Raw genomic sequence first — 144,179 nt, forward strand, 5'->3', positions numbered from 1 at the left:
TCCTCATCATCTTCATCATCATCCTCATCCTCATCATTATTCAAGTTGGTCTTGAAACAAATTTAATTAACTAAGATGACCCTTACAACACAAGCTAACTGGACCCGTAACAAACCTGTTCGGGTGTTGTTACAACACTCCATTGTTATCTTAATTAATTAGCCGGTGGTTGATTTCGACCACTAATTGGGGTTTGAGAAATCCATGCACCTGGAGTCGTTAGGTAATTTGAGAACGTGTGAAAGCCGATTCGGGGCAGTGGTGTTTTAACAGTGCGCGACCAGGCGGTAATTTTGAATTTTAATTATCATTAATTGCAATTGAGTTCAACACGTCACCCTGATCGATCGCTAAAGGTAGTTAACACCGATGCTGAGCACATCGATATTACCTATTGAAACTGATATTTTGTGGTTCGCATTTATGTCAATCACTGACTCACCTTTTGTTTACCCCCTATAAGACATCATTTAACACATGTTTAATAGTTTGTATTATAGTTCGCCGGCCAAGCTTTCGCTAGGGGTATGCGTTAATCCTAGCATTGATGGACACTATAGAATTAAAATCGGGTACGTTTCATCTAAATATTTAGATTTGTTTGAAAGTGGTGATAAAATCAAAAAGTTGTTTAGGAATCAAAGCGGCAAGATAATATATGGATTAACAACGGATTATCATTAGAAGACTCCATATTATAATGATGAGTTACAGGATTTAGATAATTCAACAAATTATCATATATAAATAACTCAAACGAAATCCTCAAAGACACAAATAGACATCAAACGATTCAACATCTAAAACTCATTTAAATCAATTTGATCGATGAGCGACATATTGATTGTATCCTCTTTACGTTGGTACATTGAGCAATGGGTTATTATTTATTTTCAGTTTTTATTCTGATTGTTTGTATATTTTTCTTTGTGTGCATTAGTTAATCGGCGGGAACAACCACTTTATGAACAAATTAAAAAACATGCATGAATTATAGGTAAAATGGCTAATGCATTGTCAATATCTCAACTACTTTGATTTCTGGTCAAAGTTCACTCTCTGCTGTTTTAATGTACAAGTGTCATATATTAAATACCATATTTGCCTGTATTTGTATTGTATTGCCGTGAATACATGTATATTGTAACTAATAAGTCGGAAGACTTCTGTAATAAAACAAAACTTGAGGCGTGGAATTTATTGGGATCTTCAAGGAAATGCTTTTTTATGTAACTTAAAGTTATCTTACACAATCTGTCGGATAACTGAGATTGAAATTAAAGTTAAAAAAACCCACATAAATTGTATAAGTACATTTGTATATTGGTAATTAGTATATAGATATGAAAAGATTTAAAATTCCAATTACTTATATTTGTGTCAGGTACAGTGCGAAGCTTTCCCCCGTTTGCTACTAATCTCATTATTTACGCCATGTTTACGTTGCATAAGCGAATGCACGAGAGAAGATTCCAACGAACGGCAACTATGTGTTTGACTGGGTCAGAGGTAATATTAACACAATAAAAGTGCTGATTTCTTAATTGATAAAGATCTTTTACGTCACTTGGTTTGCTCATCGACTTTAAAAATCACTTATGAAGTGGTGTTAACAAAAACCCGATCGTAATAGCAGAAAAAGCGTACCAAAATCGACAAGAAATATCGATATTTTGATGGTGAATATGTGACATTATGGAAACCATCGAATTCTTTACGGCACGTAAGAAAATCAAAATTAATTTCTTTTTGTTTTATATCATTTACCCCTTCCACACCCTGAGTGCCTGTGTATGGTATTAACGGAAATTTAACTTTGTTATACATGTAAGAAAAATAAGAAATGCGTGTTTTATCTCCTAATAAAGAAAATTAGCGGAATGGTACCTTTAAAATTAATCTGGTAATGCATGTAATTAAATCGATGATATAAAATCGTCATGAAATATTCAATTTGAGATATGTTAATTCAACCATGACATGATGCAGTTTAAGATTCATGGAACTCATTATATTGGTGTCAGGGTAATTGAGGATTTTCTCTCAATAAGTATGTCACAGTAGTTTTAAATTCCAATTATCGCTAATTGCAATTGAGCTCAACACTTCACCAACATGGTATGCTTAGGGTAGTTAACACCGATGTTGATGATTAGCTAATATTAATTATTTCCACGTCCGAAGAAAATGATCCGTGTTTACATCATGTAATATTATTTTTTTACTAAAATTTCTTATTTCTATACTATTATTAACTTGCAAACTATCGTTTAATTACAAATAGAATATTTCATATTGTCAAAACAGTTAGAAAAAGAAAACGACGAAAACATGAATAATAGGGCATTCCTAAGAAACAAGATACAAGAAACTTTATTTAGTGTCGGATATGGAATAACATAACAAGTATAGATACACGTAGTTCTTATCATTTCAAAGGTTGATAACATTGTACGATGTTGTAAAGTACAGCATACATATTACAATGTTAATATTGAAACTCAGTGTTCATAAAAAGATGAGACAAAGAAGGTCATCTTTCTTTCCATGTGATTTGTGTTAAGTTGGAAGATAGTAAAAAAAGCATGTGTGTGAGAGGAAACATCTTCGCTAGTCAAGGGTTGATCCGGTACGATCTACCTACTCTTCGCATCGTACCGGATCAACCCTTGGCTAGCGAAGATGGAGAGGAAAACGAATAACAGCATTCTATATATTTAATCATTGTACATAACCACCCTCTTAGCCTAGAACAATGTATTGTATATCATGTACCTCTACCTTGTATCTTGTACCATTCATCCTATATGCTTTGCCCAAAACCGTGTTTCATGTCTCTTCTACCTCTCCTCTGTACCATTTACTCTATTCGCTTTACCCAGTTCATGTACCGTGTACCCTATGCTTTCAAACTTGTACCAATTACTTTATACTCTTTACCATGTAATGTTGGCCGTGTATCATGTATGTACCCTCTATTTTCTACCCGTATCACAAGATCCTTACACATTTCCCGATACTATTAATCGTGTACCCTCTATTTTCTACCCGTATCCTAAGATCCTTACACATTTCCCGGTACTTTTAATCGTGTACCCTCTACTTTCTACCGGTATCCTAATATCCTTACACATTTCCCGGTACTATTAATCGTGTATCCTCTACTTTCTACCTGTATCGTTACACCTTTCCCGGTACTATTAATCGTGTGCCCTCTACTTTCTACCTGTTTCCTAAGATCCTTACACATTTCGCGGTACTATTTATCGTGTACCCTCTACTTTATACCTGTATCCTAAGATCCTGAGACATTTCCCGGTACTATTTATCGTGTCCCCTTTACTTTCTACCTGTATCCTAAGATTCTTACATATTTCCCGCTACTATTTATCGTGTACCCTCTACTTTCTCCCTGTATCCTAAGATCCTTACACATTGCCCGGTACTTTTAATCGTGTACTCTCTACTTTCTACCTGTATCCCAAGATCCTTACACATTTCCCGCTACTATTTATCGTGTACCCTCTTCTTTCTACCTGTATTCTAAGAAACTTACACATTTCTCGGTACTATTTATCGTGTCCCCTCTACTTTCTACCAGTATCCTAAGATACTTCCACATTTCGCGGTACTATTTATCGTGTACCCTTTACTATCTACCTGTATCCTAAGATCCGTACACATTTCCCGGTACTTTTAATCGTGTACTCTCTACTTTCTACCTGTATCCTTAGATACTTACACATTTCCCGGTACTATTAATCGTGTACCCTCTACCTTCTACCTGTATCCTAAGATCCTGAGACATTTCCCGGTACTATTTATCGTGTACCCTTTACTATCTACCTGTATCCTAAGATCCTTACTCATTTCGCGGTTCTATTTATCGTGTACCCTCTACTTTCTCCCTGTATCCTAAGATCCTTACCCATTTCCCGGTACTATTAATCGTGTACCCTCTACCTTCTACCTGTATCCTAAGATCCGTACACATTTCCCGGTACTTTTTATCGTGTGCCCTCTACTTTCTACCTGTTTCCTAAGATCCTTACACATTTCTCGGTACTATTTATCGTGTACCCTCTACTTTATACCTGTATCCTAAGATCCTGACACATTTCCCGGTACTATTTAGCGTGTACCCTCTACTTTCTACCAGTATCCTAAGATCCTTACACATTGCCCGGTACTTTTAATCGTGTACCCTCTACTTTCTACCTGTATCCTAAGAACCTTACACATTTCTCGGTACTATTTATCGTGTACCCTTTACTTTCTACCTGTATCCTAAGATCCTTACACATTTCCCGGTACTTTTTATCGTGTGCCCTCTACTTTCTACCAGTATCCTAAGATCCTTACACATTTCGCGGTACTATTTATCGTGTACCCTCTACTTTCTACCAGTATCCTAAGATCCTTACACATTTCGCAGTACTATTTATCGTGTACCCTTTACTTTCTACCTGTATCCTAAGATCCTTACTCATTTCGCGGTTCTATTTATCGTGTACCCTCTACATTCTTCCCTTTTCCATTAACCCTACACGTTTTACCTAGTACCGTGTACCGTGTGCTTTCTACCCTGTACCATGGTTAAGATTGTACCAGTAAATGGTACCGAGTAGTGCGTACCGTTATAATGTTCTTTTTTCATATTTCCAGGAAATAGTAAACAGATAAAGTTTAAAAGTTCCGCTTATTTTATTTCTAGATCTACATCTGCGAGTTGAGAACCAAAGTCATGTACTTAAGCATACAAGTAATATCAACACTGACAGGAATTCACTAAACGCGTGTATCAAACCACAACGCCGCCTACAGTATACAGAGTACAGTATACAGGATATAGGATACGGGGTACGCGATATAGGGTACTTGGCATGTGGGGGACATGATATAGAGTACATGGTACAACAATGCACATGTTTATGTGTGCTTTGACCAATATCAGTTATAGCATAATGTGTGTATTTCAGACATTTGTAACGAACCCCTGTGGACCTACGTTGTTTTCTATTTGTACCGGGAGTAGATAGAATGGGTATCTGTAGGGAAAATTTCTAGGGCAGTACATGACTTGTCACTACCGCTAGAAACCGTGAGCTAATAATATTTTGCTGATTGATCGTTTTTGGTTGTTTGAACAATTTCTTGTGTTGCTTCAATAAAAATAATAAATCTTTTGTTTAAACCTGTCAATAGTTATCTCCCTTCACAAAATCATACGCACAGGCAATGTAAATCTGGTCAAATTCATCGGCAAATGAAACAGGTTACATTTGGTAGTTGCATTGAGTTCAACTTGAGTAGGAATTAAAATATATAATTATAAAAATACAGTAAGTCTGTGGTTACCGTTCATTAAACAACCACACGCTAAGTGATACAGTTTGAATAAATACAATATTACAGCACGTCTATGGTTACCATTCATTAAAATATCACTAGTTAAGTGATACAGTTTGAATAAATACAATATTACAGCAAGTCTATGGTTACCGTTCATTAAAATAACACACGTTAGGTGATACAGTTTGGATAAATACAATATTCCAGCAAGTCGTTGGTTACCGTTCATCAAAATACCACACGCTAAGTGATACAGTTTGAATAAATACAATATTACAGCAAGTCTTTGGTTACCGTTCATTAAAATAACACACGCTAAGTTATACAGTTTGAATAACTACAATATATTACAGCAAGTCTATAGTTACCGTTTATTAAAATACCACACGCTAAGTGATACAGTTTGAATAAATACAATATTACAGCAAGTCTTTGGTTACCGTTCATTAAAATAACACACGCTAAGTTATACAGTTTGAATAAATACAATATATTACAGCAAGTCTATAGTTACCGTTTATTAAAATACCACACGCTAAATGATGCAGTTTGAATAAATACAATAATACAGTAAGTCTTTCGTTACCGATACTTGATTTGTTTCCGGTATAATTATGTTTCCCTCAGGCCAGAATATAACGTTATTGAAATTAACTGTTCATTGACTCCTCCTTGCATAATTCCTTTTTGTGGGACTTTATATTTATGATACATCACCTAGATCTTCTTATGAAAACAGTGGAATCCTGGGGGTTCTAGGGGTCTTAAACAAGGATTGATATGACACAAGATTATGGGCTCACAAGGTTTGCCATAATCTCATGGAACATGTATACTCCTACTCTTACCCAATCTCCTAGATTTGTTCTGGATATATTCATTTAACTTTGATTGATTTCCTCAAATCAAATCAAATGTATGCATCATTTACTCACAAGTACTCACATAATTAGCTCGCTTGAAAGAACACTACAGGTGAGTTGCGATCAGTCCAACCTTTCTCCGTTACACCTGAACAGGCTGAAGTTTAATACTGAAGCTTGAAATGATAAATAAGGACACACAAAAATCAGTATTTAGTCCAAATGTTTTGAAAGTAGAACGATGGAATACTGCGTCTCATGGTAAAATGGCCAGTCGGTGGGACCTTGTAGGCTGACGCTAAACAGACAACACATAATACAAGCATATAAAATAGATCCACATGATAAGCACATGGTCTACATCCTGTCGTTTTAACGTTAGGTAGATGTAATGAAATGTACGATTAGGGTGAAAAGGATTTTAATTTAGAATCTTTGCAGATGTACTCTCAGCTAGCTAACTTAACCTTTTAGATACTAAATTACTTTTCACGAACTAGCCACACTAAAAATATCAAAAGATAATACAGCAATTCAGCCTCTATATCTCTCACCTGGGTTGACTCTTCCTACTTGGTCACTAATTACCTTTCTCTAAGTTGAAAGTCCTGATTCTCTCCCTTTGGTGAATTCGTGGTTAAGTTCAGGTCTGTCGCCTAGCTGCTTTCCTACCGAAATACTCCATTGAAATATTCACTGTTTGCGAAATGTCAAACGGGAGAAACAAAAATCAAAGTCGATGAGCCTTTTTTAAGTGTTGAATTATCCACGCGATTTTCTCGGTCAATAACACGAAAGATACACACCACAGTGTCCAAATCATTGTCAGATTACTTGACTTCTATGACAAAGACAATTACATTAAGCAGATATTCTAAATCACTGCTGATGAAACAATACATTGCTCGCACGCTTGTCTCACAATTTGTTGATAAGAATTATAGATTGGAGATATGGACAGTGAAGTGTCATATATATGTGAACTAAGAATTTAAGCTTGCACACTTAAAAAATGCATAAGACACTGTATCTATACTAGTATCTTAGTCTATCTTCACCGAACCGGAAAACAGTTGTACACCTATTCGTTGTATATCGAAGATATTCGTATGGCGTAGGCTGTTCCTAGAGTGGTTCCGGACAACATGTGATGCTTCGATGTCCACATTTGTCGTTGTTGAAAGATCAGTTTGTTTACACGATAGTGCTTGTGTTTTGATAAAAACAAAATAACGACCTACTTTTATTCCAGATAGAGTATTACCGAACATGTGTTTGTTTTGTTAGTGTTTAACAAGGTGTCATTACATCAGTGAAACAATCGATGAGCAATGTTCGTTAATTCTTAAAAATATATTCTCTTAACTACTTTTTAAAATGTTAAATTTTATTTATATTCTGTGATGTTTTTATGTTGCTTTACTCTTCTTAATATCAATTTGGTCCTATATATAGAAAATTGATTAATAAATCTTCACAATGAGAAACCAGAAAAGAAACTCTTATTAAAGGCTCTAGGATTGTATTTTAGTACACTAAACACCTCTTTCCTAGCTAAGAAATTTCAAAAAGGTTTGATTATTGTAATTCTTTCATATATATTTCATAAGCCATCATTGAACATTTGTTTTGTTGAAGAAAGTAGAAAAACGAACAAACTTGAATTATCTTCGGTCTCATTTTATAAATCATATCTTTTTTTTCTAAATTTAGTAAGTCGATCAAGAAATTCGAGCAAACTATTTTTTCACCGCACCATATAGCCAAACAGTCCATTTAGGACTCATAAATTATTCCAAAGGTAAAAAGAATAAACATTCATGTCTAAAGTAGTTAGAGAGTTACGGCAGGTTAACTCTGAGAAATAAATTCATATTTTAAGTTGTAACAATAAAAACAGATATTTTCACCATTATGAGTCACAATTCAATCTAGTCGATTTTGCGTGAAAGCATTCACTGTAAAATTTCCTAACACGGTTATTGCAGGCAAAACTACATGTGATAAATAAACCCTGCAAATTTGATAGGACCTCAAAAAGTATCAAAAGTGTTTCGGAATTCAACACAACAGCAACAATCCCGATAACCCAACTAAACCCCATGTATGTTGATATTTTTACGAAGATAATCAAATGACACTTATTTGAATTCCTAGATATGGATGTTGCGGATACATAGCGAATAATGCAGATAAATAGAATTATATTTCCACACAAAACCAAAAACACAGGAACGACAAAAACAAACAATAAAACATACGTTTGTGAAATAAAACAAACGCTTCCGCCATACCATTTTTCCATCGGTGCTACGATTACATTAGTTATTTTCGTACCGATAATAATTACAAGAGGAACAAAAATACCAACTAACGTGTATTTAACTGTCGCCAAAGACTTTTCCGACTTGCTGTAATTTCTTAAATCTCGCATTTCATTATTTAAACGATACGAACAGAGAAACATGAAAGTAAACGTACCTAACCAACCGAAATGGTGGATCATACCAAGCCATTCACAAATATTTTCTACAATTGCTAAGTGAGGCAATACTAAGAAGCAGGTCTGTGCAAGCAGTAGGAACACTATCAACACAAGTAGTAAATCTGCCTTCCCATTCGGAATGACACAACACTGTACCAAGCAGTATAGCAAACTGATAATCGACACACATTGACATGCTGCGTTGATCACACCTCCGTCAAAAGTATCATCTTGTTGTTCAGTGGGTTGATATTTCAATAAAAATGTATCGATACACAAGAAATATTCCCCGTTGACGTGAACAATGTCTACTGGAGCAATAACTACTCCACTGAGACAGAAGTGCACATGTTCATCTGATGCTCTCCCCAACACTTCTCTTATTGGGATGCTACTGTTCGACTCGTTTCCGCCATATTTTACCTTCACTGCAGGACAGGGTAAATCATTGTCAACTGAAACTGTCTCCAATACATATAAGGGATTACTGATTGACACGTTGCTCGTGCATGATGCATATTGTATGTCATCTATATGCTTCAAGAATCCGCCATCTGGACATTCTTTTGTGTAGTTACTAACAATGTTTGCGACGAAAGTTCTTAGAAATTTAATGGTCACATTTGTATCCCTGTTAAGTCTTACTGGGAAATGGATATGAATAATTGAACAAGCTTTTCCAGAGGCCATGTGTATTCCAGGGATAATTTTAGTCGAATTCCAGTTATGCCAGAAACTACCTATAGCGATACGATACGTGTAATTCTTTAATTCTGTTACCAAAGAACTAAGTACGCTATGCAATTTTACCAACAAGTTCCTTCTACTGTCCATACATTTGTTTGATTCAAATAGTAGATCCAGCATTATGCCATTACTTGTTTGTTTCACATCAATACATTCGCCTCCAGATGGTTCAGAGCTGACAGGACAATACAATCGCCGGCAGCCAATCTGTAGAAAACAAGTTACGTTTAGCCAACTATTGTTTAAAAGATGCAAAAATCAATTATAAAATCATTTGAAAACAACTATTTCAACTTATTTATAACTTTGTCGGAGGTCTTATCAGGTTAGTATGAATGCAAATCGGCTACATACAAACCCCATGAAGCCCTAGCGGGCTGCATTGTAAATATGTATGTAACCGGTTTGCGTTCATTGAAAAGATCCCGTTCAATCCTGATATTTATATTCTAAATGTTTAGTTAGTACTGACCTAAATACAGATATTTCCTTTTATTTTCGATATCTAATTGTCTATGTTGTCAGTGCAAAGGAGCAGCCTAACGTCACCAAAATGTTTGCTTCTAACGGTTGTCAAATGTTATTTTAACCTGCAAGAGAAGTTTTAGAAAGAAGCTGATCAAGATGCGTTCATAGCTCTATGTAAGCAATTTCTTCTGGTAATGCTTATATAGGAACATGTACTGGAAATGTAAATATAAATCTTGAAAGCGGTTTTTCTTAAACTTAAATTTCTTTAAAAGGAAATATTTCCTGAAATTTAGGAAAGGATTTCAACTGAGGTTATGGATGAATCAGAAGATGCTTACTTCTCTAAAACACTAGTTCGTATCTTATCTGGTGTCATTCTCCTTTTACTATTTCAATGGTTACTGTGTAAATCTATATTATGTTCATAGTATTGCCTTAGTTTGATCGATTTTGAGTTCAAATAAAGTATTTGCTTGCAGTGCGGTATTTCCCCCCAAAAGAAAACAGGGACATGGATTTTATATTCAAGAGTAAAAAGAAAATCGCATCTTTTCCAGATCGGGTTGTCAATTTTCGTCGAAGAAATACCGTTCGTTAAGCTAATAAAATAGAACAATATTGAGATTGTTGGTGCATTTCATTCAAAATCAATCTATTAACTTCAGGCTGTACATAAATCAGTTGTTTGCTATAATGTTGTTTTTTTTTAATTTGCGAATAGGAAGAAAGTTCACTCAATTTTGAATACTGATCAATTTCATTTAGGGAGTTCGCTTTCAGTGGTCCTTTTAATGGCAACAAAATGCCGTTTTCAACGATAGATATACACAAACGGTCTAATTCCGTAGACTTTGCTTTTTTCTTACCTTGTCAGACATGTAAACTTCTTTTTCTCGGCAGATCTCTTCTCTTTGCCGATAGCGAAGTAGCGAGGAAATATCAATCAGACTTCTTAGTTCAAAAGTACTAAATGTAGTTCCAATTATATGTGAAATGTAAAAGCAAAACACACTCTGTAAGACTTTTAAATACGTCTGACCATGCGCATTAACCAAACACTGGACATTTCGATAATATTCGATGGTTCCATTATTAAACAGGATTTGAATTGGCTCAAACACACGGTTTTGGCATATAGACTTGTTGACCAGTTCCAAAGGGTTTGATTCTATCTCGTAATCAAAATCTTGATAGCAGTAATGTACTGTGACGTTGGTATCTATAGGTGGTATGTAGTTGTAACTACAATCATCGCTTTGGATCTTCAGCATCAACACGTCGGTCAAAGAAAGGGATGAGGACAATTTATATACTTTATCAGGGAAACATGTCATTTCTAATAGCCATGGAGTATATGAACGTTTTCCATGACATTCTGCACATTGTCTGTTAGTAAAAATTGCATTTGATTTGATATCGGAAACGGGCAAAATATCGAGGAAATCACTTGCATTATCTTGTTCACATTTATATCGTGTATCATTACTTCCTGTCCATGACACCGGACAAGATGAAACCATTAAAGCACCTTGTCGAATAACATTCCTCCTTTTAAAGACGATATCTTTACAGGTTGTACATTCCAGCAATGAACTATGCACATTTTGTTCATTTGTTCTTTCTTCTTCACGTTTTCCGGTTCGGTCTGCTGCATCAAAACAGCAATCATCGTAGTAAGTGCAGATTTGATTGCAACTGCAGTAAATATTATTTCGTCCACTTGCACATGAATGGTGATTGTGATGGCATTGATCAAGCCTAGACAGGTCCAAGTCATGTTCTGACGGTAAACAAAATAACGGCGATATGCATGTACTGCAAGTCATTAAGTATAATAAAAATATCATATTTTTTAAATTGGGAAACAGTTACACTGTTATAAATGTGTTGTTGTCCTTCACACTAAGTCACTAAGTACACTTAAATATGATATTTAAGAAATCGAGAAACAGTCACGCTGTGATATCTACCTGTTGCTGTCCTCTACACTAATAACTTCATAAGTCTGACGTGTTCTATTTTTGTGAAACTTCTGACGATTATGTTTATCCAAAATAGCTCATAAAACATGCTCAACAGTAACAGTTAATTTTTACAACTCCCAAAGATGAACTATGAGCTCATTAAAACCCAATCCAACCCAGCATTAATACGTCATTAAATGACTTTAGCTGTTGATAGGACGTAAAACCCTACACAACGAAGCAACCCAAGATTTATGTCCATCTTTCGTGACACTGCTGATGGTATGTTTATCCAAAATAACTCATTAAATAATTTTACTGAAGCAATTAATTTTATATCTTATTATGAACTCCGTATAACCCCATTGGTCAGTGAAATGCAAGGTTTCAAATGACGCCGAGGACTCTGAATGTTGTATTAAGGAAGGATAGTTGTCATAGAATTACAGCCATAAACAACGTTCACCAGATGTGTATTGCATTAAACGGCCATTACCTATATCAATAGAAACTCGTTGTGGTACATTCAGGACAAACGTTCATCAACACGTAGATACAATGTATGGCATAAAATTGTATATATATAACTGTAAAGCTAAAATGGATGGTTCATAAATTAATAATATTAAGACGCCATTTGTATACATATATACCTGTCAATGTATTGAATGTTCTTCCGAAAGCTACGCTCACCATATACGTTTCATATCCATTGTGATATAATTTACTGTAAAGTGAGAGTAGCATGAAAATTGTTAATTATTATACAAAGTGTAATTGAAATTTTAATTCATAATTTTGAATGCTGGCAATCATTTGTATCCCAATAAAAAATGTGAATGTACGTATAGACTTTGAACGTAGGACTTTTTTTAAAATGAACTTAACAAAAAATAACTTATTCTAAATTATTTAACAAGAGGCCCAGAGGGCCTGTTTCGCTAACCTGGATATTTGAGCAAGTACATTTGCAAATATTTCAATATATTGAGTCATCTTGGCTAAAGAATGTTCCAGACTAAAAGAAACTTTATACTACTGTGTCCCAGGTACCAACTGGCCAAATAGCATTACTCTGGGCGTCCTGGCTATTTAGATGACGATGTTTAAAGGGTTTATACACATTTGACACTTGCATCTTTATATCACTTTATGCCAGGTACCTACTGGCTAAGTATTAAAACTCTGGGCCTCTTGGTTATTCAGAAGAAGTTGCTTTAAAGTTTTTTACATATTTAACCCATCTGACTTTGAAAGTAGGTCAAGGTCATTTATTTGAAGAGACTTAAAAGCACTCTGTCCTAGGTACCTACTAGCCAGAAAGCATGGTCCTAGGTCATCCAGTTCTTAGGAAGAAGTCGTTCAAAGAAAAAGTTGACGGACAACGGACAACACAGCATAGCATTAGTTCACCTGGCACGAAGTGCCAGTTGAGCTGAAAACGTGATTAACGGCATGCTAATTTAAGGTAATATCTTCATTTCAAGACAATCAAATTAAGTAATTTGAATGATAGATATTCATAGCATAACTTTTGACGTCAACAATTTTCAGTCATCATCTTAGACATAAGACATGTATGCGCAGCTTCCAATGTCCAGTTAAAGACTTAAAAATGATTCGGTTATAAGTTACAAATAATATTGACCTTCACTTCCCAGCTCAACAAGTTTCAATTTCTTTTCTAATTACAATTAAATACATCAACGTTTCGGTATTTTAAACAACCTACTAAAGCATTTTGAAAGCATTCGGAGATGATTAAAACAAATCAGTTTAAAACAGTGCAATCGCCGGTGTGTTTGGTTTGGTATGGTTTAATTGTTTAACGTCCGATTAACAGCTTAGGTAATTTAAGGACGTGCCTCCGTGTGTGTAGTGTATGCGTTCTTGCGTGTGTGTATACAGGAGACAGGGTATACTGGTGTGCTTGCCTCCTTGTGATAGCGTGAATCTGATGCCGAATTTATAGTGCTATCTCACTGAAATACCATGCCGAAGGACCCAGCACAGCATTCCGCCCGGTCACATTATACTGACAACAGGTGAACCAGTTCCCCATTCCCCTAAATGCTGAACGTTAAGCAGGGAATAGCAACTACCATTTTTAAGGACTTTTGTATATGCAGGTCTGGGGACAGAACTCATTGCCTTCCTCACCTGGGCGAACGCTCAACATTAAGGTCAAAAGTGAGATGTTGCCAAGCAAGGCGCTTGGAAATAAAAGGTAGTTAGAAGTAGAAAGAAAGATAAAGATCCCAAATATTGCAATGGGTGCAGCAGATTTATTTTGATCGCTTTTGTGTCCCCATATAGAGGTCACCAAAGCAAATCCTCGATTCTACAGGGGGTTCCATCATTAGTCGCCTCCAACGACACATGCGATGGGTAACAGCAGGTGCATTCTTTTCCCGATCCCCAACTGCCGGTGTGTGTGTGTGTGTGATAAGTTCGTCTTTCAAGATAAAAGGAAGTAGATTCCTCTGGTTGATTCTTTAGTTCTCGAGGTTTGCTGTAATCTTGATGGCCACAGTTACGTCTTTTTTCTAAGTAGTACTACCAGTGTTCATAATATACTCACTTTAAAGATTATTAAAAAAGAAATTTAATAAGTACTCCTTTGGATTTTTGAGTTCGTAATAAACGTGTTTATCGCTTCTGTCCCTCTGTTTCAACAGTAATTTAAACATTTTTGATTTCCAACTTTTTGGCCCCTCGCATCATCGATGAGTCTAAGAAGGACAATACAGTTGTAAAATGCAGTGTAATTCATTTTTGGCCTACTTTGTATATCTAAAGGTGCAATAACATGTGTGTGTTACGTTCATCTTCCGTGTGCCATAATGTTATCTGAAGGTTTCAATCATCGTGGCTGTATAATAATGTATACTTTAGGGAACGACAGCCACCATTTTAATCAAAACATAAGAAATGATGTATAGTTGCCAATGAAATGAGGCATGTCTGTCAAAAACATCAGCTTCTATAAAAAGAAAAACGATTTTTTAATAAAATTTAACAATGCTTCCGAGTCTTTGGTTTTCATAAATCTAGCTCCAAAACTTGAACCAAGTCATAGTTACCCCTTCTGAGCCCCTGTTATCTATTCACGGTGCATGCCGAAACTGTACTGTGCATTGCTTAAAGTACATATAAATATGTACTGTATATCTGTATGCAATACACGAACTTTGACAATGCGGGAACACTATCAGTTCCTAAAGACAGCTAAAAAGATACCAAAATAAAGTAATAGAAAACACATGAATGTTCTCTTATGGAAACATATGTATAAACAGGTATGCCAGAAGATTAAACATATACTGCAACATGGAAACACATCAGTATGTATTCTGTCAAATGTCAGGTCTTTCTATTCTCGCTGTATTCTACGTTTATTTTTCGGAACAACTTTCTTTTTTAACAATTTAGACAGTAAATGTTTACTTTGTTTGTCTTTTGCATCTCCGAACAATATTTTCAAATTGGTGCTTCTTTTCTTCATATTTCGAGTGATTATTTTCCAACACAGACAACCGTCAACATACCTCCTGTCAAATATAAGGTTTGTCTAAAATGAAATCTTACAACACAAACTACCGGTCATTTTGTCTCCTGTGAAATATAAGGTTTGTATAAAATGAGATGTTACAACACAAAATACCGGCCATTTTGTCTCCTGTCAAAAATAAGGTTTGTCTAAAATGAGATCTTACAACACAAAATCCCGGTCATTTTGCCTCCTGTCAAATATAAGTTTTGTCTAAAATGAAATCTTACAACACAAACTACCGGTCATTTTGTCTCCTGTAAAATATAAGGTTTGTCTGAAATGAAATCTTACAACACAAAATACCGGATATTTTGTCTCCTGTCAAAATTAAGGTTTGTCTAAAATGAGATCTTACAACACAAAATACCGGTCATTTTGTCTCCTGTCAAATATAAGGTTTGTATAAAATGAGATCTTACAACACAAAATACCGGTCATTTTGTCTCCTGTCAAATATAAGGTTTGTCAGCTCCTTAAATATAATCTCAAAACATAAAAAAAACCATAATTTTGTCTCCTGTCCAGTATCAGGTGTGTCGTTTTATAAAAGATAATTTTACAATACCCAATATTATATCTCAGGTCAAATATCGGAGTTTTCCGTTACTAAATTAAAAGTCTTGCGATCTTAAATCTTAATATATGTGATATGTATATAACATGAATATAATAAATAGACAAGTGAGGTAACCTCTAGTTTATTTTTATTTCGCTCTTTCCCGCTGCATTTATTTTAAATTATACATTTGCATACAGCGTACTTTTCCGGATCCGAAAAAATAAGTACTGGAGTAGACAATGGCGAAACATAAACTCAATAAAAAAGACAAGTTTAAATGATACATATTAATATAATACGGTGTTTAGATACACATTTAAGGAATCCATCAAAGCTATTTTCTCATACTTTTTAACTATCCTTATGACATATATCCAGATTGGTTTCAAAACAAAACTTAATTTCAAAACTAACATTTATCAAAAAGAACCATAAAGACCTAAATACTTAAGTTTCTATTATTTTATCATATCGGACACCAATGACTTTGAAAATGATTCAGGGCGATTTATGTTAATACAGTTGATGGTCCTGTACCTCTGCCAAACTTTCAAACAAATTTTACGACGTAGAAGATCTGAAATTGTTAATTCAATTGAGCTTGTGGCCTTGAAAGTTAATGAATATAATTCAATTCCATGAACTTGTTAACCCTAGATCCCAGCAAACTTACAGGACAATTAGCAGATCTCGTGGCCTCATTGTATTATGGGTACATTATAGAAATTGTTTGAATTATCAACATGTTTGACCCCTGTGAATTTCAAACTTGGTCAAGGTTATTTACGTGAGCATACTCCTTAAAGATTGGTATGGAAAACTTATATATTTCTTATATTTTAACATTATTTAAGCATGTTTCCATAATAAATACCAAAATAATGCAGAATAGGTTTTGCTGGACAAGTGTATCATGATCAGATTTGAACACCAGACCTGAAAGGATATCGCAACTTTATTCAAATCTACATTTGACAATTCCTTTAGAGTGACCTATTCAATTTTTTATCTGACTCCTGAAGGTTGTAAAAAGCACATTTAATTTATTTAACCCTCTTTATTTATTTTGACTTTTCAAAAGAGTTGATCATTAATAAAACAACTCATGTTAAAGTCCAGTTTATAGATACATGTACCACCTGTATTTCCAATTATAGTACTTTGTTAGCTTACGAACACAAGCAGTAACATAAAGGTACTGTTTTAAATATGCTCCTGAAAAGAATTTTATATATGAGGTGAATTGTAATATTTTATTTTGACATAATAAAAACAGTTTATTTTTTGGTAAAAATCAGAAAACCACTAAACCTGTGTTTATTTTAAGAATTTGGGCTATTGTTGAACTATATAAAAAAAATACTATAAAAGTTCATTAAAATTCATATCTTCTGAAAAGTTCAGCAAAAAAAAGACTACAAAGATCCGGTTTTTAGGTCACCTGAGCTTTAGCTCAAGTGACCTACTGCTATATCCGTCTTCGTCCTTCGTCGTCCGTAGTCCGTTGTCCGTTAACATTTTACATTTTCAACTTAAGCTGAAATACTGTCAAAGGGAGTTTACTGATACTTCATGGGAATGTTACTGACATCTCTCTGACCAAGTGTTGTTATTTTTCAGGTCGATTAGAAATCCAATATGGCCGCCATTTTGAAAACTATTTAAAGTAAAGTTCTACTGGGCTGATTTAACTGAAACTTGGTAGGAATGATCGACTAATGGTCCTGACAAAGTTTTGTTATTTTTCGGGTCGATCAGAATTCAAATATGGCCGCAACGGCCACCATTTTGAAAATCATTTCAAACTTAAAGTCAAGTTCTACTTGGCCGATTTAACTGAAACTTGGTAGGAATAATTGACTCATGGTCCTTACAAAGTGTTGTTATTTTTCGGGTCGATCAGAAATCCAATATGCCGGCCATTATGAAAAACTATTTCAAACTTAAAGTCAAGTTCAACTGGGCCGATTTAACTGAAACTTGGTAGGAATGATCGACTTTTTCGGGTCGATCAGAAATCCAATATGGCCGCCATGGCTGCCATTATGAAAAATTAATTCAAACTAAAAGTCAAGTTCTACTATACCTATTTAACTGAAACTTTATAGGAATGATCGACTCATGGTCCTGACAAAGTGTTGGTATTTTTCGAGTCGATCAGAAATCCAATTTGGCTGCCACGGTCGCTATTTTGAAAATATCTATTTCAAACTTAAAATCAAGTTCTAATAGGCCGATTTAACTGAAACTCGGTCTGGGAATGATCAGCTCATTGTCCTGACAAACTTAAGTTAACGTTATTCTTAACTATTTTTTGATCAAATTGGTACATATTTCAACAACAAAAATAAATACTGTAGGACTCAGGTGACCGTTAAGGCCCATGGGCCACTTGTTGTATGTTTTTTCTATTTGAAGGGGGGTTGGTGATGATTTTCTGCATGCATCAGAAGAAATTACAAATTTTCATTGGAATTGATGACCTTTGAATTACAATGTAGTTCTTTGTAAAACCACTATTTCTTCTTGTTTTTCTTTTTTGAAAATTATATGAACTCCATTCCACTGTGCTAGGATACATATTCAAGCTCCTAAAATATCAAAAATAAAACCCATAAATACCAAATATTCAGTAAACATAGAGAATAAGTTAATTCTACTGTCAGTTGCCCATTTCATATTGAACTATATCTGATGCTACATGTACATGATATATTTGACAGATACAAATGTATCACCTAACAGAAGGTTTTCATTGATCCCTTATTTAATAACATAAAAAATCACAAACTCAGTAAGATTGATGCTGTTCAGTAGACAATATTATACATATTTTTAATCATTCATACACTCATCTCTTTTCATCACGGAAATATGACAAAATAATTTCACCTCAACCATTCAGCACATTTAACAATGAGTAACCTCCAATAATGACATGTATACACCAATCTTGTCCTGCAAACCCTCAACATGTGTTTAACTGATATTTTACATTACCACACAATGTACACATATTGGACATTAGGCCAAAAAAAAGATATGTGTTCCTGTTTCTGCTGGATAGAAATTGGGGTAGGTAGCTATAGGCAAATTCTTGGGTGGTTTTTTTTAATATTTTTTCTATACTTATGCAGAGCAGGAGTTCTGACTACAAGAGTGCTTATCACTAAATGCCAACAAAAACTTTAGGGTAGGCACAAAAATCTAAGGTCAGTAGGGAAACCGGAAACACATATTTTGTTTTTGTTGTTATGAGAAATGATAGAATATGATATTAAGAGGAGTTCACAATATCAAACAAACTTAATTACATTCAATAAATATAGAAAATGAGATATCATTTCAAGAAAAACATATAAAGAAATGTGACATTAAGTGAGATGACATTAAGTGCAATCTGCTGTTAAAATAAACTTCAAGTACATTATATATGAAATGTACATGTTTTATATGATGGTTCTATTGAGTTCATAATGCTGCACACCTACAGAAACACTTCTTCTCATATGACTAGCATGTTATACAGCAAAATCATGATATAACATCCATCATTTTATTCGTTATCTCACTTTACACTATTTATCCAAAGTCCCCTTTTTTTCTTTAAAAAGTCAGTACTTTTATTACAAAGGCTTTTTTATAAGTTAGAGACAACAGAGAACTGTTCTATGATATTTCCTGCTACGAGGTCAAATGTTAAAATTCTTTTACTAAAAGCTCTACTACACCAAAATCTTTTATTTGTGCCAAAGTTATGGTGGACGAGAGATGACATAATACAATGTAACAAGGTGTAACTGAATCCCATCATGTAACTTCATAAAACATACATTTATAAAGAACAATGATACAAAAATAATCTTTGATAACATCAGGATTATAATTATTCTTCAAATGTAAATGTACACTGTAGCTGGGTATTAGAAATGTCATCTCCCTGTTAGAAGCCATTCCCCTTACTTTGAGTGAGATTTTATGTGTAGCCCCTCTTGGCTTATTGCAGGACAGATACGATAAATCAACACTTCATGTTCAGATGGCATCACATGAAGCAATGAGCATGAAATCAGATTTCATTTTTTTTACAATTTTTTTTAGTAATTTTCTTATTCTCTTATTCGATCATATGGGAGAATAAGACAGTAGTTTCTCACCATATACTCATGTTTGTGGGGTACATATTTTTTCTACACTCACAGTTAAAAGAGTTTAATTAGCCTGAGGTAAATATTTGACCAACACTTTAACATAAACAATTAAAATCAAAGATCTACCATAAAAAAAAATCAACATTTTCATAGAACATCTGTATTAGACAACTACCACTAATATCTAACCAATACTCAAGGTGCTTATATACTAAAAGAAAATCTCATATTGTGAATATTTTCTTTTTAAACCAGAAAAAAAATGTTTCTCCAAAAATATTTGTATAGACTTTAGCGTCACTAGAATTGTCAATCAAACTCAGGAATGTCATCGTATGAATATCCTGTGTAGCCTTGATATGCGTAGTAAGCAATACGAACGTGGTATGCTCCAGGGATGAACATGAGGGCACCAATCAGGAGAACAGGCCACGTCCTATCATTGTACTGTAAAACGAAGTAAGAATAGCTGTGAAGTTTCTATATAAATCTTGAATAAATAAATGAAGTACACACGTATTTAAAACGCTCTTTACAACGGCAAAACAATTCATATACATTGTAAAAGGAAATATATGTTTATGGAATGAAGAACTGGAAATACATCTATTAGAGTCAAGAGATTTTAGTGTACCCATGCACTTTAGAGCAAAATTTTGAGAAAATGGTCAAAAATGTATTGCAGGTGAGCCAAATAGATACAGGCAGTATAAAAAAGACAGGCGACAGCCATCACTTGGTTTGAAATGGAATTAACATATATCAAAGCTTCAGTGCAGAAATTTGTTTGTTTTCTTTTACACCAACTATATATGGTGTGCTTTCTTTTAAATTTGTAAAAAATAGTAAGGTCCACAAACAAATTGTACCAAAAATAAGGGTAGCAAGATTTGGTATCTTAACATTAAGTGGTACATTTGTACACATGTCATCTGAGATGTATACATTAAAGAGATAATTGTAAAATAGTCAAAAACAATCGGGGTAGGTGATAACAATATGGACAGACAAGAGACATAAAATCCTTTAGTGGGGGGGATGGGGCGATTGGGAGATTTGGGGAAAAAATCAAGTTATAAATGTATAGCATATTCTATCATTGTATACGTTACCTTAGCATCAATATATCCAGACAGCAACATGGCCCCAATAATGATCATTAAACTTCCCACTGTAAACAGTATCACAGCCAACAGAATGGCTTTGTATGGAATCTTGGGGGGTGGTCTCTCAAACTGAAAATCAATATTTGATTTCTTAAAAAAGGTTGGTTTCAGGTTCATAAAAAATATTTTTTAGTAAAAAGGAAATATATTTAAGGTCAATATATATAGTGTACACTGTTAATGGGAAATAAACGGGAGATAATCAAAGTCATTCTTAGTTTTTGATTTAACCATAATTTCTTGGAAATAAAATTTAGTAACAGTTGTAATTAATATTTGTTTTTCCTGATCAAATTCACATTACACTTGAATTCTAAAAGAAATTCAATTTTCAAAAAACATTCATTATAAAACAATTTTGTATTTATACTTCTCATGAACTTTTCAATTTGGATGTTTGTCATCTGCAATCAAACACTTACCTGTAGATCAACATAGCCATCATCCCCTGACCTTATCAGTTTGTGGTACTTGGCACCTTGACCGTCCACTACACTCCTTTTGGGCATCATTCACAATGAAGAGTGGTCACTTTGGAATGTATATCAATGTCAGTTTTTAAACTTTGATCCGACGAATTGGACCATGCTATGCTTCACTTAACTATTACAGTGATTGATGAAAGTTGCTCAAAATGACTGCCCTCCTCAGAATCCAATCATAACTGAATGAAATAAAGTTGTACATGTATCTATATATAAATCAATACATTTTAGAGCAAAACTGAAATTATCTGAAACAATGCTTGAATATAAAAAAAATATATAAAAAATTAGCTGTTATTGTCTAGAATGACTTTTTGTCATGTACTTGTATCAAGCTGGTGTTTTGATATATATTTTTTATATTTTACATGAAATTTAATGACATCAACAACAACAAAAATGTATATATGCATGGTTACAGAGTGGTGGTCTGAACTGTTTCTTAGTTCTGATGAAAGGCTAGAACCCCTTGGGGCGTCAATTGACCAGGAGTGTATTCATCTCTTCGTGCCCAGAAATTGTATATAGTCTTAGGGTTGGATCTGAGCTACATGTATTTCCATATTATGAACAAGGAACTAATCCTTTGGGGGGATGGCAAACTTTAGATCCAGTTTTGATATAATGATTGTGATCAACTATTCATGTCAAGCAATTTTATTTGTGTATATGATTATCGGTCACAGTTGACAGTGACTATACCAAGGATAAATACTACTTAACCACATATGATAAGAAATCTTTTCGTTTTGAAGCCGCCCAGGTGTTGAATATCCTATAGCTACCTAATGAGATTATAGACAAGCAGAAAACTACAAGGTTTTCTGTAGGCTGTTGCACACCTGGGAAGATGATCTCTGCCCGTGTTCTATATGTTCCTGACTTTCATCTTATTGATCCCCCATTTTAATTGAGTTTTTGCTTTTATTTTGCTTCTGATATTACTTAAATTTATCTGAGTATTTTATTCCATCAATTTCCAATATAAAGTATCTTATTAATTAACCATTTGTGATATTATATGAAATATGTGCTTGCTAAATCTGATATGTTTTTATATGTTTTATGCTTATGATTTATGCTTATGTTATAATTATAAGTACTGTTCCTGCTTTTTAACATGCATGTGCTATCATCAAACTGTTTTCTGATTATTTTTGTAGTTTCTATGTGTATAGTTTTTGCTGCATAATCCTACTTTTTCTACTAGCCTGCTTTTTTACCTTGTTATTACTCTGTTTTTATACTTATGTTTGTCGTAAAAATAACTCCACAGAGCTAATGTTTCAATGTTATGCCATATACAACAGTAAATAAAGCTTCTTGTATCTTGTATGGGATGGAGATATATATGAACCATTACCATGACCTAAAGAGAAGAGGAAAGGTATTAGTAGCTTTCTTCTTACGATAACTGCAACAGAACTCATAGGTATGAGTGCAATTACTGCAACCAGGTGTTCTTGGAGGTAGCATTTATGTACATCACACATTTTTATAATGATTTGTTCGGAGATGAAAATGATACATGGCAACAAATGTAGATAAAAAGAAAGCAGCCAAAACAAAGTATATTTTATAGTGGCAAAAGGCAGGCCTACAGGCAAGTGGTTGGGCAACCCCCACCGACAATACTTACACAGTCATATATACCAGTATTAGGGAAGGAAGTGTGTGTAGGGTGGGGGGGGGGGCTCTGACAAGATTTGGCTCTAACAGAGGGGGCTTGTAGTTTTGGGTTGGTAGTCAGACACAGCTGTTTTGAAAGAGTTCAACAGGTCCAGTACACTCTGCCGATTGAGCTAATTAGCTGTAAAGACCTATAATAGCTCTATTGACCTATCTGAAATAGGTCTTTTGAGCTATTTTCATGTAATTTTCTTTTTTAAGTAAAAGGCAAAAAAGTCGATATTAAAATAAGATTTTTATCAAAAGACATTAAGTATAAGCATTCTTTTTAAAAAATAATGATTTAAAAAAATCGGAAATTTTACATTAATCAAAAATGAAAATTAACATCTAACAGTAAATGTATGCTTTTTGTAGTCAACATTACAATAAACCTTATTGTTTTATGCGACTTTGCTTTAATTAAATGAAAATTGGAATATGAGAAAATATAGCTCAATACAGCTATACTTTATAGGTGAATAAGATATAGCTGTCTTTATAGCTATATAGCTCAATCGGCAGAGTGCACGTGTACTGGACCTGTTCAAGTCAGGTCTGAGCTAATGTATGTTCTGATAGTGAAAATTCCATATTCTAATAGTCCTAGCTTTTTTACCTGTATGCCTTATGTCTAATTTGACAACTGTTCCACACTATTTCTTATTCGTAAAGGTTAATATCACGTACTCGAAGATCACAACTTCATCACTCAACAAGAACTTAGAAGGAATGTGTAAATATTGATTCCGGAAGTTGCACACGTATGATGATTTAGAGTTACCTCCCCTGACACTGTGATTGGTCGTCTAGCAATGTCAAGGGCGAAACCAAAGTAGACAATAACATATAGTTATGCAATTTATGTTTTATAATCAAGATACTAGTTTTGTCTTAAAATGAAAATTGGTATATGATTTTAATAAATATGTATATTTCATTGGTGTTCTTTACCAAGAACATGTCAAAAGTTAACGAAACGTGCATTTGACCTTTGGACAGCTTTATCGACTACTTTAGTCGGACAGTTGGCATGCAGTCGGCCATGTGGTAGCTGGTGAACTTGAAATGTCCGACAGAGTTTCATAAGATTGTTTGGTGCGAACATACTTCAACAATGAACGTGGATAACATATTCCTGCAACTGAGGGTTTTGGCTCATCGTCTTCTCTCAACAAATCAGAGGAAAACACAGGCGATTTTATTCAAACGGGCTGCAACGCTTGCGGGAAAAAATGGTGATGCGTCCTGGAAGAATGCAATTGTCCGGAAACTTTTAGACCAATTTGGCATATTGAACGATTTGACAATTAAGCAGTGCAATGGAGTAGCTGCTCAACGATTACGGAGAACCACACAAATTTTATTTTTGTATAGAAGAGTTTACGGCGAGTCGGTGGTTCGACTTATAAACAGGTTTAGTGATCCTTTCATGAAAAACGGAAAAGTTAGGAACGCTTTTTGTCTTTATGGAGCAGCTTTGTTTTCCTGGCAGAATAATCAGCTTACCGATTCTGATCTCGAAAGGTTAGCATTCTCTATAGCTAAATTCAATATATGCATGATGGCCTTTAACTTTTGACCTTAGTTTTATGTACTGACCAGGTCGGGGAAAACCACTAACTTGCGTATAATACGCAAACTCGACTATTTTACGCCAATAGTGGTATGGATTTGTTACTAAATATAGCCAAAATTACTGTAATCTTATTTTTTTCACAATGTTTGTCCAAGTCGCATTTATTCAGTCATGAAACATAATACAAAAGCAAAAATAAACTTTATTTGCATAAGTACCAAAAACAGATGCAACACTTCCGGTAAAGTTACATCAAGTTTCTAAGTAGCCAACGTTTTCAGTAAACATCTTTTAGCAAAATATTATTTACCTTATCGTAAATTAATGCGATTTTTAATAATATCTTGCAAAGGTTACTGTTAAAGCGATTTTGGTTATTTTTAGTAACAAATCCGTACTCCAACTGGCGTATAATAGGCGAGTTTGCATATATATCAAGTTGGGGGTTTTCCCCTGTTGATACAAGGTCAGGTGGCTATGGGTTTTTCTTATCACTTGTTTCAATAAGATATTGAATTGTGAAGCTTGGTTTATTTGGCTAGAGACAGTTTATACTCTGCCGTTTCGACTTTATATAAATGCAAGATGTTCTTTTATCGAAGCTTTTATCCTTCCAGAATGTAATGTCGAAATTTAATCAGATTTCAGCACCTGGACTGACATTTCCATCTTTTGCATTGTTAGCTTTTTAATTCCTGTGTTGCTGAATTGTATTATAAAAATCTTCAACAGTTTTTCTCTTTTCCGAAAAACCAGAAGGTCTTTTAATTTTAGTATACCATAAATTTGTATAAATACACGTACTCCTCAACCCCCATATAGCTAGTTCCCATCCCCACCCCTCTTTTATTTGATATTTGAAAATATAATCTAACTATAAGTTAACATGCAAAAGAATCTCATAAACATGAGACCTAGCTTGTTGGAAAGTCTGGTGCCTGTAATCATAAAACTTCTCATGCTCAAGCATGGTTATTTGTGGGCTCAAGCCAACTTTTTTATAACTCAATTAAATTACATCAAACAATCAAAAAGTCAAATGTAAACAGAAACATTGAAAACAGAATTTAGCTTTAATTAAGTATCTTCATTTTTTCCAAAATCATTGACAAAATAAGATTTTATTGATATCAATGTATAATCGGAAGAAGAAATTCAAGGCTTGATCACAAAATCCATGCTCAAACTCAGATTCAGTGCTCACACCTAATTTCTTGTTCCAGTGAGGGATTAATACAAATTTGCGTTTTCTCAATGACTGGGAAGAATTTTAGAGAAACTTAAAGCTGAATACCATTTTTGATATTTACACATGACCTTTTGTTACGTTCAAATGATTTAAGCGAGTTGCGAGAAAGCAGGGTTGAGCACAGAGTCCATGCACAGGCAGGGATTAATCTAGGTTTTGGGGGAAAGTGCCCTTTCGGTAAAAAGGGGATTTTTTTTCCCTAATAGGGGAAAAGTACATAATCAGACTGTCTCGATGTTTGTTTATATTATGTATGTGTACTAGCTGTTATTTCTTAGAATAAAAAGGCCAGGAAAAATGACATGGGTACACTATGAACCTGATCACTGGGGAGCATTTTCGTGAATGTGTTCATTTTCATGACATGTTTAATTTTCACAGATTTCGCAAACACAGCTTCTGTTTACATAACTATAATATAGCCATGTATATTTTAACTCACACATTTCTGTATTGAATCGTCTGTATCAATTTCCTACTCAGTCTGACCTTTTGCATCTATAGTACGATCATTTCCTTTTGCATCTTTCTCTTTTATTTTTACACATAAAACCCTCCTTGTGCGACATGATGTCTGGTTAATTTTAACTTCAGGTTTCTTCCGGATGCGATGTTCCGCGATGTTCCGCGATGTTCCGCATGCGTACATCGGGTCACTCCTGCGCTTAACAGCAATGAAGGAATACACGTTTCATGAACTCCGGGAAATAAACAAAAAACGATCAATAATTTTCAATTTGGTGCTCGAGAATCGTTTTCTTTTATGAGGAAAAGAATAATTGCATTTATAATCAAGATTTTGAAATATTTATTTTGAAGAAAAAGGGGAATTTTAGGAGGGGGGGGGGAGAGGGAAATTTTGGTACCTTTTTCTCGAGGGGAAAGTGCTGTTTAACGGCAGCAAAATAAAGCTAGATTAGTCCCTGACAGGGTCACGTTACAATCACACATATGCTTTACTGATATGGGTCACAACACACATAAACATGTTTATGTGTGTTAATTGTGACCCATATCAGTATAGCACATGTGTGATTGTAACGTGACCATGTGGTCGATGCTTGAGCATGAGAACTGTTTCATGAATACCGGAATTCATATGTCTCATACAAATTCAATGTATTAATTACAGTATTATATGCAACCAAATTGAAATTGATCACCTGCTCATGACCCCATTGTTGAACCATCATATATAACAATGAGAACACTGCTTGTAAAGTCTGATAGTAAAAGTTTTTAAATTGTAAAATATAGCAGAATTTCATGTTTTTATTTTTAAGCTGCATTGATGACATGAAGCACATAGAAGACTTGGTGAATGCTGAATGTGAGAACAATGATCGTGGAGGAAGTGATGTTGACAACGGTACCAGGAGTGGCGGTAATGAAAACAGCGGCAACCAGGAAGACAGCAGTGTCAACCACTACATGGATACATGGGCATGCATCTTAAATAAAATCAATTTCAAAGTCTGGAGCAAACCTGTCCAAGGATCAGCTGTTTATGAATATAAAGGTATTACATGATGTAATTATGTCTCGGGAGACATATTGTATTAGTACTTGTTCTTCTTGTTCTTCTAATCGCAACTTTTCCGGGCCATAATTTCATAACAATATCTTGATGAAACTTGAGGTAGGTCGGTATCACCCACAGGAGATGTGTAGTGCACTCGAATAAGGTCACTGTGACCTTCACCTCAATGTCAAAGGTCAAATAAGTGCAACATTTTCAGTAAATTCTTGTCTGGCCTGTAAATTTTAAACTGTTTAAGATATCTTATCAAACTTGAAGTATACCTGCATTACCCACAAAAGTTGTGCAGTGCAATAGAATTAGGTATCGTGGGGCACCATATACAGAGTTATGACCCTTTGTTTAATTTAATAACCAAAGTTTTTTCTGGAGCATAAGTTCCATGTTTTCCACCTACGTTTAACCAAACTTCCCACATTTATGTTTCTTGGGAAGGCGGAATATCTTACACTTAAAGCAGGTCTCGTGCCCCACTATATATAGACTAATGGTCCTTTGTTTATTTTTAATACAGAAGTTTGTCCATGGTATTTCACCTACATTGACCAATCTTGCTATAGTTATGTATCTTGGGAAGTAGGAGTGTCGCATTCTGAATTGGGGTCTCGTGCCCCACTATATAAAGAGATATGGCCCTTTGTTATTTTTTTAGGTCACCTGTTATTTTTTTAGGTCACCTGAGCTTTAGCCGCCACGGCCGCCATTTAGAAAACCTATTTCAAACTTAAAGTCAAGTTCTGCTGGACCGATTGAACTGAAAATTGGTAGGAATGATCGCCTCATGGTCCTGACAAAGTGTTGTTATTTTTCGGGTCAATCAGAAATACAATTTGGCTGCCATGGCCGCTATTTTGCTACTAAATTCTAATAGGCCGATCTCACTTAAAATTGGTCTAGGAATGATCAGCTCATGGTCCTGACAAAGTTAAGTTAACATTATACTATTTTTTACTCAAATTGGTACATATTTCAACAAAAAAAATAATACTGTAGACTCAGGTGACCGTTAAGGCCCATGGGCCTCTTGTTATACTGAAGTTTGTCTATTGGCTAATAAGGGAAGACATATGTTTTTGTTCACAAAAACAAGTTTCTAGTTTATAATGTATTATGTATATAATATATATATGTATGTTAGCTGTATTTTTAGGACAAGTACATTGGTAATATTTACTCATTTAAATGATGCTGCATAAAAACAAAGTGCTGAGTGGAACCATTAGTAAATTGGTTGATGAGTTATTGACCAGAGGACCTAGGATGAAATAAGTTAACGCTAAATGCAGACAGATAAGTATCCATGGAATACACATCAAGATTTCGATTTTTAGGCCCAAGGTGCATGCAACTGCATACCTTTCCTATTTTTTTATTTGAATACAGTCATAGATATATGTTTTTGTTTCATGTTGTCAGAAATACTACTTTGTTTTCTGTTTTAATACTTACCAGTATCTACTTGCACTCCATTTTCAGTTTATGGCACTTTCGAGGATATCACACCAATGTCATTTTATACTGTACAGGTATGTATTTAAATTTTTTCTAATTAGAAAATGTGTGTGTCGTCTATTGGCTTCCACCATATTCAGGGTTAGAAATTGGTTTTAAAAACCACTAGTCAGTCGGGCTTGTAGATTCCAATTTAGCTAGTCCATGCACACATTCCACTGACTCGGTCTTATTCTAAATGACGAGCTATATCAAATTTTGACTAGTCAGTTGGCTTAGCAGTTTTTAGAACCATTAGTCCTGCTGGAGAACTCACTAGTCTTATACTATCTGGCTATCCATATTGTTGAGCTTGGCATGTTCAATTTAATTTTAAAACAATCCGGAAACAGATACCCCCAAATCTTGTTTAGTTTAAACGAAACCTGTACATAATATACTGCTTGCACAAGTTTACGTTCGTCCACATGTATGTGATGATAAGGATGTTCTATATTATATGTAATGAACATGTGACAAACAAAATTGACTTTCTCCATTAACAGGTTGATTTGGAGTACAGAAAGAGATGGGACAAACGCATCATCAAACTAGAAATGGTCGACCATGACAAAGAATCGGGTTCAGAGATCATTCACTGGGTTACCAGCTTCATTGTAAGTTTTCATATTTTTTATATTGACCTCTGTCATCCGCAATCATTTTCTCTAGTGGTCTAATAGGATTGGAACTAGATAATACTGCAAATACTGCATGTTCATTTGGCTATAGTCTTATAAAGAGATGTTTTGCAAACTTTCCATGTTGAGGCCATGTAGAATTTTCAAAACCAAACTGCAGGCTTTAGCTTGTAGCTTCTAAATATGAAAACTTATTGAACACCACAGGTGTTTGTATATACATGTAGTTGTAGTTTTTTTCATTATACAATAAAAGTAAAAGTCGTTTCCTTATATTTGTGTATTTATATATATATATATATCTTTGTGCTTTGCAGTGGCCAATGGCAAACAGGGAATATGTCTTCGTGCGAAGATACAAGGTAACATTCAAAACTGTGTTCAAGTTCTGTCTGTGTTTGTGGTTTATATCTGTACATACTCCTAAACAATTTATTTTTTACATTTCTATCTGGTAAAAATCAACTTCAGGCATTTTTTGCTGTGATAAATCTACATGCGAGTCCTGGGTCCTATACCCATTGAATTTGGATTTGACCTATAGCATTTCTGAATACACTGAAATTTAACACGGTGGGACCCATATCATTTTAATTATTTTAACAATACAGTGGAAAAAGACCCATACAAACTAATAGTAGATTGATCACTGAATTTTTGCTTATTATCATATGGAAACAATGAAAACTTGATTGGATTTATTACCACAGGATGGCAATTTAATAGCTGAGGCCTGACCCCCTTCCCAGGGGCTGGGGGCAAGGTAAAATTGGAAATATTGGCTAAAGCATGAAATGTCTTCTTCAGACTAGAATACTCTTCAAGGGCTTTATCAAAATTGTGAATTTCATTACTCCAGGGTCACTTTTCCTCACTTGGTTAAAAAATTAGTCAAGAGTTGAAATAGGTTGAACAAAAATTATTCATTTTTGAACAAGGATTATAAAGCTAAAGTCATGTTGTAATTACAACTTTTTTAACTGGTATACTGAAGACTAGGGAAGACTTTGTCTGTTTGACATATATGTTGGTCACTCTTCAACATAATTTTGTTGGTGAATTCAGTAAAAAAATGATATTTTCTTTGTATGTACCTGCAGGGGCAGGGTACATTTATTTGTTTGCTTTGCCTTGTCGAAATTGACATCTTACAATTTGGGTGATCATTAAGGCCCATGAGCCTCTTTTTATCGAATCTGCCTGCAGGATAGTAGACCAAATAGGAAACTGAACACCCTTGGTCACTTTGTTACCACTAATCAGTAGAATGAAATCCCCAGAACTTTGATTATTATTTACTGTATTTTAAAAAATACCCACTAAAACTGGGGACACCTGAGCTGTGATTGGAACCCCTCCCCTTATATTTAAAAAGAAAACTGATAGCAATTCGAAGTTTTCAAGTTTTATGACTAATGCTATCAGGTAAAATTAAGCGGAAATCAAATTGAATTACTTGCAGGTTGACCGCCAAAAGAATGTGATGGTCCTGATGTCTCACAGTACAGACCACCCCGGCATTCCGAAAAACAAAAGTTGCGTCCGAATCACCAAGTACGAATCCGACATGGTCATCAAACCTCACACCAACTTCAACGAGGTAATGAGTGACTGATGTTCTGGGTTGATTCAAAGAAAAGAATGTGTTTTCAGAGTTGAAAGTTATTAGCTGACTCAAATGGTGCATTCTGAGTCAGCATTACCTCCCTTCGCATACACCGCTGTGTCCCGAGAGATAAATCAGAATGCTTGTTTTTGTTCCCTCAACACGTTTACACGGATTGAAATGATTTCACGCCCAGACATTTTATCTTAGGCCTGTTATATTTGTTACTTTGATATTCATTGTTCCAGACCCAACCCCTGAAACCATATGATATACACATACATATGGATCTAAACAAGATTTGTTAAGAAGTATCACTAAACCCAGAGAGACTGAACACAAAATGGGGGAATATTTTCAATACTATTTTTCGATAATTGAATGCAGGCCGTCTTGGCCTCTTGTATCTAAAATAAAAAAATACGGAGGTAAATGTATACATGTATAAAAAACGTAGTAGTGGAACTCTATATTGTTTTGCCTACTGTGGGACTGGGGACCGTAGGAGGGAATTCCTTAATATCAAAATATATATTACATTTACCATGTACTGAGCTACAAGTGTTAGTGAGTTGCACCTTTTCTGTTACAGAATGGTTTTGACTATGTGCTGACCTATTATGATGATCCACAAGCATCTATCCCCTCGGTGGCCTACGACTGGCTGGCAGCCAAAGGTGGGTCTGTTCTGTATTTAAACACACAGGGACCTGTGTTTAAACACTGTTTATGTGCACTGGAATTATAGATTATAGATAAATAGAATACAGTATACATACATATAGATTTCAGAACTATTGCCAGTTTGAAGGGTCACAACACAAACTTTTCCACTTTACAGTACATATGAATTTATAGTAAAACATCGCATTTAGATTGTTGTGTCTTCTCATAATTTATTGTTCAAAAGTTTCAATTTGTTACCTTGAGAAGTGCTTGATTATGTGCGACAACTCTGAAATAAAAAATAATAATATCAGGGAGTGGTATAGTATAACTTATCCATAACCTATGCAAGGGACATATTAGTACCCTGTAGCTGGTACTTTAAGGTCGTAAAGGTGGGCAGATCTGATAACATTCTGTCCACCATACAGGCATGCCACAGGTAATGTCAAACTTCAGAAGAAACATTTTTATTGAAGTCATTGAATGACTGTGGATAGCTGACTAGTGATAGGGTGAATGTAATGATGTAGATAGCTGACTAGTGATAGGCAGAATGTAATGATGTGGATAGCTGCCTAGTGATAGGGTGAATGTAATGATGTAGATCGCTGACTAGTGATAGGGTGAATGTAATGATGTAGATAGCTGCCTAGTGATAGGGTGAATGTAATGATGTAGATAGCTGACTAGTGATAGGGTGAATGTAATGATGAGGATAGCTGACCAGTGATAGGGTGATTGTAATGATGTAGGTAGCTGACTAGTGATTGGGTGAATGTAATCGTGTGGATAGCTGACTAGTGATAGGGTGAATGTAACGATGGTGATAGCTGACTATAGGGTGAATGTAATGATGGGGATAGCTGACTAGTGATTGGGTGAATGTAATCGTGTGGATAGCTGACTAGTGATAGGGTGAATGTAATGATGGGAATAGCTGACTAGTGATAGGGTGAATGTAATGATGTGTATATTGACAATAGTATGATGGATAAGGAATTCAGTGATAGAAAAATAAAGTATGACTTCAAAATGTCTAGAAAACAATTTCGATAAAGGTTGTTTTTTTTTCTAAATATGTGAAAAAAATCCATATCATATCAGTTTTAATGGAATGAGAGCGAAAGCAAAATATTTCCTCTCCCCAACAGATTTGTAAATAAACCCCAGGGAAACGGAAGGAATTTATTTTGTTTATACCCTTTAATAATATACTTAGTATACAGAATTGTTTTAATCATTCTAAACCAACCAGGTCTAAGCTAAAGCTTAGAAAGTATTGTTAGGAAAAAATGCAAAAATTAATATTAAGAACATTAAAACATATTAAAAGAAGTTCTTAAGTTAACCAAACTTTTGCTGTTCTTCATTTCAGGTGTACCAGGTTTCCTTGAGGATGTCCACAAAGCAGCCAAAACGCTTCAGGAAACAGATCAGAATCAGAACAGTTTGGGTGAGTGTGGCTACACTCCGGCCATTCCCCAGTACTGCTGACTTTTGTACATAGGGCATATACAACTGCATTCACAGCTTCTGACTTGTAACGCTCAAAAAACATCAGTGGTTATTTTTTATATATATTTTTTTCTGTCAGATTGTAGTGTCTTAATCAAATGATCAGGCATTGTCAACACAAAACATTATTTATTTAAATTTTGGCTTATTTTAATTATTCGTTCAATTTCATATGTTTTGTATTAAAATGCCATACTTCATATGTGTGAATAAATATATAGTGTGTTTTGTAATCTCTCACTACACATTCATACGGTTAAGGAGTTTTGAAAACAACATCTAGAAATATTTCAAAGGATAGCACGTATGTGTTTTTGGTTTTATTGCATGTCAACATCAAGAAATTTAGTAAGATTAGTAAAATTTGCTGTTCAATTATCGTCAGGAACAAATGATGCAACAAAATATATTCAGGTGTGTTGATAATGGGGAAAGAACTGTTAAACATTGATTTTATCTTCAAACAAATAAACATGTTACAGAAATGAATTATTTGTGCCAAAAACTTAATTGCAGCCGCAGTCAATATTTTTGCGTTATATGAGCTCATATTTACATTTACCTTTAACTTATAATATGGCACCTTCTGAATTTCTCTAGCAGGACTTAATGCAGGGTTTATTTAAAGCCACATCATGTTTGAAAAACGTTTCTTTTTCCATAGAAATGGAGGCGTGGATGACTGAAGACAAAGTTGCTTTGTCGTAAATGTGTTTGCCTTTTCGTGGAATTCAAACTGTGTATAGCTGGTCAAATGTGTTTGCTTGTTATGTTTCAAACGAAGAACTATCAATCACCTGAGTTTAACTGTGAGGATTACTTTGTAAATGTTTCATATGATACTTATTTAACATGGGTTTCTGTTAGTGTTAAGAGAAAATTGAATGGTAATGTAATTTTGCATTAAAATTTGATCCAATATATAATTTGTTACAAGATTAATTTAGAATCTGCTTTAATTTTTGTCGTATGATTGAAATTTTTCTTTTTCAAAATTTTCATAAACATTTTGTTTTTCTTATATTTTAAATAGAATTTAATCCAGAAACTTGTTCTTTGATATCGTAAAGAGTTAATCAGGAACTCAATTAAGTGCTATTATAGGTAAATTCATATCACTGCTGAAGTAAATAATAATAGTATACAACATGTATATAGCGCCCTATATAATATGTAAAATTACTCTAAGGCTCTTAAATATTTCTACAGTGACAGTTTTATAGAAGTTAAAAAAGGGCATTCAAATCAGCATTATACATTAAGTTACAAGATAATTATCTCCATATGCATATAAATGAATATATAAAGGGGGGTGATGTGTACATGTCCATGAGGTCATGAAGAATGTGTATGATCACATTTGATTTTGTTATTGAAATCAAACCAAGTGTAACATTGTGATCTTTTCTTTATTTTGGTTTGAGATTTGTATGTGTTGAAGTAATTTGTGGTTCTTGGTATTAAATTCTTCCAAAGATCTCATGCTTGACTTGTGTGTTTATTTATGTAGTTTATTGGAAATACATAGCTAAATGTAAGATCAATATTTTTTTCAAAATAGAAAGCTTGTTTTGATAGTTGATAATACAGTTGAGTTCATGTGTTTGTTTAACAATAAACTGAAAGATTTGAGGAGAAAAAATATTTAAATTGCTAAAACTGGAGATGTACAATGGTAGCCCAATAGAAGTTATTAAGGAAAATGTGTTGCTCATTTGCCAACAAGAGGACCATATCATTCTAACAAACAAAAATGCAAGTTCTTGAAAAAGGGTATGATGAAACTAGAATGTGTTTCGGATCTTGACTACATAATCTTTTTTTTTTTTGTTGCTTGTGTTTTGTTTATAATTGGAAACATGTATTATTACAGGAGAACCTTCATATAACGCCCTTTTTTCATTCCTACAAATTGTACATCTGTTGCAGCCAACTTAAATTAAGGTCCCATTTTCTTTATTTCTTAATTCCTTTATATGACCAAAGTTTTGTTGGAATGTAGTAACAATGTAATAAGATTTTGCTGTCCTTGTCCTTGCTACAATGTACCTCAGACACCTTCTAAATCAGGCAATGAATGACACTTGTATTACCGGTACAAGCAGACGTCAGAAACCTGAGGACTTCGAATTATTTCACTGAATTCTGCTGCAAGGTTTTTATCATTCAGAAAATTTAGGTATTAAAATTACTTGTATATAGTATAGGTGACAATACTTGTTGATTTATCTATGAGTTTATTATTAAAATATTATGTTGAACATTTAATCCTATTGAAATATTTATGACAATGATTCTCTGTATTGATGAATGTCCCGAGTTTCTTTTTAGATTTAAATATTAATTGTATAATAGAATTCTAGTCAAACTTGTATTCATTTGACATATTCGTCTCGACTGGGATAATGTATCCGACACATAATTCTAGTCGCTGAATTAAAAGAAAAATGTATCAAAGAGTCGGATACCTGAAGAGATTATTTGTTAAGAGTATAAACAAACTTTTTATAACAATATTTTTAAAAAATCTGTAATCCTGACACTCATTCTATAGAGTGGATTTCCACAAAAACATTCTTATTTTTAATCGTAAATTAAAGTTGTGTACATGGGATAGTTTTTATCAGAAACGAAATGTCATCCTTTTAAAATCTCACCTCCAATGTGAAAAATTTGCGTTCAGTTACATTTTTGGTCAAATTTTTCAGACACAGCTTGATGACCACATGGTCACCATTGGAAACAAATGAGGAAATACTTTGTTGTCATCATAACACAATTCAGTTATTATTTCTTTGTTAAAATTATGATTTAGTCAATACAATTTTGTGTATTGTTTGAACTATTTAAGCTAACATTAATTTCCATTTTATCACTTCAAAAATACTATCGCAAAGTTTATTTAACATAACAATATCTTTATAAATTTGGTTTATTAATTTCAATGATAATTGGCATACACATGTCTAAGTATGTATAATATATATACGATAATTGAATTCTGAATAAATTGAAATTTAATCTGTCATTCATATGTGTGCTTATTTCCTTGGTTAGCTATTAATGGTCTTTTTTCTGCAATGTGATAAATTTGAACATTTGAAAGTAAATAAAAAAGCAATTGAAATCACATAATATTGTAAAAACATTAATTTGGACTACATTTATGTAGAATTTTGTATTGAACACAGAATTCAGGAAGTTTGTCTCTTTAATTGGGATTCAATGCAGCAAGTAAAGATTTAAAGGTAGAAGGCAACCTCAGTAAAAATAAAAACGATTTCATTTGTTAACTTGACCTTACAATGTCTATGTTACCGCAATAATATCGTATTGTATATAGATACATTACTTTATTTAAAAGCTATGAATTTGTCAATGCATATAATGAAAATTCCTGTATGAATATGACAATTTATATGCATCGCACCACCCCTAGTTCTAATGCATATTGTCCATTTTTAGCTCATCTGGTCTGTGCGTCAGGCGTCAATATTTTACTTTAAACAACTTCTTAATAACCAAAAGGCCTAGGGCGATTATATTTCGCCAGAAGCAAACTGGGATGAAGGGCTACCAAGTTTGTTCAAATAAATGACCTTCACCTATTTTCAAGGTCAAATATGTTAAAAACTTTAAACAACTTCTTCTGAATGACCAATAGGCCTTGGATGATTCTATTTGGCCAGTAACATGCTGGGATGACGGGCTACCAATTTTGTTCAAATGAATAACCTTCGCTCATATTCAAAGTCACAGGGATCAAATATGTTTAAATCATTAAATGACTTGTTCTGAATATTCAAAAGGTCCAGGGTAGTGATATTTAGCCAGAAGTATGCTGGGACGGAAGGCTATAAACTCTGTTCAGCTTAATGTCCTTGTTCAACTTTCAAGGTTACAGGCGTCATTTGTTTAAATCATTTAATAGATTCAAATGAGTCGAACACAGATATTTTTCCTGTAGCTGTATATTAGTCCACTTTTAAGATTATAAGTGTAAGATTAATACCAGGTGAGCGATTCAGGCCCATTGGGGCTCTTGTCTATGCAAAGTCTCAACACACTAGAAAACGGAACTAAAATATCGGTACAGTGCATATTTTCGAAATCGTCATGGTTCCAATATCATCAAGTCATAGTTGATCAACAAGAAGTGTACAATACAAGAGTAATCTATATTGAATATATATACATTACTTCCACATTTAATCAAAATATATAAAACAAGCAACACACTCGCACAAGGAACATCTGTTGCCTTTATCTTCCTGGAAACATCAAACCTAATTAATACCTTCCCAAAGACGGGGCATTATCAGACATTACCTTAGTTGAGAGAAGATATTCTCCTTTCCTGGGGATAAACATAAACCACAATAATCAACATCAGTAAACGACGGGAAATGGGTACAGCTTCAATTATGAAATATGTTGCCAGTAAACGATGATCATTTTAGCTCGTTTCCTCGACAATATTCGTTAATATTTGTGTTTCCACAATTGTATTCATTGCAATTTCCAGTCAACAAATCATTTAAGTTAACATTCTGAGTATATCTTTTTTATTGGGCAATCCTGGTCACGGCCCCAAATGAGTACATGGCGTAACACAACACTCAACATTTGTAAGAATTGATAAAATATTACAAGCAACAGTGCAATATGACAACTAACCGACAGACAAATTAAAAAACAAACCCTTGGTTATGTTTAAATAACATCAATTAGCTCTGGGTAGCATTATATTGTGTTACAAACGTACTTTGAGGTTAGCTTACATCTTGTAACAGTGTGTAAAATATTGTTTACACTATATTTCTACTGTCTATCTAAAATACAGAAACTTACAATTGGATTGTACATCCATCAATTATCAGTTTTGTTTTTGTAGCTTTATCTTTATTTTACTGCTTCCTCCTCATAAGTATAATATACAAATACACGAAGTTGCAAAATCTGCTGTCATAATTGTTCCTTTTATTTTTCAAAATTCACTCCTTTTTACATGAATTTCCATTTAAAATCCTTAAAATTCTGACAACCTATTTTTTATTTTATTTTTTGTGGCAGAAAATTTTCTTTATTTCAAAGCAATATAACTACAAAAATTGAAGAATTTCTACTGAGAAATGGTGACACAATCCTATTACCTTAACAGCGAAGGTCATTTCTGGACGTACCTCCATTTGTTTTGTGTGTGTGCTCGAGGCAGGGTATGTTGGGTATTTGCCTGCTTGTGATAGTCACATCATACCGACGACGAGGTAACCAGTTTTTGCGATAACACCGTATGGACGTTAATCAGGGAATTACAAATACCATTTTAAGGACCTTGGTATGTCCCGGCCTGGGGACAGAACCCATTGTCTATCCAACTTGGGCGAACGCTCAACACTTCGGCCAAAATGAGGTACTTCCAGGCAAGTCACTAGGAAACAGAGAAGTTTTAAGGAAATAGGGAGAAAATACAAAGATCCCAAATTTTTCAATGAGGGCAGCAGATCAATTGTGATTCCTTCAATGTCCCCTTAGCAGAGGAAACAAAAAAGTCCTTGATTCTGCAGGGTCCCACATTAGTCGCCTCTTGCGATATGTAGTGGGGTTACAGCAGGTCTATTTATTCCCAGAACGTGCAGGGAAACCCTATGTTAGAATATCAATCAACTGCAGGATCACCTATTTTGTCATCAGTGATTAACCTTGACAATATACAGTAAGTATTCATTTCCTGTAAATTTCAGGTTATAAACACGCTTTGTTTGGAGATGTATTTCAACTTTTGGAAGAGGACTCGAAGGAACATGTTATGAACATTTTACACGCGTTACCATATATAGAATAATATAAGACTCTTTCTTGCATAGAGGTGTAGGATAGGGAAATTCCACCCGAGAGAAAAGAATCATTAAACTATCTAGGTGTAATTTCTGCATCCACTGAACTTTTGTTTTGAGAAGACGATGTGTCTGTCGCATACTGGTCTTGGTTCTCGCGCCCCTCTATACTCCGATCTCCGTGTCATGGCCCTTTATTCATTTTCTTGGTTTTGGTTGTCATGTTTTTTATGAGTTCAAATAAACCCAGGTGGAGCCAATATAGGAAAGAGCGCATTTGCCTTTGGGATTTATCACCCCCTTCCCCTTAAGCAGGGAAATAATTGAACTTTCCTTGTTATGTTTCAACGTTTTAATACACATTGTAACAATAATGCATCAACGGAAGAGTTTTAAGTGCGACGCGTTTGAGTTTAAATGAATGTTACAATGTATATGACGGTTGCATGACATTTTCTGCCACTAACATAGTCTTTATATTTAACTTGGAGTTATCGGCATTTGCTATTCAGTTGGTAATCACGTATCTTTGCGTTTTAAATAATACACCTAAGCCGAAATTTGTTTTTGTATAAATATTTTAGTACAGTGTTCGCTCAAATTGTAAGAATGCTTTAACAATGTCAGCCTCATTAAATAAACTACAAAAGTAGTCCATACACCTCCGCGCACTTCTTCCTCTACTTATTAAGTGATAAGTTTTAGGTTTTTGAGATCGGTTGGTGACATGATTTCTACGAATTTCAAATATTTGATATTGTCTAACAGAATCAATAGTCTAACAACGTTGTTTATGGCTCAATCCAAAGTGTAAAAACTTTTCTCTCGATTTTTTTACTCTCTATGAACTATCCTTTAAATGTCTCAGTTTCCTTCAATTATTTGTAATGTTTTGATTAACATCATTTTGTTGTATCAAGTAAATAATTTTGACGGTCATTTCAATCTCTCATCAATATTTAGAAGATGTATTTTGCACAAATCTTATCGGTTTATTTAATTCTGATATAAAGTAATAGCAATATCACTTGGACCATGAAATACATCTAATGATATATTCTTTTCAATAACAGAGAGTGTTATATTCAATAATAAAAGCATTCCCTTTGAACCTATATTTTCTTTTTACAATCATTTTAATCTAATTATTTAAGTGAATTGGCTACTTTTCTGCTATTCGAAGTCAGTGAGCCGAACTATCCTTCATTTCTGTGTAGGAACTAAAAATATTCTGAAAATGTTTCAACAATTGTCTGATGTATATTGCCTCTTAACCGGCGAGTTACATTGTATCTGCTACAGTGGAGTTTGCATACATTCACCTGTATGGTATAGCTGCTGTCAGGACCAGGAAAAAACCCGTTTATAGCAAGTAATACAGATAACTATATACATATAGGTATATTTTCTGTAGGTTTGTCACAATAGACAAGAATAAACATTCCATATTGATAAAATAATTGATTTATTGAAGTCAACAAATACACCAATCATATTTTGGAGAAGCCGTTCCAATATCGATAACACACGATTCGTGCATACTTTCATATCACACAAAAGTGACTCCAATTTATTCAATACCACGGTGCCACTCCTAGAATGCTTAAGGTAATAGGATTGTGTCACCATTTCTCAGTAGATTTTTTTCAAATTTGGTAGTTATATTGCTTTAAACCTAAGAAAATTTTCTGCCACAAAAAAAATTATAATATAATCTAATATTAAACATTAGAATTTGCGGAAATTGTGATGCTGTCTCCCTACATTGGTTATTCAACTAGGGATGTACTTCCTGTTTCCGTTTATCAATACACTCCAATGACCTTAAGGAGACTTAGGAAATGATGTCACGCTCCATTGAACTTCCGGTTATGACTTTACACGTGTGTTAAATGAGGCGTGACACCAATAAAAGACTGAAAGTAAATCGCAAATCAATTTTCATTTCTTTTAACAAAAACAAATATATGCAAATAGATAGAAGATATCTGGAAAAGATATGACAATTGCTTGAAGTGAATATAAAAAAAAAGCTGATTATGATATAATTACTTGATAGCAGGCGGTAATCGCTCCACCAGTTCACTTGTTTTCTGAGAATCGTAGTATGATATGTACATAACGTATGTTATTATTACAAGGAACACATTACAACAAAACACAATCACTTACTAATATTGTGTGTATGGTTGCAACATCGTTACAATGCTATTTACATGTAAATGACACCGACAACAAATTAAACGTCAGTTACTTTTTGCTCATGTTCGACAACATCTGCTTTGAGGTAAACCATATTTGGTCTCCTCTAACACTCTGGAAGACACCTTGCACAGCAGTTCGTACTTCCTCGGTTGTGTCTTTGTTGGTATAGGGCAAGATCCCGAATTTTGCTTCATCATTAAGCCCAGACTCTAAACATGATTTCAGTCACTCCGAACGTCATTGTGCAGTTCATAAACGACTTAAAAATATTCCATCTGCACCTGAATGATAAATTTATAGAAAATGTAACCGCAAGCTACCGTATATGTGGTGATAACAGTTTGACAAAGGTCATGTACAATAGATCTGTCATATATTGACACATAAGCAATCCATTTGGAATCATCAAGCTTAAAATTCGTTTACAGATAAAACGGAGGAAAAACAATCATCGCGTACATTATTACGTTACCCCAAACCGGCACAACAATCAATTTCTTTGGTTACTATATTAATGATAATAATAAACATAAAAACATTTATATAGCGCCCTATAATTTGTAAAAGTACTCTAAAGCGCTTTACAACACTGGATAATAGTGTTAGTTATTATTGTGAAACAAAAATGGCTTACAATCACCATCATACATTTAGCAAGAACATAATCGCAATGTGCACATAAATGAATAAATAAAGGGTGGTATGTACATGACGTCTGTTCAAAGAGTCTAAAATACAGACGTGAAGAGTGAAGAGTTTTGATGTCCTTCTTGAATATGGCCTGGGTATTTGACTTTCTAATAGCAGGGCCCGGTTGTTCAAAACTATCGTTAAGCTAACGACGTCGTTAACTTTTAACGACTCGCTAACCAGGGTTTAACGACATCGTTAGCTTAACGATAGTTTTTAACAACCGAGCACAGATGGTAAGCGATTCCACAACGTGGCCGAAACCCTTCCAAAGCAACGTTATCATTTTTAACGTTATAATAAAAATGCACACCATACAAAACGTTGCAATACAATTTCTCTTCAATTTTAGATAACTTGTAACGCTATAAAGTGTTAAAAATAGCGTCCTTTTGCCTTTACCCGTAGTTCTACGTGTTTCGGAACACTTTAGCCACTCTCTTGAGTTAAAGAAATAGCCATATTGTACAGTAAAACGTTTACCAATTTTTTGTTTTCCCTATCGACCCTTAGACAAACTTTTAACATCCCTTACACCGTACTTTCTTTATTTATCTAAAGATGTTTGGATGTAAACAAAACAGTGACACGATGTGATACAAATTGTCTCATCATTGTCAACGCCCTGTTCTCCAGTTGTATAAATAAAACAATTATTGACATAACTGTGTTGTATACATAAAACAATCACTGACATAACTTTGTTGTATACATAAATCAATCACTGACATAACCGTGTTGTTGACATGAAAAAATCATCATTGACATACCTGTGTTATGTACATAAAACAATCATTGATATAACCGTGTTGTATACATAAAACAATCATTGATATAACTTTGTTGTATACATAAACAATCATTGACATAACTGTATTATGTACATAAACAATCATTGACATAAATGTATTATGTACATAAAACAATCATTGATCTAACCGTGTTGTATGCATAAAACAATCATTGATATAACTGTGTTATGTACATAAAACAATCATTGATATAACCGTGTTGTATGCATAAAACAATCATTGATATAACTTTGTTGTAAACATAAAACAATCATTGACATAACTGTATTATGTACATAAACAATCATTGACATAAATGTATTATGTACATAAAACAATCATTGATCTAACCGTGTTGTATGCATAAAACAATCATTGATATAACTTTGTTGTATACATAAACAATCATTGACATAACTGTGTTGTATACATAAAAAAATCACTGACATAACTGTATAATGTAAATGAAACAATCATTGACATAACTGTGTTGTATACAAAAAACAATCACTGACATAACTGTATAATGCACATGAAACAATCATTGACATAACTGTGTTATGTACATAAAACAATCATTGACATAACTGTATTTTGTACATAAACAATCATTGACATAAATGTATTATGTACATAAACAATCATTGACATAACTGTGTTATGTACATAAAACAATCATTGACATAACTGTATTTTGTACATAAACAATCATTGACATAACTGTGTTGTATACAAAAAACAATCACTGACATAACTGTATTATGTACATAAACAATCATTGACATAAATGTATTATGTACATAAACAATCATTGACATAACTGTGTTGTATACATAAAACAATCATTGACATACTGTGTTGTATACATAAAACAATCACTGACATGACTGTATAATGTACATGAAACAATCATTGACATAACTGTATTATGAACATAAAACAATCACTGACATAACTGTGTTGTATTCATAAAACAATCACTGACATATATTTATATAGACGTAATGATATACATGTTATACTACAACAAAAAGAGAAATTTGAGGAAAACAAACCACATTCATTTTTCAAATTTAGAACGTTTAACATTTAGTTTTAATGTACGGCTTGCACAGGTGATTTATTTTTGCTCATTTCGTTATGTTTGCAGTAGACAAATCTGTATGACAAGACAAAAATATGACAATAATAATTTCCTTCAAGAACTCACTTACTTGAACCAACCCAAGCTTATATTACCGATAATTGGGAGATTTAATAAAAAAAAACACACAGCAAGTCCATATCTCCGCTGCTAGCTAGAGTTTCTTTCCGTGTTATTTCTTGTTCTTTTAGGGTATATTTTTCCTTCTCACCATCATGGTAGTTTTCTTCAATGGTGGTTGGCGTCTGTCAGAGTAGAAGTAGTTCCAGTTCATAGACCTGGACACATTGAGACCTGTGTCCGTAGTGTAGAGTCCGTTCAGGTTGCACATGTAGCAATTCCTGTACCACCAACCTCCTCGTCCAAATTCTGCACAGTTTCGAGTGCTGATATCATTATCGACTTCGAAGGTGGAGAAATAATACTGATTGTGGTTATCGAACTGATCCACTGGAAAAACACGAAATACATACGAATTAAAAAGTGTTATGATACTGTGAATTTAGTATATACATGTATATATATATAAAATAGGAGTAAAGAGTGCATCAGTTAAATTAGCGAAGATAAGTTTTACTCGTAGATTTTTTTTTACTATGAGTATTCTCCCTTCTGCATTCAAAACAAGGCAACCAAACAGAGTTCCGCCTATCGATAGGGAGCGTATACATACTACATCAAATAGGTTAAATGTAGGGTGTAGATCTAGCCCCCTCCCCTGTTATGTCAGTATCGGGTCATACAGATGACTCAGCTGGTGTTACCCCTCGTCTCTGTTCAATGTTCTAAGTTTTCCTGATTTTGATTGCTTCTTTGATTTGTCTCGTTTTTGTGTGTTGTTCCCTTTAAACTATTTTGGCATCTCCCCAATCGACGATGTGATTTTGGGTGTTAGCGTGATCTGTTAATGCCGATTTATTGTACTGGGTGGCAGATGTTTTGAGTGTGGATCTGGCGAATGTGATTTTGCTCATTTCTCTACGTCGTTTTGATGTTCCTTCAGACGTGTAACAAATTTCCTCCCAGTTCCACCTATATATGATTGTTGACAATTTTTGCATGGACTTTGATATACAACTTCTGTTTGTCTAAATTGTCAGTCTTGTCTTTGGGGTGCACCAGTAACTGTCTGAGGGTTGTCAGTTGTCTCATCGGGGTGCTGAAATGGTGCTTCCTCATCTCCTGTGCAAACGCCTCAGCTGTCCCCTTCACGTAGAGTATTGTGACCCAGCCTTTGCTTTTGGTTTGGCTTTCATTACTTTTCTTTTTTCTCGGTTTTCCTTTTTCTGTCTTTTCTTTTACCGCTCTTTTCACCTTGTTTATTGACCAGTCGGGGTAGCCACAACGGTTGAGTGCATCTTTTATGTGCTGTTTTCCCCTGTGTCTATCTTCCTGCTCTGTGAGGATGTTGTTGCATCTGTCGAGGAGTGTACGTACGACTCCAAGCAAATATTGATTAGTGTGTGTCTTTTTGCGGTACACTAATAATTTTGATGGTGCCGTTTTCTTTGAGGAAGATGAGCGTGTCCAAGAATGGTATGGTTCCGTCCTTTTCCTCCTCGTGGGTAAATTTAATGTAATTTGTTTTGTCCACTTGGTTCAGGCGATCTGTAAGGCCCTGCACTGCTCCCTTTTTAACTATTTCTACGATGCCATCCACAGATCGTTTCCAAAGTTTGGGACCGCTTTCTATTGGTGCCAATCAAATGGCGCTCAAGGTATTTCACGAACAGATTCGTGACTATCGGTGACACAGGACTTCCCATAGCAGTACCGTATTTCTGTTGGTACAACTAACCTCTGAATACCAAGTATGTCGTGTCAATGACAAATGCTAGTAGTTCGATGATGTTGTCTACTGATAGATTTGTTCTTTTATGAAGTGTCTTGTCTGCTTTTAATCTCTCTCTGATGATATTGATGGCCTCTTGTACTGGTGTGTTGAAAATTGAAAATGTCTTGTTCTTCAATAATTACATTTCCAAGTCAGATGTTAAATGTTTGGAATTCTTGACATTGTGTTGTGTTGTATCTACCAATGGCCACAGTATATCTGCTAGGGATCGTGACAGATTGTAACCAATCGACCCAGTGTAGTCCACTATATGACGCAACGGGTAGCCCGGTTTATGGATTTTGGGCGTGCAATACAATCTTGGCATGTTTTCTGATGTCGGGTATATGAACTTGTATTGCTGAATCATCTGTATGACCCGATACTGACATAACAGGGGAGGGAACTTGATCTACACCCTACCTGTAACCTATCTGATGCAGTGTGTATAAGCTTCCTATCGATAGGCGAAACGTCTCGGGTCGAGTGACATGAAAATATACAACTTTGTCACATCGTTATACAAGGTAAATCACTCAGTCATAGCTTGACAAAGGGACCAATCAGTCTTTAAACGTTGCGACATGTTTAATACGTACATAATTTGTGTAAAAGGTAACACTTCGATGTAACATATTTCCAAACTGATGAATCTTATTGAAGAGTTTATGTTTTCCTTACAGTAACTTCAAATTACGTCTCTTTTATTATGTTCATTGCTTTTTTCATAGGCTTGGACAATCGTTTAGACGATGTAAGCTTTACCCCGTAATTATTATGAGTGTTTTAACCGACCGACTATAACTCCATACACAAGATCAGGCTATTTTGGAATTCTACTTTTTAAAAGGCATTATTAAAATGTATCACAATAGTGACAATAGTTATTATACAGATGAAAGTACAGTTAAATTTGTTGACCTTATTTCATGTATTTTTGTTTCTTAATTTTGTCCTTATTATGCAACTAGTATCGGTTGAAAGATCATTTAACAAGTGTCATAAACTATGCACGTCGCGCCAACGAGTATATGCTGTTTACTAAATCAAATGAAATGCTTAAAAAATCGAAAAAAAATGTATTCACATGATATATTTGTTGTAAGCTTAGAAAAGCTACTTACCAACGTTGCCGTCAAATCCTCCAAGTGTTAGCTTATATTTCTGTGTTTCGTTCTCTATGACAAATGTCTGATACGCCGCATATCCTGTGGTGCCATCCCATCCTTCCAGGTAAATATAGAGTTGTTGGTCCAGGCTGAGGAGACTGTATATATAGTCTAGACCTATTAATATAATAAAGATAACGAGTACAAATTAAATTGATAAATATATGAATACTTCAATTTCTTTTTTTCTCACTGATTTTCAGTAATTTGATTATCTTCAACATGTTCAAACGTATTTATTGCTTACACTTTTGTGCAGCGAGAAATCAGGCACAAGTTATGTCAACTTAACAACGCCTTCTCCTCGAGTACAAATGCATATAGTTATATTAATGCTAACCACATACTTTATATAGCCAAGCAGATTAAGTGGAATATTTCCTTTTCATAAAACATTTCAAAACCTTCTACTAGGCCATTAAGTTGTTATTAATTTAGAAAAACAAATCCAATTGAACATAATAGTGCCGTTTATAATAGGGTAATGCTTTTTGATGTTATACAAAAAGTCATCCCTTAAGGTTTCTATATGTACCAGATCCATGCTATGTACATGCAATTTTACGACGTTCTGATACCAAGGTCGAGATCAAAAACAGAACTAAAAAGACATCGGCTCATAAACAATGTATGTGCTTTTACCACCTTATATTAATTGCAAAAATAGTTCTTTAGTTTTCAGATGTTTAAATACTGGTGTATTCATTCTTTATTTTGATAGCAGTGACTATGAAAAGTCCGGTCTAGACCTGGAAAAATACCATATACCCTAACTTAGTTGTTTAAATTGTGTAAATCAGTTAGGGCTAGTGCAATTATCTTATGTTTTCTTCAAGTACATTACAAATCGTATCTTTCAGGAGATAGATATTTTCAAACAGATCTAAAAACAAGTGGTGCATACTAAAAATCAGTGCTTCGTTCAGAAAAGCAGAGCTAAAATACATCTACGTAGATTTTTTCATCTCGGACGATAGTCTATGTAAATTGCTCAGAAGTAAGATTTAGTCTAGCTTAGCAAAGCAAGAGGGCGATACAGCGCTCGAAACATGAATATTCAAATTAGATGACATAATTAATTACCTAACCAGTATTCGCCACTCGGATTTCCAAATCCCAATTTGTAATCGTCCCAGCCTCGATAAAAGTTGACTGAGCCATCAAAGCGTCGTTGGATTACCTTTAAAATATGCAAAACATTGTTGAAAGGACAAAGCATATTTATATACCTCATCTTGATAGCAGCGTTTTTGATTGGCTTATACTGGTCACACGACGGTGTAATAAAACATTATTTCCATCCACGCGCTTAAATTTCCCTGATTATATTTTTCTTATTCGGAGCAATGAGGTCAACGTCATCAGCTCTACTGTTAATTTTGATTGAATGATTTATTTCGCGTTGACAATACATTAATTGGCCTTCCTGCAGGGAAATACGATTATTTGTTTCTCTTCAAATCATCATGTTTCATTCGGGCTTCTCGCTCGTAAAACATATTCAACATTTGAGACACAAAGAATCATGTTTTCCAACAGTAAGGGCAATACATGTATATTGAAAACCATCAACTAAGAATCAAAGAGACGTCAAAAAAGTATTTAAAAGCGTCTCACTAATGTACACAGCGATATGTCGACATGAAGGGACATAGGGGTATCTTCGTCTTCGAAATTCAATTGTACTTACAGTCCATGGGCCTCCTGTTGTATCTATATCGCAAAACACATGAAATGAAGTGCCTGACACTGGCGTTATTTGATACACACCAGAACAGTTCGTACAACATATATCACCACAGTCGACGGGATCTACAATAAAAATAACAAAAACGTCATAAATTACCCGTCTGATATATTGAACGACTTTTTTTTATATTGTTTCGAAAAACGTGCTAAATTCTTTTTCTCCCTGGTTCAATATTTCACAGATTTAAACAAAACTTCCTTTTCGAGGGATTCATTTTAGGTGGATTCCAATTCTCACTAATTTATGGAAATATGTGTGAAAATGAAAACATTAAAAATCTCACCACCTAATCACTAGAAATTTGAAGCCTTCGGCTCAGGGTACATAAAGTCCTGACAGCGAACATGAGACCATGTACCCTGCCAAAGACCTGTATAACTAATAATATCGATTTTATAAGATCTCAAAGGGAATATAAATTAAAAAAGAAAAGAAAAAACATACAAGATTAATCAATAATTGAAACTTCAATCATGCAGACCGAATATATTAAACAGATATTGCCTGGGGGTTTGGTTCGGTTCGTTTGGGTTTTACGTCCTATTAGCATATATGTTAGTAGTTAGCGCCTGATAAGTCAGCTCCTGCAAATTCCTCAAAAATTATATATCCTAATTGTATTAATTGTATATCTATGTAATGTAAAGCGCTTTAGAGTGGCTTATGTTAGCTAGATAGGGCGCTATATCAAGTGTTGTAAATTATTATTATTTATTATAATGTTCATTTAAGTACGTTGCTGGTTCTAATGGTGGAGAAAAGCCGGAGTTCCCGGAGAAAAACCACTGAACTGTTGCCATTACCTAGCGACTGCCCCAGGTAGGCCTGGAACCAGTGATCCAGTGATGGAGGGCTAGTGGTAGCAGAATGTCAGACGCCTTACCCACCTGGCCACCGCGTCCCTTATCTGAATATCTTGTACATCTTTTTATGAGACATTAAAGGGAATATAAAAAAATAGGGAAAAAAACCCACAGAAAAATGAATAAATAATTGAAACCTTAATCATGCAGAAATCATACATTAAACATCTATTGTCTAGGGAGTAGGAAGATAAGGACGTTTGTGACCGGTAAATCCTGGGGGGATTATGATTCATTGTGAAACAAACCTTCGTATTTCCCTTCTTTGAGGTCAATACAGTGCTTTTTATACCGCAAAAAAAAGCGACTCTAAAAGAAAAACGTGTCAGTCGTCATGTTACACAATCTGTGTTGGGGTGATTTTTGATATCTTTCTCCGTTGAGTGATTCTTCTACACGCAATAGATGCTGTTATTATTGCAGAAATCTATTTATAAATGATCATTTTTTTGTTTACTCGTGGAGCTTGTTGTCTGTGGATGACGTCAACGGTAAACAACTAAGTTTACCGAAAGGTTCACCCAAAATAACCAGATAATTGTACTAGTGGTGTTCAATCCTTCAACTAGAAACCCTGTCCCACTGAAGGCAAACCACCAGAAGATTCTACTATGATTTTTAGTCAGTAACCTCCCCATTGTTGGTTGAAGCGACAGTTTAACAATCTAATATTCAGGGTTCGAATCCTTATATTGCTCACAGAACACTACTGGTTTGTTTATTTAATCTTCTTTTCTTGATAAATGTCCCAAGATATGGTTTTCTTTTCAGAGGTGATTTATCAAACCTAAGGTCATGTCTGGACCGTAAGACCTGAGGAGCTAAATTTGTTGCCACCATATTTACGTGTTTTGGCTGTGGTACGGGCATAATGAGGCACATCAGGAGAAGCCAAAACCTCCATACTGTGTTTACTACTCAGGACCGAATCCGTCACCAACTGTGAACTTCCGAACGGAGGTAAGTGTTAACGGGAGATATGATGTATTAAACGATTTTGTTATGCGTTTTATCCGATCAGACATGGTATAATAATATAATCAGTTCTTAAATAATGGATAACTTTGTAAGACATACCCCGGCAAGTTCTTTTCAACTTCCTTTCGACGTACAAAACGTACAAAGCAGTAGGAACAGGAATATTTATATAGACAAACAACAAAATAAAACACGAAAATAATATATCTCTCTTGTTCCTTTCTATTCGAACAATTATCAATTATTAACATAACATTATACTTTAAACAGTCTAGTTGTGGTTCAAAACACATACAGGATATTCATAAATGTTAATGCTTAGGTCGAAATATTGGCCAACAATTTTAAGTTATACCGTAAGTCATCCTCGATATCCAGGGGTTACGCTCACTTTCGCTCTCTACACCCCTGGAATATGTCATAGCAAAATTGAAAACACGAAGAAAGCTATTTGATTGGTATCAGGTAAAACAAATTGACCAATCGCTCGGCTGATACCTGTCCTTTGAAGATGACAAAGGAGAGACGCCCGACTTCATTTTTTACCGTTACGTGACCGCGAGATTCTTTTGATGTATATCAAAGGATCGGACTAGTCTTCTTGTCTCATCAACAAAGTGGCTCACACTGAGCCATGGGCGAAGAGAGCGAAAGTGCTCGTAACTCCTGGATATCGAGGATGACCGTAAGTGTGCCAGCTGCATTATGCAGACACAGCATTGTAACACCCGCATTTTTCTTTGTGGAAATAAGTGAGAAAAAATTGTTCAAAAGAATGAGCGATAGTTTTCTTTTATAGGAAATCAGAAAACTGCAGTTTCCTAACTTCATTTCGAAAAATGTACAATTGAGGAAGATTTTCATATTTAAAAATCTCACACGCAATGCATATTTACAGCTTTATATCGTTAATTTAGTAAACAACGACCAACGATGCGGTCAGTATACTTGCTGCCTGTAGCTTATATAACAATACTTTTATTTCATTTGTATTCGGTATTTTGTTCGTGTTATTATGTTTATATTTCTTGATATGCGAGTCGATCGCTCTGAAATTTGACAATTTGTATTGTCGCTATTACTCTTTTTGCTTATATATCGAGTTTTCAGTATAAGCGGCATTCCACGAACTCTTGTGTTTTCGTATTCAGAGCCCATGTTGATTTACTTCAGTTTGGAGGTGATTCGAAAACGTATGATCAAAACGTAACATTTGTTATAGATACTCATAATTTTATCAAATCAAAAGTCAGTTACTTTCTTTATCCATATATCATGTTCTATTTTGTTTTTTCTTAACAGTTTCTTATGTACATATTCAGGCTATCACTGCAAAGTTATACATGTATTATAAGCTAAGCTTGTTATGAACGATGAGAAGGACTGTGTGTAAGTACAATAGTACTTGTTTCCCAATCATCAGAATGAAATGTCGTTGTAATTGTACATATTAATTGACATGAATAAAATATATATAGTTTAAACTAAGAGACCATGTACCTTTTTTGGGTTTTTTCATTGTTAATATTTAGCTCTAATTTCTTGATTGTGAGCTCGAATTACATTTTTTTTAATATTGGTATTTGTCTTTATACAAAGACAATAGCAACACTTGCACCAAACGATATAAGTAATTTTCATTACGTCATGATTAAAATGTAATTTATTTAAGAATCATATAGCCTTTAAGCTGGAATTATGTTTCAGGTTTTTTATAATTCATATTTCTTTCTTTCTTTTGACCTTTTGAACCAATGATTAATCCTAAATGGACAATATGACTATATTGCGCATTAAAATATTAACTTATTTGACTTTTTACCTAAAAATGACATTAAAATTAAGGTGTTCGTTTCTTTGTATATAAAAGATGTAACCTTTTCTTCATTTAAAGAAACAGTCAATATATATTGATATATAATTTAGGACAAGTGTGAATATATTGATAATTATACTCACCAGTTGTTATCATTATATAACTCCCGAACAATGACGTTGAGTTTTTCGTCTCGTTATATGTGTCGTTCCCGTACGTTTTGCATGTTCTGGTTTGCGTATCAAATGAGAAAGAGAAGCAATACTGAAGGACACAATTCATTGCGCAGTGCAGCACTGATGCCACAGTCACATCATTCAACAACCCCGCGACACTGTAAGGTACGTCTTCATTACGGTAGTAGCGCACACATTGTAAGGAATAAGGAAAAAGTGATATACCAAGCACGGACAAGCATAGTATATAAACAGTCCTAAGATCCATATTGTTTTCGCTAAAAGAAAATGTATCCTGTCTTCAATCAAAATCTTACTATTCCGCCATCAACACGCTAAACAAAATATTCCGTCTAAATAATACTTATCTCATTTTCCGTCAAGAAAACCGATATCAAAACTTTATCCTGAATATAATCACTGTATAAATATAAAAAAAAAAAATACAATCTTAATCAGTAAATACTGATCTTTAACAAAACTTTTTTTTTCTTTCAAAACAAGTACCCATCCATAATAAAAAATGATATTACTTATTTAACAATAATCCCGATCCGGGGAAAAATTCGAATTTCGAGATGTTTGCGGCAGTACATCCTTCAGAGAAACGTTTCCATTGTTCAACGTTTATGCCAATGGCTTTCATTGTCTGATCTCGCGTTTGTACAGGTTATATTGGGGAATGAAATGTTGCTGCTGTTGACCTAAGATACCAATCAGTTTCGGTTTTACTCAATTCAGCAAGTGCGTCAGTCACTTCAAAATCACACAAAATATAGTATTCCGTCACGTCTTCGCTCCAAATGAATAATGTGGAATTAGGATTTTGTTTTTTATCAATGTTACCACAAACAGAATCGTGTTTTGTTTAGAGTTGTTGTAAATTATCTTTACTTTAGATGCTGAGGATTCCAACAAGCCTGTATGAAGTGTAGGATTCAGACGACACCTCCACCGGCGCTGGTTTGTAGAGACACGCGCTGCGGCTTACCGGACCGTTGGCGTCTATTGATTACTTATCAGAGTTGGTTATCTGCCAGCTCACCTCATGCATAAATACGGTTATTTTTCATTAACTCACGTAAGTCGCCAACGTGTTTTAGAACGTGAAAGGGAAACCGTGACCATGAGATAGTATATGATATACATTATTATTTCACGCCCTGTAATCGCCGCGATGTAACCAAGCTATTACTTGTTTTAATTTGGATCAAACATAAATATGACGCATTTGATATCAATTATTGATATTTATTGAAATGTGTCTTCAATTGTCTGACATACATGTATACACTCGATATGACATCAAACATGGCCGCTATGAACACGCTCATTAGCGTTTGGTTAACATCGATTGCATATGTGTGTTTATATGTAAAAACAAAACAAAAAAACAAAAACAAAAACATGTTTCAGTTGATTCGCATTCCAATGAAGAAACATTATATAACATTATACAAACTGTCCATGTTGCCAGATTCTGCACGGTTCGAATATTTTCTAAAAAAAAAAAAAATCAAAACATTATAATGCGTTGATAGATATTTATTGTGTTAACTTTTGATTGTTAAAATTATATTTAGGAATACCATTCATCTGTTCTCAACAAAACAAATAATAAAACCCATATGTGCCAGGCTTTTCTTGCCGGTATATCGGCCAGTGATCATGATAACCATACGGAAGCTTCGTTTTAACAGACACTTGACATATAATGGTTCAAAACAACAGGAAAGGATGTAATGCTTAGCAATATATTGAGTTAGTTTGGGGTAATTATACATCAGCATTAAAATGTTTCATAAAAAAAATGCAGGTACTTTCACAATGGACTTCAAAAAGAAGCCTTTACCCCTACTGTCATTCAATCAACATTCTAAAATGGATCTGAAATACATTATAGGTAACAATTTTTTACTCTTTATCAATTTGACATTTATATTTGATTTGTTCAAGTTATTTTTTTTGCCGTGAATGTTGTGAAATAAAATACTTTTGCTCACTGCACCGATTTACTAGATTTAAAATAATGCCTTCTTAACTTAGTTTTCTCACATCATAAGATGGTTGCTCTGCTGAAACACTGCCAGTAACAGAAGGTGGTTGATCCGCTGACAAACTGTCAGTAACAGAAGATGAATCTGCTTACAAACTGATGTTTGATCGGCTTACAAACTGTCAGTAACAGAAGATGTTTGATCGGCTTACAAACTATCAGTAACAGAAGGTGGTTGCTCTTCTGACAAACTGTCAGTAACATAAGATGGTTGCCTTGCTGACAAACTGTCAGTAACAGTAGGTGGTTGCTCTGCTGACAAACTGTCAGTAACAGAAGATGGTTGATCTGCTTACAAACTGTCAGTAGCAGAAGATGTTTGCTCTGCTGACAAACTGTCAGTAACAGAAGATGTTTGCTCTGCTTACAAACTGTCAGTAACAGGAGATGTTTGCTCTGCTGACAAACTCTCAGTAACAGAATATGTTTGCTCTGCTGACACACTTTCAGTAACAGAAGATGTTTGCTCTGCTGACAAACTGTCAGTAACAGGAGATGTTTGCTAGTCTTGCAGCTTGAATTTATTCTGGCACGGTCTACATGCAATAGTAGAACAGTTATCTTTTCCAGTCAAAAGTTGCATATTTTCAACGTTTCAATGGATTTATACGCCCCTTTGCATTTCCATTAATTTTACACAAACTTAGGAACATTTCAATTTCAATTCTTTTGGCCCTTAACTCATATACCCCTGAAATTTCATAATGAACTATTCCCACCTTTGAATGAAATAGCTCAAATGTGTCTTCAGTGATGAATGAGTTAAGCACAGCTGTTGCTTATGTTCGAAATGTCTAAATGAACGAAATGGATATGCATTGTATAGGGTACAGTCACAAAGTGTACTACTGCATCGATTTACTTTTTTCTTGTGGATTATCAGTCCCCGTGGTTAAATTTTGATTAAGCTGTCTTTTTTGGTTGTCTCAGACCACACTCAACGTGTGCTGGCATGGTAGCAACATTTTATTGTTTGAGCGTTTGCTTGGAGTTTAACTCCTAGCAATATCGAGGGTTATGTGAGGGCGGGGCCTAAGGAAAGAAAGAATAAAAGTAGACATGAAAAATAGGTGTTGCAATGGGGGCTTCAGATGAGTGTTGGTCTTTTCTGTATCCTCTTAGCAGAAGACACGAAAGAAACATACTGATTCTGCAGAAGGAGGGGGGCACTAGACGCCTTTTAAAATATACATGCAGTGGGATACAGCAGATCTTTTCTTGGTTTCTTCAATGTCCCCTAAACAGACGACAAGAGAGAACTACATGTTGTCCTACACTTGACATACTGTAAAGTTAGTGTTTTAAGTAAAGTACCAGCTGTTCTATTGAAATAACCCTCATTTAGAATGAGAACAGCTAACTGTGGTCGATCACTATAGATGCATAAATGTAAATAGTATTCGACTCGTTATGGGACCGTATTTCGAACAGTTTACTCAAATACATTTATGGATGCTTTCCACTTTTAGTATCTCGTTTTAAAAATGTCTTAGATCTACTGTAACATGAACGTTTAAATCAACTAAAATTGTACTGAGTTATCGTATATGGTCAGCGCATGCGTTAAGTTATTTGTTGTTATTTAGGGACAAATGATGATATAAGAGAAACGATGTGATAAAATATGAATAAAGCTCTATAGACGTATACAACTTTTCAATTTAATAGTATATTGTGATGTCAGGAAATATATTTGTATTACAAAATAGTATTTGATGTATAAGAAAACGTTGAACTTTGATTAAAAGGGCTCCATTACTGTAATTCAAATGGAGGCTACATTTATTTTTGTTGTCAGTATATTGCAATCAGATTCTCGGTAAAATCTTACACGTTCATGCATGGAAATTCTACTGGCTCTTGAAAAGCCAGTATGGAGCGTTAAGCTATTTGTTCGGAAGATGCAAGTGATTAATACTTAATCAATTCTAATTTACTAATCTACGTTTTATCCTGTCCGATATGTCTATTCGTTTGAAAGCGTATAGGTATCTTTTATTCAGAAATTACAGATTGTATATATGTAACGATCATGTAGACTAGAAAATGACAATTTGCTGATTGAAAGAGAAGCTGAAGATATTTCACCGGGAAATTTCCTTTGTTATAATTTGTTAACCTTTACATGATATCTATTGTCAATTAAACCCTGTGTAAGCCTTGAGATCGCAGTATTTTCTATTGTTATTGGTACCTTCTTATTATCCGGCTTCTATCACTATCACTGTTTACCTTGTCATGACATGTAAGTCGCTTTGAAGTTTATTTCTAAGAAATAACGACAATAATGAAACTTGTGTTTGATAAATTGAATCAATAACTGAAGAAATAGATTTGGTAAAATAATCCAATAGCAAAGACGGTATAAAAATAAGTTCAAACATGTTAATTGAAACTGTCATTCTCTTATTCCTAATATGCTTCCATGTCTGATTCACATAACACAACAAATAATCTTTTTTTGGGGTAGGCTCAGCTTTTTGTCAATAAATGCACATGCTAAATGTTTCCCTTTAAAGAATACCAAATTGTCCCCGAATGACATACCAATGAATCGGTAAAACCTCTCATTGAGGTGCAGGCTTCTTGATACTTGATAGAAATAATGACAGATGTCACTCACGGAGGTTCCGCTTTTCTTATTACCTCCTTGAAGTAAAACTTAGGATCCATTTTCCCTCTGAAAATTCTTCAAATGCACTGTCTAGTCTGCACTCTATGTGGAGGCCTCGGTCTCTCTAGATCTCCTGCTCAGCCAGTGACGGAAGAAATATAAGGCGCTCTAATGCGAGAGGTCATTTGGAATAATGGACCTGATATACACTATATAGTACTCTTGTTCACAATTCATAGATCCTATTTGTTCTTGATGGTGATTTTCCAAGAGGAAAGGAAATAAATCAGCCGACCTCAAAGAGGTAAGTATGATCTTTGGTAGAAAACCCTCACTAGGATCTGGATCTGTAATCATGAAACCGTTCTCATGCTCAAGCATGTATTTTGTGCTCAAGCCGAATTTCTTGTTCTGGTTGTGAATTAATAATTAAATCTTATTTCGACAATGATATGGAAGAAATTCGACGAGACTCAAAGCCGAATACTGTTTCCGAGGTTTAACATGACTTTTTGATCGTTTGAAATTATTTAAGTGAGTTACAAGAAGGTTGGTTTGAGCACATAATCCATGCTTGAGCATGAGAACGGTTTCATGAATACGGGCCCTGACTTAATCATTAAAGCAACTGTTGTTGCCTGCGGGGTCGACACCAGACATACAACAGTCAAAAGAAATAAAACTAAGACACTTGTCAGGATCTCCTAAGGCTTCTGTAGAAAATCGTTTTACCTTTCTAATATTAACGCGCAAAACAAGACACTGGTGTTTTAATTATTCCTTGTATCTTCCCCATCGAAATAGAATTTAATTTATTCATCATACAAAACATTTAAGAAGTGTCTATAAATATTTTCAATCGTTTTCGTCCTTCTTTGCCGAGTTTACTGAGGGAAAAACGTGTAAATGCATTTACTATAAAAACATAGCGAGTGTATTGTAATTAATTATCTTTTTACGCGTGATCACACAGCCATGGGAATTACAATGAGGGTAGGAAGCATGTACTTCCTATTTTACATTAACGACTTCCTGAATGATATTACACATATGTGTCCATGCCTTCATTTACCCAGCAGTGTTACATTTGTCAAGTAAACTTAAAAAGTTATTCCAAACAATGGAACACCATCTGTTATTTTAAATTCCAAATTAATTTACGTTTTGAACGAATTTTTTTTAAAAAAAAAATCTGTACATAAAACCAAATTTAGAAAAACTAACTAGACCCCACAATCGTAACATTTACACAGCAGATTCAGAAACAGGTGCTGGTAAAAAGCGACCCTTTCCTCGTTGAAAGCGTTTTAAAACCTTTTTCCAAAATAATTGTCTAGTTGTGATAATTTTGTTTTAATCGGTATTACTCTCGTTAGCCCATTTTAAAGGGCGTATGATGTCCCAGTTCTTGCGGATGAGCCTAGGGAATTCGCTACGTTTCATGTCATTTAGAAGAATAATAATGTTCATGTCCTCTCGTCCATCGCGAAATGAATATGCGCTGGCTAATTTCATTGTAAACATTGGCCATTCTCGCTCCAAAAAAGCATAACTTACAACAAAAACAGTTTGCTTTGAATTATCTATAGCGTCCATAATGTTTTCAGCTATGTCCAATCCAGGATTAAAATTCTTTTCATCAACGCAATATTCAATACCATTCTCATCTAGCCATGGGGCAAAAGTTTTTGCTACCCAGTTAGAATCCTCGTCACAATATGAAATAAATATGTCATATAGATATTTATCAGGTTCCAAAGGCTCTCGACACCTCACTCGTAGCCAGACACTGTGCCTCCAGGCTAACCGAGAGAGAATACCCAACACGAAACAAACCATGGTGAGAGTTACAGAGATTAACAACCAGAATTGAGCGACACAACTGTCCTGGAATTGATCAAATGATTGAAAGAATTCTTCTATTTTGATTACTTTTCCCTCTGGTGCGTTGCACGAAATATTTTCCCTGTCGTATAAAGCATGAGTTGTTTGCAACCAGGAAAGAACATCCAAATTGTCACAGCTACAAACTAACGGGTTCCCTGATAATTTGATTTCGATTTGTTTTGAATTATACCTGTAAGTATCCAGAAAGAAGCGTTCTGCATCAGATAAAGTAGATATAAGATTATTACTCAAATCTAGAGTTTCCAATACATAAAGGAATTTTAGAGTTTCCAGAGAAATATCATTCATATCATTTCCTCTAAGATTTAAAGTTTTCAGTGAATACGCTTGGTCTTTGAATGCCTTTAAATTCAATGACTTAATATTGTTAAAAGACAAATCGATAAATGAAAGGTTGTGCACTCCTGTAAATAACGAATTTGCGTCCGTACTAAGTCTCCCTCCGAGGCTACATTCTTTAGCTTCAAGATGTGACAACTGTGGAAATGCGGCAAATATTTGAGAATTTGGATTTGAGCACTCAAGTCCGGACATATAGAATTCCTTTAAGTGGACCAGGCCTTTAACATACCCGTTCGAACACATTGATCCGCCTAGAGGATAACTGACGTCCAACACCTTAAGATTATTATTCTTTGAGATTGTTACGTTAGTAAGACTTCCTCCGAAAGGATTGTGTGATAGATAAATATAAAGCAAACTTTTGGGAAGAAACACAGTTCTTTCTTCAAGCATCAAACTGCGACGTTTTCCTGTAAATAAACTAAGTTCGTATGAAGAATACAAATGGGTTAAAGATGGAAAAAACACTAAAAGAAGCAAGAGCTGTGGGGATTGAATACTGTTTGTTGATAGATCTAAAACTTCCAGGCAACTCCGATTAGTCCAGGATAGCACGGCGTCCATTGTTATTCCTGAAATGAGATTTCTGGTTAAGTTTAATTTCTTTACACAGATTGTTCCAAGAAAAATTAAATGGGACTTCTCCAAATAACCATTTCCACTGTAGAAAATGTGATTTGTTGTGAGTTTAATTGATTCCATGTTTCTTCCTCTTAATCCATAGAGGGCTAACAAAACCTCCTGAATTGTCATGGTTTTCTTTGAATCCAGTTCAAGCGACACAAGTCTGCCAAATGGTGAAAACGAATCTGCCTCTATTTTTTTCCTTCTAAAATCAAATTTCAAATGTGAGGTTTGGGAATTCTCCAGTCCTTTGAAAGATGTGTTTCGAATCGTCACGCTTTCCCCTCCAGTGTGATAGACATATAATTGGCTCAGTTGGGTTAAATTAAGAAATCCTTTTCCAAATGTAAAGCCTTCAAATATATCAATGTGTAAAGTTTGAAGAGATCTAATACAAGATATCGCATTTTCGGGATAAACTTTTTCCACATAAAAGTTATTATAATGCAAATCCAAATATCTTATTTGAAGAAGATGTTTGAAAACTGAAGAATCAAATGCTGTGTGTTCCAAATAGTTCTCGGATAAATCTAGGTATTTCAAATTCTCAAGAACGTCAAAAGCTCCAGGTGAAATATTATACAATCCATTCTTTGCAAGTGTCAGCTCTTCTAGCTGGGGTAAATATATTAATGAATTCCGGTGTAAGGTTCCTATGCTGTTGTTCCTAAGACTCAGAATATTTGTAGCAATTGGTATATCCTGAGGCACGTCTTGAAGCCCACATCCTAAACACGTAATATGACTCGCTCTTTCATTTCTGGTAACTCGGCAGCAGTCGGTCAGAGCAACTGGATTTTATAAAACAGGGAAAAAATACCAGATATATAACTCCGGCTATGTGATGGCAAGCACGGGGAATATCACAATTATTATGAATTGTGTCAAATCCTATTGTTTATGCACGTGTGTTCATCTTATGCCAATATATTGTAAAACAAAACCGAACACAACATCATTACGAATAGACAACTACATTAAATAGGAATTCAAAGTTCTCTTTGTCCAAGGATAGATGTACTCCAGATCAAATTTGATAAAAATCCTTTCATTCATATGCAAATAGGAGGGTTTTAAAGGTTTACCTTTGTTTCTTCTATTAAGTCGTAATATCAGAGAAAGTGAAAAAAGTGTTGATGACGGAAGGCACAGAAATAGCATTATTGTAAATTAAGTTACAATGATAACTGTTTCCTAAATGTCGATTAAAGTCTATTTGGTGGGAATTCTCGGTCAAGCATTCAACTGATTGCTTAAACAAATCTATCCAAAATTTATGAAACTGAGAATAGTCCGAGCTAGCGATTCCCGAGAGTAAGCGACTGTCACATGTCAGTTCTATAACATTAATAAGAGAGACCTGATTCTTTAACGTGACACATATGCGACACATTAAGGATGGTAAGACACGCATTGTTATCTTTTTAAAATAGTAAAATTGTACTTATGATGACACAATTCTAGAATATAAACGAATATAATAAATATTATATTTACCTATCTGTCGACATGCGGAGAGAAAACTGAGGATCAATATATATACGTGGTTTCCCATGTTTTCGTGTAAACCGTCATTCAGGAAGTGATGGAGGAAACCCCCTTTTCCTTGTGGAAACCGTTTCGTTTTTACATACCCACTTACATAGCTGATGAGTAGTCAAGTGTGACGAATGCATTATACCCCACGAACTGCCATTCTGTACTGAGCACTCAGGTATTACAGCACACATACTGACTTCTAATACACAACGCAACACAACTATTTCCTTAGTTATCGCAGTTCTGTTCATGATAACAAAGATGGCGAACGTTTATGGGGTTCATACTTACGTAGACCTACAAGACTCGTAGTGGCTGAGCAAACATATATGACAAGGGGTTATATGTTAAATTTGAGTATTATAAAATCATCAAATCTCGAAATAAAGTTAAAACATGACTAATGGTTTTATATTGTGTATTACGGTATGTAAGCATACAGATGCTTACATTAAAACTGTCGTGTCTATTTCATAGCTGATATCATGATGGATTATATTACGTGTGTGTGGTTTGAAAGCTGAAGAAACAGACATTTAAAATGAGAAGAAAGTTTTCCGGTAATATAAATGTTTCTGTAGCATTAAAACACAAAAAAAAACAGAAATTGTGTGGTGTCCAATGTCTTCTTTGCCTGCTTTTTTTTTTTTACATCGACAAGGCATATATTAAGTATTTTCAAAGTCAAACAACATCTTAATTTGTTACATCTCCTCGTCTTTTATCATAAGGGTAGATAGTCTATTTTGGGTTTTATTGTGTCCAATGGCTGTATCATTATGGTAAATTGTAATCATTAGGATTCATTGGTTTTTGGGGTATTTTTGGGGTAAATAGTCCATGCTGGATTTATTTAATGGATTCATTGAGGTTTCATTGAGGGGTAAATAGCCTTTATTGGGGTTTGTCATTAGGTATCATTGAGAGATGAATAGCATTTTATAGGGTATGTTATTGGGGTTCACTGGTGTATCAAAGAAGGGGAAAACCATTTCTTGGTTTCTTATTTGGGTTCATGGGGCATCGTTGAGGAGTAAATAACCTTTATTCAAAACCTTTATAGTGGTATGTCATTGGGGCTCATTGGGGTATCATTGAGGCAATCACAATCTTTATTGTGGTATGTTATAGGGGCTCATTAGGGTATCATTGAGGTTTATTTGTATAGCACATCAATGAATTTCATATAAGTTTGAAAATTGGTTTTGTCAAATATGTTCACTGAACTAGGTGAAAAAGTCGTTAAAAAGACCTTCGTCAGATGTGGTGACGGTCGCAAATTTGGAATTACACAACTATTTCAACGACCGTTTGGTATGTTTTCGTCAAACATGGTCGCTAAAATGTATCATATGTGGTCGTTTATGTTAATTTTAGGGTCAGTATTGGGTGGTCGCTGGTTGCGTTAGACAGATGGTCGCTTAACACAGTTAAATTACATAGCAAAAATTTGGTCGGGAGGAATGAAAAGTGGTCACATAAAACAGAGGTCGTTTGATACAGATCGCTTGAGCAAAATCAACTGTTTATATAACCTTAATTGGGGTATGTCATTTGGGCTCATTTGGGTATCATTGAGGGGTATGTAGCCATTATTAATGCTCGTTTTTGGAGTTCATTGGGGTATTATTGCGATGTAAATCATCTTTACTGTGGTTTGTTGTTGGGGTTCATTGTTGTTATCATTGCATGAAGATATTGGTAATGAATTCATAGGCGTAAATACATGTTGTTATTACTGGATTCATTGTGGTACCATTTAGGAAAAAAGCCGTCCTTGAGGTTCACTGAAGTACAATAGCATTGTGGTTAATAAATAACCTTTGCTGAGGTGTCGATAGGTAGCTTCATTGGGTTTTATTTAGAATATTGTGTTCCAAAGGATAAACTTAGATAAATTGTCTCTTTTGGTACTCATAGTTGGCTTGTTGGGTTGTTGGGTATGGATTTTCCAATTTTTTTTTCTTTTTACGTTAGAATCGACTGACGAGACATCTATAGACGAAATGGTCACATGTTACATAAAAAATATTTCTTTGCCTAACTTTCTCCATTGGCAAACAAATATTCTCAAATAGGTGCTTACTTGCTCGGTATTTCTTGTGAAATCCCGCACAATAACGTGGTCAACCCTGCTAGTGAACTACATGTATCAGCCCCAACGGTGGCTGGTACCTTGCAGCCGGTATTTCACTATGAATACCAATTTAAGTATTAATATATAGTAGCCAAAAGGTGCTATTTTTTCTTAAATTAACAGGTTTTAAGGTGCACCTTCCCCTTTTCGCTGTATTCTACACTTAGACACGGAATGTTGACTTTAACTCCATTTGATTAGTCCTAAATGAACAGTAAAATTGCTCATACATTTACATATTAGTGTTGGAGAACATTTCATCTTGGTGTCAGTCACATAGCAGTTTATTGATAATGTTCTCAGGCAAATCTTGACAAATATTTATCATGGTTTCGTTTTTGGTTTATTTTGACAGAGCAACCTTTTTAAAAGAGGATCCGACTGAATCGATTGTGAGATGATCAACGTAACACGCACAGGTTCGTACACCTTTCACATTTTATATTCTATATAGTTTGCCAAAAATTAATTACACTGCATCATATACAGGTGTTTCGTCCTGAGGACTCATCGGTGATGCTAGGGGCCCGAAAAGTTGTAAATCAAAATAGGTATAGACAACTGTTGAAACAGAAGGGAAGATGCATAAAACCGTTGATTTATGAATTTCAAATATTTAGAAGAGAACTGATTAATTTCAAATTAATTAATGAAGTGTGTATACTATGAACCATACCACTACTCAAAAGAGATGACTGTGGCCATCAAGTTAGAAGTGATTTTATCATTAGTGGCATCCCAGGTCAAGGGAATTGGCTTAATTAGATACTAAATTGTTCATCGCCACTGTCCAGTGATTTTTATTTCAGGAATATTTTTCTATTTTAGCGATATCATCATTTGAGGAAATGAAACATACGACCACCTAGTGGTCGCATTGTTTCTTGTGACACAAAATAACACTGCATGATCTATTTTTAACCGTGACCTTAACTAAAGAATAGGTCATGATCAGCAGTTGAACATAGTTCGAAATTAACAGTATGGAAATTCGTCTTTTAGTGAATTTGTTACAAGCTAGATAACTCTGCTGATGGAATCTTCCATCTGGAGTTTATTCTACCATGCATATGTTGAACGTGAAATACTACTTCAAAATTAATTTATCTGGTTTAGACAAAAATGTCTATCTGTTATGTAGTTTTATAAGTGTTTAAAGGCATTTTTCCTTTTCCTGTATTTCCTATATTTCTACATTATTTTTCATATAATTTTTGACAACTTCAATGACAATTCATTATTTTTACCCGAGTCGTAAATCTATGGCCAAAAACCCCATACATGATACAATCATCATCCGATTTCCTTTGCTTTCTGCATCAATAAACTAAACTTTTAAACAGGTGCTTCCATTTACTTGGTATTTCTAGTGACTACATGACCGTTTGTGTGTTTTGATCGGTGCTCTGGAGTATATAACATGTGTTTTGTTATGTATTTGAATAGCAAATTAATTGTATTCACAATTTTGTTTGTGAAATTTTAAATAATAAATAGAAAAATGTAACATGGTAAACAGATTTTAATTCATGTTGGTCACAATCACAGCTGTATACGAAAAAATGTGTTCTTATACAAAGATTTTAAAGCCACAACAAATTAACTGTTTGAATTTATTCCTTGCAAAGAGTTTTAAAACTGTTTAAATGAATTTCTGCATCTCGTACAATTTATCATAATTATTCATTTGTCCTACAAACAGTAATCATTTTATCTAGTTTACTTTTTTAAATTAATTCTATTCATGATAAACACATCCAGCAAAACTTGCAATGATTCAAAATTAATTTGCTGTGGCCATATGTCTTTAAGTAATACATGTCGTAATTTGTATTCCATTGAGCATGAAACAACTTTAATCTAAATTGTACGAACATAATAAAATATATTTTATCTTGACAAATTGTATCACAGTGAAAGGAAAAATATTTAATCTAAATTTTACAAATATAAAATATATTTATATCTTGACAAATTGTATCACAGTGAAAAGAAAATATTAAACAATTTTTGGGTGCAAATTATAACATGTCATGATTGACCTAATAATTCTGTAATTTGTAAAAATTTGAATAGCTTCATATCCTTTCAAAATTCTCACAAAACAAAAACCATCACAGACACTTTTTTTCAAGTTAGCCAGTAAATGAAGGTCGTTTCATGAAGCAATTGGACACTTGGACCAGAAAAAAGGGGTGCTTAAATTATAACAAACTTATATAAAATTATAAAGGATGTGGCATTTATTAGGTCGAGTATGCTAATTGCAAAAAAATATCAAAACAAATATTTACAGAATTCAATTTCTTTTGACCCTCCTACATCTCTCTCTTTCTCCTTCTCTATATTTCTCTCTCTCTTTGCTAAATAAATAGACTTGCATACACAACTATCCATCTCTCTTTTCCCTCTCTCTATCTCTCTCTCTCTCTCTCTCTTACACACACACACACACAGTAATATGTATATACATATATACACATACATATATATATTTATCCACTTTGATAGGTATTCTAATATAGCAGATCTAGAGGATCATACACACTTATTGTGCATTTCAAATTCAAACTCTGTGAGCCTTAATTACCAAGTGAACAATTCACACCCCAAGAATCTTTGAACGTTTATTTGAAATATTAACACCTAAATAGCTCAAGGTGATTTTAGTTTCTTTATTTTCTATAGATCATTTTTTTCAACCAAAAGATAGAAATACTTCTTAAATATCAATAATGAATGTTTAAATCAATTCAATTGAAAAAAATGATTAGAACTTCATAACAAGTAATATTAAACTATCATTGTCTCAAATAGAAGGATAATTTCAGAGGGGGATTCAGGTGGTACAAGATGTATAGAACATTTTGTGAAAATTGATAATACTGTTTGACATTACTGTGATATATTGAACTTATTTCTGGTAACAGTTATTCTTTCAAATGTCTCAATAGTCCCTTCTGACGTTCCATTGAATACTTAAAATATTCTTCTAAGTTTCTTCCTCCTTCAAGAATTCAGCCAGACATTTTTAGATTAAAATACTCAGATGTATTCCTATGACGTTAAAAATTAGTTGCGGGAACATTCTGATGTTTCTTTGGGTTGTATGGTGGTGCTATTCAGTCTACTAGAGCCAAGCAAAGCTAATTACATCACATGATCACGTGCCCACATGCTCAGTAATAAGCCCATCCTATTTTTAAACAGATTTTAGAGATGAGGATCACATCTTCAAATAATGCTATTTGCATACTGTAAATTCTATAGTTTGAAGTGTACATTTATGTTTCTCATATGACCGCTAGCCTGTTGGCTGACTTGCTCTGTAAGCCACTATTCATCATTTTAGCCGTACGCTCGCGAGTCATTTCCAGTTCTTTCCATCGGTTCTCCTCTAGTGCTTTCTGAAATAACAAATATTTCATTATCATTCTGATGGAATCTGATGGAACGGCTGCATTTTTAGTACCCTATTTCACCAGTGAAAAGCACATTATCCCCATAATCAAAAGATATCATTATTTTTCAAACAGAATTTGATAATGAGAATCATATCTACCATGAAAAAAATGTGTAATTTGCGCACCTGTGTAATTTGCACACCTGTGTAATTTGCGCAGGTAATATGATATATCAATACCATAAGAACAAAACCAGAAAACACCTAGGATCACATACTGTTTAAGCATATGTTTTCGTTAGGTTAAATTTTGTTGTTTTTGCAAATTCGTAGGGATTATATTTCGTGGAATCAATATTTTAAAACCCTGTTTTTTCTTCTGGTACTGTAAGCAAGAAGTTTAAATCGACAGGCAAGAAGACACAGTGCAGGTAAATATAGTACAGGTAAGATCGGGCAAGATTTACTTACTTATGGGTACTAGTATCAGACAAACCTGTCATGCTCTATAGCTTATATACAAAGAGCGATATACACATAATGTATACTTTGTAGACTCACATAGACGTACATGACCTGTGTAACAATAACTGTGTTACCAATATAACGCTTGATTGACACGCTGTTGTTATGAAAGTTTACCTCTGTGCCTGTACACCATGGATTTGAAATAAAATTAATTGTTTATTTAAAATTTTCATATAGTTTATATTTCTTGAGTTTAAAATTTCGTTGGAGTTATATTTTGTGCCTTTTATTAAACCACAAAAAAAAACGAAATTATAAATACCCAACAAAATATTATGCTTTTACAGTAGAGTTGAAATACAACGGTCATTGGTATGGACATGTCAAGATTAATACATATGTCTAATTTTGATGACATTTCATACATTCAAACTTGTTTTAAACATTTTTGATGAATAAATGAAATAATGTTATTTAATAGGTAATGACTTGTTATATATGAAACAATAGATCAAATTTAGGATTCCAACATGTACGTTTTTCAGTGATAACAAACTGACATCTCAAAACTTGACTGGTTGATTGAAAGAAATTAAAAGAAGAATTAAAAAGGCTTAATTTCATTAACTTTTAAAGTTAATTACTTCAAAACCCTTTCCTCTTTATTTTTGTTTTATTTTTATCTTAACTCTTTCAACACTGTAGACCATAATGGGCTCATCCATACCAGTGCATGGCAGAGTCTACTAAGTGATAGTGACGAAAGGGTTAAATATAACTATATTAACTATATAACATTAACAATCAATGCATCATACCATAATGCACGAGTTATCTACCTTCCTTCAGTCACGTATTGGTACGATAGGAATATTACATACCTTTTGGTTAATAAGGCTCTGTGTACGGTTGGCCGCACTTCGACTAGAGGTGATCCTGGCACTCTCTTGTTCACGTTTCCTCGTAGCTTTACGCTCCTCCAGCCTCCGTTCTAATTCAGTGAGTTTCTCATCCTTTACCTGTAGGGGTCTAGGTTCTCCCTTCTTTCGTTTCTCGAACCTGTAGTGGTAACAAACAAGTTAATCTAAACATTTCTAAGAGACAGTGGAGATATTCAAACAATGAAATTAATACTACCACTGCACATCACAAAGTTAGGTAATATATTTTTCTGAACAACATCCTATTTTCAGAGGACTAGAAAATGTCTGCAGGACATAAATGCCCCCAACTATCATGCAAATGAAAGTCATTGTCTGACAGATTTCTATATGTAGTAATGGTGACCTTATCCTCGACACTCCTGGGGTTACGCTCACTTTCCCTCTCCGCACCACTGGAATATGTCATAGCAAAACTGTAGGCATGCAGCTTAATTTAGTTAGTTGATAGGTCTTGGGGGGAAAAAAACCTGACCAATCGCTAGGCTGATACCAGTCTTTTGAAAATTAAGAGGAGCGACACTGGACTTCAAAGACAGTCAATTTTACTGTTACGTGGCCGCAAGATTCATTTGATGTACATCAAAGATCAAACTAATCTTCTTGTCTCATCAACAAGGTGACACACACTTTAGCCTTCAAGTTTGCTATGACAAATTCCAGGGGTGCAGACAGCGTAAGTGAGCGTACCCCTGGAGTATGGAGGATGTGGTGACCTAGACCTTTTGGCTTTGTGACTTTTACAAGGTCATTACCTGATGGCCGCAGACTTGGTCTGCTCCAGACGGTGGCGGGATATTGTTTCCAGTGTGTCAAGTAGTTTCTGGTCTTTAGCCTGGAATAAATATCAATATTTACATACCGGAATAATTCAAAATTCTTTTCTCAATCACAAACTAGTCTCTGTATCTCTATAGCAAGGGATTAGGGTTGTGTTGGAATTTGAAGTAAACATGATAAAACTCTCATGTGAACAATATGTCTGTGGTGTCTGTGATTGAATATGACAGAACTTTCAATACTTGAGAAAATAAGTAAGATGTTGCAAATACGATTAAAATATACTGTATTACTTCCCCTTGTTGTGTTTTCTGTCATAAAACTATGATGCCATTTCTTCTCAAACAGGTAGGTGTTTATTGCATTCCAATCAGTTTCATTCCAGAGTTGTTCATTTATGAAATAAGGACGAAACTGATGGCCTGATGTTTTTTTCAACTGATCCTTCAATGCTTGCATTGACATTTACAGGCCCACCGGAATCAAACCTGGAATATCTTGCATTTTGTAGTAGACCAATTGTGAGTAGCACAAGGGCTGTCTACCTGTTTGCTGGCCAGTATATCATCTCTCCTTTGTTCCTCTAGTTCCTCCTCGGCTGTTGCTAGCAGCGACATGCGTTCACGAAGCTGTAATGTTCAAATTAAAACCATGTACTATCTTTTTGTATTTCTTCTATTTAAGTTTTTTGGGGATAAAACACAAAAAAAATATTTTTTATTTATTTGATATTTTTATCTTATTCATGAAATGATTATTTGAATATTGAATTTATTGATGCAGGAATGAATCGATGCAGCTAGTAGCTCTACATATTGTAAAAAAAAGGAAGTTTTGCATGTGAAAATGGTTGTGTTGTGACACTTAATGTGGCAATTTTCTTAAAATTTTGAAATGGTCCTGAAATCTATATTTTCAATATATATCTATTATCTGCATAATCTTAAACATATTTGAGTGTGGATTATTTCCACACTTATTAACTAAACGTGAAAATGCAAGCATTACCACAGCACACTAATTTCCACATTTACAGTATTATACACATTGTCGGTATATACCAGCACATGACTTTTCCTTTTTCTTTGTACTGTGTCAATATCTGTTAGTGTGTTTGCTGCAATTCTTGTTCTTTCAATCATCAGTACATACCTCCGCAATTGACATTTCACTGAGCAGTCCATGGCCAGAGGTCGCTGTGAGGTCAACAAACTTTTGCCGGATGATTGGAACAGCCTCCATGGCGCGGATTTGGTGAATCAGCTCCATCCGCCTCCTCATCTCAGATTCCGCCTAGAATTACATTGGTACATAAAAAATATTATATTGTAGATATCTGGTATCAGAATGTGTTACATACTAAAATCAAAGATAAAACAAAAGGTTTGTCAACAGATGTATCATGATAAAGAAACTAAAATGCACATACACGGTTTAAATACTAATCAAGCCCTGTTAAACTCTTGTTGATTTTTCTAAATGTTAACATGTATTTCATCTTAAGGTGTTTTTCATAAAAGTTCCACAAGCTATGGTTTTCATTTCAGAAATTATTTATGAAAGCCATAGTCACGATTAGAAGTCACGACAATGTACAAGGTAAGCTTTTTCAGTACATTACTTACCTCCTCAACAGCCTGCTTCATCAACTCTCGGCTCTCCTCATTCACATCCTGAACTGTAAAACAAAACACAAAACAAGTTGTACATGGCAACAGTGTAGTTATCACATATAATTCATATTTTAATAGAAAAAATATTTGTAATTCAATGGGTTGTTTCAAAATAGCATGCATGGTTAAAATTGGGCATATATAGATTAAGAATAAGGAACAGGCTTATAGGGAGGGGCTGTGAAAATGAGGTCTGTAATAAAAATAAATATTAAAAAAAGTCCCAGTAATTCACCCACTTTGAATGTGAATGCAATGGTAGTTGTTGGCTTAAGGATTACTGTCCAACTGCATCCAGAACACCTGAGAATTCCACTGTAGCTTCGTACATACAGTTACTTCCCCCTTAATTTTGTTTTGGCTATACTTGTGGATGACTGAGCTATAGCTATGGTACATGTACTTCCATAGACCAGGTAGCTCAGTTGGTAACAGCGACAGTATAATTATCAGTGGTCCAGGATTTGAATCCCAGTCTACATGTAGCCCCCGTTACAATTTTACACTCAGAACAGTGTAGTGGATTTTTTCTTAATGTTTATTTCAAATTTATGATTTTTCATGAAAATTCTGCAAGGTATGGTTTTCTTTTCAGAAATGATCAATCAAAACCATATCCATGCCAGAATTTTTTTTCCAATGCATATAGCTTTTGGTAATGATACAAGGACCCTTAAAAAGGCTTCATAGTATTACACTACTCTATTCGTTTTTTCAAAAAGTTGTCCAGATTTTGATTTATCGAATCCAGAACCAAAATTACCAATTTTCCGTTTGATCTCCTGAATTTTCTTAGTAGCATCCTTGGCATTTTTGTGGCCCTGCATCGTCTGTTCCACCAAGGTCCTTTAAAGAAAAAATTGTTCATTGTGTCTTGTTGAATAAAAGATTAGCAATGTAGTAAATTTACGCATTTTTATACAAATATTTCTGTTTTTTAACCAAAATTTAATTGTCTATTAAGAGGCTCCGAATAGAAACGTTGAAAAACAAAAGAAAACTTTGATCTCCCTTTTTTGTGTGAAAGCTCCATTCCAACCAATTTCTCAACATACATTAAAACCAGGTTGTAATGCCACCTGTTAAACCGCCAAACCTGCATACCGCCATTAATCTACTCAGAACAGATTTCCCCAACGTTAACGTACACATTGTAACGCCAAACTTGCATACCCCCATCCGCCATAATATTCCAAAAATAAGTGGTTAAAATCACACTATTTTGACCTCGTTAAATACCGCCAATTGGAGTCGAGTACAGGTATATCCTGATGACAGGAATGTTACGTATGTGTGTACATTGTATTGTTACATGTGAATGCTGACTGACCAGGTAATCAGCTGTATGTTTTGCCCGCTCAACAATTTGATACATTAGATCACAATTTCAAAAAAAATACGTATTCTGAAGTAAAATATTATTTTTTCAAAGTATATAAGTTCAGTTTGTGTGTGAACACTCAGGTTTAAAACTGTTAACCTGATATACTGCCAAACTCTTTATACTGCCAAAATCACAGAGGACAGAAGGTGGCGGTATAACGTCTAATTTTCTCTGACAGCAATTAACTCTAGACCTATACCAAATTCTAACCTCATTTCCTGCTCCTCCTTAAACTTCTGATGTAGGAATTCATCAAACATTTTCTTTGTCTGTGGAAAGAGCAAATAAAATACAATTAGAAAATACAATAAAATACAAAAAAACCTTTATTTATCAGATGAAAATAAATGCTCCGATGATTAATGGAAATATTGAAAAGGCTTAACTTCCAACAATAATTATACAGTCAGACTACAGCTAGAACCGCCACCTTTCATTAGTAGACCAGCTGTGTTATTAAAGAGACCTCTATTAAAATTCATATTTCAATATAAGAATGACTGTTTTAGGACAAAATTGAAATGAAATTTTCTTGAAGAAATATATGAATTTCAGATCAGATAAATAAAATGTTTATGACATAAAAAAAATTAACATCCTTTTCTTTTCTTGTGAAAACAATTGAATAAGAGGAATCTGGAGATGACAAAGCCTGATATCTTTGAAAACTATCATTATTTTGTTTTGTTTTTTGGGTTATTTTGTTTGAGGTTTAAGACTTTTTAGACAGCTGACTAAATAGAGTCAACTGACCATGGAGCCTTGACCAACGGCTATTTTAAAGCACCACCTCACTGAAATTTCACACAAAAGTCATTTGAGTCAAGTATGACACCTCATTTGGTCATATTTTTTTTATTTTTTGCTTTTCATTCCATTGATAGTTGAATATACATCCCGAAGTGCTCACCTCCTCTCTGTGATTGAGGACCTTCTGTTTGTTTGTTCGCATGAGATTCTGTCGTGCCAAAATGGCCTCTTCATGGCTCAGCTTGCCTTCCAAACGACGCCGTTCAATGGCTGCCAATTCCTGTTCAAGGTCCTGAGTTTTCATTTTGTTCTGCCATTTTTCAAATTCGCTCTTATCCTTGGCCCCAGCTTCCAAGTTTTCAAACCTGAAGCAACGGAAGAGAAAAATCAGTTTTGTTTGTGCTTAAGGTGTTTAAATTCTCTTAATTGATAAGATCAAATGAACAACATAAAAATGGATAATGGAACCCTCAGGGACCCCTTTAAGGATCCCTGTCCCATCGGAGAGAAAGCATTAGAGAATTCCACTGCAGTTTTTTATACCTAGAGTTACCTCCCTTTTATTTCATGTGTAACTCGATTGAGCTAGGGATCTTTTTTGTTTATTTCAGCATTATTATTTTCCAGAAATGTTCAGAAATGTTTTATAAAAGCTAAAGTCACTCTGGAATAAGAACTTTCCAATGCATAGTAACATACTTTGGAAGTGGTACTGGGATTCTCAAAGTGCCATTTCACTCATATTTTCTGAAATATTTTATTTTTAAGGTAATTTAATCAACAACTTAGATGATGTTTTACTTTCAATACCATATCTACAAATTAAGACAGATCTATTGCAGAAGTGACAATTTTCGTGTGTCACACTGAACATTTTTGTGGTTTGGCTACTGATGATGTTAATTTAAGTTTTATGTTTGCAATGCTGCTGCAATTATACAAATATATCTTTCTAGTGCAGCAGGATGTTCTCGCATTCAAGTTTTTGCTTAGATTTAATAAATATGAAAAAAGCATTGATCTGCCTAGTATGAACATAGATCTCCATCTTTAAATAAATCTCCATCTTTAAGTGTGTCAAGAAAGTGACCACACAATGTATGTCAGTTACCTTTTTATTTCCTTCTCCTCTCGCTGTGAATACAAGTGCCCCTCCCTCAGAATGGCAGTGGTGTTCATCTTAAATGGAACTTCTTTACTCTGTGACACAAAAAAAATAGTTTGAGCTAATTTACCAAGATTTTTTATTAAATCTGGTTCAAAAAAAGTTATGTATTTTTGAATGTCAAATATCAACATTCTTCAAAAGTCATGTAAATTTATGAGTGTCAAAGGTTACAATGCAATGCTGAGGGTCAAAGATAATTGACAAAATGTTAAGAAAAACAATGCCTAATGAGACTATCACCTTTCTGAAGACATTGTCCAGCAAGACCACCCGTCTAAATAGACTACCTGTCTAAAACCTTCACCTGTGTAGACAGAACATATCTAAAAGGACAACCTGTCTAAAGAGACCATCTGACTAAACAGAACTCCTGTGACATAATGAAATACCTATCTAGAGAGACTACCTGTCTAGTGGCAGCATATCTCTAGTTTCAGTATCTGTCAAAATAGACCACCTGTGTAATGAAACACATGTCTAGAAAAACATGATGTCAAGTAAGAGCATCTGTCTAAATGGACAATATGTCAAAAGAGTTCATCTGTCTAAAACATCATCTGTCTTAAGAGATAATCTGTCTAAAGAAATCACCTGTCTAAAGAGATAACCTTTCTAAATAGACCACCTGTCTAGAGAGATCATCTGTCTAAATGGACCATCTGTACAGAGAGATGATCTGTATAAAGGGACCACCTGTCTAAAGAATACATATGTCTAGACCAGGAATATCATGTACATTTCCAAAGACCACTTGGTAAGAAAAGACCCATATATAAAAATTATTTCTTTCACCTCTTTTACTGACCACAAGTTGCTAAATGGGACTTGAAACATGTCTTGTGTGTGGCAAATGGGGTTTACTAAATGTTACTTAAACTGCGAGAAATAGTTCCAGTAAGGTTCACTATATACTACTTGCCGCAAGAATGTACATGCAAAACAAGAATTAATCATAACATGTTTTGACATATAACAGACTGTCACATCTTTCATATATATGGTAATTTTGATATTAATAGATATTGTATGATTACAAATGTACAGGTGTCCTTCTACCTTGGCAAGTTATGTCACGAAAAATACATTTCTCTAGTTACATAATACAAACATAAGTGTACTACTTAACAATTTTAACATTAACAATGGAAATATTGACAAATGTATTATATGTCACTGTTAAGGCATTACCTGGTGGATTGTAGTTCCTAACATTTTGTCACCTTTATAAAAGTTGTTTTTTTCTGGCTCAAAAATATTTTACCATTTCGTAAATAATTTTGTAATCATGTTTTATGAAAAATCCGGAAGATTGCTTATATTATATATGTCAACTAGCCATGCGAAAAATACTAATTTACCTTTCTTAATTTGGTCGCCATGGCAATGTCACAATAAAAACAACAGACTAACGTCATATTTAGTCATAGTTGATACCATGTCCATATGATATATCCAACTGACCTGACTATACTTACCTTATATAAACTCTACTAAAGTCTATGTGACAATAGTAATTTAAATGTTAATTGCTATATTGAAGAAACACTTACAGAAGAAACATTGAAATTTACGTCAAGGTACAAGAAACTAATTTGGTGTGGCCTAACAGGAGTATGTAAGTATGCAATATCACCTTCATATATAAGAAGGCCAAACAAATCAATCTTTAACACATGAAGGTAATGTTTACAATAACACTGCTGACATGCATGTATACATTGTCCCAGGTGTAACAGACCGACGGGCAGTTTTCTGTGAAAACAGTCAAGTGAGGGGACACAATTTTACAGGCATGCTTTATTCATTCGTACCTTAGCTTACAACATTTGACAGAAAGAAACAGGCATAATCATATCTTACATCTTACAACACAATACAGTTTATTACAGATAAAAAGAATGAAAAGCATGCCCGACAGTCTGTAGTATCTTTTTAAATGTTCAGCTCGGACTACCATTTCTTTCTTTTTCTTTTTCAGTGAGGCACTATCAGAAACCAGTAATACACTTTTTGAAAAGTCATGCAAACTAGCAGTACAACAGCCTTCTTGGATGGACTAATTATCAACTACCAGATTACAGTTGTCATGCAGAAAGAACAATCAAATTTACTTTTTCTAATAATTTTCTTCATTTTTCAAAAGAAATTCTTTGTGTTCAAACTAAAATTTATAGAACAATTAATGACATTTTCAGGAAAGAAGCCAGAGTTATTTTTTGTAATAATGTTTTCTAGAACCAATTTAAGGACTTTCACATTACAATTTTTAATTGCAAAATACTTTGTATGTGAATTGCATGTTAAAAAAAATATTGTGTCAGGCCATTTGAAAATATGATGGCATAATCAATTGTTATGTCCAAATAAATTGTTTATCTTTTTTATTTTCACTGCATATGCTAATGCTGCTGTCTGATTTCAAATCAAAGTAACACACTTGTAATTTTCACAGCAAGTGAAATAACAACTTAAGTTATTTTATATTTAATGGACAAAAATCTACCTAATATTAAAAAATATATATATATATAAAAACTATTCAAAGTAAGTGATTGGTTTATTTTTGAGGGGAAACAGTGATCACAGTGCTAATTAAACATTTAATGAAGGGGCATGGAGCAATTTTTACCACCGACAGCAATTTTTTACCTTGCAAACAGAATGTTGAATCATTTTACTAAACAGATCTATATATAACATGCATATGGCCTTGTTTGTAGATAGATAAAACTTTGACACTGTATCACAACAGCTTTGTACAAAAGAGAGACGGATAGACGGACAGACATGCTTGTAAGGGGAGACCACTCACAATAGCTCGAACCCGTCGGCGGGTCGTGCCTCGTTCTGATTCCATCAGAGTGACATGAGTAGACTCCGACTGGGTACAACATAACATCATTTAATTATAGTGAACATCTTTAGCAAACAAAATGTTACGTGTATCTAGTTGTCCATTAAGATTTGGCTCAGAACACTGTAGATATCCAGAAATTATTTTCATATAATGAAAGCCATGCTTTAATCTCTTAAATTTTTATCAAGTATATTGATAACAATCTAGATAATCTTTCTGAAAGGTTTCCAACTAAGTTCTTCATCTTCATACAAAGTTTTGACAAAGAAATTTTATGTAATTCTATAAATCAACAAGCTACTGAATCATACAATATTTTTTTACGGGTATATAGGGAAATATCTTGTAGTTTGTACATTTTTATACACCCAACAAGAAAAAGGTCTGTAAATATGACCATCCATATATGTTGCAATCCAAAAGAAATTTTAATAAAATATGCAAATTTCCCTGTTTTCTCTTGTATTACAAGTAAATCCACATCTGGGTTTTATCAGAGGATAAGTATGGAAAGTTAAGATAATCTTACCAGGAAGGACGGAGTGGGTTTAGCTCTGTGCCTCTCAAAGTCAAGTTTGCCATCCTCTTCACTGATAATGTTGTTCCAGATTTCTTTTGTCTTGTCAGACTTTTCAGGGTTTGCACAAGCAAACTGTATCCGGGAGGCTTCCATTAGTCGCTCCTGTAAAAACAGTTCAACACTGTAACACCACTGTGATCCTAATGTCTACCATGTCAGACAGTCAGCAATGTAACAACACTTTTCATTGCTTTATAACCAAGTACTATCGGACGAAATGTTGAATAAGTGGATCAATCTTCTCTGAGATTTATAAATCATCACATCAAATACTCAAATCCCATTCATCATTTGTTTTTCACATATTTCTGCAGAATAAAATCAGAAACAACCACAATGAGTTTGCTTACCTCTGCTTTTCTTCTGTTAACATCCCTGTTCCTCTTGAGGACATCAAATTCTTCAGGATCGTCATATAATGAACGAGGGGGTGGCTTATGTTTGTGCAGTTTGGGAATCTGGAATTTAATTATTATTTCAGTATATTTCAATCAAAGTCTTTGTTGCATAATTTGTCATTTTCTCACCATATGAAATATTATTATTATTATTTCTTTTTATAATGTTTTATCGAAATTTATTTCAATACTGACACTAGTAAACTCCTTGGGTTAATTTCACAAATACACAACAAAACCCTGTTAATCCAGACACTTAACAAAATTTTGCAATTTGGTAATAATACTCCAGATTACATGTATTTCAGATCTTCTTGTTTTTGCTGATTCAATATTTTGCAGCTTTTTACCCACACAGAACAAAACCCCAGCTATTCTCAAGATAAAATTATATTGAAAATTTGTTCAGAAATCGCCAAAATGGTGTTGCATGAAAAAGCTAGAATAGACAGAACGGACAGATTTTACAAGGTTATTTAATGTTTTACTCACTGCTTCTGGTATTGGTATACTCCTTGGTCTAGGCTGTGTGATGTCAAAAGGCCTCGTTTCTGAAAACATCAAGTCGCATTTGAGTCTAACTTGTTCAAACAGTGAAAAAACACAAAACATCACATTTGGTACGTCCTTCTCAAAGTATGCCTTTCATCTTAAAGTTTGCATCCAAGAGAGATCCCAAAATCTCCTGTGACCTTAACTCATTCACCCCTGAAGACACATTTGAACTCTTCCAATTCTAAGGTTGGTATAGTTCATTATGAAACTTCAGGGGTGAATAAGTTAAACTTCTTGACAGATTCTCATCCCAACCTACTGATTCCCTTGAACATTTGTTTGCCGTTTTTATCCTGCAAAAAAATCCTAAGGGGGTGCCAACACATAATCTATCACTCAAAGTAGGGGGATCCAGGGCTAATAACAGGACAATGAAATACTGAATTGGTACGCATTTCTACTACACTGGGCTTATTATCAAGCATGGGCTTATTGCAAGATAAGTAATTAAGTATATTAAAGCAGCTGAAATGATATACATGTTTCATTAGCACCCCAACTCAACTACTTGAAACAGGTTTTTAATATGGGCTGGAGAGGAGGGCAACAACCATTGTTTACCTAAAATGAAAGACATGTACCATGAGCACAAGACCTAACTCCACTCTTGCTCAAAATAAATGGACTTTTTTTTTTAAATGGTCTTCTAAAACAAATGTATAAAACACTAAGCTGGATGAATGAGGTGTTGAATGATAGGTAAAACATATTTTCGTCTCATTTCCATAACTCTACAGTCCCCATTGATGCATATATTGATAGAAAAACATGTGGATCATTTCGTGTTGACGTACCTGTTTTGGGCGTGGTCTTGCGACGAGGTTTGATTTTGTTGTCTATTTTGGCTTTCATATGTGTTAACATTTCCTGAAGTTCTGGCATCCATCTGTAAGACGAACACAGAGGTCAACACAGGTTCAAATAATTCTAAAACTTCACTAAAGTTATAGGCCATGTCGTGTTGTTTCCACTTTTTAAGCCTTCCACAGCCTCAACTCAGAGAGTAACTACCTATTACTATTTGGCCAGGTAGATTTATTTTTGTAGATGCCATGAAACCTGACTTTATCAACATCAAAGGGAATTGCTTGATCTGGTCAGATGTAAGTGTGTCAGTAAAGCCATGATCAGAGAAAGCAATATTTTGAGATATATATAATTCTGTCAGATTTTACAGAATGTCCTTTTAGGTCAGGTGACAGTAAACTAAGGGTTCTCCTTATCTGATAATCTAACTGAAAGAAGAATAAAAGTTATTGCTACATGTTTTATAATTTAATTATTTTCATCACTTCTTTCTTGTTTCAAGCCAAAACTGAAAACATTTATTAGAGTCGAGTCTAATCTTTTTATCAATCATTATTTCCTACCTAGAGCTTATGTAGCCAGATAGAATAAAATGACTGAATTACAGTCAACATTTTTAATACAGCTATATGAAGTACTAGGAAATGTTTTCAAAAGCTGAAATCGGAGCTAAACAGACAGTCTACCCAAAGAAATGGATTGCTGAGTACAAAGTCTAACCAAAGGATATATAGGTCACAGTGACATAATGCTATGGTAATTCCTCAAAATGCATCTTAAAATGAAAGTTGACGAGTGTTTGGTCTGTAGTATCAGAGTAATGCATGGAGCTGAATTCAAAGTCTAAACGTGATGTACGTTATACGGACAGAAAGACAGACCAAAAAGGCAAACATGTTACCCCCCCCACACACACCAACCAACCACTCCACAATGTTGTGGAAGCAAAAACAGGACTTAGATATGTCTCCCCTCCCCATCCCCCCAACCCCGCCAAAATAAAAAAGTTGGATAGCACAACAATCACACTAGTGTTGGCTGGACTAAGTATATGCTTAAGGTCATAGGAGTGTATTGATAAACGGAAGTAGAAAGTACATCCCTTGTTGAAAATCCANTTAACTGTACTTATATATAACCTAGTAAAAAGAAAAAGAAAATTTACTTTTTCTCAACATTCTTATTTTCAAAAGGTCTTGCTTTGTATAACTGAAAAACAATGCAAAGATTTTCTTAACATCTCATATGATGACAGGACATATAAGAAACGTGAAAATCATCTTGTTTACATGTACATATGTTGACACTTTTCTTTTCCTTATAACCTGAAGTTTCAGAAATTATGTACATTAATTTCATATGACAGACTGCATTAACCTACATTAGATAAAGTGTTTTGACAGTTCGTGTAAATTTATGCTATCAACGTAGATCAATGTGACAAGCTGACGTGGCATTTACATGAAAAACAGTAGTATAGCTGGAGGACATGCATAGAGTAGAGCAAATCATGTCGCTTGTTTACAAATTTACATACACGTCAACAATGTCAAGGCTGTGTAGCTGTGCTCGTTTAATTTCAGTTCTTCAGCGATTACATAACATCAAGTTTTTAATTAAACTTCATTATTCATGAAAACAGGGTTTTATAAATTGAAATGCATGCAGATTACCTGTGAAACTTTCCCTATAATTCAATATCCTTCATCTAAGGACAATTTCATGCTAAAACGTAGCAGACTTACCTTTGTATTGGAGACAAGATGCCTGTCTGTACAAATGTATGTTCATAAAATTTCTCCCAGCCATCCTTCATCCATGTCAGCAAGTTCCTCTCATTTAAGCAAAAGTTTAGAAACTGAGGAGAAAAAAGTATAAGTTGACATAACATCAGCTAGGGAAAATCTCAATTCAAGGAATACCCAAATTTAACGTTGTTCTTGAAACTGTGTCCAGATTGCAATTGTTTTACAGGTATCTGATAGGGCTGGGCACACTATATATAAATGAAACAGTGTTGACTTTCCATCAAATTTGTTACAAGAAATAAGTGTTTTGTAAAATTGTAAATAAGAAAAACATCCACTGCAAATTAATCAATAATTCTGAAAATGATATCCTTTTCCATTCTAATACAATGAGTCCATTGTTTATATAATTTATATAACATGATCTCATCAGCATGATTGCATGTACCGGTATTCATCATTTTTGTTTGACACGTGGAAAATATTTATGATATATATCTGGGTGCAAATTTTAAACATAATTTGCAAATTTAATAAACAAATCAATAAAATTTGCAATAACAATTACAAGATATGTGACAGTAAATAACATGCACACATTTCACAAGTTGACAACTGCAGTTACACATACTGTTGCATCAATGTACAATATGTTATGAAAAGGTTGGAATCATTTTGATGTGAACTACAACTCGGAAACAGATAACGTTATTGTAATATCATGATTCAGAGCAAATTTCATTTGGTCCAAAACAAGAATCTTAACCCATGTGTTATATACAATGTATGACTCTCTTTACATCAGTTATTATAGTGTAAAATCATTCCTCGGTATGATTTGGTTAATGATCATCCAGCCAACTTTTTTGTTCATAAAATAAACATGACAATTAACCAGCAAGGCTTTTTTCTGGGCCATTTATGGGCCAAAGTTCAAGTTGGCTCCTTCGAAAATAGTGGTTTGAGGTTTTGGGGGGAGGGGATGTGTATTCGAAATTTCTGAATTTGTTTCCTGCCTTTTTCTTCAATATTTATCGAAATTCAATTTTAGATGACAATGCAACATCTAACATCTGAAATGGAAACAATCTTTAATCAACAAGAATGTTTTAGTTTTTAAGATGATTAAAATTTTTTGTGAAGGAATCATCTTAAGAGGGCCATACAACTGGATCTTTGAATATAAATAAGGAGTTAGCAAGTGGTAAACCAGTGTTGTATGTTGGTTTTCATCACACTGAGCTGGTATACATCACACTGAGCTGGTACACATCACACTGAACTGGTTTACATCACACTCAGCTGGTACACATCACACTGAGCTGGTATACATCACACTGAGCTGGTATACACATCACACTGAGCTGGTACACAACATCACACTGAGCTGGTACACATCACACTGAGCTGGTATACATCACACTGAGCTGGTATACACATCACACTGAGCCGGTACACATCACACTGAGCTGGTACACATCACACTAAGCTGGTACACATCACACTGAGCTGGTATACATCACACAGAGCTGGTATACATCACACTGAGCTGGTACATTGATGAATAATTGAATTTTCCAAATTGACAGCAGATACGTACGGTATACCTTGTACGTCAATGATTTTTCTCCATTGACGTAAGAGGCCTTTTCCAAATTTGCCCAGAAAAAGACTTGAATTGAATAGTCCATGCACTTATTCGATTACTTCTAATACATGCAAGGACTTACTCAAACGTCAATCCACTTTGTTGAATTCTACATATATATTGTACTTATACTATTGACTAAAGAAAATTTCAATTTAAAGTGACTTACCCGATACATCTTGTTGATATCCTGAGCGCTGACAAATTTCCTAAAGTGTTCTACCCCCAATTCGTCCAGTCTAAAGAACGCCAGGTAACTGGTAACTACAAAACACAACAACAAAATATGATTTTATGTTAATTTTAGAGGTGATTGTTTGGGGCCACTGACTTGTACTTTTCATTAACAAATTACGTTTTATTCTCCTCTAAAACAAGGATCCTCTATAATTTCATCAGTGATTATCACGATGAAAAATTTCACTCAAAGCTGTTTACTTATTTTCTTCCTTATACAGTAAAACCTCAATTCAATGTCCCTTGTTACATTTGCGACCCAACTACCCCAACATATTTCAAAGTCCCTTTTTTCTCCTTTTTTTTTAGGAATTCCTTTACCTATATGTTTGCCTCAATTTATTGCCAAAACACTTTACAATGCCAACATTTCTCTGGGAAAATGTTGGCTGTATAAGGGGGTTTTGCTGTACAGAAAATAAAGCAACCAAAAGAATGTTTTTTTCTGGCATAAAATTACTTCTCTGGTAAAGGTAGTCATCTTGCAATGTTCAATGTGGGGGGGTTTCTGAGGATTTATGACCCTAGTTCGCCTCTCATTTTGATGCTGTGCATTCATAGTTTTTGGGTTAGGCCAAACATAAAATATTTGGTATTTCCGGCTACCCTACCTACATGTACCCTAACTTGTTGTGCCTACCCTGAACTTTTTTAAGGCAATTTCAAAGAAGCACTGTTAAAGTCAAGATCACTCTCCTATATAAACCATATAAAGTTATGTGTTAAAATAACATTTGTTACCTAGCTACCTACCTACCCTAAATTTTTCCAACATGTTACAGGAAACACTTATATTTTTTTTTTATCTGGTCTTAGCAACATAACAAAGGAACTGGTAGCAAGCCTTCTTTCCACAGCACATGTCATTACATCCTCACAGAAGTTTGAAGTCTTTCATCGTGATTTAAAACTTTTGTCTGACCTAGCTTGAAGTGTCCTAACACTCTGACAGTAAATTTATGCAAAACCTCTTAAAGCCAATTATAACCAAATTAAACAGGTTTGATATCCATGTTTACCAGTTCAGCTTTCAGATTGTAATATGCCAATGAACACTTGATAAAGAAAATGGCTCAATACTATAGCCAGGAGAAAATACTGTAAATGAAATGGAAAACCCTGGGTGTTCTCTGGAATGCATTTTCCGGTCATGCAGGTAATTTAAATTACCCATTGCAATACATAAAACTTTAAAAGCGTGTTGGTTAAATCACAATTTATGAATCTGACCAACAGGAAGCAGGTTAAGCTTCCTCCATGGTCTCTTATAGTAACACAAATGACCAGATATACTTACCAATATACAAGTTCTCTTCTGATCGCAGCACATTTTTTCCATCTTTAACAAAGAAGCCATCTGTAATGACTTTCATGAGATCCCAGTAGCGGACACAGTTTGAAAAGACTTCTACTATGAAGGTCTGGTCTCCTTCGTCATATATCTGAAACAAAAACAGTTGGTACTGAAGGGTCATCATGTTGGATATTTGGTGTTAGAGCCAGAGGATACTTGGACTATACCAAACATCTGTTTGTCTGAATGTCTGATGTTTCAGTCAAACAATGCTTGGATTATATCAAGCATCTATCTGTTTGAATGTCTGATTTATGGTCAAAGGATGCTTGGATTAAACCAAGCACTTGTCAGTCTGAATTTCTGATTCTGATTTTACAGTTAAAAATTACATGGTCTACACCAAACACTTGTCTGTGTGAGTGTTGTGTCTGATGTTATGGTCACATATGGCATAAGTCCGAATTATTCTGACGTTTTATTGACTTTTTTTATATCGGTCTGTCGCCGATATAAAAAGTCGATAAAACGTCAGAATAATTCAGACTTATATGGCATATATGTCTTACATTTGCCAACCTTATGAAATTTCCACGGAATAGATTCTGTTTGCTCAAAATTAAAAACATAAATAAAATGTATTTATACACGTGTACATGATTATACACCTAGGGATAAAATAACACTTTAAAATGCCATCTTTTAGGTTGATCTTTCAGTGGCGTACCATACATACATGCTTGTATGCTCAAGCATACACTAAATTTTCCAGATTTTTTTTAATCATTTCTTTTTTAATGATTAATATGGACTGTCAGTATCAATCGTAAAGAAAGGAAAGAATAAAAAAATCTTCTTGAAAACTAGTTAGTGAAGTACAAAATCAAATATTCATATAAAAAGTCTTGTTTTACTTGTAAATAAACAAACTATAAGAATTTCCCAGAATATGAGAGATTATTTCTAGGGTCTAGTAAAATTCTATTCCTCTCCCATATCCTCCCCCTCCTCTGGCGCTACGCGTAAGCATACACTCCGAAAAATGATTTGCTACGCCACTGTTTTTCACATGAAATCATTAGATCTGGTTGATTGGTTCTTACCCTCTGTGCCTTGAGGCATTTGTTAACATGTTCCTCAACCGACTGCATGTCTCTGTTGTAGGTGTCCAGCACTCGGACCGCATGGACAAGCAGCTGACCATGACTCAGGCTAGCCATATTTGAATTGGGAAATGCTCTGACCAATCTGCAATTCGATATAAAAATGAAAAATAATTATATAGAATATTTGCTTTTGTCCAAGTCCACTTCAAAAAAGAAAATGGGTATAATGGGTCTTGAAATGTTTCTTAAATATGTTGGAATCATTTCCTTGGCATTGATCATGATCGAACACATCAAATACAGATGAACATCATTTGCTACTGGGTACTATTTACTAGTCAGGCTCTGCCTACCTGTCATGGCACCAACAGCAAAATTATTTCTGAGACATTCTTTTTATTGTTTTGAATATGCTTCTAAGAATTAAAAAAAAAAAATTGTAATGATGTTTAACCAAAAACTATTGTGCATAAACATTACAAACCAGGGAGGGATGAAGAAGCCTTTTTATATACAATAGCTGAGGTTCCTACTCATACACTTCAAAATACATATAATTATTAATTAAATGTACAAACATCTGTTTTAAAGATCTTATTTACTATTTATGCACTTATTTACTGGCAGCTGACATTTAAAAGTCATTTGATTTCTCAGTGTGAGAACAAAATAATCGATTCCAATATAGAAAGTTTAAAAACATTCAGTTTCAACCACGGAGTAAGATTATCTAAGTCCTTGGTTTCAACCTATCTTTATTTTTTATTTTTTAGTATCATAGAGTTTAAGTTTATCTTTAATAAATTTAAAATTTAATTTTACTCAACCAAATGAGATGTAGTATATTAAACAATATGGGATAAGATAGGTTGTTAAACTTTACCAAGATCTCAAGTAAAGACTACAGTAGAATTTCCTGAACTGTTTGTACGTGTATGTATTTCATGATACTTTTATTATTATGTCATCTACTCTACCAATTTACAATTACAGTCCATAAAAAAGCACACAAAAAATGTTCTTGATGACATTTCTAAAATCAATGGAGTTCTTTCGTTTCATACCCACAACATAGTGCCGTAGTCAGGGCAATTACGTATCCCTTTCACTCGAAAATCTCTATACGTATAAAAAATATAACAGTAATGAAAGGTCAATACCAGCGTAGAACTGAACGTAATTAAATATATAGATCACTATCAGTAGTATGCATCCATATTCAAAACTTTCACATATGTACGGCTTGTCTTGAACACTACATTATAATAGCATCGATACATAAGTGTACAACAGTCAGGTTAATATGATATATTGTGTAAAAAAATGTAAACATGACCAGCGACAAGGTAACATCAGCACAGTAAAATGTGCGTTTATCCTTCGTTTTTTATGCATTAAGCGTTGTTTATTTTATTAAATGTGAAGACATACAATACTGTTCCTTTAATTAAGTTAATGTCAACTTCTAATTCCATATATTACCTGCCAAAAGATTGATTTAAAATCCAGTGGTCTGATCATTCAACTGTGTGCCGCCATATTGCATTTCACGTTGTCACGGCAACAAGAAACACCTCTTGTCAATCAGACGCTTTAGGAATTATTGACTGGAAATTTGATGTATATGCCAATTACAAAGCATTGGAAACAATACAGTGTGTGTTGAGTATACTAATTAACTTATTATAATTAAATTACAGTCGTTATAACACCCTCGATATCCTTTGGGTCAGTGAATATGTCTGTTTTATTCTAAACATTTAAATGACGTGGATGTATTATAAGAAAATAATCGGAACCGGACGGTGTATTTACCGGAACTTTATGCGGCTATCGACCACTATTCTGACCAGAGCTCCTTTGATGATTCGATGATTCAACAATAAATAAAAGGGAAACGTGTCCATATCTGAAAAAACTTATTTGTAAAACTATTAAAGGTTTTATTAATTATCTGCTTCTATTCCTGAAAATATATGATAATAAAGCTCGACTGTCAATACACTCATACTCTAAACGTTTATGTTATTTGAGTATTGACAGACGATGCTAGCACCTGTGATTATATAAGGTTTAGCAGATGGTATGAAATTTACGGCAACAGGTGTTTTAAATTATTTTTTAATTCAATTTTAAATTAGTATTGAATGAAACAAAATCAGCACAAATAAAATGGGGTGAACTTTTAAACTTGTTTAAAAAAAACTAGTAAAATGTATGTATTCAGAATTGATAAAATTCTATTAGAGCTGCTTAATGCAGTAGTCCATTAATTTACCAAATTAAGCTATCAATGCAGATTTACCACCTACTTGTTTCATCTAAAACATGAAACAAATGCAAATACTTTTCTGTTACAATTATAGAAATGGAAGTCTAAGAAGATACATTATTTATTTTTCCACAAAAGTTAAAAGAAATCGTAATAGAAGGCTTAAATTGGTGGTCCAATAGTTTCGTCAAAACATTTATCTTATTACGCCTCTCTCAGTCTCGCACCAGGGTCAGAAGAAGAACGTGGCAACATAGGGTATCATTGTCTCATTCCTCATTGGCGAAGTAATTATAAAGCATCAGGTATGAAGGACCAATGTCTGACATTAAATTTTAAATTAGTATTTAAAATTTAAATTCTATTTCCTCCTGTGATAGAAAATATGGGACATTCGTGGTGCGATCTCTGCCTCGTACTGGTAAGGTTACTACCCGAGTCTTAAAAACCTGATAGGTATCACGTACGCGTTGCTACATGCAGACTGAACATTTCCACCATGCGGCACTTCAATATTAAGAAAATGTAATTTAATGTTGGAAAATAGACAAGAAACCATTTCTTATTTAAGTTTTTGAAATATGAAAATTTCACATGGACATATATCGAGAAAATACACGATTTCAATGCGTAAATTACTCCATGCTGCGGTGTTTATTGTCATTAATGGTCTAAAAGGTGTCAGATATTCATACACAAAAATAACTTCAAGAATGCTATAATATTGGGTCATAATTGATTTGCCAGTTCTCCCAATTTTCCTTGGAATTCTCCCTCCTGTGATGGAAATTATGGGTCCATCGTGGTACGATCTCTGCCTCGTACTGGTTAGGTTCTCTGTATAATAAATACAATGAGTCTGTCTGCTTGATGTTTTCTCAAATTCAGTCTTGACTGCTCGGTAAATTTAATTAAGCCTACTTTTCCGACGATGGCAGGTAATTTGAGCTTTTCCGTCAATATTCGGGACTTGTTGATATCGTTGACGAATATCGTTGGATTATCTGGTTTCGTGTTTCAAAATATTAGAGACTGTTGTAACTCGACTCTCTAGTAGACGATCTCCATGGAAACATATATTGGTCTGTTGTCCAATCTGTTTAAGATCTTCGATGGCTAGGCCAAACAACTTTTGAATCCAGTTTTTTGCATTTATATAAACTTCACTTATTTTGCATTCTTTTACAGGTTCGTCAACTTATTTTATATTAATCACCATTGTTGGCCCAGTAAGAAGCGCAAAAATGATCTTACTATGAGAGGAAACCGGCCGGAGTATCCGGATAAATCGCACATGGTCGGGTATGTAGGTGACCCAATCCATTTTCACACCCGGTCGGTTAATCGAACACCGGTTACTTCCAGTTTCCACTGTGTCACCGCTCCACCGGCCCACCCTTTTGAATTTCATTACGCTAGCCAAAGAAATGTTTTCCTCTCAAAGAGCTTAAAGAGCATGGATCGAGGAGCTTTTCGAACTGCTAATGAGCAATTTGGTGTCATAAAGTTCTGCGCTGACCATCTTGTCGGATGTGCATGCTAAAAATGGCACTAAACGCAGACGACAGGAAAAGGGGTTATACAGGGGTTATAAAGTTGGGCCTTTAGAAACCACAACTGAATTCAGAATGGTTGAAGATGGCTTTCTGATAATTTTTATTGCTGTGTTATTGTTCTATTTCGGTATAATGAAGTATTCATTGTCAGTATAATGGTAGAGAAACAGTTTCTCATCGATTTATCATGTTTCAATCGGGCATCAATTGTTTTATATGTCCGTGTGGCATGTTTAATCATCGGAGACATAGAAATCCTATAATTTCATTTAATACGGAAATGGATATATATATATTACTGATGCGTAACGTTAGTGCAGGCAAATCCACCATGTGACGAAAATGCCATATGATGTCATAATACATAAGATGTGACGTAAATAACGTCACCATAGTCTTCAACAAAGTTTAAGCCTTCAAATATTTTGACAAGAAGAGGTATAAGAAGGGAAAAGCTATACTTTTAATCAGAACAGTTATGAAATATCTTGTAACACAACGAATCTTAAAAATGTGGTCTGTGCGACGGACATCTCGTCAACTAAACTCATTAATCTAAGCCAGTTGGTTGTTATTTAGTATAAATTTATTGCATACACATGAAAATACCCATATCTTAACGCTAATTGCAGTTAATGCAAGTACATTGTTGTCTACTAGTGTACTTAGGTACATGTACAATGTACTGACGATCGGCCACTTCGTGTTTATGGAAATGACGATCGGAAAGATCCGCGATTTGATAATTTGTCAGTTTCCAATATTCATGCAATGTGTATTTAGAATACAATCAACCAGTATCTTTTTAAAAGTATTGTTTGCGTCTTACGTTCAACAATCTTACAACACTTAAATTAAGATACCATCTAGAAATGTTCTAGATTTATATCTGAAAGGAATTTGTTGCCGGCCTGAAAGTCACTGCTGTACAATCGCATGCTGATTGTACATTGAGACCGACAGTTACCAAAGACTGATTTTTACATAAAACAGTAAGTACATTTACAACACATCGCCGGGCAGTCTTTGTTGAATAAGTTTTCAAGCCGAAGAAAATCGTTTTTATTTGTCAAATGTTTCCCGTTGACGTGCAAGACTATCGGAGACGTACATGTGACAAATTATCCAAAAATTCGGGGGGAGGGGGGACCTCTCTCATCCTGACCCGATGAAAAATATAATATTGGGCAGCGATTTGGAAGTTTATATTTGTTAAGGACCGAGTCTTTATTGCGTATCATGTAAATTGACATCATCTCAGCCAATACCCGACATATTTCTCAAACAACATTAATCAGTTTCTTCAAGTTACCGAAAACTAACTATCACAACTAAGAAAAGCCATGTATTTCAATGTTAATCATTGTTACACACACATATTTGGAGCTGGTCGTAACGACTTGTATAACATAAACATACAAAATTTTACATTTAAACACTTAGATTACTTGTAAATTAGTTTTTAAATGTTTGAAGGTGGCGAAACAGTAAAAGGAAGCGTGTAACCTTAACCTTCACCATCAACACATGTTTGCACGAAATAAAAAAATATATAAAAACAAAACATCATTTTTTCTATTTCTGTTATTTTTTTCAAACCTTCAAGCGGGGTTTGATCTGTAAACACTTTGTCCACTTGTTGTAGCTGCCTCTGTTACTCTTTCATACGGAGAGTTCACGGTTTAGATCTAATATTGAAGTACCCAGAAGTCTGCAGTTTACGCCCGAAAGAAGTTTGCAAATATTTGATTGGGTCCAGAAAAATAAGATCCAGATCTAGAGAAAATACTTCTTAGTACGAAGTCGTTGGAAAATTTTCAACATTATTCCATCATTTCTCCGATCAGTGCCCCATTTAACTCCCGCGCTTTTTTTACCCCCGTCGCTTCCTCCTACCCGTTCTGAATGACGTAATCCTCATTATATTGTGACGTCATATTCAACCAGAATGACGTTATCACAATTGACGTACTAGCAGATTGAACCACTGGAGTTACTTGGAGAAAACCCTGCAATCGATCAGGTAAAAGAGAGATAGCCTAACATATATATGTTTCCCAGTCATTATTTAGGGATTGGTTGTCATAATTTTGACGTTTATTGGCGTGTAAACTACATCGGGCTTGCGATATATTGAATGGTGTGGCAATTTATCATATTCATTAATTAAACACATACTCTGATTTCTTTTTATACTGATTCCCCCATCCGATAGGTGATCCGTAAAATTTCGTTTCTCCGCCGTATAAAATATACATGCTCATTTCACAATTATATTGTGTTTTTTAGCAAAAAAAGGTCCAAAAGTTTTTTCGTTTCAAGATTCCACCTGGTCTTTTTTTATTGTCTTTTTTTAAGGGTCTCTATGCCTTTGTTTAAATTTTGCCCTAGTTCTCTTTCAAATATCCTAGAAACGCCCCTAATAAGCGTACAGAAAAGAACAAGTGTTCCCAACAGGGTAATCATTTTCTGCATCAGCTGTCATATAACAAACGGAAATAGAATATTTAATCATCCCGTTTGTCCGTCAGCTGGCAATCGATTATGAAGATCAAAGGTCAGATATAAACACCATAGATTGGTGAACCAGAGATGTAAGTTGTAACGATCAAGAACGGAAAGTTCGTGATAAAAATAGAAATCGTCACGCTAAATCGTACAGCATATTAGTGAGTCGCCCCTGTCGTCATGTTGAAAGAAAAGACCAACGGATGCAGCTGGTGAAGAAGAGTCTGTAGTGTCCTGATGTGTCTGTAGTGTCCTGATGTGTCTGCAGTGTCCTAATAGTCCTTGATTTCAAATTCATAAGCAAATATACGATGGACGTGATCAGTAAAGTTCTTGACAGTACGTGTACGTCCAGGGGTGTAGCTGGGATATAAATCTTGTGTACAGTAGGCACAATGAATAGAAAAATGTGCATTTTTTTAGTTTAACGACAGCAGTTACCAGTACGTTTTGTGACTAAATATTTAAGGATATAATGATATAGGATTTTAGCAGGAGTTTCCAACTAATTCCCTCTGACAATATTTATGAAACGATTTTTAAGTAGAATACTCACTCATTGTTATCCAAAAATCTTTAAACTAAATTTAAGCTCTTAGTTTTTCTTGGAAGAAGAAAAAGACTACCAAAGCGTAAACGAAGTGTGAACTCAAAATCGATAAAACTAGGGCAAAATTTAAACAAAGGCATGGAGACCCTTAAAAAAAGACAATAAAAAAAGACCAGGTGTTCCAGAAGAGTTAGTGTCTTGCAGAGTTATCTTCTCTTGGGAGCAGGTATTGATTGTTACGTCATTGGTTTGTGTGAGAAAATTACGTCGTTTTCTCAAAAATTGATGACGTTACTCTCACAAAACAATGACGTAACAATCAATACCTGCTCACAAGAGAAGATAACTCTGCAATACGCAAAGACGGAAAAGGTCAAATATAGGTTACGTCCACAAAGCGAGAACTGGGGTAATGACAACAAAACCTAAGGAGCATAATCAACAACATCGACCTTCATATAACACAAAAATTGTATATTTCACAATCAGATCATGATGACGACCATTAAACTTGTCAATAGTCTACATTAAGCTGCATCTTTGAAAACCCTGTGTTATAACTCTGTCCGTCAGCAGTCTACATATCTATGATATCATGATGAAGTCATGAAGTTTTGAAATTATGCTATTTGCAACAAACTCTTGAATACCGATCGAATCAACAGCAACATAGAAAGTAAGGATGTTACCCTCAAGAAAGGGAAAGATCATATTTGGAAGATCAAAATAGTCACGCTTATCGAAGCGTAGTTTTAAGAGGTCTCCTGATTATGTTATATAAAGATTAAGGACAATGACAGACTTAAAGGAAAATGTAGTGTACTTAATTTCAAGCTCAGGAGGCCTAGGGTATACAAGTTCGACGGGGTCAATAAAATTCTTGTTATTTAAAGAGAACGCATATCGTCGATGTATTTGAATGTTAAATTGAAGGACTTGCAATTGGCTAAGGTTTCTGTTTTTGTCCTAAATGTTTATCAATAAATTTCGCTTCGTATGAACACCAAAAGAAGTCGGCCAGAGGAGGGGCACAAATTCTTCCCATAGGAATGGCTACAGTCAGCTTACTGATGGAAAGTCTTGCCACCGGACTTAATATTAATATTATTGAAAAGAGACCTCTCATAATAAGAAAACGAGGGCGTTCTTTCTATTTAATATGAGGAGCTGTTGTATAATGGGTCAAAAGGTAAAAAGGCTTGATATAAGAAACATTTTTAAGAAGAGGATGTTCAAAAATGATCAAATGTTTTTTTGAAATTTTCAAATTCCACAATCCAATTATTCCACTTTTTCAATTTTATGAACTTACGCTGACAAAAAAATAAAAACTTGACAAACTAATGTGTAGGCTCGTGCCTACTCGAGCCCTAGGCAGCTACGCTACTGACGTCGTCTGAAAGTGAAATTAAAAGACGTGACAATGTTCGCGCTATTCCATTACTGATAAACTCTTCAATAACTTCAGCCTCATAAGAAGAAAAAAAAATCGGCCAAACCAGTTTGCATATGTTAGCAATTGGGCTGCGTGTGATTAGTCTTGGACGAGTTTGCTTGTCAATTGAGGGTACACGCATGAATATGCATATTTTTGGGTTTCCACATAAATCAACATTAGAACTGGCAGAAAGGCATTAGTGTCTGCAGCTTCCAATAAGTATAACATGAGCTTATTCTGACTTGTTGGTGAACTAAAAGCGATGAATTACATAAGAGATCCATGGCGCGCGCAAAAGAACAACCTTATTTAATAACAGGACCATTTAGGCCATGCTACCACATATAGGTATTGAGTTCGAAAGTGCAATCCATTACAGTCATTAGTATAACATATATATATATGATGGTAGAATACATTTGAAGGTGGGCTTTATTATTGTTTTCTTATATTTTCTCACTCTCTGTATATTTTCACCATACTAACACGCATATATGGTGGTGCTGTTTGCCTCAGTTCTTTGCACAACTGCAATGGACCCGGCTACATTTTGATTGCTAACAAGAATTATTTTTTTAACAAACCTATTTTCTTTTAGATTTGCGGAAGGATATCCGCCTTTGCCACGTCAACTGATTGCCTGTATATTTTTTTGCAAATACCGCTGGGAATTAAAGAAATATAGACGTTGAAGAATTATGATATTTTGTATGTTAAATATGCTTCACTGCTTTATTTTAAAACTCTATTCCATGCATTTTCGCTACTAAAAAATATTTACTCATCAATATTTTTTTCTGTTTTCAAAAACAATGCCGACTTAGGGAAATACGGGCAGTTTTCCGCCATACCTCTTTGGTGAAAATATAAACGAAATAATAACACAGTTTGTAATACAAAGTCATTGGATTGCACAAAAGAAGATTATAATGAAATTTGGCAAAAAAAAATCACGTGTCGGTGACAATATTTATAAGTAGGAAATTATGGATAAATAGAGTGAGACAAATGACAGGGGAAATTTGTTGCATGTTTTGCTTGCAATTACACCTATTAGTCTACATATGTAATTATAGTTTCCGCTGGTTATTCAGTAGCCCGAGTTTCCTCTGGCCCTAACACCAGACTTCGACCTTTTTTATATGTCAAAAAGTCTAAGTCTGGTGTTAGGGCCAGAGGAAACTCGGGCTAGTTATTCAGTCACAGTCGTGACGGCTTGAGACGAGAGAAAGTGGGAGAGGGAAAAAGAAGGCTCTACCAGTAACGTTATGCTGTATAATATAGAGATATGCATAATTTGAAAAAGGTGTATAACTCTACGTGAATTATTGCACATACATTTTACATTGCCAAATAGTCCGCATTCGCCTTTCCGTCATTTGGTTTCGTATGTATAACGGATTCTGGCCTTATAAATGTACAGACAATAAAAACTATATAATATCAATACAAAATCCCTTGTATGTCGAATCTTTAACATGTATTCACGTTATTAAACCAAGCATTTAATTATTCAGTAGGAAAATCCGGAAAACCCCGACGTCAAGGTCAGTGAAGAACCTTGCTCCCAGGTCACATAATAACATAGCCAGTCAGGGAACGAGGCTGTATCTTCGGCAAAACTCGGATTGTTACGCTCAACAACCTATTTCTGAAAAGACCTTTGGAGGGGATACATTTAACAATATTTTGCTACAAATATGTCGACAACGTTGGAGGTGAGATTTTTGTTGGATCGTAATTTAAAGCTGTCCATTGAATTATTATATAATTGGACTGATTTATATTGAAATATTTTGATGGAATTTTTATAATTTGACATTTTTTGTGTAACGGTACATGTAGCATCCCTCTACATCAGTAGCAATCTGAGGCTGCTGTAGTTAAAAGGTCAAATAAAAGGGGGAATGCTTTCTAAAATGGCCTATAACTGATTTAACTAGAAATTTATTAAGGAAATGCATTCCAGAATTTAAATACAAGTACGATTTTTATTCCGTTATGTATAATACAATACAATGTAGAACATAACACATTTATTTGCAAATTAAGTTACATGTATTGCATTTTGTTTCCAGGAACGTGAAATTTCTGCACCGCGAGCTGGGAGATTTAAAGTGCATATTCAGGTGGGTGATACAATGTGTGGAAATTATGTGAAAAATAGCTTGGAACTAGTCGGGCGTTTTTATGATTTTCATTTGAAATAAAATGTGGCAATGCTTATTATTAACGCAGGTAAGTTCATTACATACTGTGCTATTATTTCTAAAGCCTACAGAATATGTGTGAATACAGTTAACTTCTACTGTATTTTGATTTCATTTCTGCTCATATTTTTGCCGTAGAAGATTGTTATTCGAGACTAGCGTTAGCGTCAGTCACGTGACTCGCCGACCGAATTGGATAGTAAACAAAGGCACATGCTTGCCGCGAGTACTATGTGTGTTTATTGTGACGGGAGATCTGCCCCATTTTCCCGGCTAACCCTGGCTAAGTTTATCTAAGGTCACCTCACATATTTGAAGGTCTTTTAAAGCAGGAGGTATTGGGTGTTTTGTAAACAAGACATGGCGTCAAGTATTGATTTTGAACTTGGGTAGCTTATTGATTGATAATTGTTAAAGCAGCGAAGCGGAACATACCAGTATTTCCAAGGACACTGGTTATCAATAATTCAGGTCATGCACTTTATCCTTCATGTATATGTTAGATGTGGAAATTATATAAATTCATATGTATGCTTTCAAATAAATAATGTTTATCTATCTTTTGATAGAATTTTATATTTATATTTATTTTTTTATGTCATGATCATCAGATTGTTCTGTAAGCCACCAAAAGTTTTTTAGTTGAAACACAGAAATATTTTTTGTTAACATAAATTTCTCAAATTTCTCGAAAATAATTAACTGATTGATTAAATACCCAGTGTTCAAAGAAGGTTATATTAATTATTTAGTATTTTCAGATCAATCTTAAAAAATTGCAAAATATAATCCATCAGAATTTTCTGACAAATTTTCCTTGTACATAGGAATATAAATAGTTTCCCAGGAAAATGTCTTTTGTTTCCAGGTTTTCATATGATACAAATTTTAGTCAAGATAAATTTTCAGGGGAGGGTATATAATTCTGGCAACTTTCTTGCTTATACAGTGTTTGATTTTGACAGTATTATAGTAATATTTTTCTATTGGGCAAATGGAAATTCATTTGGTTTATCAGCAACTCAGAAAATCTGGGGTTACTCTACCATAGACATTGAATGCAATTTGAAGACAAATCATTTGATGCTTGGTGATACTGTTACAGAAAGCTAGCTGACCAAAATCAATAACATTCTGTGTTAGTGAAGAGGATCATCGGGGGGGAAAAAATAGATGAAATTCCATAGCTTTAGCCTTTTGGTATATATTAAGTTGCCATGGCAACATGAAGATCTTGTCAGCTGATTCTTTTTTAACAATATATAATGATACATTTCCATAGGTGTCATTTACAGTAGCACATGGTGTCAACACTAATAGTACACTGTAGATGTATATCTTGATGTCATCTTTAAGTGTGACAATGGTGACAATGGTCAGTAAACTGTTGCTTGTGGTGTCAACATTTGTCTAGGTGTGACCAATAGCTAGGTCAACTCTTAGTAGACTGTATAGGTGTTACAGGTGATGTCAACACTTAGTAGGTGTGACTTAGGGTGTCAACATTTTAAGTAAAATAGGTTTGACTCATGATGTCGACACTTATTTAGTATACATTTAGGTGTAGGAATGTATTCTACTCAGAGTGTCAGCACTCACTACACTGTAGCCATTTGAGTTGTGACTGATGGTACACTGTAGGTGTGACCGATGGTGTCAACACTAAGTAAACTGTAGGTGTGACTGATGGTGTCAGCACTAAGTACACTGTAGGTGTGACCGATGGTGTCAACACTAAGTACACTGTAGATGTGACCGATGGTGTCAACACTAAGTACACTGTAGGTGTGACCGATGGTGTCAACACTTAGTACACTGTAGTTGTAACTGATGGTACACTGTAGGTGTGACCGATGGTGTCAACACTAAGTAAACTGTAGGTGTAACCGATGGTGTCAACACTAAGTAAACTGTAGGTGTGACCGATGGTGTCAACACTTGGTACACTGTAGTTATGACTGATGGTGTCAACACTAAGTCCACTGTAGTTGTGACTGATGGTGTCAACACTAAGTACACTGTAGTTGTGACCAATGGTGTCAACACTAAGTCCACTGTAGGTGTGACCGATGGTGTCAACACTAAGTACACTGTAGGTGTGCCGGATGGTGTCAACACTAAGTACTCTGTAGGTGTGACGGATGGTGTCAACACTAAGTACTCTGTAGGTGTGACGGATGGTGTCAACACTAAGTACACTGTAGTTGTGACTGATGGTGTCAACACTTGGTACACTGTAGTTGTGACTGATGTTGTCAACACTTAAGTACACTGTAGTTGTGACTGATGGTGTCAAAACTTGGTACACTGTAGGTATGACTGATGGTGTCAAAACTTGGTATACTGTAGTTGTGACTGATGGTGTCAACACTAAGTCCACTGTAGTTGTGACTGATGGTGTCAACACTAAGTACACTGTAGGTGTGACGGATGGTGTCAACACTAAGTACACTGTAGTTGTGACTGATGGTGTCAACACTAAGTACACTGTATGTTTGACCGATGTTGTCAACACTTAGTACACTGTAGTTGTGACTGATGGTGTCAACACTAAGTCCACTGTAGTTGTGACCGATGGTGTCAACACTAAGTACACTGTATGTGTGACCGATGGTGTCAACACTAAGTACACTGTAGTTGTGACTGAAGGTGTCAACACTTAGTACGCTGTAGTTGTGACTGAAGGGGTCAACACTAAGTCCACTGTAGTTGTGACCAATGGTGTCAACACTTAGTACACTGTAGATATGACTGATGGTGTCAACACTAAGTACACCGTAGTTGTGACTGATGGTGTCAACACTGGGTACACTGTAGGTATGACTGAAGATGTCAACACTTAGTACACTAGGTATGACTGATGGTGTCAACACTAAGTACACTGGAGTTGTGACTGATGGTGTCAACACTTGGTACACTGTAGGTATGACTGAAGATGTCAACACTTAGTACACTAGTTATGACTGATGGTGTCAACACTAAGTACACTGTAGTTGTGACTGATGGTGTCAACACTTGGTACACTGTAGGTATGACTGAAGATGTCAACACTTAGTACGCTGTAGTTGTGACTGAAGGTGTCAACACTAAGTCCACTGTAGTTGTGACTGATGGTGTCAACACTTAGTATACTGTAGTTGTGACTGATGGTGTCAAAACTTGGTACGCTGTAGTTGTGACTGATGGTGTCAACACTAAGTACACTGTAGTTGTGACTGATGGTGTCAACACTTGGTACACTGTAGGTATGACTGAAAATGTCAACACTTAGTACACTGTAGTTATGACTGATGGTGTCAACACTAAGTACACTGTAGTTGTGACTGATGGTGTCAACTCTTGGTACACTGTAGGTATGACTGAAGATGTCAACACTTAGTACACTAGTTATGACTGATGGTGTCAACACTAAGTACACTGTAGGTGTGACTGATGGTGTCAACACTAAGTCCACTCTAGTTGTGACTGATGGTGTCAACACTTGGTACACTGTAGATATGACTGATGGTGTCGACACTAAGTCCACTGTAGTTGTGACTGATGGTGTCAACACTTGATACACTGTAGTTGTGACTGATGGTGTCAACACTTAGTACGCTGTAGTTGTGACTGATGGTGTCAAAACTAAGTATACTGTAGTTGTGACTGATGGTGTCAAAACTTGGTACGCTGTAGTTGTGACTGATGGTGTCAAAACTAAGTATACTGTAGTTGTGACTGATGGTGTCAAAACTTGGTACGCTGTAGAGTACACTGTAGGTGTGACCGATGGTGTCAACACTAAGTACACTGTAGATGTGACCGATGGTGTCAACACTAAGTACACTGTAGATGTGACCGATGGTGTCAACACTAAGTACACTGTATGTGTGACCGATGGTGTCAACACTAAGTACTCTGTAGTTGTGACTGATGGTGTCAACACTTAGTACACTGTAGTTATGACTGATGGTGTCAAAACTTGGTACGCTGTAGTTGTGACTGATGGTGTCAACACTAAGTACACTGTATGTGTGACCGATGGTGTCAACACTAAGTACACTGTATGTGTGACCGATGGTGTCAACACTAAGTACTCTGTAGTTGTGACTGATGGTGTCAACACTTAGTACACTGTAGTTGTGACTGATGGTGTCAACACTTGATACACTGTAGTTGTGACTGATGGTGTCAACACTAAGTACACTGTAGTTGTGACTGATGGTGTCAACTCTTGGTACACTGTAGGTATGACTGAAGATGTCAACACTTAGTACGCTGTAGTTGTGACTGATGGTGTCAAAACTTGGTATACTGTAGGTATGACTGAAGATGTCAAAACATACTGCATTTACTGCATGTATTACATATGGTGTCAACACTTAGTACCTACTTAGTAGGTGTAGGTATGTATGTTACTCATGGTGTCAGCACTACTTCAGTGAAGGTGTGACACATGGTGTCAATGGCGAGGCCACCTTATAGATACATGGTAAGTGTGAATAATAGAAAATGTCAACTGAACTTGAAATAAATCCTTTTGCTGATGTTTATTTCCGGGGAACATATTTAATTTCCTTGTTAATTGTTTTCTTGTCTTGCATTATTGTCATAATCAAGTTAATTTGTTTTGATAGAATGTGTATAGTTTAATGATCAATAAACACTTCCAAAATCTATTCTTTACTCACAAATCCCTGTACACACAAATTGCAGCTCACCATGTCAATACACCCTATTTATAGAGTTGTAATGTTATGTTTTTTGTCTTACCCACATCAAAACAAATGTCACCATACATGATAGTGTGTGTATAAATATGTACATGTGTTTGGTAATAGTCCAGGATATGTGTTGTTGAATCTTCAGGGAGGAACAGAATTGGGTGATATTTACCCCTCACTATTTATAAACTCTATAGTGCTTGTTTACGTTTTGTCTGCATAGCTGGCTGATTGCCAAGCAGTCCCTCTCAGCCAGCCACATTCAGACTCAGGGCTACTTGTGTGTTGTATTGAGGTGGTTTTAAAAAACAGGTCGGTCTGTTATTGACATTAGGCATGTTACTGGGACTGGGTTTTCACATGTTAAGCCCTTCACATGTCACAGTCCACATAATTCCATGCTCAATACAGCAATATTCCTGGAAATTTCTCACATCACACCTGCAACACATGAAGACTGTTTTATAGTTTGATGTAAAAGCAGTTTGAGGTATATGGAACTTGACAAGAGATAGTTTTCAGAATATCCAGTTGAGTTCAAAATGTATTTATGTATGTGTATGTGGGTGGGTGGGGGGAGGGGGAGATAAAACAGCACTGGATGCTTGGATCAAGGGGGATTCCCAATATGTTGCCCTGGGAGTGTCTGGAAGGGCTTATATTACTGGGGACTTGTATCAAATATTGACATAGTTATGGGGATGGGGGTTGTCTTAGAGATATATGTTGTTGGAGGTAATCCATGTTGAAAGAGGCTCTAGGGAGAGGTTTCCATTTATTGACTTACAAGGGGTAAGATATATTGTCTTGAAGGGGCGAGTTCAATGCTTATGGATACAGATTAGTTTGTATATAGTGTAAAGGTAACTTTAGAATAATTTGGGATGCTACACGTTTAAACTATCATTTGGATAAGACGTTGAAATGCTGGCCAGATGATTCAGTGCATTCTTAACTGAAGTTTATTCTTATCATTATTTCATTTGAAATGTTCAAGAGGTGTTTTTTTCAAGTTTTGTGATTCCAGAATCTGGTTACTTTGGAGTGAGTTGAGATACTATAATTACCTGTTTGTAACTTTGGAAAAGATAACTTTGGAATAGTTAAGAATATAAAGAATGAACTTTGTTCTAAATGTGGAATACTAGTAATTAAAGAGTAGGTTTGCTGTGGTAACTTAGGAGTAAGTTGCAATTGGGATAAGTATCTTGGGATACCTGTAGTTTTGGAGTAAGTTGGAATACAACCTGTTACTTCAGAGTAAGGTGGGATACCTGTAGTTTTGGAGTAAGTTGGAACACCACCTGTTACTTCAGAGTAAGGAGGGATACCTGTAGTTTTGGAGTAAGTTGGAACACCACCTGTTACTTCAGAGTAAGGAGGGATACCTGTAGTTTTGGAGTAAGTTGGAATACAACCTGTTACTTCAGAGTAAGGTGGGATACCTGTAGTTTTGGGGTAAGTTGGAATACCACCTGTTACTTCAGAGCAAGGAGAGATACCTGTAGTTTTGGAGTAAGTTAGAATACCACCTGTTACTTCAGAGTAAGGTGAGATACCTGTAGTCTTGGAGTAAGTTGGAACACCACCTGTTACTTCAGAGTAAGGAGGGATACCTGTAGTTTTGGAGTAAGTTGGAATACCACCTAGGCCTGTTACTTCAGAGTAAGGTGAGATACCTGTAGTTTTGGAGTAAGTTGGAACACCCCCTGTTACTTCAGAGTAAGGTGAGATACCTGTAGTTTTGGAGTAAGTTAGAATACCACCTGTTACTTCAGAGTAAGGTGAGATACCTGTAGTTTTGGAGTAAGTTAGAATACCACCTGTTACTTCAGAGTAAGGTGAGATACCTGTAGTTTTGGAGTAAGTTGGAATACCACCTGTTACTTCAGAGTAAGGTGGGATACCTGGTACTTTTTTATAGGTCTGGATATATACCACTGGTAAGTTTTGAGCAAATATGCTCATCTGTAACTAATCTATTAGTATCTGTTTTTTAGCCTGGGACAGAGTGATATGAATTTTCTCCAAATAAATTACCTTGACCTACTTTCATGTAAATATCTTTAAACAACTTCTTCCACAATACCAGGATGCCCTGGGTGATGATATTTGACCAGTTGCATGCTGGGATAGAGTAGTATATAAAGTTTCATTTAGCCAAGGAGGCTCAAGATACAGAAATATTTGAAAAAGTACTTCTATTGTAAATATTTTCCTATGATTGCTCAAATATCCAGGTGAGCGATACAGGCACTCTGGATCTTTTGTTCCATATGCAATTCCCATGTCAGCCTGAAAATGTAAACTTGATCATGGTTAATATGTGAGTACAAGTTATTTCTATGAGATGGAGATGTATATCAACATGCCATTAGGGTGGTATAGATTGAACTCTTCCAAATCAGGATAAGATACCATGATGATTAATTCAGAATATACCAGTGGCTATTTAATGTAGGTAGCTGTGTCAACACAGTCCTGTATACTATACTCAGAATTATTACTTTTGAGTTCAATTATTTGGCACAGATTAAAACAAGAATTGCTACCATATGATACAGAATATTAGGAACCAATTTGGAAAAATATAAACCAATTCTTCTGTATCATTCAAATATATCCTCCATTTAATAAAACCAACAAGTCCAATTTTGACATTAATAAAATGTACTCATATTTTGTTTCTTAGTGTTGACCTCTTTCCGGAAAGGTGACCAATATCACAGCTACAAAATGTAGTATAAACAAAGCATTCTTTGTCAACACACACTTGTTTTGTTAGTATCAGGTAAATCATGAATAACAGATAAAATGTGTTTATTTGGGTTAACGGTAGATATGTGTGATCTGTCTTGTAGTACAGGTGTGTATATATTCCCTATTAATTGTCCTGGGGTCTACTACACACCTCAGACTCGGGCAAGGGCGCCATTCATCGTGATAAGGTCGCTGATAATGTGACAAGCTAAGGTAATTTGTTGGCATTGTTTTGACACAACTTTCCCATATATACATATATGACTCAGTTTAATTTTTAGCAGAGATGTATATTTGTATAAACAAGTTTAAGATTAAGGTAATTACCAAAGTACTTTTGTTAGCACCAATTGAAGATTCTAAAACCTTAACATGTATACAATTGACTCTAAGAAAGAAAATGCTATTTTAGGCATATCTGTAGCATACTCACAAATAACAGGTACATAGCATATATATATATAGATGTATTAAGGATCCCCATCCCTCTGCCTAAAAATGTAATGAGGCATTGTCTTTTTTTTCTACCGCATCGCTATTGCATAACCAAATCATTTCTGAACAATAACCCATACCTTGCGGTAGTTTATTAAGATTTTTTGGGAAATTATGAAATTTCGAAAAAAAACAGTTTTTTTTTTCAGTGGAACAAAATGAAACAAGAAACATTTTACTTGATGCAACAATGGTTTATTAGAAATAAAACACATAAAAAAATAATAACAATGTAAATATTGATGAACAAAACACAAAAAACTGAGTAATTTTCTAACAATAATACTAAAACAAACAAAAATGCCCGTTACATGAATCAATAAAATTCCGAGTGCCAATGCAACAGTGAACACGTTAAGAAAACGAAAAGAAAATATAGGTGACAAAAAATGAATATCTTGCGGACTTACTTAGCTATACAAAAAAAAATATGAAGATACAAAAAAAAGTTAACAAAAAAGAGAGACAACTCTTACATTTGTACCAATAATAATTCTAAATCCCAAAAAGTCATATATACAATTTACAACATACAATATAGCACTTTTTATATACGAATATAATACAGTAGGCATTAGCCGCATTACCAACCATTAAAATTACTTCAAATGTAATAACCATGCAATATAAAACAAAATTGCACATTGTGTATGAATAACATTATAACAAACAATGTGCTTTACTGTGTCATAGCAAAAATGTCACAATGAACAACAATAACAAAGTTTCACATACTTTACACAAAAATAATAAATTTCTACATAATAGGCAAATAACATACCATGTTGTGATATAAAAAACCACACTATATACAACAATGATAAACTTTTACATTCTGAACAAAACAATACTAAACTTTCACATTATGTACAAATAACATACACTATATTGTGGTATACAAATATCACATTGTAAAAATAACACTGTTGTATGTAATATAAAAAATGAACTTGAAATATGGGCCTATTGGGTATATACATGTAATAACAAATATAGAATATAATCCTGACTATTGCAATGTATAAAATACTTCCCAGGCCAAAATGTCTTTGCTGTTGGGTATTGCACAACCGTAGCCTAGTACAGCCGCATTCCTTACAATCTTTCTTGGTCCAGGTATTCAGATAACATCGCAAGTTCACCCATTCGTCTACCCTGCGACCAGGTTAAAAAGTTATTGACGTATATGTGATCACTAGTACTAGAGGGGATCCTCATCGACGTCAGTGTCGGCTCATCAGTAAAATTGCCAGTAAGCTTAGTAGGGGCCTCAGTAGCCAGCGTCTCTTCAATGTGTGAACGAGTGTCAATTTGTTTGGTCGCATAGTCATGGTCTAGCAGTTGATATTGGACATCGTTGTTGTTATTATTGTCTGTTAATGCGTTTAGTTTACATGTAAAACGGATGATTTTACGTCGGGCTTGCATGTCGGCCATCACTGCCACGACGTTGTTTACATCATTACGACATCATTTATTGCCCACACTTTCGCGATTGGAGATTTTCAATGCCAGGGTCACAACTCTATAGTCGAAACGTTATCCAAACGAAATCTATTCAAGGGAAGATTACAACATTGTCGAAATGGAATCAGGGGCAGGTGACTCTAACACTGAAAAACAACAGTGGAAATCTTTAGTGTTTTGCTCTGGCTGGGACGGGGATCCTTAAGCATAATGCTGTCACAAGCACAGGTACACTTGTAAGGTCACTTTAGAGGTGGTATCAATATCAATGTGACAATAGACTATTGAATTGTCATTATAATCGACTGAAGAATATGAACTGCCAACGGCTGTCAGAAACTGGCATTACCTCACTCACAGAAGTAAAGAGCTATCAGAGTTATCTTTCACAATGTCCACATCAGTTTTACCAAAAATCTCATTTTAGAATTAGGAGAAAATTGAGGAAAATTTGTAGGTGCCCGAGGGTGTATAGAAATTCTACCAGTGAAAGGGCATCCCTGAGGGGAATAACATTCAAACCTCATAATTGCTTCGTTTCCTAAATTGCTTGCATTTGCTTTTTAGGACCAAAGGTCAAGGGTTGAGACTCACTGGTATTCTTAATAGAAAATTTGTTTCTGTGCAATAACTCTGGTTCCTGTTGGCCTATAACTGCAAAATAAATTCTATGATTCCTTATTAAAAGTACTTGTTTTGAATTGCTTTTTATGTTCAAAGGTCAAGATGATTGATTAATAAAGCATTACATTCTGCATGGCAGCACCACTTAAACACTTTGGTATCAGAAATCAATCCACTTCATCCTATGCTTCAACAACAATGAGTATTGCCCTGTGATACCCTATTAAATGTGGACAATGCCCCTTTTTTCAATACACTTTATAGTACTATTGAAAGTTGTGGACTGATGCAACTTGAAACTTGTAACCAGTACCATGCAAAGTGTACTGCAGCCACTTATAGTTCTCCTACAGTGCTACAGAGCAGGATAGCAATGTGAGGTGTCCAACCTTCATGGGGGAAGTATACAGCAAGCTGTGTATTAAAGCCTGCTCTGAAATGGTTTCAATTTACTCGTTAACTCATTCACCCCTGAAATTTCATAATGAACTATTCCAATCTTTGAATTGGAAGAGCTCAAATGTGTCTTCAGGGGTGAATGAGTTAAGTACTAAGGGTGAAAAGGCAAATAATCAAAACTAACCAACATTTTTCAGCATAAAATTGTTAGGCTATTCAGTTTTCTTAGGTGTTTTCAATATTCAATTTGAAAAAATGAGATTATTTTGCAACCATATATATATATATATATGTTTTGCAATATTGCAATATCTATTTTAAACCATGAACAAAGTTATATATAATGTATTGGTCATGTGTAATACATGTGTTACAAAATTGTATGTATTGTATGTATTATGCTTTAATTAGTGCATGCACCAATTTTAAAGCATTAAGTTTTGTTGTATTTTCAGGGAAATCTGAAGCAAAGCCACTTTGTGGTCCTCACAGTGCATGACTTGGGATGCAACCGTAAGTATATCAATCTTCTACACTTTCGCCCGTGATTATCTCCCCTGATGTCGACCCAAAGCCCCCATTTACCTCTGTACGTGCTGTGCTATATAGCTGCACCACCCCGTTTATAGTGATTATCTAAACCCTGACCCCATTGTTGACACCAGGCACTACTTAATTAATTTCTGTGCTATATACAACCATCCTATTGGTTATCTCCCCCTGATTATGACCCCAGGCCAAATGTAATATCTGTACTATCTACAACCATTCAAACTTAATATATCCCCATCATACAGACCCTAGTCTCCACTGTACTTCATCTATGTTTTCACCAACCCAATTTACATTGATTATCCCATCTGATATTGACCCCCACTCAACTTGACATCCCAGTGCTACATACGTCACTTTATTTACTTTGATTCTCTCCCCTTGATATCAACCCAAGGCCCCACATCATCTCAGTGCTAAATGCTTTATCTACCACCATCTGTTGAACATATCTTCATCTAAAAGAAAGAAGTGTAAATATCCTAAAATGTGTAGAACCCTTTTCAGCACTTTATATTGGAATTATTTGAAGCTTGTCAAAGTTTCAAAGCATTAAATAAATGTTCTCATGTGTCACTGAATAAATGTAGCAATTTAACAAGGCGTTAAAATGATAACTTTCAGGATTATGATTTGAAAAAATCCTGATCAATGTTTTCTCTGGGTAATGTTACAATTTTTATACTTCATCTTTAAATTTTGGTCAGTTTTATGTTATAAATTATGAACTTACCTGATTGACAAATAGCCATGGTTTTAACAATTTTGTTACAAATGACATGTGACCTTACTTGCTTGACCAATGGTCTTGGTTGTTACAGACACAATGTGGAAGGGCTTCCTTGCCCACGAATCTATGGAGGAAGTAGTCCGACGTTCAGCCTTCATCCACATCGACGTCCCGGGTCAAGAGGATGATGCGGGCAACCTACCTGAAGAGTGAGTTTGGGTCATGTTAGCGAGAATCCCTGTATTTGTAAAGCACAAACACCAGTTTCAGTGTTGCATTGTCTAATTTGTTGTTGTTTACATGTTGCCTGGTTTTAGTTATTTTTTGGATGACCTCCTCAGTGTGAAATGTCCTATCGTTGTTTCTTTAGCCAGAATAAAAACACGAAAAAATCTAGAATTTTGACAACCGAACCTGTGATGGTTGTGTGCCATGTCCTGATCGGTTTCTTGGGACATGATTCGATTGTTCCAGTGTTATATTTGTATTAAAAATTTGGAAATTAGTGACAATTTGGTGAACTATATGCAGTTTAAAATTAATAACTGAGCTGTTTTTCAAAATATGATGTCATGAACAAGATTGAGTTTTGAGAAAGCAATCTGTTTATTTAAAATATTTGACTGAAGTACAATATTTTCTTTTGAATACTTTCAACTAGAAATTAAATATACCTTAGTCTACATGTTTAACATAGGGAGATTTATACATATATATAACTGTCACCTCACAGGTTGTGTGTGATCTTTCAGAAGTTTATGCAATTTCTGTCGAAGCAAATCCAATTCACAGTCTTGAAGAATGCAAAATTGACATAGTTTCAACTTTGACCTTTAAGGGTGCAAATGTCATTTGGGTTGGTGACAAATTATTAGTTCTATTTAATTAATTTTCACAATGTTTGAAAAAAAAAAAAAAAAGTTTTAACAGATTTAATTACATTAGAATCAGGAATTGTGTTTGTTCTGTTTCAAATATAAACAGGGTCTCATGACCAATTCTAGTTAGTGGTTCATTAGGCTAATGAAACAATATTCCAATGGAGTCAGCTGGAAAAATATATAATTTTATTTTTAAACTTCAGATGCAAGTCAGTTTAAGGTTTTATTATATATATAAGACTATAGAGACAGTCTTCTATCTTGTATAAGACTTTCTATGATGCATCATATTTCTCAAATGAAGTCTCTATGTTGTGCTGAGGAAGATGTACAAAGTTGATTGGCAGCATATAGTCTGTAGGTTAGTTTTGCCCTGAAAATCTCATCACCAATACGACAAGGATCTCTTTTACGGGAACTGTACTTTGATTTTCATGGTGATACCCTGGGCAACTCACTGCCTTGATAAAATCAATATCTGCTGGCCATGATATTGCGGCAACATCTTGGTGATCCAATACACCTGTAATTTTACGACCCATTGCGATACAACAGTATATGAACTTTGTGCAGCCTCCTCCCTCTTGAGACTGTCTGTTTGGCAATATAAAATTTCCAGATATCATCAAAAAGAAACACAAGTTGATTTGTAAAAAATTGCTATAGCCTCAGAGATAAGCAACAGTTTCAGAGTCTGAAACTCTGAATCTAAAAACATCCATAATATTCAAGGTCAAAGGTTATACTCATCTGGTTTAAGACCTTGAACTAATTGCTTAACGGGGCAGTTCTTACATCATTAGTCATACCTATTGTCATTAGAAAAGAAAAAAAATATGAACGTTAAAATAAGCTGTAAGAGGCTTTGAAATCAAACACTACAGGAGCATGTAATTAATTTGAAATGGTTGCCTGTGGTGGTATTCATGTTCCAATGTCATGTGACATGGACCTGAGGCATAGGTAGGAACTACTCAGTTCTTTTCTCTGTGCCCTGATTAACCTGTATTGCATAATAGTTTACCGGTAAGTAGTGATATGATGGCTTCTCTGAATAAAATATTCTTTTCAATAACATTTCCACCTTTTGTACATATATGTACATATATAAATGAACAGTTTTATTCTGTAGATAATTGCTTTGGGTTTTTTTGTAAAAATCTTGGAGGTTCAGCTAGTAAATGTAGATATATATCTTACAAGTAATTTTAAAAAGTCTTTTTGAAATTTTCATAATGTGTTCACAGATAATGGATCTTCTAGTTAGATATGGGGCCATTTTACAATGTCAACACACCGAAACATCTCATCTTGGATGAGGCATCCTGGTGGTCTGATTACTCTGACAACTACAGGTGACTGATTGACCATCAGAGTATACCATAGGTGTCGATTACTTAGCTCTGAAACCTCTAATGAGGCAGATCTCCCTTTCCTTCCACATTTCCAGCGAGGGAGAAAGTGCATGAAACGCGACTGAAACTGCTTTGATCAATTTATCTGTCCCTTTTTATGTATCAAAATAACTCCAAAAAGCATTGATTTGATTCAGACACACCTGTTATGATTATTACACCCACCCTGCACTAACTAGGAGATCATTTGACCACAGGATGCAGATTTTGAATTTGTGTGAGTTTGGACTTGAATGAGGGAGTTTCGAAGGAGATTGGTAAATTTGGGCAAAATGAGGGAGTCTCTCTCCTGATGAGGGAAGTTGGACAGCTATGATATATGTAAAAGATAATAGAACGATTAGAGGTCTTGAGCTGTGTTGGACACCAGCTTAACTAATAGAAAATATCCGGGCAGGTGATCCTATGCCTTTTGACGTCCGATTGAGGACTCCAAACCTTTGCTGTCTTGGTGAAAGACTTCACAAAATTCCACTATTCCAAGCAACTACCAATATGTATTGATGTACCAACCATTATTTGTATGTAATCCCTACTGTTTTCAAAAGTAGTCATTGCATATTAATAATGTATCATAGAAATGTCAAGAAAATGGATTTTTATGAAATTCATGTTCTTTGAAGGTCACAAGAAAAAAGCTTGAACTCCAGTGGCCAAGGATTGTCCTTTAGATGTTAAAGTTAAGAGCAGCTTAAAGCAATGGTGTTTCGTCATGCTAATAGTTTTCCTGAAGTTATTGAAGTCAAATGTGTCACCTGGAGTTGACATGCAGGAGACCACTACAATTACAAATGACCGCATCAGGCCGCATTTGGATTGAAGCACAGCCCTAACCCAGCAATAATAATCCTATATAACACAGCGCTGTCTGTCCTCTAATGTGTAGCTATCTCATGTCCAGTCCACTAAACCGTGTATCAGCAAGGATTTTAACATATCCGATAAGATTTGACCAAAACACTGAATACTGGCAATGCTTCTATTCAGTGAAATAAAATAACATCTATACAGCGAAGGATTTGGCCATTGTCACAGGGAATAGCTTTCTGTTCTTGTGTGCTTCCGTGTCTGACAGTGCGGCTGACAAGTGTGGCTTAGCATCGCCTTATAAGTCTAATGCTGTGTTCATATTCTTTATTTTACGCTGTAGGATGAGAGTCTGCTATGTCAGCTTTCAATAGTATTGATTGCAACCAAGCCTATCTTATAATACAGCCATGTTGTGACACTGCAATCAGGCTATTTTTGGATGCCATAGACACTAGAGTTTCTAATTCTGTAGACATTAAGATGGTTTAAGGTTTTTATGTATGTGCATGAACATCTTCAGGTCTGACGGTATATTCAACATGGGATTTGACACTGATGAGCCTATCAATTGATTTCTGTTCCTCATGGACAGCCGGGGCAGTATAAAGCTGACGTTAATGAAATTTTACGACAAACCAAACTCTTTAATTTTCGGGGCACTTTAAATTTGCATGAGATAATTCCAATATCTTATCCAAGGTTTTAAAATTCACTGGTGTATTTTTTTTAAACACAAACATATATATATATAGGAAAAACTGCATTAAGCCAGATAAAAGATTTGGCTGTCACTCTAAAATAAGCACGGCTTACACGTGTTGTTCCATTAATCCATGGTAGGCCTGTGGTTGTAGGTTGTTAGGCAGCTGTTAGCACNGGCTGTCACTCTAAAATAAGCATGGCTTACACGTGTTGTTCCATTAATCCATGGTAGGCCTGTGGTTGTAGGTTGTTAGGCAGCTGTTAGCACAGATGGTATAATGTACATTTTCTGTGCTAGAATCAATGAAGATTAGAAACATGTGCTTTAAGTGCTCTGATTCTGCTCTACCTTCCTATCATGTGTCCACCCTGTCAACTTTTCCAAACAAAATTGTTGCTTTATGAGAATATATTTGGATGGATCTGCCCAATAAATTAGTATTCTGTATATATGTAAAACATTCTTGTCCTCTGATCATATTATGTCCGAAATTTTACATATCATTTATGACTCATTCAGTCATTGTGATATTTCATTTTGTGCATATGTCCATCTGTCAGTCCATTCATGTGGTATATTGGTGGTTTATTTACTGACCCTATCTCTTCCTGCCAGTATGTTTGTCAATCTGTCCATCTTTCAGTCAATGGTATTGTAGATAAGGATGATTGCAGAAAGTCATTATTTTCCCTTTGTATCTGTCTGTCCATTTGTGGTGCTATTCATGAGTGGCCCAAGCCCATATTACCATCTCTGTCTGTCCTACATTTAGAGCTGTCACGATACATTTTACCCATGATTCAATACGTATCTCGATATTTGTACCACAATTTAATTATTTCGATTTGATACACCTTTATTTTAAAATATAAACAAAATGAGGTTTATAAGCCGTTGATACACGGAAACCCGCAGTGTTTCTACACTTTTGATTTGAAGCTTGCCGGAGCATCACAAATTTCCATTTCCTTAGGGCAGTTCACCATTTTGTTATGAATGCTTTGTGAAAATTGCATCCTTGCAGCCGATTGGTTGAGGGTTTAGAGATCAGCCAATGAAATCGAATATCTCACAGACGTTTCAGCTGAAGCGGCATTACACTAATATTCAGATCGTGACGCATGGAAAATCCGGAAAAATATATCTTGAATCGAATTGAACATAAAAAATTGCGGTACAAGAGCATCGCGGTGAATCGTGACGCCTCTCCATGCATTGGAATTGCTGGTTATACATTGAACATTGGTACTCCCTGTCTGTCCTTCTGTCTGTTATAAACAGTAAACTTGTTTAGGAGTCTGCAGTTTCATTGTGCATGGTTTCGGTTCCTGTTTCTTTCCTTAGATAATTTACAGTCACCTTTATTATTCAGATGTTTGTTTTCCGCCATCTCTACTTCTGCATTGCCTCAAATTCAAATCCAACTGAACACATTTAGCTTATTTAAAACTACCTTGAAGATTCAACTCAAACTGTTATTGTGCATTCAAACATCATGCTTTAATTCCTTCCATGAGCTAAACTAACAAAAGAAAAATTTGCACCTTCCTTTGAAAATTACAATTTGAAAAACATTTTTCTATGATAACACCAGTAAAGTATTTTAATGAACACCATTAATAGTCTGTCGTAGTCCTAACCAAGTCCTTACATAAAGGCAACACTGGGGGGTTTATTTCAGACAGCCAAATGAAATGAGCAAATAAATCCTGAATCAGCATTTCTCTGCTTGTCGCTCTGAAGAAAAGGATTGATCCAAAATATGCAGAAATAGGGGAAAAAAGACGTTTTCCCCAAATAAAATTGTAACACATGGCCTGTCAGCTGGATACTAAATACAGAGTCTAAAGCCCTAGGTATACACTTATACTATTTATAGAAGTAATGGAGTGTCTCCAAAGAACGGAATTAGCAAGAGCATTGCCATTTTTTTGTCATTCATCACTAGGAGCCTCTGATGTCAGGTTGTATTGACTTTTCTCCTTGTAATTTGTGGTTCCGTGGTTCTGTAGTGTTAAGGACACTTCAATTCTCTGTTGTGTTTGCTGTTCTAGGACTGTTTGACAAGTGATTGTTTAAACTGATCCACAATGCTGATGTGCAGGAGGATTTGTTCCCAGTTTCATTTCTAGCTCACCAGTGCCCGAAGGGCAAATGAGCTTATGCTGTGGCATGGTGTCCTTCATTCGTTTGTCATCTCTGCCTTTAAATTTAAACAACTTCTCCAAAGTTAAATTTAAACAACTTCTCCAAAGTTAAATTTAAACAACTTCTGCAAAGTTAAATTTAAACAACTTCTCCAAAGAACTGAAGTGCCTAGAGTTATTACCTGCTATAACCAGGTAGGCAGGTAGCTTCAGGGGATGGAGCCCAACAAACTTTGCAAATAAAAATGACCTTATTTAAGGTCACAGGGGTCAACTATGTCAAAACTTGTTAGCAACTTCTTCTGGAGAACCAAAAGGCCTAGAGTCATGATATTGCTGTCCACTTTGTTTCAAGTAAATGATCTTGACCTACTTTGAAGGTCACCTAGGTCAAGTATGTACCAACATCTTCAATAAATTTCTTCTTAATAAGCAGGAGACCAATGTTATTACATTTGGCCTGTAGCTCTGAACTGAAGCGTAGGATCCAGATGAATGACTTTGGTAATCTTTTAAGATCAGATTGTTACAGTAAGTTGAAGTCTTCCAAAGATTGATAACTTAAAACAAAGAATCATTGTGTTTAAAGTAACAGTTATTCTAGGTTAAATAGATAGATTACATGTACCTTCTTTGAAGGTCGTTGATGCAAAATGAATTACAGGGGGTCCATAAGGCCTCTTTTTTTGGCGGGAGGGGGGGGGGAGGGCTTTGCCATATTTAATATAGATTTATTGTCTCGTGCCTAATAAGGTTATAGAAGGGGTAATGTTCATCAATATCAAGACAAAATTCATCTACGATGAAAGATTTACGAGACTTCTCAAAATGTCAAAAACATCTATTGCAAAGGAAAAGCATGACAAATAGAAAAATCTTGAAGAATTCACTCCTTTTTGAAATACTTTTCAGGGTCTTAAATGCGGTTGAGTGCATGTTATTGACACAACCTGGTCAGATAAAATGGGGTGTTTACACACAATAAAAAAATTGCAATGTGTGCATGCACATGTCAGAACTGAATGAACAATAGGTTTTGCTGAGGGTGGATAATCTGAAGTGACAAGCTGTGCCATCATACACCATTTGTGTATGAAACATCAGTATTTCAGGTCACAGATACAATTCATATAGACATCAACACATTTTGGGCAGTATGTCGTCTCTTTTTTATCTGTTTTCTACTTTTCATTATCTACTTTGTTTAGCAGATTGAAACATAGAAATTTCTATTGTAGTTTAGAGTCTGGACTGAATTTTCTTCATAAAACATTTTGGTGTAATGCTGAATTTCCTGCATTTCCATGAGCAAGAGTTATTACCTTGCCCTGTCTGCAGACACGAGACGGGCATATTCGAGTTTATTTGGCCACGCTGACATAACTGCTCTGGCTTACGACTGAACGCGGATACTTTGTCTGGATCAATAGAACATCTCTGGCAGTTCGGATTCAGTGTGTATCCCAGCTCTATGGCCATTAAGGAACCCAACACTGCCAGAGATATACCATTTTGCTGTAGGAAGGATTTAATTTATAACACACTTAATACATTGAATTATGTCTGATTTTTTTTCTCCAACACCAATTGGAATGGTTGTGAAAACATCTCCCGTATGACTGCTGTGTTATTTCATCACAGAACACAAGTTGCATTACGATCATCAAATTCAGAAGTGGTCGAGATAATTGAGCTCAACGAAACCCTGGAGCTTGTTTCGATCATTATCAGCAAAATTACCAAATAACTTATCTTTGTGCATGATCACTGTCCTCAGTCTTAGAAGTAGATTTGATACATTTAAATGTAAGTTCTAGGTTTCTCCTTTTCCACTACTTTTTAATTAAGCATCCATTACACCTCGTCTTAAATTAGAGTATGAATTAAAAAATTGGAGAAAGCAAATCTGCAGGGAATTATCTCATTGCATTAGATTTACTTCAGTATCCCGTCTTTGTTGGTTGTTAGCTATTCCAGAACCATGTGGTTTGTATGCAGGGATACAACCAGAAGTACTTCAAAATAGGTGAAGTGGAGTAGACCTTTGTCTACTTATGTGTTATTTCATCACATGTATATAGTGTTATTGAATTCGAAAATGTTCAATGCTAAGAATGTTCACCGGGGTATGAGGAAAGAAATTATGCCATACTTTATCTTCAATTAACTTGCTGGTGCAGTATAGTCCTTAGAATTTGAGTAATCTATTACATCACATGACACCATCACTTGACTGTCACATGATTTTATCTTTAAATGTTTCTGTGAATGATGTTCTGTTCTGATTGTTTAAGCTTTTGCTGTGATATGTCATTACGGAAAGAGATGTGGAATATCATGACGTATCAATCGCTTGAATGTCGCAAGAGTTCAAATTTTGAAGAATTTTTTTTCTGGTAATGTTGTTGATCAATCAAATATACTAGAACGTCCCGATCATGCACCCATTGATTTGTCAGAGCAGCTATAGTGCTGCGTGTATTGTAAACTTTTACCTGTCGGAAACAGGTAAATATTGTCCTTGAACTACACCAAAGTATTATTTTGAAGCAGTCCCTATAGTTTATGAATATTTTCATTTATTTCATTACCTTGCATTTGCGTCGATCTTCCAAGTTTGAAATTGCAGTTGGCTGACATGAATATCTTTTGTTTTATTTCATATAACCAAACTTCTGAACAGCAAAGAAATTAATTTGTAATAAAATTATTCTTTAAACAGGTATCCTCGACGGAAAGATTCTGGACTGTCAATTTGGTAAATCTTGATTGATGAGCGTACAGTATGTTTTATACAATCTGTCCATGTAGTGACCGATATCTTGTGTCGATATTGTGCCAACATGCTGTAACATGTATTTTATTATTTACAACTTATACATAAACAGTGAAACCTGCCTTTAACAGACAAATTAGGCGTTGTCAAGTCTCCAGCAAGTGTTACTTATTTACACCTATCAAAACTGTTCATAAGAACACTAGATGGAGCAAGCAACTGTTGGGGTGGAAGATTTCATTACACTTATTTGTTAATATTTACACTTTATTCATATATTTATAGTATTTCAGTAACGTATGAAGACTTCACCAATGGGTGTAACTTATCTGTAGGTTTTGCATCTTTAAAGATAGTGGATAAAAACTAGGTGGAGTGAACTTTCGGGAGGATATTTCCACTTCGTTTAGTATTGTTTTTATATCATTTTGAAACATGAACCTACTTTTAGGCTGTCTGTAGCACTAATTTAAAATCAAACTACATATCAAACTATTCTGCTTTGGTCTTAATGTTATTGTGTTGAAAATGGTAGTTTTAAAAAATATATAATGTACCCACATTAAACTAAAACCAAAAACTGATTTAATTAAGCTACATGCATGATTAAAATATCTAGTTCATGTTTGTAAAATGTAATACATATAGAACTATAAAACATTAGATATTATAGAAAGTGTCATTTACAACATTACAACAATATTTCACTGATGTCTCTCAGCTGTTACGTTCAATTTCTTAGATGCTGTCATTACAACTGATGGTCTATTCAGCAGAGACTAAGATATCCCTAATGGAACTTCTAGATGAAACCTTTCTTTGAAATTGTGTTTCAATTTCAACAGAATGTTTCTTTATAGAGACCTCCAAGTATATGTCTTTATGCAGAAAAATTGGGTGTAGGTAGGGGGCTCACATTGCACAAATGTCCACTTTACAAAGGGGTCCAGTTAAACAGGTTTCACTGTGAAATGGAGATGCGTGCCAATCTGCATGACAGCTGTTCAACTTGCAGAGTCTGTTGGCTATTTTTAGACATGATAACCTTTTAGTGTATTTGATTAGATCGATGACTTGCCTGCTGTCCAATATACTTACCATGCATTATAATATTGAGTATTGTGTCATGATATTCCGTATTGTACTTGATTAATTTGCCTTGTTTATCTGCATCAGAGCGAGCGGCCATCGGTAATGACGGTGTTACTGTTGCTGCTGCGAACGTTGGGTTTCCTATCCTTAGTAATTCTTCATAATGTGCCATTCCTATCCCACCAGACTGTAAATTGAATCAAAACCAATGAGAATCGGGGTTTTTCATTCATTTTTTGTCATATTGTGTAATATCTAAATTATTTTTTAAGCTTTTCAATTCTAAATTCGTTCTAATAAGAGACTTAAGCAATGTGTCATAGCACCATTGTGCTATGGCTCATATATATATATATATATATATATATCAACATTTTCTTGTTCAGAGATATGGAATACCAAATTTCTTTCAAGGTCATTCCATAAGAAAAAAATGTCACAGGTCAAGGTCACTAACACAAGCTGGGCTATGTTTGTCATAATTTAATGAGTAATTTTGCAAGAAATGTATATTATTTCATGTTTGCTTCTTCATATCAACATAGTTCATATCTGACAAAAATTGTGATGAAAAATTACCTGAATATTAAGTTTAACGAAAAGTATAATTTCTAGTTTGATGATAAAAATCACCCGTTTTAAAGATTTGCAGTCTGGTACCTTCTGCTTGCCCTTTGTCAAGTCGTCTCCTTCTTCTGTTGTTAATCGTGGACTGCTCAATATTCTCATAAGTGCATCATATATTTGACATTGTCATTGTCTACTCATAAATATTCATGTCATTCTTATTAATATTCATGACATATACTCATTAATATTTATAACCTCACTGTTATGTAGTTATAGCCTATTATTACATTATGATAATGTCATTCGTGCACACCACAGTATAGTGTTGATGTGTTTTGACGTTCTATATTTATGTACACGTTTTTATATGGTGATCATGTTGCACACCAATGAATGGTCTTAATTTCAGCTCTTAAAAAGATGTTTATGTGTGTACAGGCTGTTTATATACAACTTGCACTGTAACATTAAGGATCCCTGTACCACTGCCAAAAAAATGAACTTTGAATCGGAAAAGTTTTCACTATCATATAACAGTAACTTTTTAGCCCACCATCATCTGATGGTGGGCTAATCAAATCACCCTGCGTCCGGTCCGTGGTCCATAGTCCGTCCATCGTCCACTGTCCGACGCCCGTTGTCTGTCATCCGTCCTTAAACCATTCTTGTTATTGGTATTTCTCAAGAAGTACCAGAGGGATCTTTCTCAAATTTTATATGGAGGTTCCCCTTAATTGGTCCATAGCTGTGCAGGGCAACTTTTGAGACTGATCGGATAAACAACATGGCTGACAGGCAGGCATCTTGGATTTTGATAGTGTAGGTTTGTTAAATTACCGCTATTTCTCCAGAAGAACTAGAGGGATCTTTCTCAAATTTTATATGTAGGTTCCCCTTGGTCCTAGCTGTGCAGGGCAATTTTAGAGACTGATCGGATAAACAATATGGCCGACAGGCAGCCATCTTGGATTTTGATAGTGGAAGTTTGTTATCGCTAATTCTTGGGAAGTACGGGAGGGATCTTTCTCAAATTTTAAATGTAAGTTCCCCTTGCTCCCGGATCGTTGTGCATGTTATATTTTGAGACTGATCATAAAAACAAAATGGATTAAAAGAAGAACTAAACAGATCTTTCTCATATTGCAATGATCGATTCTGTTTCGTTCACATTAAGTACTGTACTAGTAAATATGTGAAATGACACTCTCACTTTGAAGGTTGGCTTTCATACACATCAGTATTAAGTTTAGATCAAAAGTTACCTCAAGGTGCATTTACTGTTAACATGACTCAATCAAACAGATTAGAGGAAAGAAGAGAAAAGATCAAACTGACAAAGAACTAATGAAGATGGTACAAAGGTGGGCGCCAAGATCCCTCTGGGATTTCTTGTTTATAACCTTGCAGAAATTTAACAAAAATAAAATATAGATAAATTAAAAAAAAATCCACAGCAGTGTTCTAAAATTAAAAATGTAACTTTTACCCAGGGTCAGACCGGTATTTGAACCCTGAATCTCTGATTACATTATACGAAGGCTTTATAACTTACACAGCTGCGGTATGACCCGGGCCCTGTCCCACTACAGTTATATCCAAAATCAAAATTAAGGGGACATTATGGTATGTTTAAAAACTACAGTGGAACTCTCTAGTGTTTTGCCTGCAGTGGAACAAGGATCCTTAATAATCTGTAAATTTCACATGACAGCAAACACTTAGAGTAAAGTAGTACTATACTTAACCAACACCATCTTATCACAACTTTAACACTCAGCACAAAGTCCTACTTTTTTCAAACCTCAAACCTCATATATTTTGTTGAGATTTTTACTTTCTTGTATTATGAATATAAGCCCAGATGGACTAGTAAATCTAAACTTTTGTTTATTGAACAACATTTATGGGTCTTGATGTGGCAGGAAACTGGAGTACTCAGAGGAAACCTAAATGTTTTCATGTTCAATTGGGAAATCAGACCCTGGCTGTCTTGGTAAAAGGCGAGAGAGCTATCCTCTGCACCAGCCAACCACCAAAGTACTTCGCATAACATTAAATCAATACGTTTTACAATAGAAATATATGTTTTATATAACTTTAATGTAGAATCTTTTAAACACAGGGGTGGTCTAATTACTGAACAGACTAATTATTAGTAAATATGTTCACTAATTACCATGCATATCTTAGCTGTGACAATTGACCTTAAGTGACCTTGCTAAAGGCGTATATATATATATATAACCAGTAATGTGTAGCCTGTAATTCTGCAAAAATATAAATTTGTATTGGGCATTAGTGTTGTGTCCTGGGTAAAATGCACCAACAACTGCAAAAGCTTGTTATCCTGAAACCCTGGACTCGTGGATAAGCATTGCCATAAACATGATGTTAACCTAGATATATACAACGTGATGAATGTAGTAGAAAATAATCCTCTTGGTATTTAGAAATAACAATACATGGATACCATATTAGATGTAATAAGCAGACTTTATATAAACAAGATTGGATGTAGAGTGGGTGAACTAAAAAATATTATATTAGAAATCAAGTGCAGATGAGTTAAAGAATTACTATATTTGTCACATGCATGGAGATAGTTAGTGTTGATGGGTTTGTTTTTTGCAAAATTGATGCTGTTTTAAAAAAAAAAAAAAAAAGTTATGTCAAAATATTGCAGAATATAAAAATATCATAATAGACAAGTTAAGGACTGCTGTGCTCAGTGCTATAATAATTTCACACACAGGTTAGTCAGATAAGATAAGATTGAGTATGATCCCATATGACGAATAGATTCTAAGTTATTAATGATATTAACATTTTTCAGCCTGTTAGAGAAGGGAAGACTGATTTTCTGGGTTGTGAATAGCATTGTCGATGTTGCATTCTGATGGCATTGCATGGTGTCAATGTCGATTGAGTTCTATTGGTTGAACATCTGTCAATCGTTCAGAAATTTCAAAGGTATCGATTGTGAGAATGATGATCTTGATAGGCGGCAGTGCTTCAAACGTTTCTGACAATCGATAGTAATTGCTGTAGTTTGTTTGATTATCAAGTTTCAATACTTTTTATTACAGACGTATAATACTCTTCCAAATTAGAGCTTTTCATTAAAGTTTCCACATGGTATCACTCAAAATACTGAAGGATAACACTTGTACAAGTTACAAAGGTTGTTTAACAGGTTAAAATATTCATACAATACACAAATGTCACTGGCTTCAAAAATGATAGATTACTTTTCGCTTAAATGTTTTTCATTTGAATTGAAGCTGATTACGACAAGTGGAATTTTTACCAAGAGTTCCCCATGAGATAAACAAAATGTCCATAGAATTCTCTGGAGTGTTTTTTTGTGTATTAACTGTGTGACTAGTCTACATAGCTCCCTAAGTCATACAGTATTTTTCTATGCTTGCCGAGATTTCCTGGAAACAAAAGAAACCTACTAAATATTGCAAGCTTATATGAAAAAATAATGTCAAACAGTGACAGGTGAAATTTGTGTAAAAATCAATATTTATTAAAGTTCGATTTTTTAACTCGTAAATATTAAAAAATTAATTGATAATCAAAAGTCATGATCTACCATATAAAACAGAGGGCCCTGTGGATTTCAGAGATATAATACGGTATCTTATACAGCCTAGTGCACACATGTGTCCCACAGACAAGGCTGTTAACAATACCACAGATACACTCCAGTGTCAACCCTACAACACATGGAGGGAGAGCTCTCAGGCTCTTTCCAATTCCTTCTTACTAGTTCTATATTTGCACTCAAAGAAATTGCCTGTTGTAGGCTCATCAATATTGCATAACAATTTAAAGTCTGAAGCATCCTACTCACGGTTAAGATCAAATAGACTTTTCAATATCTTATGGTTTAGCATTGCAAATGAAACGGATGCTCTATCAAGCATGTAATTGTTTTCTTTTTTTTCTATCGATTTGATCGATTTGGAAAATGATAAATTCATTTATTTGAATGTCTCTTTTGAAATTGAATTTTTAAAACGGATGAATAAATAAATTGATGGGAAAAAAATCAGATTTATGCTCAAGGCGGAGAATGATGGTGACATGCACTATAGGTTAACAAATAATGTGTCTGGTTCTTCAAACGAACAATTAAACTACAAACACCTATTTTTGATAGAGAGGTATCTGTTGAGATTTATTAAAAAGTTGTTTACCAACTAATGCAAATGATGAGATTCAAGGTACGTCATTTAGCTTTCGTTTTTTGTCAATTACCCTTTTGTAAATAAATGAAGCATTTGAAGATTTATCAGCATTTAAATCTACAATATTTCATCTGTATAATAAAGTATTATTAATCTTTTAAAAAGAGAGTACCATAAAGCTACACAATGTCGTTATTACTGATAGCATTTACCTTTGTTTATTGTTAAAGATGAGATTCAGAATCATTTAATCATTAACCATTTTAATTGTTTGGTTCAATATCATATTTGGATTTAGAAATATTTTACTTTAATAAAGTATTCTTTTATTTTAACAAAATGTACATATCATAAAGGTCAATTATAATACTGCAAGGATTATCATATTAGGAGGTCGAACGAAGTTCAGGTGAGAAAAATACGGGACAGTGTTGACAGTATCTAGTTACCAGTTCTCACAGAATATATATACACACACCTTACTGGAGGTCACTTTTGCCCACCAGGTATGCAGTCACCTGAAGAATGCTGCCAGACACTTGTTTACTCTAGATTGGCTGACAATATAACACATCATATGGACTCAGATAGCAAAACAATTCCATTAGCCTGAAGCTGTGCATAATTATTTTGTCATCAAAAATGCAAATGTGACTATACTTTGTGTTAAGGTTCCCCGTACCACTGCCAAACACTGTAACAAAGTGTCGGAAACTGTTTTTCCTAGATTAGATAAATCATTTCTGATAAGAAGACCATAACGTCACGCTACCGAAATTGGTACACGGCCAGAAAATGATTCGAATAATATTTTAAAATTGAATTTGAGCATTTTCCTTTGACAGTATAACAAAATAGATATTTATCAGCATTTCCACCGAATAGTTTTGTTTTCAGGAATATTTTAAGAGTACACGATGACCTCAAAGTAAACAATGGATAACCAGTTAAAATGACGTACATCGACGAAATTTTGTAGGATTTTGAAGGGGTTAAATATAATATCACTATATTTGGGAAAGGATAAAAATCCAAATGGTCTACACCTTTACAAGTATATGGACGGTATGAGGAGCAAGGTAAAGCTGAAGGAGGAAGTTGAAGAGAAAGACCTAGGAATAATTATAGACAATAAGTTAAATTTCAAAAGCCATATACAAACCGCAATGAACAAAGCGAATAGAGTACTTGGAGCCATCAGAAGAACTTACACATTTTTGGACGACAAAACATTCTGCCTGTTATACAAAGTTTTAGTACGACCACACTTGGAATATGGAGCATGCGTTTGGAAACCATACAAACAACAGGATATCAACCTTTTGGAAAACGTTCAGTAGAGAGCTACCAAATTACTGCCAGGGATGAAGGATATTTCATACGAGGAAAGAATGCATAGACTTAAACTTCCATCATTAGTCCATAGAAGGAACAAGGGAGACAGGATCAAAGTATTTAAAATATTGTCAGACATATATGATACATCAGGATCAACAGGGCTTCTATTAATTAAACAAGACAAAAGAACTCGAGGGCATTCATTTTGCATGGACAAATCAAGAAGTAGATTAGACGTTCGTAAATACTCGTTTACTCAGCATGTAGTCAGCAGTTGGAACTCCTTACCCGAGAACATGGTCCAAGCACCGAATATTATAACATTTAAAAATCGCCTTGATAAGTTTTGGGACACTGGCGACAGGATTTTTACAATAACACCTGAGTGATGTCACATACACTATATAACATGTATATAATTATTATTTGAAGGACTGTGATCTGAATATAGAGGCAAATGTATATGCCTGCGTTCAGAATAATCCAAGTTAATCTAAGTTAAATAAGCATGTTTAAATGTTGCTTTCTGGTCCTTATAACTGGGTATTATAAAAACATATGTAAACAAATGTAGTTCAGTGTTGTATTTATAAAGGCAATAAATTTTGTTGCAATCGGCACATCAACTAGTAAAATTAAAAACAAGTTTCATAGCCTGTGATATGGTGTACCAATTTGGGTACTAATCAAGGCCGAAATATGGGCGAAATCACACTGCGAATTTGGCATTCTATTTTCAAAAACAAATTACTTAGAATTAAAACTTAATCTGAAAATGAACCATCATAGGTAGTCTTTGTCAAGAATCAAGAAACATTCCAGATACATGATCTGAATTTTTATATATCACTGAAAAACTATCGGAATTGTACCAATTGTGGTAGCGTGACGTAGTTACCTTGTAGGACTTTTATGATAAATAATCAAAAATGAAATAAACAAAATATAATCAACAACAGTGTTCTTAATGTAAACATAATCAGCGGGGCCAGACCAGGATTGGAACCCTGGACTTCAGATTGATATCAGATTGAGCTACCTGGTAAACAGAAGTTATATCCTAACAGAAGTGTCCTGGCCAACTGTGCTACAGTTATATTCTAACAGAAGTGTCCTGGCCAACTGTGCTTCAGTTATATCATAACAGAAGTGTCCTGGCCAACTGTGCTACAGTTATATCATAACAGAAGTGTCCTGGTAAACAGTGCTACAGTTATATCCTAACAGAAGTGTCCTGGTAAACAGTGCTACAGTTATATTCTAACAGAAGTGTCCTGGCCAACTGTGCTACAGTTATATCCTAACAGAAGTGTCCTAGCCAACTGTGCTACAGTTATATCATAACAGAAGTGTCCTGGTAAACAGTGCTACAGTTATATTCTAACAGAAGTGTCCTTGCCAACTGTGCTACAGTTATATCATAACAGAATTAAGTGTCCTGGCCAACTGTGCTACAGTTATATCCTAACAGAAGTGTCCTGGTCAACTGTGCTACAGTTATATCATAACAGAAGTGTCATGGCCAACTGTGCTACAGTTATATCCTAACAGAAGTGTCCTGGTAAACAGTGCTACAGTTATATCCTAACAGAAGTGTCCTTGCCAACTGTGCTACAGTGCAGTTATATCCTAACAGAAGTGTCCTGGCCAACTGTGCTTCAGTTATATCCAAACAGAAGTGTCCTGGCCAACTGTGCTACAGTTATATCCTAACAGAAGTTACAGGGAGGTTACCTTATATAGGAAAAAACCCCACATTGCAGTGGGACAGGGATCCTTAATAAAAAAAAATGTATCATATACATGTTCAACGTAAAATAAGTGTGCCGTCACATGTAAGCTCCTTCTGTCTCTTTTCTGATCTCAATCCCCACCCCAGTCCCTTCATCTAGGTTACTAACTTAATTGAAGTGGCATACACTGTGATATGTGGATGTGCAATAGGGGTTGAAAAAGTTTGTATAAGGCCAAGGTAATTGTTACTAAAAATAGACAAGGGGGGGGGGGGGGGGGGGGGGCGTTGGTGACCTTTAACCATCAGTGTTCTAGTTCCTCATGAAAATCAGTCTTGATAAAGCAAAGTGATACACAGGTTGCACTTAAAAAGAAGAAAAAAAATCAAAGCTGGATTTGGAGTCAAGAATGTTTCCTGGTTCTTATGTACACCAAAATAAAAATGTATAAATTTATAACAAGGAAAAGGAAATCATATTTTTTTTCCTGGGGGGAACTAGCTTATTATCTTTCTACCTTGTATATATACTGTGTAAAAATTGATAGGGTTCCGCTGACTATACAAATATGGACATTTAACTGTATAAACACCACATGGATAGCATAATGTGTACCATTCTCCTGGGATCTCACTATGGTGGTGTAGTACTGTGTCATATGTTTTATGTGTCTACATTCAAAAGCACTAATCTCTCTACATTGGTGTCCCTGGTCCTTTACTTCACAAATATTAGGTTTAGGATAACAGCCCCTTGAAAGGGATTTAAAGCCTATTCCTCCGAAGCTTGGAGGCTGGTGTATTGATTTTGGTGGTTTACAAAGTAGAAGATAAGGATGGTGTTGTACCCTAATAGATCTGATATTCCCTCACAGCTCCAGGTTCCAGCCAAACCTCATTGCTACATGTGATAGATTTTCATGATTTTTCTCAGTGTTGTTAGGAGGGAATATTGTATGTAAAGAGGAAATAGAGAAGAAAATTGTGTGTGAAGAAGAACTAAATTAAAATATCTATATGTAAGGAGGAAAGATTTTGTGATAAAAGGAAATACTATAGGAAAATAATATCGTTGTAAGTAAATAAGAAATAATGTATGTAAATGATGAAATTAATGTTTTAAAAGAAAACATAGAGGAGATTCAGATGAAATTTATCTAAAGAGTGATTCATTGTATGTAAAAAAGGAACCATTGTATGTGAACAGGAAATATTGTATGACAGTATTGTATGGATGATGTGTGTTAAGAAAAATATAACAGAGATGGGAAAGAAAATCTTGTGTGAAATATTGTATGGGAAATCATGAAAGGAAACTACAAAAATAGATGTACGAATGATGGAAAAGACTATAGAAATGGTGTATGGAAGATGGAAAAGAAACTCTAGAAATAGTTAGAAAATATGGAAAGGAAAGTTTAAAAATAGTGTATGGAGTGTATGGAAGATGGAAAGAAAACTAGAAATAGTGTATGGAAGATGGGGAAAAAACCTAGAAATAGTGCATGGAAGATGAAAGAAAACTAGAAATAGTGTATCAAAGATGGAAAGAAAACTAGAAATAGTGTATGGAAGATGGGAAAATCCTAGAAATAGTGCATAGAAGATGAAAAGAAAAACTAAAAAAAGTGTATCAAAGATGGAAAGAAAACTAGAAATAGTGTATGGGAGATGGGGAAAAACCCTAGAAATAGTGCATGGAAGATGGAAAGGAAAACTAGAAATAGTGTATCGAAGATGAAAAGAAAACTAGAAATAGTGTATCAAAGATGGAAAGATAACTAGAAATAGTGTATGGAAGATGGGAAAATACTAGAAATAGTGCATAGAAGATGAAAAGAAAAACTAAAAAAAGTGTATCAAAGATGGAAAGAAAACTAGAAATAGTGTATCAAAGATGGAAAGAAAACTAGAAATAGTGCATCGAAGATGGGGAAAAAACCTAGAAATAGTGCCTCGAAGATGGAAAGAAAAACTAGAAATAATGTATCAAAGATGGAAAGAAAACTAGAAAGGGTGTAAATAGTGCACGGAAGATGGAAAGAAAAACTAGAAATAGTGTATCAAAGATGGAAAGAAAACTAGAAATAGTGCTTCGTAGATGGGGAAAAAACCTAGAAATAGTGCATTGAAGATGGAAAGAAAACTAGAAATAATGAATCAAAGATGGAAAGGAAACTAGAAATAGTGTATGGAAGATTGAAAGAAAACTAGAAATAGTGCATCAAAGATGGAAAGAAAACTAGAAATAGTGTATGGAAGATGGAAAGAAAACTAGAAATAGTGTATGGAAGAGGGAGAGAAAACTAGAAATAGTGTATGGAAGAGGGAAAGAAACTAGAAATACTGTATGGAAGAGAGAAAGAAAACTAGAAAAAGTGTATATTTGGAAGATGGAAAGAAAACTAGAAATAGTGTATGGAAGAGGAAAAGAAAAACTAGAAATAGTGTATGGAAGAGGGAAAGAAACCTGGAAATAGTGCATGGAAGATGGAAAGTAAACTAGAAACAGTGTATGGAAGAGGGAAAGAAAACTAGAAACAGTGTATGGAAGAGGGAAAGAAAACTAGAAATAGTGTATGGAAGTGGGAAAGAAAACTAGAAATAGTGAATGGAAAAGGGGAAGGCAACTCCAGAACTAGTATATGGAAGATGAGGACAAAATGTTACATGGAAGATGTCTGTGGGAGGAAAACTATGGATAATATGTGGATGATAGTGTATGGAAGATAGGAAGGAAACTTGTATGAGAAAGTGTATGGTAATATTATATTTAAATTGAGGAGATAATGTTAATTACACGGAAATGTCTGCTGAAAAATTTGTATGGAAATTGTAGATGATGATGGGGAGGAAATCTCGTTTTGAAATAGCATGGATGATGGTGAGGATGAGAAGGAAATATTGTACTGAAGATGAAGAGAAAATGTTAATATGGAAGGGGAGGAGGAAACATCGTCCACAATGACATAGATTGTTGCATTGATTATTAAACATGCCCAGGCTGGTTGCCCCACCAGCACAATTTATCTCTGATCAGAGCTTCATTTATTGTAATTGCAATGATCTAATCTGCATCACTGAGTATATACCATCCTTTGAGTATCTCACTATGTCTCTACCCCGGGCCAGTGATATACTAATGTCTTTGCTAGGCTGGATGAGTTTAATTAGTGTTCTAAGGGAAGAGAGGTGGCCTGTCTTGAGTTGTTGTCCTGGAGGAGAATCAATGATTTGGTTCTGGAGAGATACGACTATTCCTTGATTAAGGCTATGACAATTGATCCTTTAGAATATTATCAATGTATGAACCCTTAACATTGACTAGAGCTACATAGGCTAACAGCAAACAATTCAATGTGGATTTTCACAAAGACAATTTTTACTAAATGGCTTGTTTTTATATAGATATTCTTGTGTTGAGCTGATAATTATGAATTCTAAATATAGATATTTTGTTAAAATATTAACGATTTTGAAAATGCTTCGTGTTGAGAAATACCAATGTTAGATATTTTCAAGCTGACTAGACGTTAACAACAAAGCCATGGTCCCAGACACTCGATCACTCCGGCCTAGCTGTGTTTGAAACATTGGGTTATTTTTACTGAGGATTTAAATCATCAGTTAAACTCTGTCATGAATTAATTCAGCTGCATCTTTGCCTTAAAAGTTATAAACCCCTTTAAATGGATTTATAAATGACCATCATAGGTATTAGAAGTCCCCAAAGTACACCTTTCAATCAGTCTAAACAAAATTATACAATGTATCAGATTAGTTCTTTTGAGACCACCCTGTCTACCAATAATTTAGAATCTGTCTTTTGAGACCACCCTGTCTACCAATAATTTAGAATCTGTCTTTTGATACCACCATTTCTTCCAATGCTTTAGAATCTGTCTTTTGAGACCACCCTGTCTGTCAATAATTTAGAATCTGTCTTTTGAGACCACCCTTTCTGTAAGAATTCTAGCTGTTTAAGCAATGAGTTGTTTAATTTTGGTACGGGAGAGACAAGATGTTTTGGTCCTTTTTTTTTTTATGAAGATGGAATTGAAACAATTTTGGATAAGTACCGAACTATGACAGAGTACCCAAACATCTGTACACCTTTCTGTAACAGTAGAACCTGTATTGGGAGATTGCCCCCACTAACATCAATATAATCAGTCTCCCTATGCCCCCACTAACATCAATAGAATCAGTCTCCCTATTCCCCCACTAACATCAACAGAATCAGTCTCCCTATGCCCCCACTAACATCAATATAATCAGTAGCCCTATGCCCCCACTAACATCAATACAATCAGTCTCCCTATGCCCCCACTAACATGAATAGAATCAGTCTCCCTATGCCCCCACCAACATCAATAGAATCAGTCTCCCTATTCCCCCACTAACATCAACAGAATCAGTCTCCCTATGCCCCCACTAACATCAATATAATCAGTCCTATGCCCCCACTAACATCAATAGAATCTGTCTAGGGAGACCACCTCTTTTACCAACACAATAGAATCTGTCTAGGGAGACCACCTCTTTTACCAACACAATATGATCTGTCTAGGTAGACCATCTCTTTTACCAACACAATAGAATCTGTCTAGGTAGACCATCTCTTTTACCAACACAATAGAATATGTCTAGGTAGACCACCTCTTTTACCAACACAATAGAATCTGTCTAGGGAGACCACCTCTTTTACCAACACAATAGAATCTGTCTAGGTAGACCACCTCTTTTACCAACACAATAGAATATGTCTAGGTAGACCACCTCTTTTACCAACACAATATAATCTGTCTAGGGAGACCACCTCTTTTACCAACACTATATAATCTGTCTAGGGAGACCACCTCTTTTACCAACACAATATAATCTGTCTAGGGAGACCATCTCTTTTACCAACACAATAGAATATGTCTAGGTAGACCATCTCTTTTACCAATACAGTAGAATCGGTCTAGGTAGACCACCTCTTTTAGGAAGAACCACTTTATTTTACCAAATGGCAATCTGTTTTGAAGGACTACCAAAACAGTAGAATCTGTTGAGAGAACATCCCTTATACAGTATAATATCCCATTAAAATAATATACATGGGAGAATCTGTCCATAAACACAGCGGGTGTAGTCCATAAAGACGTTTCACAAGTTGGAGGTGTTAGCATAGCTGTGATATACTGGCATAGACAGTGACCTTGACATTGCAGTAACACTCAAATTCGAAATTGTAATAATGACACTGTCAGTAGTTTACTCCTTGTTTGTACTTTATGGTGACATCAATTCAATCTTTTTGGGAAGGAACTTAATCGAAGTTTTGTTAGGTACAGCTCTGAGAGTTATGGATTTCAGCTCTTTGATTGTTTTAAAGTTCACATGTATAGGGGGGTGGGGGGCATGTCTTCATTCGGTTTTGTACAGCTTGGTGGGTCTTTTTCACTCGACCATTTACTGCCACAGACATGTTGCAGACTCCCGAGTGCTTCAGTATCGACCAGATATGGATTTTTGGTTTGCTGAGCTCCTGAAAAACTATCCAATGAATTTGTTACAATTGATTTTGTATATTCAGAAACATTTATTTTCTGATATTATTTAGGTTGCAGACATTACAATTCAACAGTAGTCACTAGTAATGAGTACTATTGAAGACAAATCTATCTTTAGGGGAAAAAAAAAAATTGAAAAAAAAATGACTTAAGGTTGTATGCTGTATTACAGTAATTTTTTTAAAGAGAAATTTTAGATCTTCTTAAAAAAATGTCATTTAAGTTAGTATTTTATGTAGTAATATGACTCACAATGTAAACAATCTTTCTAGCATATCGTCAGTGAAACAACCAAAATCAAATGGTACGTGTTTCCTACTGTTGCAAAAAAGATCCATATCTTAAAAAGTAGGTTTATCCCTTAACATGTTATCAAGATAGATGCTAAAATTCTCCTCCACAGAAATTCAGATTCTGGTTGGTGATGAGGATGGGTATAGTAGAATGTGTGTATCTCCACAACAAATGCCTCACATACATTCCGCTCCTGGCATTGGCGTGAAGATTCATAGTGTTACATCTGCAGTAAGAATGTGTGTGCAGTGCTGTACACACCTGCATTACAGCTCAATTTATGGACGATTAGAATCTGTACTCACGTTTATTTCTCTATTGCTTACATTGGCTCTCCACTAATAGAACAGGAACATACCAAAGTATATGGCTTTTATCATAACCAATAACATGTGGTTACAAAGACATTATGATTTTTTAAACATCAATAGGCATAGCAGTTGTGTTTAACTGTTTTCCCTGAAGGATGTTTTTGTCGAGTACATTGCAACCTAAGCACATGTAATTTTGGTTCAAGAGCAGAAAACCTGTGTACCATTTCTCAGTAAAAAATGCAAAGGTCAAGGGTGCTATAGCTATATCTCGGTACTTTTAAGAGCATTACAGACAAGCATCTTTCATGCAGCCTCACTGTTGCTTCAGATATCTTCGACTTTAATGCTCAAAGTTCAAGGTCATTGGAGACACTTATCCTCATAGTGACAACATATCTATGCATTTTGGGATTGAAAGGTCCGAGTTATTCTCATTGGGTATTTCAGTACACATTCCAAACCAAATCTTGGTAATTTAATTGCTGAGTATTAATTACTGAGTATTTTGCACATTAACGAGCTCTGGAATTAAGTAAACTTAATCAAGGTCTGTCTAAATGCTAGAGGGATATTTAGCAAATTGCCATTATCAATCTTGTATTGAGTTATAAGAAACACTTTTGTTTTGAGGAAGTATACTGGCCTTTAAAATATTCACAAATAAAATGTCATGACATTTTATAACGTTACCCAGCAATATTCACTTAAGCCTGATTCTAAAGGGTTTGTAATTAGACCTGTTGCGAAATTTAAAAGCAATTGAATCAACGGTCATCATAGGGGAGGTAAGCAAGGTCAGTAGACTTCCAAGGGAGGTTCACAAAGTCAATAGACATCCAAGGGAGGTTAGCAAGATTAATAGACATCCAAGGGAGGTTCACAGGGTCATTAGACATCAGACATCAAATGGAGGTTCACAAGGTCAATAGACATCCAAGGAAGGTTCACAATGTCAATAGACATACACGAGAGGTTCACAAGGTCATTAGACATCCAAGGGAGGTTCACAAGGTCAATAGACATCCACGGGAGGTTCACAAGGTCAATAGACATCCAAGGGAAGGTTTGCAAGGTCAATAGACATCCACGGGAGGTTCACAAGGTCAATAGACATCCAAGGCAGGTTCACAAGGTCAATAGACATCCAAGGGAAGTTCACAAGGTCAATAGACATCCAAGGGAGGTTCACAAGGTCAATAGACATCAAAGGGAGGTTCACAAGGTCAATAGACATCAAAGGGAGGTTCACAAGGTTAATAGACATCAAAGGGAGGTTCACAAGGTCATTAGACATCCAAGGGAAGTTCACAAAGTCAATAAACATCAAAGGGAGGTTCACAAGGTCAATAGACATCAAAGGGAGGTTCACAAGGTCAATAGACATCAAAGGGAGGTTCACAAGGGCAATAGACTTCCAAGGGAAGTTTACAAGGTCATTAGACATCCAAGGGAGGTTCACAAGGTCATTAGACATCCAAGGGAGGTTCACAAGGTCAACAGACATCTAAGGGAAGTTGAATAGGTCAATAAACATCCAAGGGAGGTATACAAGTTCAATAGACATTTAAGGGAGGTTTCTGTCTGCCGGCGTCTGTCCTGCGTCAACTTTTCCATTTAGACATCTTCTTCTCAATAACCAGCAGGCCACATGTCATGATATTTGGTTGGTAGGTTGCTGGGATGAAGCGCAACAAAGTTTGCAAAAAGAAATGACACTCACCAATATTCAAGGTCACAGGGGTCAAATTTGTTAAAACCTTTAAACGACTTTTGATGATTAACCAAAACGCCCAGAAGCGTGATATTTGGTTGATAGTTTCCTAGGATAAGGCCTGACAAAGTTTGCGAAAAGAAATGACCTTGACCTATATTCAAGGTATCAGGGGTCAAATTTGTTAAAACCTTTAAACGACTTCTTTTGATTAACCAAAAGGCCCAGAAGCATGATATTTGGTTGAGAGGTTCCTAGGATGAAGCCTGACAAAGTTTACGAAAAGAAATAACTTTAACCCATATACAAGGTCACATGGGTCAAATTTGTTAAAACCTTTAAACGACTTCTTCTGATTAACCAAAAGGCCCAGAAGCATGATATTTGGTTGATAAGTTCCTAGGATGAAGCCTGACTAAGTCTGCAATAAGAAATGACTTTGACCCATATTCAAGGTGACCCATATTCAAGGTGACCCATATTCAAGGTGACCCATATTCAAGGTCACAGGGGTCAATTATGTTAAAACCTTTAAATGACTTCTTCTGATTAACCAAAGGGCCTAGGGTAAGGATATTTGGCCTGTAACATGCTAGGATAAAGGGCTACCAAGTTTGTTCAACTGAATAACCACCATCCATTTTCAAGGTCACAGGGGTCAAATTTGTTTAAATCTTTTAACGACTTCTTCTAAATAGCCGAGAGGCCTAGGGTGATGATATTTGGCCAGTAACATGTTGGGATAAAGGGCTACCAAGTTTGTTCAAATGAATGGCCTTGACTTAAAGTCAAGGTCACAGGGGTCAAATATCTTTAAAACCTTTAAACAACTTTTTCAGGCCTAGGGTGACAATAACTGGCCAGTTACATGCTGCGATGAAGGGCTACAAAGTTTGTTCAAATGAATGACTTTGACTTATATTCAAGGTCACAGGGATCAAATATGTTTAAAATCTTTTAAAAACTTCTTCTGAATAATATAGATGTTTGGGGTGTTTATATTTGGCCAGCAACATGCTGGGACGAATGGCTACCAAGTTTGTTCAAATGAATGACCTTGAATTATATTTAAGGTCACAGAGGTCAAATATGTAGAAAACTGTAAACAACTTCTTCTATATAACCAAAAGGACCAGGGTGATAATATTTGGCCAGTAACATGCTTGGATGAAGTGTTACCAAGTTTGTTCAAATGAATGACATTCATTTATTTGCAAGGTCACAGAGGTCAAATATGTTGAAATCTTTAAAATAACTTCTGAATAATCTAAAGGTCCGGGATCCAGGGTAATGATATTTGACCAGAAGTATGCCGGTATGAAAGGCTATAAAGTCTGTTCAACTTAATGTCCTTGTTTGACTTTCAAGGTCACATGTATCACATGTTTAAATCTTTTACTGGTATATTGCCTGTAGCTGTATGTTAGGCCACTTTTAAGATTAAAAGTGAAAGATTAATACCAGGTGAGCGATTCAGGCCCATTGGGCCTACACACAATCAAACTGTCTCTACTAACAAGGTTATATGTTCGACACACAAACCAAACTGTCTTTACTAACAAGGTTATATTCTACACACAAACCAAACTGTCTCTACTAACAAGGTTATATGTACGACACACAAACCAAACTGTCTTTACTAGCAAGGTTATATTCTACACACAAACCAAACTGTCTTTACTAGCAAGGTTATATTCTACACACAATCAAACTGTCTTTACCAGCAAGGTTATATTCTACACACAAACCAAACTGTCTTTACTAGCAAGGTTATATTCTACACACAAACCAAACTGTCTCTGCTAACAGATTTCTACTTTACACACAAACCAAAATGTCTTAACACTAGCATTTTTCCATTGTACACACAAACCAAAGTGGCAGAACTAACAATTTCTGAATCTTTTGATATAACAGGAGCGATCCATATAAGGCTCAATATATAGTGTGTGTCTTGCGATGTTGGTGCAGGGGGAATTTGAGTATTGGCAAATCAGACGGCTGTAGTCTTCTGTATATGTATGTGTCCCAAGAGGTCCTAAGAGTGATAGAGTTGCAGCTAATACAATCACACTATACATTTGTTTGCCTCACAAATCATTATTAAAGTAAATCACTTATCCTTTGGATTTTGTGAAGTACTTGATACCTTTGCGCGGAGTGTGTCAATACCATCAGAATGATTGTGTGTAGTGGATTGGGACGGAAACTCTAAAATATAGCTGACATTCTGCGCAATAAAACAATTCTATTACACAGCTAAGCAAGTACAGCTCAGTAATCAATCTAAAAGAGTTTATTTTCATATCAATTAAATTAGTTTAAAAGGAAAGTATATTTTATCCAATGCACATTTTCTGTTTTTGAGAACTCATTTAAATATGAAAATAGATTTTAATTTTTTGAAAAGGATCTGCATTTACTATTCAGGGGTTATTCAGGAGGTCTAAGACAAAGCACTTGATAACCAACAACATGTGATTGGTGTTTGGTTGCTCTCATACTAAATGATACTTGAAGATACCTTCTGAAGATGGTACAAAGGTGGGCGCCAAGATCCCTCTGAATGCTTCATTCATGTGAAGTATAAGCTATCCCCTTTCTCCCCCAAGAATGGCTAATTGTGTCAGGCTGGAGCTAGTATTGATTTCGGGAGGAGAGTTTAGTGTATTTACAACAGTGGTTTTTTTTATGTGAGGTCGTGTATTTGAGGCCTGCTTACAAACACTTTTAAGATGCTGATTGAGTTGTGGGAAACTTAGTGACACATCAATTTGGGACTCTATCAGTCCCTTTTCATGTCCAGTGGGAAGCTAAGCTTGATGGCTGATTAATCGAGCCTTTCTGCATTTCTATTTTCAAGTCGCAAATTTTCCTGCCTCGCCTGCATTAAAAGCAGCATTAATCTGATTGTAAACAGTATAATATCATTAGCCCACCATCATCAGATGTAGGGCTATTCAAATCGCTCTTTGTCCGTGGTCCGTCCTTAAACAATTCTGGTTATTGCTATTTCTCAGGAAGTACCAGAGGGTTCTATCTCAATTTATGTGTAGGTTTCCCTTGGTCCCAGTTGTGCATGTTTACTTTTGAGAATGATCAGATAAACAAAATGGCCGACAGGCAGCCATCTTGGATTTTGACAGTGAATGTTTGTTATCGCTATTTCTCAATAAGTACGTACTGGAGAGATCTTTCTCAAAATTAACATGCAGGTTCCCCTTGGTTTGTAGTTGTGCATGTTCAATTTTGAGACTGATCAGATAAACAAAATGGCCAAAGGAAGAACTAAACAGATCTTTCTCATATTGCAAGATCAGTTCTATTTCTGTCACAAACTCACTTTGAAGGTTGTCTTTTTTACATAGCAGTATTAAGTTTAGATCAAAAGTTACCTCAAGGGGAATTGACTGTTAACATGACTCGATCAAACAGATTAGAGAAAAGAAGAGAAAAGATTGAACTGACAAAGAATTTATGGAGATGGTACAATGGTGGGCGCCAAGATCCCTCTGACAAAGAACTAATGAAGATGGTACAAAGGTGGGCGCCAAGATCCCTCTGACAAAGAACTAATGAAGATGGTACAAAGGTAGGCGCCAAGATCCCGCTGACAAAGAACTAATGAAGATGGTACAAAGGTGGGCGAAAAGATCCCTCTGACAAAGAACTAATGAAGATGGTATAAAGGTGGGCGCCAAGATCCCTCTGACAAAGAACTAATGAAGATGGTACAATGGTGGGCGCCAAGATCCCTCTGACAAAGAATTTATGAAGATGGTACAATGGTGGGCGCCAAGATCCCTCTGACAAAGAACTAATGAAGATGGTATAAAGGTGGGCGCCAAGATCCCTCTGACAAAGAACTAATGAAGATGGTATAAAGGGGGGCGCCAAGATCCCTCTGACAAAGAACTAATGAAGATGGTATAAAGGGGGGCGCCAAGATCCCTCTGACAAAGAACTAATGAAGATGGTACAAAGGTGGGCGCCAAGATCCCTCTGACAAAGAACTAATGAAGATGGTATAAAGGGGGGCGCCAAGATCCCTCTGACAAAGAACTAATGAAGATGGTATAAAGGTGGGCGCCAAGATCCCTCTGACAAAGAACTAATGAAGATGGTACAAAGGTAGGCGCCAAGATCCCGCTGACAAAGAACTAATGAAGATGGTACAAAGGTGGGCGAAAAGATCCCTCTGACAAAGAACTAATGAAGATGGTACAAAGGTGGGCGCCAAGATCCCTCTGGGATCTCTTGTTTTCTCCTTGTTCCTGTATTCTGTTATAATCATAGTTGTATTTAAAGATGAGCAATACAGGCCTATTTGGTCTCTTTTTATAAATTTGGGTATTATGAAAGAAAACAATTTAAAAAAATGTAAAACTGAAAACTTTTAAGGATTTTCCAAACTCAAGAAAACAGGAAAAATATTATTTTTTAGTCTTAAATGCAGACATCAGTGTCATATTCTAATAGAGATAAAATTAATAAGCACCTGTAGAGAAATAAAAGAAAAACTATTAGAATCTAAATGTTGGAACATTTATATTAAAAATTAACAATACTGCATTGAAAAGTTTTGAATAGAATTGTATACATAACAGTTTGTAGTGAAATGGGCAGGTTTCAGCTGGTCGTCTTGGTTCTATATTCATGTCTTTTTTCTTGTGACCTTGCACTTGATGATTAAGCTTTTGTATTGAAGCTTTCTCTTCGATAAAAAATTGAATTTGTCAGTTATTTCTTTGCCAGATTGACTGTTTGTGAAGTGATAATTAAACACATGTAATAGATATGTATACTGTAAACTTCGTGCACTCAAATTTAAGCATATAATAGAATTTTGATAATTGATGCACCCACAACATCAAAAACAATATACAGAAACTTCAATTTGTTAAATTATAATTAAATTAAAGATTAATGCATGAAAAGCACTAAAATGATAAGTTTAGTGCTAAAATATGTATGCTAACAGTAAATGATGAAAGGGATTTTAAGACCAATATATAAAAGAATAAAAAAAAAAAAAAAAAAATGTAGTTCATTCAATGCCATTTTCCTTTATGATTTTGAACGAGGTCATTATGACTAAATAAATACTGGATATCTGTATAACTAAAAAGAACACTTGTTCTAGTACATCAAAGAACTTGGTAATAGCACTAAGATCAAGGGATTTACCATTGCTATTGAACCTTAACATTTATAAAAAGGAAAGGATTTTCATCTTTAATTCAGGATAGGGATTTATGGTAACTGAAACTCAGTAAGAACAATGAAGAAACATTGACACCTTTTATTGAAAAATGACCAACAATGTCTTCATTAAGCTTTTAATTAAATCATATTCAACACACTAAACATGGTAACATCTGAAGTTCAAATCATTTTGGCAAGATGAAGCCTGAGACTGGAATATTTTCATTTTTGTAAGATTGATTATTCAGGGCTCATAGATATCAATTTTGTGTTAATTTAGTTACAGGCAATCAGACATTCACTGAACAAGCACGAATTTATTTTACAGGATTTTGTCGATTTCCAGCCTCCTAGCTAATATGTCTGGACAGTTAGTTGTGGATTACAGTGGTAGCCAACTGTCAAACAGCTTCAGGTCATTACGCCTACACAAACGCCTAAAGCCATCGGTACCTTACAAAGAGAAAAGATTCATAGGAAAAAAAATGTACGAATTGTCTGTATAATAAAGCTTATAGCTATACAAAAATAGCTGGTCGGAATGCCGGTTGACATTAGCATGATCCATCTCCGTGTCCCAGGCTACACTGGTGCAATCCTTAATAGAGTTTAATTTTTTATACATTCTAGCCTTTAAATGTCAATATTCCAATTACAATGTACTTCCTTTAAGTAGATATTTTTTTGGGAAAAACAAATTAGAAATTTGACTAATGTTATCATGTCAAACTTTGGCATTGACGTTTGACCAAGATGTGTTGTGTTCTGTGTTTAAATCACTGACACAAGAAACTCCCAGAATAAATCAAAAACCAAATTTAAACCCATAAAATGAAAATGCAACTTTATGTTATGGTTATAGTGATCTAGATCTAATTTGATTTCTATGACTTATTACAATAGAGAAAACATTTATTCCTTATGCAGTTTTTCTGTTACAGCATTTACCAGTATACATATATATCTATTTGTACAGCTAGATAGACTTGAACAAAATGTCTGATTCAACACAATAGTAACAGTAGCTACACTGCTTATAGATCTGTTAAAGCCTGCAGCCTTTAATGTAAGAAATTGATTGGATCGTGACACAATCAGCTGTACTTATGTTGCCTGTCTATTTGGCAAACATCTTATAATACACTGAAGTAATGCTGTATACAAGTCCCATTATGGAGGTGTGACGAGACAGTTCCCTCATTAAATTTGACATTAATAGTCAGAAGTTTCAATTAGTGAACTCTCCAGTCTCCGGTAATTGGAGTGACATCATGGTCATGAGTCTCCAGTAATCTTTGTGTGGTCTCCTGTGTCTGTTGAAGTTGGTGATTCTGTAATTATATTATAAATGCTTATAGAGGGTCGTGCGTCCGTGGCATGTAGCGCAGGAGGAGGAGGAGGAGGAGGGTATCGACAGGGACCCCTCCAAAAGCTTGAAAAAATCTACTGGGCCCTAGAAGTAATCTCCCGCATTCCGGGAACTCCTTTCAATCTGATTATTAACAAGTTAAACCCAACTTTTTGTATATGGATAATATTAAATTTTGTGCTTCACTTAGTAGTTTTTGATTTACATAAACCTTAGAGATTTGTCAATGTGTTTATTTCTTTCCTTTTTTTAAGATTGATACGGACGGTCCATATTAACCATAAAAAAAGAAAATAATAAAAAAATGTTTGAATAAAAACATCTTCAAATTTTTTGCATAATATTTATGCTTGAGCATACAAGCATACATGTATGCTATGCCACTGAAGATCACACAAAATGCTACTGTGTTACCTGTGCAGTCTTTGTTTCTTAAGACAATGATTTGGTTGTCATAACCCCTTGCCTAATTAGGCCACAGTATGAAAAAAACTGAATACTTTCTACATAATGTATAATGCCAAACAACCATACAAATGTTATAGAGGTAACAGTTGTTGACAAATTGTTTATCCTGAACTTGTTTTGCTGACTTTGACATGAAAGCACTGGTAGTCTCAGCCTTTTCAGTCAGCCTCTGTAGCCACAGAAATAACTGATTCAAGAAGTTGCACATGTGTTCCTACTGACTGTTTTTGTATAAAATTATAAAATATATTTGACACAAGAAATATCTTTAAAAATGATAAAAGGTTTTAACAGCTGTTTATCTATGACATTGCTTAAAACATATCAACAGATTATTGTCCCTCTAAAACATGTATCCTAAAACTCCCCACTCCCCCTCCTCTCTCTCTCCCTCCCATCTCCTCTTCCCTCTAAAACATGGTAGTGACTCCCTCCCTGACTTATGCATCTCTTCCAACCTCCACCTCCCTTTAATTCTGTCAACCCCTCTGTATTCCCCTCCCTCCAGGCATAATAGGGTGTTTGGGGAGAGTTACTAGAATGCTCCCCTTCCCCTCCAGTTGTCAGCCTCAGGTATGTGGATACACAGTAGGGTATCAATGTCTGATACACGTGAACAACATATGGTCAATGTTTCTCTACACCCTATCTATCAGAGCTTTGTGTTTTGGCCATGGAATTGACTGGCAGTGTATACATGTATCACAAGGTTTAACATAGGCCATACAAGATACATTTTCTTACAGAAGATCAGAAGAAACAAATAAACATGTAAAAGATACTGTCATCTGAAAACCTCATCTCTAATCTCTGTCTTCATATATTCCTCCCTATACTAGTTCCGTACCCCTATCCTCACAGCATCCTCAACCCCTTTACCCTTCTATATAATTGGCTACCATCTCTAACCTCTGCCGCCATATATTCCTCCCTATACTAGTTCCCTACCCGTATCCTCTCAGCATCCTCAACCCCTTTACCCTTCTATATAATTGGCTACCATCTCTAGCCTCTGTCGCCATATATTCCTCCCTATACTAGTTCCGTACCCCTATCCTCACAGCATCCTCAATCCCTTTACCCTTCTATATAATTGGCTACCATCTCTAACCTCTGTCGCCATATATTCCTCCCTATACTAGTTCCCTACCCCTACCCCTATCCTCACAGCATCCTCAACCCCTTTACCCTTCTATATAATTGGCTACCTTCTTAAGATCTAACCTCTTCCTCGATTCCTTAAACCTAACTGAATCCCCAACTTTTTCTATGAACCTCAATAATCATTCTAACCATCAAGCCCTTCCTTTGGTAGAGTGCCAGGCTAGAGCTTGAGGGGTCCTGGGTTCAAATTCCAGTCTGAGTGCTCACCTGCTACATCCATCAGACAGCCATGCATCAGTGCTTTTTAATGTTTTCAACATCTTCAGAACCAAGATATCTGGAGTGATGATATTTCACCTTTCACTTGCTGAAATGAATATTATCAAATATTTGACTTTTAAACCAATAATTGAAATCAAAGGCTGATTACTCTACTGATGGCCTGTATGCAATAAAGAGTGAAATAATCAAATGAGCAATACAGTCACCCACACTTTTTTGAAATTTCTATAGGGGAGATCATGCTCAAAATTAAAACCTAAATAAAATGTGTGTAAGTTTACCCCCTAGAGACAAAATAACCCTTTTAAATGACTTATTCAGAGTTGTGCTTTCAGAGGAAATCGTTACATCTTAGAATAAAGGAAAGGTTAAGCAAATTCACTCATTAAAAATAAATGCTAAATGTAATGGTCCAAAATCATGAGGTCTCCCTCCTAAATAGGGAGAGTTGGCAAATATGGTCACCATTGGCCTCGCGTTCAGTTTCTGTCATACACTCAACCCCATCTATAGAGTCCAATGTTTGAATCCCGGTCAGACCGGCATTGCATTATTAGCTCAAATGACTCGTAGTTTAATAATCTTAAGGCCAGAGGTCATGATATTTGGTCTGTAGTTTGCTGGGGTATATCAGATTAGTTCATAAATACAAATGTATATTAACTTTTCTTCATGTAAGGTTGTAGAAGTCAGATGTGTTTAATGGCTTCAAAACATTTTTTATACTAAACTTGAAGGCATATGAACATGATATTTGGCCTGTAGCTTGCAGAGGATATATTTATAGGGCAATGAAGTATGTTCAAATAAACGGACCCACATACCCCCAGGTATTCAAGGTCATAGGAATTGTGTTCTAAACTTAAAATGACTTCTCCTCTGAATAAGATCTTACAGGTGTGGGGGTTCATTAGCTTACTGGTGATATTTGGCCATTCTGATTGTACCAATGAATTATCCATACATGTACTTAATACTTAACGTCACAAAAGGCATTTATGTCCGTATTAAATCAGATTTTGGTGTATTTGCCAACACCATTGAAACACAGGTGAACAGTACAGGTCTATAAGGCCTCTTGTAAATCTCTAATGGTACAAATATACATGACAGATTTGCACTATACATGTTTGAGGAAATGCACTGTAATGTCTGTGTAGTTTCAGCCCACAGGCATACTTCCCACTTCCTACAAACACATGTTATAAAACAATTACACAAGCAAGGCTGGCAATACTACACAGTGGTGACGAGATAACACACAGCTCATTCTCCTGTTACTGCCAGCAAGATAAAACGCTAGGATGTCTAACCTTGCTAACCTTCCCATATCTTCAATCCCACCATATCCCCCCACCCACTAATGAAACACATATTGAAATATTTTACACAATTTAACATGTGTTGACGCCTGTGGGATGCTTGATCATGACTTTGATTCACTTACTTTTTGGAACTTCCCATTCTTGCTGTATTGATTCTAGTAATAAACCAAACCCTTTATTACACAGATAGTACTTAACAAGACCTGCAACGATATATCCCAAATTGAATCTTGGATGCTCCGTGACATTTATTTCACTTATAAGACTTTGCTATGTATGTTTAATTACCATATTGATTCTAATAAAAGCCAAAATGTTTTATTAGAATGGTTTAAGGATATATATGCTATCTTACTGTCATTTATGTATTTCATTTCATAAAATCTGTAAAAGATTTTTTTCAAATAATAACTCTGCCTTCCTCAACAAAGCTATGGGGGTATTCTCCAATAGGGGTGTGAGCCCATCTGTCCATTCTTATGTGGGTGAAGTCTTGTCATGATTACGCCTACGGTTTGTATCTGAATCGAAACTTTACGGAAGTGTTTGCTACATTCTGAAGGTGTGCACCTTAATTGAGACTTACTATTTATCCTGGTAT

The 144,179-nt window shown here is 35.0% G+C and overlaps 5 protein-coding genes and 2 long non-coding RNA genes across 10 annotated transcripts in view; 3 read left to right on the forward strand and 4 right to left on the reverse strand.

Moving 5' to 3' along the window:
- Positions 1-18,794: 18,794 nt before the first annotated feature.
- On the reverse strand, positions 18,795-24,250 carry LOC110462335 (transmembrane protein 230-like). Its single transcript, XM_021516270.1, has 4 exons — positions 24,084-24,250; positions 21,734-21,975; positions 21,258-21,380; positions 18,795-20,592 (listed from the first exon to the last, which is right to left on the reverse strand). The coding sequence occupies exons 2-4, from the start codon at positions 21,821-21,823 to the stop codon at positions 20,455-20,457; spliced, it is 351 nt and encodes a 116-aa protein (XP_021371945.1). The 5' UTR covers positions 21,824-21,975; positions 24,084-24,250; the 3' UTR covers positions 18,795-20,454.
- Positions 24,251-24,478: 228 nt separating this feature from the next.
- LOC110462326 (stAR-related lipid transfer protein 7, mitochondrial-like) lies at positions 24,479-35,642 on the forward strand. Its single transcript, XM_021516254.1, has 9 exons — positions 24,479-24,991; positions 27,576-27,811; positions 29,309-29,358; positions 29,830-29,940; positions 30,282-30,326; positions 31,427-31,564; positions 32,163-32,247; positions 33,615-33,692; positions 34,419-35,642. Exons 1-9 carry the CDS (start codon positions 24,582-24,584, stop codon positions 34,460-34,462), a joined length of 1,197 nt encoding a protein of 398 aa, XP_021371929.1. The 5' UTR covers positions 24,479-24,581; the 3' UTR covers positions 34,463-35,642.
- A 5,410-nt stretch (positions 35,643-41,052) lies between these two features.
- On the forward strand, positions 41,053-41,623 carry LOC110462360. The gene is made up of 2 exons (XR_002464271.1): positions 41,053-41,199; positions 41,421-41,623. It is a non-coding gene; the product is annotated as an uncharacterized LOC110462360 (long non-coding RNA).
- A 2,697-nt stretch (positions 41,624-44,320) lies between these two features.
- LOC110462338 (microfibril-associated glycoprotein 4-like) lies at positions 44,321-62,132 on the reverse strand. Of its 2 annotated transcripts, none has more exons than XM_021516275.1 (5): positions 62,049-62,132; positions 49,115-49,236; positions 48,508-48,604; positions 47,380-47,541; positions 44,321-44,871 (listed from the first exon to the last, which is right to left on the reverse strand). In XM_021516275.1, the coding sequence occupies exons 1-5, from the start codon at positions 62,104-62,106 to the stop codon at positions 44,609-44,611; spliced, it is 702 nt and encodes a 233-aa protein (XP_021371950.1). In that variant the 5' UTR covers positions 62,107-62,132; the 3' UTR covers positions 44,321-44,608. The 2 variants fall into 2 exon arrangements, with proteins under 2 accessions (XP_021371950.1, XP_021371949.1); XM_021516274.1 differs by lacking the exon at positions 62,049-62,132 and adding an exon at positions 52,975-53,160.
- Positions 62,133-66,165: 4,033 nt separating this feature from the next.
- LOC110462329 (cilia- and flagella-associated protein 99-like) lies at positions 66,166-87,741 on the reverse strand. The gene is made up of 19 exons (XM_021516259.1): positions 87,507-87,741; positions 86,022-86,166; positions 84,922-85,066; positions 83,557-83,651; positions 81,737-81,849; positions 79,979-80,070; positions 79,122-79,180; positions 78,582-78,689; positions 78,181-78,333; positions 74,738-74,826; positions 73,787-73,991; positions 73,087-73,145; positions 72,256-72,338; positions 71,445-71,497; positions 70,972-71,112; positions 70,365-70,448; positions 69,795-69,874; positions 68,980-69,157; positions 66,166-67,634 (listed from the first exon to the last, which is right to left on the reverse strand). Exons 2-19 carry the CDS (start codon positions 86,136-86,138, stop codon positions 67,521-67,523), a joined length of 1,968 nt encoding a protein of 655 aa, XP_021371934.1. The 5' UTR covers positions 86,139-86,166; positions 87,507-87,741; the 3' UTR covers positions 66,166-67,520.
- A 4,046-nt stretch (positions 87,742-91,787) lies between these two features.
- The window catches only part of LOC110462282 (uncharacterized protein ZK1073.1-like), an 83,431-nt gene continuing 31,039 nt past the window's right edge, over positions 91,788-144,179 (forward strand). For 2 of the 3 annotated variants that reach the window (XM_021516193.1, XM_021516194.1), the window contains exons 1-6: positions 91,788-91,875; positions 95,866-96,066; positions 96,427-96,477; positions 107,462-107,519; positions 108,380-108,497; positions 116,967-117,002. In XM_021516193.1, the coding sequence (XP_021371868.1) occupies positions 96,049-96,066; positions 96,427-96,477; positions 107,462-107,519; positions 108,380-108,497; positions 116,967-117,002 (281 nt within the window). In that variant the 5' untranslated portion in view covers positions 91,788-91,875; positions 95,866-96,048. The remainder of the gene's footprint in view (positions 91,876-95,865; positions 96,067-96,426; positions 96,478-107,461; positions 107,520-108,379; positions 108,498-116,966; positions 117,003-144,179) is intronic. The other variant, XM_021516195.1, reaches the window with a different exon arrangement.
- On the reverse strand, positions 117,592-119,467 carry LOC110462284. Its single transcript, XR_002464258.1, has 2 exons — positions 118,773-119,467; positions 117,592-118,299 (listed from the first exon to the last, which is right to left on the reverse strand). It is a non-coding gene; the product is annotated as an uncharacterized LOC110462284 (long non-coding RNA).

This window comes from Mizuhopecten yessoensis, unplaced genomic scaffold, assembly GCF_002113885.1.
Source record: "Mizuhopecten yessoensis strain PY_sf001 unplaced genomic scaffold, ASM211388v2 scaffold10771, whole genome shotgun sequence".
Taxonomy (NCBI): Eukaryota; Metazoa; Mollusca; class Bivalvia; order Pectinida; family Pectinidae; genus Mizuhopecten; species Mizuhopecten yessoensis.

Coding starts and splice junctions, on each gene's coding strand:
- LOC110462329 (XM_021516259.1), bottom strand. CDS start 86,138: ATGGCTAGCCTGAGTCATGGTCAGCTGCTTGTCCATGCGGTCCGAGTG. Junction 83,652..84,921: donor AGAAGAGAACTTGTATATTG/GTAAGTATATCT, acceptor TGTGTTTTGTAG/TTACCAGTTACCTGGCGTTC. Junction 70,449..70,971: donor GTGAAATGTCAATTGCGGAG/GTATGTACTGAT, acceptor TGAACATTACAG/CTTCGTGAACGCATGTCGCT.
- LOC110462338 (XM_021516274.1), bottom strand. CDS start 53,113: ATGAATTGTGTCCTTCAGTATTGCTTCTCTTTCTCATTTGATACGCAA. Junction 49,237..52,974: donor TTATATAATGATAACAACTG/GTGAGTATAATT, acceptor TTTTTATTGTAG/ATCCCGTCGACTGTGGTGAT. Junction 48,605..49,114: donor CAACAGGAGGCCCATGGACT/GTAAGTACAATT, acceptor CATATTTTAAAG/GTAATCCAACGACGCTTTGA.
- LOC110462326 (XM_021516254.1), top strand. CDS start 24,582: ATGAACGTGGATAACATATTCCTGCAACTGAGGGTTTTGGCTCATCGT. Junction 29,941..30,281: donor ACTGGGTTACCAGCTTCATT/GTAAGTTTTCAT, acceptor TGTGCTTTGCAG/TGGCCAATGGCAAACAGGGA. Junction 31,565..32,162: donor CTCACACCAACTTCAACGAG/GTAATGAGTGAC, acceptor TTTCTGTTACAG/AATGGTTTTGACTATGTGCT.
- LOC110462335 (XM_021516270.1), bottom strand. CDS start 21,823: ATGATGCCCAAAAGGAGTGTAGTGGACGGTCAAGGTGCCAAGTACCAC. Junction 21,381..21,733: donor ATGGCTATGTTGATCTACAG/GTAAGTGTTTGA, acceptor ATTGATTTTCAG/TTTGAGAGACCACCCCCCAA. Junction 20,593..21,257: donor CTGGATATATTGATGCTAAG/GTAACGTATACA, acceptor TTCGTTTTACAG/TACAATGATAGGACGTGGCC.